The sequence below is a fragment of the Sceloporus occidentalis genome, unplaced genomic scaffold, assembly GCF_023333645.1.
Source record: "Sceloporus occidentalis isolate IW3139 unplaced genomic scaffold, rSceOcc1.0.p SCAF_6, whole genome shotgun sequence".
Lineage (NCBI taxonomy): Eukaryota > Metazoa > Chordata > Lepidosauria > Squamata > Phrynosomatidae > Sceloporus > Sceloporus occidentalis.
The window spans coordinates 142,518,659-142,631,141 of NW_028316986.1; the positions used below are offsets into that span (position 1 = coordinate 142,518,659).

At 39.6% G+C, this 112,483-nt stretch overlaps 1 protein-coding gene across 1 annotated transcript; it reads right to left on the reverse strand.

The window, feature by feature from the left end:
• Positions 1-35,933: 35,933 nt before the first annotated feature.
• On the reverse strand, positions 35,934-95,376 carry BMP5 (bone morphogenetic protein 5). Its single transcript, XM_089531142.1, has 7 exons — positions 94,893-95,376; positions 63,850-64,042; positions 58,220-58,368; positions 45,169-45,366; positions 43,775-43,851; positions 41,660-41,770; positions 35,934-36,560 (listed from the first exon to the last, which is right to left on the reverse strand). The coding sequence occupies exons 1-7, from the start codon at positions 95,374-95,376 to the stop codon at positions 36,411-36,413; spliced, it is 1,362 nt and encodes a 453-aa protein (XP_089387268.1). The 3' UTR covers positions 35,934-36,410.
• Between the last annotated feature and the right edge of the window lie 17,107 nt (positions 95,377-112,483).

Genomic DNA, 112,483 nt, shown 5'->3' on the forward strand with positions numbered 1-112,483 from the left:
AGAATATTTTTCTGCAGATGAGGCATGGTCGCAATATATATATAAAATCATGGTCATGTAAGATAGAATTATTTCCACCACCAACACTTTCTTCCACTTCATTTCACTCCCCTCCTATCAGAGGATAGACATCATTGTGGTTGTTCTGTCTGTGGATGCAGTGCCTTTAAATAGTGATACTGTATTGCATCCAAACCAGTGATCAGAACTGGTTGATCAAATTGATTTACGTTGATTAAATTGTTCATTAAAAAAACCCCACCTCCTAACCTATATATGTATGTATGTTTGTTTGTTTGTTTGTTTTGCAAAAGGAATGGAATGTAATCTGCAGGAAATTTTCCAGGGAATGATATATGGAGATATGTTTGCCTTGTCTACATTTTTTCTTCCCCTCCACTGTCTTCACCAAACTTACACCAGAGATGCAGAGATGATGATAAGAAGAGAGGTGAATGAGCTTGAATGTTGATGGAGAGAGACAGAGATGAGAGCAGTTTTGGGGGAGAGAGAGAAAAAACAGAAAGGGACAGAAAGACAGACATACCAGAACAATGTATAGAGTCAGAGGAGCATGATGAGGCACAGTTGCAGGGCTAGCCAAAGGGAGACAGAGGAGGGAAATGGGTGAAATAGGACACCAAAGATAAATAGACAACACAGATTGCCAAAAATATGAGAGGAGGAAGACTTTGAAAGAGAGGAGAAGCTGGGGAGCAGGAGAGAGGAGAGCAAGGGAGAAGCAGAGCTACCACTTTTATTTTGGAACAGAAAATAGAGTATTTTTAATATGTGTGTGCATGCGTGCATGCAGATAGAGGAAAATGAGACAAATATTGGAAGGAGGGTTTTTAACAAGTATATTCTGGGCCAAAATTAGACAATAGCATATTAACATATATTTTACAGTTGCAGGTAGATATGGCCAAACTTGGAAGTTTTAAAAAGAAATGCATCTTTTTTTTAAATCTAAGGACTAGAACTACTTGAACAATGATTAAATTAAAACTTTGGAGTTTGTGTATGGAGTTAAGATGGATTTCAGTGCAGCATTACTTATTCTAAATATAACTCACTCACTCTTTCCAAATAGGAATTAAAAATACTATTGATTCAATGAAGAAATCAGACATGCATGTGAGTGTCTAATTATTGACATCAGGCATTTTAATAAGTGGAGCTGGATATAGGAATTATATTTATTTATATTTTTCTGTGTTTATTTTAGAACACAAAAAGATGACCATGATATATTTTTTAAGATTGTTAGTAATAAATGGATTTGTAGTGGGACAGTGGGGAATAATCTGTCTTCTTGCAAGCATTGGTACTGGTTCAGGAACTCTCATCACCAAGAAAGGAAAAGGTGTGATGGTCATGTGTATCTTTTCTTGACACCCCATATATATGTGTGTGTGTGGAGATAAACTTTCTTCTTTCATGAAAATGCTCTTCCTCTTTCACAACTGGCAACAGTTAGGAAGACTAGAACCCGTTACTTCCATGCTAACTGAGTGCGATGGAAGTTCTAGTCAAACACAACTTTAGGATTGCCTCATCATCAAGTTTTCAAAGAAAAGGCATTAAGGAGAGGTTCCCCATTGCCTTCTTCTGTGCAGTACTGACTCCTTCAGGGTTAAATAAAGTTCCACTACCAATGTCTCTGAGAGATCTTCCATCAATGTTGCACCCATCACCCCCCGCTGATGTTGTCTAGTAGCTGTTTAGCTCCTCAGCCAAAGCCTGTCTGACTTGGGACACTCTACCAGCAGCAATGCTATTGTCATCATAACATCTTACTCCAGTGGAACATCCAATCCCACAACCCTGGAATGGTAGGGTCATTTGATATGTGTTGCTGGAGGAAAATTTTTATTCATGAGTCCTAGAGTAAATGAAACCTGAACCTTTCCTAGAAACGGGCTAAGCCTGTCATCCTTTGGTCAGATCATGAGATGACATGACTCACAGGAAAAGACAATAAGGCTTGGCCAAATGGAAGACAGTAGGAAAACAGGAAGACCACATTAAAGGTTCATTGATGTAATCAAGTAAGCCACAGCCCTGACTTTGCAAGATTTGAGCATGACAGGCAGTGACTTGTCTTGGAGATGTCTCATTTGTAGAGTCTGCATAAGTTGAAGCTGAGCTGATGGCAAATAATATCACTACAACTTGAGATTACCATGTTGGGAAAGGACTGCTTCAGAGGAGCCCCTCTGCATGCTTTTTTACTTTTTGGGTTGTTTTTTTTAGAGAAACCGTTATAGTGAACATTTATATCTTTGAAATATTTCCCTTGCAGGATATTTGAATGGAAACATTTGTTCTGGAAGATATTTTTGCAGTGTTAAATCTGCACAAGTCATGGAAACGATCATAATGTTTAATGGCATTTCCCCTCCTTTGACATGCCGATCAGTAGCAAGAACCATCTGTGAGTATAATACTACTGCCTTAAAATTCATAATTGAATCTGTTCTGTAATGGATAACAAAACATTGCAAAACATATCTATTAGAGCTGTCACCCCACTGACAAATAGAGAGCCCCAGATGTTATCCCCCCCCCCCCCAGTAGATTAAATCTTGAAATAAAGCAAGGGTAATGTAAGCACCAGCAGCAACATTCCTCAGACATTATTATTAGGATTTTATTTCAATGCATTCTTTTTTTAAGTTGTAATTTTCCTTCTGAAGTATCCTTGAAAAAGTAACTTTTCCTAGTGAATATGGAGTTTAGAATCTAATGTGTAATAGACTTTTTAAATATAATATTACACTATAACTTTTGATTTTGTATACACACACACAAGCAGAGAGAAAGAGAGAGCGAAACTATCCCAATGGAACTTACTTTTGTGAAACTTGCATAAGGTTGATCTTCATATTAATGCGAATTAGGGACATTGATTATCAAATTCATATTAATCACATGTCACTCTCAATGAAATCAAAGGGATTTAAGCCACAACAATCTTGCACCAGTGAACTATGTTCAATTAATTTGAAGAGCAATTTCACCACTCATTTATGGCAGGGACACACGATAATCCAATGGGTCCAGGGGCCAATTTTGCCTTCTCTTTGGGGACTTCTGTGGACTGCTGTGGACTGAACCATTCCAAAATTTTTTACACTTTCTTTTTCAGAAGCAGAGTGGTCAGAAGTTCATATCTGGTCTCGAAAGAAATACACAGAAATCTTCAACTCATGAAAGCAAGGCAACTAGTGTTGCTTTACCAAAGAACTACCTCTCCTGGAGCAATTCCCCCCTTTTTAGCAAGAAAAATGGGGAGGAAGGAGTGCAGGAGGGTTCAGGAGTCTGTAGTCCACTAGAACACGCACGCACGCACGCACGCACACACAGAGGAAGGGGCTGCATGTCATATGTAGCCCACCCCTAATTTATGGCATTGTGATAAAAGGAGGAGAAAAAGAGTAACAACCTGCAGAGTCTGGGAGCTGTAGTTCCAAAAAAAAGTAGCTTGTTAAATTCTGTTCCAAATAGTCAACCAGGTAGCTGAAGTTTCAGTAACATCTCTTTTGCAGCAAGTGATCTCAATTGTTATCTGGAAAGACGTGAAGAAAGCTGATAGGGGCCTCATTTGATGGTGCAGAAGAGTTCTACAGATACAGTGGACTGCCAAAACGACAAATAAATGGATCCTAGAGCAAATCAAGCCTGTTCTATCCAGGGACATAGCCAAGGGGTGGGGGGTTCTTGGGGTCTGGACCCCCCTTCCATTAGAAAAATGAATGGTGCATGCTGCTGCACTGCCGCACCCAAGCCCCAATATAATGGTGGCACTTAGTCTGGACCCCCCCCCTTCCTAAAATCCTGGCTACGTCCCTGTTCTACCCCTAGAAGCCAAGCTGACTAAACTAGTGTTTTGGACCCTTCGTGAAAATACATGGCTCATTAGAAAAGACAATAACCCTGCGTAAGTTAGAAGGCAGTAGGAAAAGAGGAAGAGTGCCTTCTAGGTAGATAGAGTCAATCAAGGAAGCCACAGCCCTGAGTTTGTAAGACCTGAGCAGGTCTGTTTCTAACAGGGACACTTGGAGGTCTCTCATTCATAGGGATGCTATAAGTCAAAATGATCTTGACAGCAGTTAGAAATAACAAATGGTTTCCTATTCAGAACATTCATCTTGTTGATGAGTATATTTAGGTCCTCCTCTCACTTCAAAAGCTCACAGCAATAAATGGGCTCCAGGTGATCATAGCAGCAGCAAAAGAGCTGTGGTGTCGGTCCCACCCACAATGCCATACTGCCTTTCCCACCCAACACTGAAAACTTGAACCCCCTACATGATCCAAGGTCTTGCAAAAGTCAACACATATGCAGTATGTTTCCCTGTTGCAGATATCCACACTCATTGCATACATGGCAAAGGAAGGTAAGCTGTAAAGTGGCAAGATGAGGCAGCTCTTTCATGGGAGGGGTGGTGGGTTACAAGTGTTTCTCTGGCATGGCTCTTAATCGGAACTACTTCTTCCTCTTTAACCTGCACTAAAATTACCAAGGATCTGTGAAAAAGGGGGTGGGGGGTGGGGAGCCAAAATAGAAGTCTTTGAAAAAGGTTTTCTCAAACTGCTATGCCAATTCCAAATCACAATGAACTTCCCCAAAACACTACAATATGAGTTTATATGAAAAGACTATAACTTTTAAATATCATCCCCATCTAAACATTTATTTCCCGTGTAATTTGCAGCAATATTCCTCAGACTTCAATGGGAAGCAATATATTTTGGTTTTAATGGGATGAACTCAAGTGTGTTTAGACTTGTAAGCTCTTTTAATTGCTTGGGGGGTGGATGCTACTTTATTCTTCCTGCCTGTTCTTCTTGGAAAACACTCATCTTCCACATCCCATCTTTCCATTCTCTCAAAACATCCCAAAGGTTAGCTACAAAAGTTTACAATGTGTTATGTGACAATTCCCATGCAAGCGCTTGCTATGCCTCGCTCAGCAATCCTTCCTATCCCGCTCTGGAAAATGAATCACATGGGCCTCTGAAATGTAGTGTAGATGAAAAAAAGGCAACACAAAACAAAAGAATCCAAAGGTGGGTGTCCAGACACACAGAGCAACTAGAAAGAGCACATATTGAGAATATCGTCTTGTACCCAGTAAGAAGAATAAACTTTATGGGTAACAAAGAGACATAGGTTACTTCATTCTCAAGTGGAAGAAGCCAGCGTTTGTATTATTCATTCTGACTCAGTATAACTAAAGGTCACCATGGTTTTAAGATCTTTCCCTGAGAAACATGTCCCTCCCCATCAGGTTGGAAAAATCTAGATATATGTGTGTGTGTCTTCAAGTCACCTGTTGACTTATGATCCTATGAATTTCAAAGGGTTTTCTAAGGCAAGGAATACTCAGAGGTGGTTTTGCCAGTTCCTTCCTCTGAAATAAAGTCCACAGCATCTGGTATTCATTGGTAGTCCCCCAGCCAAGTACTAACCATTGCTGGACCTGCTTAGCTGCCACGATCATGCCTTTATGGTATTTAGGACAAATACTTGAATCATTATTTACTATTTGTTTTTTTTAATTGATTTTGAAAAAAAATTAAAAGGGATTACTGAAAATGAAGAATTATTGCAATTGACTGAAAACATTCAAAAGCCAGCTATATTCATCCACAAAACAGACATAATAATTCCATTAGCCCAAATAGCTCTCCTGTTATAGATGGAACAGAATTCAAGCTCATTGGGAAAGGGCTGTCCCTCAAAGAACTATTCGTAAATAATTACATGAATAAATTACAACTCTTAATATTTAAGCCAATTTTCAGAAAATATTTATCCAAAATGATATATCTATGTTTGGTGGCTCCCTTTCTTCTTTATGTTCATTTAAATATTGTGTTCCTAATTATTGTGTGCTTTCAAGTTGTTTTTGACTTTTGGCAACCCTGTCACAGGATTTTCTGGGGCTGAGAGTGTGTTACTCAGCCAAGGTCACCCACTGGTTTCCATGGTTGAGCGGGGAATTGAACCCTGATCCCCAGAGTTGTAGTTCAGCACCCAAAACACTACACCACACTGGCTATACATCATCTTCATTATTGTTGTCTGAGATAGTCTGTAACATTCATAACTATTTTTAACTATTCTATGATTTTTAAGTATGTGTATACTATTTAATGTGGTGATTTTGAATTGTTTTAAAACAATAAGGTTTTTTAATTGACTTTCTTTCAAAGCTGCCTGCCTTGGGTCTCCCATTCTTGGAGAAAGGTAGCATAGGCATGAAATAAATAAATAAGCATGCATAAATGGCACACCGCTTTTCAAGGGCTAAAGTGTGCTAACAGCATCATTCACTCACTCACTTGCCTACACTGCAGCCTCCGTTGCACAGAGAGACTCCTTCAAGTTTGAGGTGGATTCCAGGGATTATTTACAACTGTATAAATGCTTCCACATTCATTAACATATACTTTAGGTGAATATGGTGCAGTTATGGGCCCACAACTCTAGATTACACATCCATAACTCCTATTCAGGATTCTATCCAGTTATTAAAATTATTGTTAGTGAGTTTGTCGCTAATCAAATTCTTCCAGTTAGAGCTGTAACGATGCAGTACATCAATAAAACATCTGCATGTGTAAAAACACATGGCTATGAATTTCAAAAGAATCACTTACGTTTTCATTTTGGCAAATTCTACACCAGGGCACCAAATGAATATTCATAGCGCCTCATCATTTGTCATGTTTGAAGAATTTACTGTTTTGGTTTCAAATTAGTTATTAATATGCTGATTGGTAGACTTTATCATAATTAAGTTTTTGCTTTCATTTTGGAACGTCCAACTTTGACACTTTAATCCTGCCTATCCCAGAAAAAAATTGAAACACTGGCATCAATGCTAGAAACAGACAATGCATGAGAACATTACAGTGTGATCCTATGTGTGCTTATTTAGAATTAAGCCCCATGGATTTCAGTGGGCTTACTCTCATTAAACTGTCTGATATAGCTCAGTCTTTACCTGCTTTGCTGCACTCTTTCCAAGCAAGAAAAGAAGGAGATGCTATTGTGTTGTACTTCCCATGAATCTAAACTATTTTTCAGCTCTGGCAGCTCTCTTTGAAAAGAAAGCTTTTGTCATTGAGTTGCTGTTGCTATTGTCAAAGTAACCACCACTGTCACAAAAATCAAATAGCTTCTTTGCCAGGAAACCCACAAGAATTGAGGTGACCCGTGGCAGGATGAGCTTGATAGGGCTTCTGCCATCCCAGATATTTTATGTAGGAAGGTATAATTGTGATCCATCCTACACCCTGTAAATCACACTGAACTAACCAGGACTTTCTCCTGAGCAAGCATGCATAAGATTGGACTGGGTGAGAGCCTCTCTAGTGGGCCATGCACAAGACCAGCAATAGGCAAAATATAGCCATGGGGCAGGCTGTTGTTTTGATCTTCTAGACTCCAGATACCATCCTTTTTCTAGTCTAGGAAAGCAACCTGATGTATTCCAGGAGCTTTGGTTCTCATTAAAATAGCCCCCCTCCCCACTGTTTAATCTCAAAAGAATTACAGATCTTTGAAATGACAATTTTCCTATTTTGGGGGCTGCTTTCAATCCAGCTTTGGAAGAAAGGTGCAAAATGAAACAAATAAAATGTTGCAGTCTGTGCAATCTCTAGAGAGTTTCAGAAACAGAAAATTACTCCCCATTCCTACTGCAGTAGCCCACACCCACACAAAGGGGAGATCCATTAACCAGCCAAACTTGGGTTTTGGTCCTTTAGTTAGTTTTGCTTTACACAATAAACAAAGTCTTAATAAGGAAGGCACAAGCAGAAGTAATAACTGAACTCTAATCTCTATAGACCTAGAATGACCAATGCTTGAACATATGGGACCATCTTCGCTTTCAGGTACTCACTAAAATAAGGAGCAATGTTCATTGGTAAACGTGCCCCCAAGACATTTTCCTGGGCTGGCAACACCATAAAGAGTTTGTCAGCACTGGACAAAGCCCCTGGAAATAAACAAACCCATAAACATGATCAAAACAGGACTTCTTTATTACATTTCTGGGAATGTTGATTCAGGCCTCCTGGCTCCTGTGTCCTTCCCTGCTGTTCTATACTATGCTCCCACCAACATTGTCCTACCCACATCCCTTCATCTGCTCCAATTTCTAATAACTTTTTTCCCTATTAAAAGCTAAACTGAAAGCCACTTAACGCTGCCTGTTTTGTTTTCTTTTGTCAAAGAAGGCTAATCTGAAGCCAGCGCCGTCCTGCCAACCTTTCAGAAGTAAGACAGGAGGGTGTGTTTGTAACAGCTCAATCGGAGCCTTGCACCAGTGCAGCACCAGAACACAAGACATGTGTCACAACTGCACTGGTTCAGGGCCCTAAGGATGCGTGGGGTGTAGTGGGGAGAGGGCCTTGTCATAGGAATAAAACAAAACAATGGCATTTTGGGTACATACATTATGGTTACTTATGTGGGGAACCTTCTGAAGAGGCTAGGGATAGAAAATATGTTTTTCACTGACTGATATTTTCTAACAAACCTCTCCAATTGAGAGTCTGCAAGACTGTTAACAAAAGTATATGCTTCTCTTCATCAGGATAAAACCCTAAGCCTCAATATCCTTTCCCCTCCTTATAAGCAAGTAGATGAATATAACTTTTTTTAAAAAAATGTGCATATTTGGGGGGAAATAGATAAAGGAAATGTACCTGTTTGTTGCGATATCTGTTACTTATTATTATTATTATTACTTTAAAATGACATTTTCCTTTTCACAAAATATCCAGAGCATTTCCTAGGGGGTAGGGGGGAAACAGTACAATAAGTTGATGGCAGGTTTGGGGGTTAAAAGTTTGGAAATTGATATGACTCATAGATAACTTAAGGGTAAAACTTTGGGGCTCAGCACAATTCATTTCACAGATTCATTTCTCGATTCATTTCACAGAGAGGTGAAAATACCAGTGGTTTCTCTGACACATTGCAGTCTCTGGCCATCACCTCCACCATTTCCCACCCAGGCACTGCAAAAAGTTGCCAGAAAGAAGGGAGAGATCAGTCTTTTTTTGGTTTTCCACAAAGTTCTCCAGGTAAGGGCTTACTTAGTTCATCAGTGAAGAACCTAAAGGAAGCCCCAACCCCCTCCATTCTCCCCACTCCAGTAAGGAAGTGCAAAAGAACCACCACCACAGTGGAGAGAGCAAAGTGGAACAGGGATTTCTTCCCTCAACCCTCTCTGCTCCCTCCACTACGATAAGGAAGCCCTAAAGAACTACCAGAGATAGACCAGAGGGGGCCATTGCTTCCTTCAGGCTCCCCCAGAACAGACTAAGCTCTCAGACATTCAAAGCTTAGTCCACATCAAAACAGCCTGAAACTAGTAGTCACCTCTTTTGCTCTCCCTGCCACTGCAGGGAAATACCAAAGAGATGTAGCCACTACAATTTTTTCTATCAGGCATTACAAAATGCCAGAAGCAGTGCTGTAGCAGACAGAAATGCCACATTGAACCATGTATAAGTTAACCTAGCTTTTTGGGGTTGATTTTTTGGAATTTATTTTTGACAAATACATAACTATATATGGTATTTCCGGGAAACTGTTCAGCAGTGAATGTATGTAGTAATTAAAATATCTACATATCTTCCATCACTAAAGAAATACAATACAGCTTAACAAGAGCATAACATTAAAGGACACAAAACACAATAGTGTTCCCCGGCAGGTATATGAAAGTGTGGGCAAATTTGTCCCATCCCTCCAGATGAAACACGAGATGACAGCCATTATCACACCAAAGGGACATGGGCTAACCAATAGGAATAGCGGGCTCTCTTTTCTTCCTTTCTATGAAACTGCAACCACCTTCACGCCAAGCTCCAACAATACAGGATTAATTGGTTTTTCCTTGGAGTGTGAGGGTTTGTACTGGATGTTTGGGTCTCCCTTCCCATTGCCTGAGCTCATGTCTGCAAGTTGCAGTCTTAAAAACTAACTTTTCTAAGTTGTGATCAGGTGTTTGGCCTGGTTAGGTGTGCTTCCCTTGATAGTAACAACTAAAAAGTAGGCTGAAAAGTGTTGTTTTTGGAGGAGTTCTTCCAAATAATAATGAGGATTTACTAGATGCTTAATAGGTTCAGGCTTTATTGTTCTGGGGTTCAAACTTCCTGAACATTAATAGAAAACCTGAAGTTTCTTTTAATCAGACTATGTGCACTTAGACAAAGACATTCTAACAAACTTAGCTTGGATCAAGGAATGGATTTGCCAGAAACATACAGGATTGTTCTCAAGCTAGACTGCGTTGGTGAGAATTTTGAGGCACCATAATGGCAAAGGCCTTTGACAATCCACCTCTCATTACTGGCCAACTCTCAGCACTGGATTTCTGTGCAGAACCAAAAGTTTAACCAAAGTTTAATCAGTTTGACAAAAAATATACAGTGGACCCATGTATAACAAAATCTGTGTATGCTCAGGTCCCATTAAATATAATGACATAGCAAAATGGTCTCCCTTATGAAAAAATGCAAAATCAAGGTTTGATATTTGAAATTTATACTTTTTTGAACATTTTCAAACCGTGAATGCTTGAATCCATGTATAAAAAATCCGTGTATAAGAAAGGCAGACTGTATATGCATGGAATGTGGGAAAATACAATGAAATTAAGATTAAATGATGTTAATATAACTAGTACTGAAGTGATTAAATGGAGACAGGAATGAGTCCCATAGCTTGCAAAGCCACTACAATTTTAGATGTGTGGGGAGTAGGGGATGCCTTTGGAAGAAACCAGAGACCCTAGTTTCCATGTGAGGAGTCTTTTCAACTTCACTGAACACCCATTGAATTTTAATCACCTACTGTTCCTTGAAATTCTTTGTGAGTTCCCCGGCAGGTAGATGAAAGTGTGGGCAAGAGCTACACTAGTGCTGAGAATTTAAGCAAAATGTACTTTGAATCTTGAAAGACCACTGTTCCAAAGCCATGTTTTTAACAGTGCAGGAGAACTGTGAGTTTGAAACAACTTTAAATCATTAGTAAGTCAAGCTTGAGTTTAATGGATGACATAGTTATAAACATTTCAAAAACTAATTATTGACCCCCTGCAGGCATTCATGCCCCCGTATCACAACATCTACATTTTCAGCTAACTAAAATACACTGAACCAAGGAAATCATTACATGTAAGACATTTCCTGTGCAGGTAGGCTGTACAAACAAACCCAAGTCATCTAACTGTAGGCAGTTGAGTCTCTGTTCTAATGAAAACACTGGAAGACAAGAAGTGAATTCATCATACTGTTAATGGTAAATATTTACACAATGAAGTTTGGTGGGTTACAACAATGCAGTATACTGCTCATGCTACTTTGCCTAGAGCATGATTATTAGGGGAGGAGAGGCTGGAGAAGGAATGTAATCTCAATGCAAGCGAAGAATTTTGACCAGAAATCCATAAAGGAGCTAGAATGCCATAAAAGAGCTTTAGGAATCGGAAGAGAGACTTTGCTTAAAGAAGACAATTTAAGAAAATTACAAAAGCAACAATGGTGCAGAGTAATTATTACATGGTTCAAAGTGTTGCCCTTCTCCTTCTACATGGAATTTTGTGAGAAAGTGTTCTCCAATCCACAGATATTCTGTGTGGCACCCTAATAAATGTTGCAAGCTGTTACCATAAGAGATGGGGGACTTTGATGGTCCCCACCCATAACTCCTTGAAATGTGGGGAAATTATGGCTTAAAATAGGCCTGTGAGAGGACATCTTTTATTTATAATGCTACTGTTCCCTTTCTGTTTGGTCTATTCCTTTTCAGTGCATTGTATCCCTAATTACTGCATCCACAGCAGTCAAGACATTGTTGTGTTAGTCTGTTTCAGCATAAGAAAATTTAAAGGAATCCTGTAGCACTTTTGAAATTAATAGAGAAACAACATTTTTTTTCCTTATGCTAGTATAGCTTTCCCTAATCAGTATCAAAAGTACTACAGGATTCAATTTTTCTTTTTATGGTACAATTATAGTACTTGAGGAGTCCCATCCTGCCAGGTTTATGTAATGCCTACTAAATAATATTTGTCCTCCTTTGTTAAGAGTTCAAGTTCATTATATTTTCCATGCTCTGTGCATTAGTGTAGTGACATCTGAAAGCACAGATTATTCCCTGCAGCTACTTCTTTATTGTTTTCTTTCTGTCAGTTGGTGGGTTCCTATAACACCATCTGAGTTTCCAAAGCTTTTACTCCGGCATTTGGTCTCCTTTTGTCTTCTAAAGTACTGTCTCCCTGTTTTTCAATTTGTAGTCGTTTTGATCTGATCTTATCAACTTCTGTGAGATAAAACCAACTCTTGCTTCATGTGCTTTTACACTGAGGTGCCATTACCCAAGAAGCTAAATCTTTCCCAGTGAAACAACTACACAGCACAGCTCATTGTGTACTTCCCTTTCTTCCTGGGCTATGAAAGAAATGATACAATAACCACATATGCCCAAAGATCCTTCACCTTTCATCTCAGAACCTCAGTGGCTGCTGCTACACTGCAGAATCAATACAGCTTGACACTACTTTAACTGTCATGATGCCATCCTGAATGGCTCCCCAGGCTTGCAGTCTGGGTGTTCTCCTGGACTCAGCTCTGAGACTGGATACCCAGGTTTCAGGAGTGGCTAGGAGTGCATTTGCACAGGTAAAACTAGTGCACCAGCTGCTCCAGTTCCTTGAGAAGTCAGATCTGGCTATGGTGACACATGCCTTGATTACATCCTGTTTGGACTACCATAACGTATTCTACATGGGGCTGACTTTGGAAACTGTTTGGAAACTTCAATGGTTTCAAAATGTCAAAGCTAGTATGTTGACTGGGGCATATAATTCCCTTGTTGAAATGGCTTCACTGGCTACCAGTTTGTTTCTGGGCACAATTTAAAGTGCTGGTCATGACTTATAAAGCCCTAGATGGCTTAGGTTCAGACTATTTCAAAGACCATATTTTCCCATACAATCTAGAGCCCTACGATCTTCACCCAAAAAGACTTTCTCTTGGTCCTGCCACCTTCTCAGGCTCGCCTGGTGAGGAACTTCCTTCCATGGGAGGCTAGGCTGGCCCCCTCCCTGTTTACTTTTCGCCAGCAAGTAAAAACGTTTTTATTCAAACAGGCTTTTTAAAATCATGACAGGGTGGTTTTCATATGGATGTGTGTGTTTTAGTTATGTTTTTAACTTTTGTATGTTTTAAATGTTCATTCTATACTGTTTTAATTGGATTATTTTAATTGTTAAATTTTTGTTGTAAATTTTTTTAAAGTGTGAGCAGCCTTGGGTCCCTTTCTGGGAGAAAGGGTGCATAAAAATGAAAATAAATACATCCTGTGGAATCCTGGGATTTGTAGTTTGTTGTGGCACCAGAGTGCTCTGACAGAGAAGGCTGAATAGCTCACAAAGTCACGAATCCCAGAATTCCATAGCATTGAGCCATGGTAGGTAAAGCAGTGTCAAACTGCATTATTTCTGCAGTGTAGATGCGGCCAAGAAGCAACTTGTAGACCAATAGACTAGTCAGTTCAGGATAGGGGCAGGCAGGGAGACCATAGGCAAATCACAGGGGGAAGCAGCTGCAGTGGAACATGCTATCCTGTCACCAGCATCAGATTCAACTGTAAGACCATTCAAATTTCTTTGTGTGGATTGGGGGAGATACTATTATTCCTTTCCTCAGACAGCAAGATATCTTTGGATGGCCCACTTAGCATGTATACATTGTTCAAACTGAATTATAACTCTTATGTAGGTCATTAATGGGCTGTGAGCTAGTAGGGTGTTGTGTTTTGGACTATGACTCTGGAGAGCTGAGTTTAAATCCCTACTTGGCCATGAAAACCCACTGGTTGTCCTTGGGCAGGGTCACACTCTCTCAGCCTCAGAGGATGGCAACCCCCCTCTGAAGAAACTTGCTAAGAAAACCTCATGAAAGGTTCTTCTTATGAATGCTATAAGTCAGAAAGGACTTAAAGGCAAACACACACACAGATCATTAATAGTTGTTTTTACAAAGTCGAGGGTGTTATAACATTAAGCAAAGTGTTGTGTCTTTGTGTATCTGTGCGTGTGTTTCTTTTTCAACTGTGTGGTTTTGCTAAGGGGGCTTATCAACCTTACAACAAAGTAAGTTCGTTTGAGGGCTTATCAACCTTACAACAAAGAGGAAGCAAATAAAACAGAGGCACACAAAGGATTTCTTTAAAGGAGGGTCTCCCCAGCCATGAGCTTTATACAATGAAGGAAAGTGCATCACTTCAAGAGGATAAAGAGATCTGAGGAGGAAACAAAGGGCTGTAATTGTAACCTCCTATCCGTAAATCTGAGGTGATGAAGGAAAAGAAGGTGGGTGGGGAGTTAACAAGAATAGAATGAAACTGCGCTTTGTTAAGAAAGTAAAATTAGCTCACTGAGAACCTTTGTTTTCCACATAACTTTTAGTGTGGCATTATTTTACAGAACTCCACAGAGGAGAGCTCTTTTACAAATTGTAACAAGCAGTCACTGAACTTGAACTAATTTTCATTCATTGTCGATCTCTGCTAATTAATACCACTGTCTCAGAAACTGGCTCACTAGCAATGCCCTATTGAGAGTCTGTCAACATTGTCATTGTAGTCGCCCTATTTAAGAGAACGCTCATAGCTGCCTCTTATAAAAACTGAAGCCAAAAGCTTGACAAAGCTTGTCAACAGTTGCCTAAGCCTGGGAGCACTTCCTTCAGATGTAGTCACATTGTCCAATGTTCCATTTAAGTGCCCTTCTCATCTTTTAATGGAAAGAGGAAAGAAAGATATACTATATATAAAGTTGCAAAATGACCAGGGGAAAATATCCAGCTTTTCTCTCTTTAAAAAAGGGAAGAAGTGGCCCATGAGCCATATGCATTGCCCTAGGGATATTTTTATGGCCTCCATTTTTGGGGGGGAAAGAAAAACCAATTTGTTTTGCCCTCAAATGCCTCCTGAAGGGTATAGGATTTTTTTTAATATAGAAATCTCTTCCCCCCCTTTGGCTATTTTAGATGCAATAAAGGCCTCCCACCTCTGGCAACACAACAAGAAGTAATCCAGTAATGGTCTTCCAGGTCACTTCCTTTGATAGAGATTTGATAGTAATGGTTTCACATTACATTGTGATGGAAGCTAGGGAAGATAGGGTCTGTCTTCCTCCCTTCCTGTTCTCCCTGCTCTCCCTTCTCTCACAATGGCTGCTGGTCTGCTATTGCAATATTTTATGGGGTTTGGGAGTTCCCATGATATCAGAAATCTTACGGGAGCACAGAATTTTCAAAAAAGCACCTCCTCTCGTGAAGCTTCATGCAGACCTTTTATAACAGTGGTGTGATATCCATGAGTTAGCACACTAGGTGATGCCAAGCCTAGTGATGCCACTGGTAAAGGCAATAGATTTAGAACTTGTTGGCTGTACCATTCTCTGTAACATTGCCTAAAACATTTAGCCAAATAGAACTTCCCCCATGGGCAGAAACAATATCTTTCTGAACAGAGTTCAGAAATGTTAATGGTGTGGACTTCTGCTCTTAGAATCCCACAGATGGTATGGGTACTTACCAAGCTAGTGCGGGTGTCATTATCAAAAGGTTGTAGTCGAAAAAAGTGATTTTTCTGAGCTCTGCTTCTCCATGTGTGAGGGACAACAGTAAATGATGGGCATCACCTTCCAAGTTGTCAGAGGCATCAGCTGGAAGGGAGATGCTAAAAGTGATGGATTTTTTTCAGGTGGGCTTCAAGAATGCCCAGAGATGAGGTGAAGTAGGGGCTGAACAGAGTGACCCTTTATCTGTTGGAAGAAGCATGCTTGCCTGGGAAGGTCCATCACATTTTTTTTAAAACAACTTGAAACTGAACCACACAGCATTTTAAATCACAACATGTATGTGTGAGATGAAGGTTATGCCTTCAGCACCCTGTCAGATTTGCCATTAGCAAATAGGTACTTGTTCCTAAGCTGACTATATCGCATAATGTTTTGGTATGATTATTCAAACATACCTCCTGTGCCCTCTGCAAGCTTCCCAACCCTTAGTTTGAACCTATATTTTCCTTCCTTCCTTCCAAGCCCAAAGAATTACAATTGCCTCTTTCTTATCACACTCGTAAAACATATAGCTCTGCCTCGTATAAAACAACCACACCATTTGTTTTCTTTGCGATTCAAGATACTCTAAGCATGCATTAAAAAATAAACCGAGGCTGTGTTTGTCAAATGTTCCTGCATATCCATGAGGCTTTTTTTTAAAAAAAGTTGTTTTCTTTAAAAACAGAGACAACTGTAATTTTAACGATTTTGTCATAGGTTCCCCAGTTCCAAACTTTTTTTTATATGGCCAATAGATCATGGAGATCACTAATCCTGGATTGTGTGATATACCCATATATCATTTCAGAAATAAGGGATATGAAAGGTCAAGCAGCATAATGGTCTTTCTTCTTGCTACTTGTGAGTCTTTAGTCATGCTGGCCTGACTATCATGAGAGTATTCTTTAAAGATGGTGACCTTTAAAACCTTAAATGGCTTAAACACAGAAACACTTAGGGTCTACTTCCCTGTTCTGTAATTTTATTGTACACTATTTCTGGTTTTGACAGCTGTTATCCAGCCTGAGTGCTATGTCAACCACTCTCCTTCATAAACACAAAGGTGGTATATAACTTTCTGAATGAATGAATAAACGAATGACTACATTCTTTTCATATTTGGTCAGTCCATATCTACATTCAACAGCACAATTTGAACTCTCCCAGAAAGGTCCATCCGTGCTCATTGCCCCTACGCCCTGAAATAAAGGTATTGGATAGGTGAATGATTAATAAAGAGCCACATTTTTATAAATCACAAGAATGTGGTTCTCTGTTTTCAAAATAGAGATTCAAACTCAGTAGCTAAAATCCTATTGGTAACATATGCAGTTTTAAATCTGTTTTAGGCCTACATGTGTCTTTTTATGGTCAGTTCAGATGGTGGAATTGAGATCCACTGTCTGCGCTAACCCTCTCTGAACCCTAACCATACTCTCTTGGTGCTTTTCAAAAAAGAGACCCTAATTTTCAAGCTAAGGAACATTAAAGTTCCATTTCAAATAATAATAATAATAATATGCTTTATTTATATACCGCTCTTCCAATACGATCAAAGCAGTTCACAGAATCATTTAAAAATTTCACATCATAAAAAGCAACCATCAAAACTATACATCTGAATGAACATGACTGAACAAAATTTGTGAGTATCTCTATGTATGCATCATGTCTGCTCTACTTCAGCAGATAAACAAGGATGAGTCTCTCTGTCTTTCTTGTTCAACATATTAATCCAAGACTGCAACATTATTTTTATTTACTGACTACATTTATCAATAAATGTAGTTAGAGGAAAGGAGGAATAAAAGAATTTTAATTATAATGGCTTGCCTAACTCCCAAGCAAAAAAGGTAAGACACTACTGGTAGCAAAAGCTGAAGAATTTCTTTAATATATATTTCACTCCCTAAAACAGTGGAAAAGTTATCTAGTTTCACCCAAATAATTCAAAATTTATACCTAAGAAAATGAAAAACATATCTTATCTCCCATACATAGTCATATATGTATGCACACAGCTCCAGGGCAGTTACATTTAATTAAAACAAATAAAATGAGAGGAAGAAATTTTCACATCACAGACACACATGCACAAGCAGTTCCAGAGGAAAAGAATGAGAAAAAATATCTTATTTTCCTCAGCTGACAGCAAATAAATAGCATACACTCTCAATGGCATTATAGAAAATCTCGCTCTGTCTCTCTCACTGTAGTCCCAAGCAGACCCCAAATTAAGCTTAATCATTCCATCTCCATACACTGAAGTATCCAAAATGTATTTATTTATATCTTGTTTTTTCTCCCACGTGGGATCCAAAGCGGCTCAAAGCAGACATTAAAAGAATACAGCTAAACACAGTCTGGAATACAAAAATGTAAAAAGCATTAGATATAATCCTCTTAAATAAAACTTAAGTTTAAAACAATTAAATGCACATTACAACCTACTTATTGCACTACCCCAACCAGATTAAAGCCCTGTTTATATAGAAAGGTCTCAGCCTGCTAGTGGAGAGATGAACAACTGAGCCATCCTTGGCAGAGAATTCTATAGCATTGGAATAGCCACTGAGATGGTTCTCTCTCAGGTCCTCATCAACTGTATCTGTGAAGGTGGTGGGACCAAAGGAAAGCCCTCCCTTGAAGATCTTAAAACTTGGGACCGCGCACACGAGAGTCCTCCTCCAGACCCCAGAACGTTTACATTTGTGTATGCGATAAGGTCCTTGGATAGGCTTGTAATCAGAGAGGCCTAGAAAACACTGGAGCACAGGGGCGGGGGAGGGATTTCTGTATTATTTCTAGGCACTGACAAGAGATGACATGAGAATCCCTTCTGCTGTGCTTATTCTATCCTTTCAAAAGATGAGTGGAGGATAGGGATGCCATATCCCGCCTGGGGGCGGGACTTTCCCGGTTTGGGGCGGGTCCGCATGGTCCCGCCCGGTTTGGCCCCGCCCCGGGACACCTCCCCCTGCAACGGACACCAGGCAGGGAAAGGAGCCTCGCATGAACGAGGCCCATTCCCTGCTTGGCCTCCTCCGCCGAGGGAGGCGGCCTGGCTCTGCTCCCTCTTTCACGGCCTCTGTGAAGGCCAAGCCTCCGCAGAGGCCGGGAAAGGGAGCGGAGAAGGAATCCGCTTGGGCTCCGTGAACAGAGCCCAAGCGCAGAAGGAATCCTCCCCTCAGCGAGGCTCTTTTTCAAATGTAGGACCCCCCTCCAAAAAAAAGGTCCTACATTTGAAAATTTTGTCCTACATTTGTCCCGGTTTGGAGGTCCTGACTAATGGCAACCCTAGTGGAGGAAGACCATCGTTATTCTCATCTCCTCCACTCCTCCTTTCAGCTGGAAGCTTTCACAGAGATTGCTACAAAGACCAGATCAGATCTCTCTTTTTCTGCGTCTTATCTTTGTGAAGGACTCCTTCATTAAGGGACTTAATGCCACAAGGAGGTATGACCACTGTCCTGACAGGAACATGGCTATGACCTCCAACCTCATCTGGTCCACAGTGTTCCTGGGATGGAGCAATCTAGCCCCTTCACCCCATTGCCTTCCCTCTGCCCTTTTACATGGCCTGTACCAGGAATGGAATGAAAAACGCATCTCTGCTTTCACGGCTCAGAATATTGTTTTAGTTTGAAAGAACACTGGAAAACCTGGGCAACAACAAAAACATGCACACATAACAATACAAGAAGAAAGCACAACACGACAAGACCTGAGGAGAAATAAATTGTTAGTGAATTTAACAAAGTGACCTTGCGTTTGGCTATCATGGGGATATCATCTACAATTCAACATATGATTTTTGTAACAGATAAAATTAGGTTCATCCAAGTCCTCTTAAAAACAATGCCATTTAAAAATTAAAGTTAAATGGGTGAGCCTGGTGGAATTTAGGCAGTTCTAACTTTTTGTGTCGCTCAGGTTTTTTTTATCTATAGAAATTTGGAATAGCCAGTACAATCAGGCTAAGGTTAAAGTAAATCAATAAAATCCAGGAATGCCTCAGTTGTAAATGTTTTGGGTGCATGTGTGCTGGTGTCCACAAAAACCATCCATGGACTGCCCTTTGATGAACTCAGCTTAAAGGCCAGTGACCATAAACATTCCTGAATAATGATAGTCTTCATTAACAGACTCCTGACAGCTGCATGGAGAAAATATGTCAAGACTTGAAGTTTTCACATAGTTTAGGGGGAATGGAAAAATAAACTTTGTTGCTAGATTAATTTGATTCTCCACTTGGTAGTGTGTCCACATTAATCCATGCATGGTGAAAGGAGCTGAAATAAATTTTACTGGATGATTGTGTTAACATTTTTTGCTGGTTGGATGCAATTCCCAAATGCCCCAGTTCAAAGATCTGTATTTCTGGGATGCACACACAGAATTCTTGAATTTCTTATCTTTTGCTCCTCCACCTCACAAATTTGGAAAGTCCTTGCTGAGTGGAAAATCCTTATTTTTGCACATATTATTTTGTACAGAAGGTGCAGGAGCTCAGTGTGTGAATGAAAATGCCTTTAGCTATACAAGATCATTGTGTCAAATGGTCATCTGAACATTTAATTTATGCAAACATTAAGATCTTGATTCTGTGATTGAAGCATGGAATGCACATTTTATGACAGTGACTACTTTTGTCTCAGTTCTATTTAACACTCTCACAAGCTTTATTACAGTAACACCCCAAATCTATAAAGCAGTGATACTTTTATTCAGCCAACTGAAATACACAAAAATACATGATGCATGCTTTCAAAGCCCCACTAACTTCTTCAACAGGCAAAGGTGTCAAAAAGTCATACAGGAGAAAAAAAGCACAAAATGGTGATGTTAGTCACATTTTCTCAAGCAGTTGTTATGTTGTTCTGTGGAGGGGTATCTATGCAAACCGGACCTTCCTCTTCTGGGCATGTGGCACTGGCAACAAAGCATTCCAAAGTCCAGGAGATAAAATTTGAATTCCATTAGTAATACAAAAAGGTTACTTTTTCTGAGATCCAAGATGTCTCCATCCTTTGTGGGGTCACACAGCCCCCTTTGTTAGGTAAGGAACACCGACTCTTTCAATAGAAGCTGTTATGCTCATGCGTTCGGGAAAAAATTAGGTGCTGTTTTGCTAAAACATGACATTTTATTTATTTTTCTTAAAAAATTAAATTTTTACCTTTATTGGAAGTAGAAACCCTAAATAGTATCAGTCCATTGGCTCTTTCTTTGGAGAAGCCTTGTAGTGGCTTTATTGACTGACTTAATTTGCGGAACTCCATAATACAGGTACCATAAAGTCTCATATATATGTTGATCTCATGTATACGTCAAGGGTATCTTTGGGGGCAAAAATTAGGGATTTTGATATGACCCATGGATAAGTCAAGGGCAAAGCCTTTACATGTGCACATGTAAAGGCAAGAGTACAGTATTAACTCTTATCAAAAGAGGAACTATCCTTTTCTTTGTGTAGAGTGGTGAAAGGCAAGAGTTTAGTCCATCCTGGGAGAACTTAAGAGAAGCACCAACAACACCCTCTACTCTGTTAGCATTCCTATGAGGGGAAGTGCCAGAAAGCCACCACTGTTTTCCCACCTAGGCATTCAAAAAGGCCAAAAGTGGTCCCATGGTGGAGAGAGTAGAGGGGGTTGGTGCTTTTTTTAGGTTCTTCTGGGACAAACTAAGCTCTTGCCTTTCACCACTCTACTCAAAGAAGGGAATGGTTCCTTTAAAAAAATTATGGTATAGTACTTACACTGACCTGTGGATAAATTGGGATCAATTTTTAACTAAAATTTCTAGATTATGCTCATTATATATGAGCATATGCAGTAAATAAACAGAAGCATGAATTTGATCAGTCATCTTTCTATGCTTTGTTCACACCTAGTTTACACTTACTGTAGACTGAGGTCCAACTGCTAGTCCCAAATAAAGGACACCTCCTGTATCAGTGATTATAGTCTATCCAGAAAACAAGACAAATAATCTGGTATCCAATGGAATCAATTCAGTGGGACTACGACTCTGGAGACCAGGGTTCGAATCCCCAATTGGCCATGGAAACCCACTGGGTGACCCTGAAGAAGTCACAATCCCTCAGCCTCAGAGGAAGGCAAGCACAAACCACCTCTGAACAAATCTTGTCATGAAACCCCTGTGACAGGTTCATTTTAGAATTGCCATAAGTCAGAAATAACTTGAAGACACACAGCAAAAACAGACTCTGGTTGCGACTAGCCATGACATTTAGGCAATTATCTCTGACTTCACAAGAGGGTTAGTGATGTGAGGAAAGGGATATTTAGCCCATTCTCCCATCTACTATGCTTGCAGCCTACTCAGAAACAAAGTGTGGAGAAAACAGAACAAACTGTCTGGTGCCCAGTGGAATCAATTTCATGCCTATTTTAAAACAGCTGAATGAAATACTCTTTTGGAAGCAGAGAATTTTGAGATTCCAAATATGTTGGAATAATCTGCTGCCTAGTGTTGTTGTTTTTTTAAAAAAACCACTCAGACTTGTATTATATGCTTGGTGTTACATTTCTAAACAAGTCATTTCTCATGAAGAATATCTCACTTTGAAATACATCAGCTGTTTTAAAAACAATTTTTAAATTTATTTCATTCAGCAGAGAATCTTTGGACCTTTTGCTGATTCAGTTCTGTGTCCCACTCCCTACTGTTAAAACACCCAGAAATGAGCATAGTTCCTTTGTCCATCTAGCTCAATATTCTCAATAGCAGTTTTCCTCAACTTGGTGTCCCACAGATGTTTTATATTAAAGCTCCTGTCATCCTCAGCCAACACTGTTAATGATTTGTAGTCCAACACAATCGAGGGCATCAAACTGTAAAAGGCTGCCCTACTGTGGCAGTGGCAGGGTATGTGTTCTAAAAATGACATATAGTTCCCCCAAGTTAAAATAAAGAATGGGAAATGTAATGGATGGACAAGTATGAGCAACACTGGCCAAGGGAATTTTGATGTCTGAGATGAAGAAATAATCTGCATACTCGTCAGTTCCATGTTGAGAAGTTAACCTCTGTATGTGTATGTGCCTTCAAGTCAATTTAGGGCAACCCCATGAACTTCATAGTGTTTTCTTAGGCAAGGAATACTCAGAGGTGGTGTCACCAATTGTTTACTCTGAAATACAGCCTACAGCACCTGGAATTTGTTGGTAGTCTCCCATCTAAGTATTAACCAGAGCTGACCCTATTTAACTTCCAAGATCAGATGGGATTGGGTGCCTTTAGGGTATTTCACTGATAGTTAATTGTATTTGAGGAGCGGTGATTAGCCAGTAGTTCAGCTGGACCTGAGGCCAACAACTGGCTTAGGGAGTGCCAGGTAGGCTGTGTGGCACATAACGCTCTGCCTAGCATCTTGGCCCATGCCTAGCATTTGCTGACTGACCGAACAGGTATTTAGATATAAGCAGTAGAACAACAACACAAATCAAACTTAAGTGGGTGCATCCCTGTGTTCTATCTTGTCCTCGTGTACTTCTGCTCTAGCACAAGGTTGAGGTGGAATCTCTTTTCCTGTAGCTTGCATCCATTGTTCCGGGTCTTGTTTTTTGGAGCAGCAGAAAACAAGTTTGCTCCCTCCGCAATATGACATCCCTTCAAATATTTAAACAGGGCTATCATATCACCTCCTAACCTTTTCTTCCCCAGGATAAACACATTCAGCTTCCTGAGCTGCTCGTCATAGGGCATGGTTTTCAGACTTTTCACCACAGGCGGAATTCACCTTACGCGGGGGGGGGGGTCGCGTAAGGTAAGGGTCCACTGTAGTGGGATTCAATTATGGCTTTTTTCAGCAAAGGTCTCACAACTATCTCTTTTAGGCATGTTTGAACTCTGCCTTGTTGAAGGGAGGCATTGACTACCTCCTTCACCCACTCAGCCAGTCCTGCTCTGACCTGTTTAATAAACCAAGAAGGACAAGGATCGAAGACACATGTGGTAGCTTTCACTTCTCCAAGGATCTTGTCCACATCAGGCTGCACAAATTGAAATGTATCCATTGGACAGACATGTTCCAAGTCTACATCCACTGGCACTGAACAGCAGCATCCAAGTCGGAGCACATATGAGTGACTTTATCTATAAAGTGCAGTGCAAATTATTCACAGTGGACTGCTGAGTGGTCAATAGAATTTTTAAGTTACTGTAATGCTAGAAATTTGGAGCCTGAAGAAAAAATTAATGTGTGGGGCCAGAATTCCTATGGGGTGGACAATGCCATGGTTTTATCATCCCACACACCTAGTAGAGGTTTGTTCAGTTGCTTTGAAGACTTTGCACTGATAAATTTGATATAGGAAAAGAGACAGCACTTTCTAGTGTTGGAAAGTCACTTTCCATGACTGGTCCAGAAAGTGGCCCGGAAAGTGCTTCTGAATGAAGAAGAAAGAAATGAGATTGTTTGTATGAACTACAAAATAGATAGACTTTTGTGTTTAGGGCTATTTTGTATAATATAATGTTAATAATAGAAACCAGGATAAGTGATCAGAGCTGAATATTTTGGCAGACATCCTTTGGGATTTCCCTAGCACAAAATAGATCCATAAAACTTTTCTTGGTAATCCCACCCCCTATTAATACACTCAATGGTACTCTGTAAAAGAAAACTGATATCAAGTTGGGTGTTTCTAAAATAACCTAGCTGCTAATATTAAGTAACACTTCCTTCCATACAGTGCTTCCTCTTGTGAAGAAAGAATCTGAGAAAACCATTAGTTCGAAGAAAATAAAAATCTCCAGAGAAGGGTAACAGTTACATCAGAGCAGGCGTTACTGCAGCATGCCTGGCTGAGGAATAGTAGTTATGGGGCTTATTGTTCCCTGTGGGAAAGCAGATATGGGAGGAGAAGGATCATGCCTAGTGCAATATGCTGCAGCTAAAGTGCTGACAAGAGTCCAGTTTTTAAATAAGACCAGTGTTGAGCCACCCAAAGTGGCCCCGAGCAGCTCAATGTGGTGGTTTCAACTTTTAAAACCTGATATGATTTGCTGCCTGGTGCATTAAAGACTTCTTCTCCCATCTAAACCAGTTCTCAGGGGATCTGATAGCGATATCTTGCTGATCACAGATAAAGGTCTTTCTCAGCAAGGAAGCTGGCATTCCTGCCTTGGGCAATTATGAAAGAACATGTGGAATGCAATGATAATGAATACAAGTGCAGGTTTTCAGGAAGGAAGAAATAACTCAGTCAAAAGGTTTTGGCTTACTAGACCTTTACTTAATCAGTTCTGAAAGAGATACATGCCTATGATTTAGCACCAAGGGATGGCTAACAACAAAAGGATACATACACTGGGATGGTAGGATAATTTACTGTACTATCAATGATAAAAATTTAAGATATTTGGTGTATAAATACGGTTGTTACTATTGCTGCTGCTGCTGCTGTTAGTAGGGTCACATTTTTGTTTACCTCTATAAAATTGGCAACTATAGATCTATTATGGCTGGCTATAGAGAACCAGCATAGTGTAATGGTTTGAGTGTTGGACTAAGACTCTGGAGGCCACAGTTTGAGTCCCAGTTCAGCCATGAAACCCACTGGGTGACCTTGGGCAAGTCACACACTCTCAGCCTCAGGGGAAGGCAATGACAAACTTCCTCTGAACAAATCTTGCCAAGAAAACCCCATGATAGGGTCTTAGGATTGCCTTAGGGTCACCATAAGTTGGAAATGACTTGAAGGCACAAAACAACAACAACAATGAAGGGGCATATGTTCTATAATATATATGGTGACTAGATGATGATGTAGGAATGGAGGAGGAGCAGGAGGAGGAGAATGTGAAGAAGGAGGAGAAGGAGGAAAGGTGTTTTTCCCCCCTTCTCATAATTCTGTTAAGTCCTCAGAAGTCTTGTTAGCCTACCCTGAAATGGGTCATAGTAGGTCAGAAAGCTGAGAGAGAGAGAGAGACAGACAGAGAAACCGTGTTCAGATTTTATTTAGTTATTTAGGCTCATACAGGGAGATAGCCAGAATAGAAGGCAACAAAGTTCCACGTGCTGAGTGATGGTCCAAAAAGTGGACACTCTGAGTATTAAAAGGTAGGGACTAGGACCCTTCTCATACTCAGTGTGTCCACCTTGTTGAGAGTGCAGGCTGCACCTCCAGAAATTTCTGGCAACAGGCCTCTGAAGAACGCCAATTGGTGACAAGGCCGAAACGCACTGGGCTTTTTAAGATATTAAAGTTTTTGGACCATCACACAGCACATGGGACTCTCTTTTATTTTCTTTTTATTCTTCCACTGTGACTACATGCTTTCCAGTTTTTTGGTTCAGATATGCAGAATACCCAGAATTCTGTCTACATGAATTTTCTTGCTGAAAGAAGAGGAGGAAGGCACCATTTGCTAGCATCTCTTCCCCCCTGTATACCCCACTGAGGATAATGGAAGGCAGTATAGGAAACATTGGAAGTGATGCTGGCAGCTGCAGATGGAAGAAAGGATTGTTAACAACCCCCTTTCCAGAGACCTGCTTTCCTCCAGCAAGAACTAATGCTGGATGTCAGTCCTTTCCAAAAAGGAAGGAGCTCTTACACTGGTGAGAAAGCTTGTCTGGATCCAACCCTTCTCCTTCTTGTTAATCATCCACATCTGTCATGCTCCTCTTTACATTGGCAGCTTAGTTTTTTAAAAAGTACTACACTTATTGCTCCCAGTTCTGAGCAAATACATCCTTTTTCATTATTGTTGTGTTTATTATGACAAAAAGGGGGGGGGGGGGAATTAAAGGTGATATTTTCATGAATGTTGACAAATTCCTCTTCCATGCTGCAGTTATTTCCACCTTGCTGACTACTATGGTTCCTCCTGCTCCTCCTCCTTCTTTGGTAGTCTTACACTGAAGATCCTTTAATACTGTAAAAACAAACCCATTTGTATGCGTAATTCCAGCTAAGGATCTGGAAATGTGAGAAAGTCACTTCATAGAATCCTGGCCTGGTCTCAGGAAACGGTGCAGAAGTAAACATTACCTTTCATCTGCTGATCATTAGGTCATGGTACACTCTGGTATGAAAAGTCATTTATTTAAAAATGACTGCTACAAATGCCTGGCTTTCTGTATTCAACGGTTTAAGGAAACAACCTTTAAACTGTGTTGTTCTTGATCCTGGTTACTGCTTTTCAAAAGGAAAATGTGTATTTGTTATTTTTTAAAAAGTCCTATTTTTAAAAGGAAGGCTGAACTTTTCGTCCCCCAAAGAAGCCAAACCAGAGAGATCCTCCAAACAACTGGGCTTTTCCAAAAGCCTGATATCAGAATGCAGCAGCTGCTGGAGATTCTTGAGACAGTCAAGACTAGGAGATTAACTCGCTTTTCACCAATTATAATTAATCTTGTACCAAGGTATTTATATTTCTGCTGTCATCTACATGCATTAGCACTAGGTTAATGTGCAAACCTTACATTAAATTATGTACTATATAAATCTTTTCATTAGATACCACAGCCCGTCTCCTTATTTCCTGAGACTAACCTTTGATCTCCCCGTCAACAACAAAAATAATTACCATCTCTGTCCGACCTGGGTTTATCCATATAATTCAGAAATAGCTGCACAGCTGGAGACAGATGGTCAGGACTCTATAGCTAAACTTTGGAAAATGATGTAGAGGGTAGCCTTCTACACACCATCTATATCATTCTTATTAGTTTATCAGTCTCCATGTGTTGCCCATTGTAAATGCACGATAATATTCTGTGTATTTCAAACAATAATCAATCATGGAGTGGGGTGGAGGGGGAGAAAGGAGAAAAGAAACAGGAAATGGCAAGAGACAACCAAAACCTTCTTAACATTCTAGTTACCTCCCTGCCAATTAATTGCTAGATTCAAATTTTAGCTTTCATCTGCTAACAGTATTTCAGATACTATTTCATCTCAAGATACATTCAATTCATCAACTAACCAGAATCCTCCACTTTCTAACAATCTGGGGAAGACAGAATAGAAAATATAAGCAGATGTAGTTTCTGGTGTTTTGTTTTGTTTTAATGGTTTGAAAGGCCAGCCAGTCAAAAGATGGCAACATTATAGAGTCCTCCTGAAGGCCATAGGCACAGTGCAGATAGCTAATAGGTAACTATAGGGCAGGGTTCCCAGGTTTATTTCTAGGTAATCAGAAAATAGATATATGTATGTGTAGCATCTACCACAACCCAGCTCCCCACAGAGATCAACTCTTTTTGCAGTTCCTGTCATGCCATTCCTTTTCTTGGCAGAGGCTCAGGATTGATATCACAAGATTAGTAGATGTTTGTTACTAGGCGTCATGATGAAGCCACATTATGAGTTCAATCCCAGAGGGCTCCCAGTTGACTCAGCCTTCCATCTTTTCGTAGGTCAGTAAAATGACTACCCAGCTTGTTGGGGGCAATTGGCTTACAGATTTACTTTTGTGTTTCTGCTTTCCTGCATTTCCACACTGGCATATTGCTGTTTATATGCAATTGCAATGATCTGTATTTTCTGCATTAAGGTGGAATATCAGAGCATGTTTTTGCTCAGGTTTTTAGCCCTGGAATGTGGCTTCATGTCAGGTTCCTCCCAGTTTCGCATCAATTTGGTTTTGAAACTGCTTTATTTTGCCAGTGTGGACAACCCCTTTGTCCCTGTACACTAGTTATTGAACATTTGCATTCGGGGTATGACCCAATTTTTGTCACATTTTACTTTCGCTTCTAATCTGTCCTTAACTGCTTGAGGAGTTTTAACTGTTATCCACTGAGGCTTCTCTTTCTTTTTTGGCTGCTGATAGTGTCTTTTGGCATTCTTCTCTGACAGTGTTCCCAGCTTCATTCCAAAGTTCTTCTGTCTCTTCGTCAGTTAAGTTTAGTAGTTAAATGCTACAATGATGTTCCTCAGGTTGTATTTTGGCCTGATGGTTGGTTTAGTGTTGTTCTTTAGCTTTCTCTATTTTTTTTCATGGTCTGTGCCACATTCTGCTCCTGGTCTTGTTTTTGCAGAAAGAAAGGGGCTTCTCCATCTTCTGCTTCCACTTATGTAGGCTATTTGATTTCTGTTTTAGCCATCAGGTGATGTTCATGTATGCAGTTGCCTCTCTGGTTGCCTGAAGAATGTGCTTGTGATGTTGGCTTCACAAAATCCAGTTATTCACTCTTGTGCTTTGTTTCTTGATCCCAGGCCAAAATCTCCCACAGTGTTTGGTTCTGTTCTATTTGCTTAATTTGCATTCCATTTGTCTGTGAATACCAACATGTCCTAGTCTGGTGTATGATCAATTTTCAAATGTAATTAAACTACTGATAAAATTAAAACCAGTTAAAAACATAAAGCTTTAAAAAGAAACAGAAAATAACAGCACTTTATGCAAAGCCTGTTCCCCTTGTTATGCTGGCTTTTTCCATGTTATTGGTGGACCCTCGGTGAAGGCAGAACTATTACACAGTTCAGGCTGCCCCTGCTATAAATCAGTGCATTTACTCATTTGAGGAACTCAAAGCTTAGGAAAAGTATTTTTCTGATAGCGGATTCTGGTGGCTGTGGTCCAAAAAAGTAACTTTCCTAAGATCTGTGTTAAGGCCTTACCTTACTCACCAGGATACTCCAGTATCCTGACTCAGGAGCTGCCCTGATCTTCCCCATTACCTGGCTCTCTGTATTTACTGTCTGGACTGGCATCCACTGAACCACCTAGCATGCCCACCATCACTGTGGGTCACTGCGGGTATGGCTGATTGACCTCAAACCGAGCAACTGGCAACAGTGATGGATGTGCTGGGTGGCTTAGTGGACACATTTGAAGCAACCACCCGGCATCAGAATGGAGGGCTCCAGATCTTCTTGGAAAATCTGAATTAGAAGTAGTTTTTTAAAAATGTGTGTAAAGAGTGTTATACCCAGGTTCTGGTGCTGAATGTGTCGGACATGTGTTTGCACCAGAAATGAGATTTGGGCCATGCGTTATCCCAACAGGATGCTGCCAGAACATGTGTGTGAAGGGGAATGGGTGTTTTGGGCCATGCAGACAAGGCCTGAGATATCTTTGCTCTGTCATGTGCAGTGTTAGTCAATGTAGTTTGCATTGTGAAAGCGTGGAAATACATTCCTGGATATATCGAACACTCGTCCCCCATGGCTGATTCAGCTGTGTGGACCTATTCTGTCCTTTGTATTCCAGCAGATTCCTTAGACTATTCTTTATTCAATTTCAGCAGCCTAAAATACCATAACAATTTCAACACTCACCATTAATAGGATTGGACCACAGTGCACCTGTTAGGTCCCCTACAGCCAAGAGACCCTCAATGATGATGTGGTGGCAAGCCATGGCACACTAGTTATACACCTGTAACCAAGGCAGCAGCCACTCACCGTCATTTTCAATTATGGAGCTTCCTCCCCAAAGATGGTAGGAAGCCCAGACAATCCCATATCACCTTAGTGGTCACAGGGCCAAAAAGAGCACTGGAACATTAAAAAGGCAGGTTGCATGAAGGGACTCCCTTCCCTAATCACCTATCCCCAACGCTAGTCCCCTAAGTGACTAGAGCCCAAAATATAGTGGTAATAACAGTGGAGACATAACTGGCAGGAGAAAAAGTGGCAGATGATAGGGCAAAAGTGGCCCTGCCCTTCAACCGTGTTTACTCATTATTGTCACATTGTGAGATAGGAATTACATGGTCAACACCAAACTGAATCTACTCACCTTTGTTTTCATTGTTTGGGGGGGGGGGTGTCAGTCTTATACTCAGCCTTCCTTTGTTAGGTGGGACAACCCCACTTGTGATGGGTGTTGAGATTCATAGAACCAATTGATCCTTTCCTCCTCTGCTCCCCTATTCATGGGTGGAAAGCATCTGACAGCCAAGTCAGGGAAAGGAAAAGCAATAGCCCCCCACTTCATTTTCCATGTTGAAAGAGTTAGCCCATCTGTGACCACATTTCAACTACAGTTCCCTTGCAATGGAACTGTTTAATGCTTCAGTAAGTACACAATAATATATAGCAAGCATATAGTGACCATAGGCAACATGTTGTGCACATCAGCTTAAATCCAACCCAGCCTCTAGGAGCTGAGTTATATTAGGCACATCCAAACAAACTTCCCTAATATGTCTGAAGGGAGAGGGAGGGAAAGTAGGAAAACAGACTTATTTAAAGAGTACCTGACAAGCGGGAAAAAGCGACTTACTTGGCAGGCACTTTCTTTGTTCTGTTTCCTGAGCAGTGTCTGGGCAAAGGTTGTCCCTAAGAGAGCTGTTAGTCTTAAATAATAAAACAGATAACATGCTCAGTGGACCTCAAATAAGCAATGTCAGTCTCTAAAGACTAGCTTGGGTGAGGAGGGAGTGAAGGTGCAGGGAAAACACCTTTTGTTCTTAATGCTGCAGCACAATGGCAGAAATGCACGAAATACAAAGAACATTTTTTTAAATTTTAATTTAATTTTTTAATTTACTTCTACTTATTTATTTATCATGCTGTTTCTTTTTGCCAAAAAGCCAACAAGGGGATTTATATACATTAAAAAAACACCACACCTTTAATAAAACTATTAAAATGCATCACACTAATTGAAATGGCTTAAGGTAAAGAGGTATAGCTTAACACGTTTTCTTAATGTGAGCCAATTGTAGTGCTTTGTGCATTTCACAGTTTGGAAGAGACCCAACAGAAAGCCATTTCCCATGTGTCCAATAAACAGGAAACTGTGGTCAACAGTGTCCTCTGCAGATCTCCGCAAAGAGACAAGGCAGTCCTTTAAAGACCCTGCTCCAACTTGGGTTTTAGGTTTTACAAGTTAAAACCAACATCTTGAATTAAGCCTGGAAAACAAGTGGTAAGCGTTGTCTTAATACCGTAAAGTATTTGCCTACTGCATTTTGTACTAACTGAAGCTCCCACAGGTTTTCTGTATAAAGCACATTACAGTCATCTGAGCTCAGTATAATTCATCATGATGTGTGAAAATCCTGAATTGTAAGGGTTTACAACAATTAATAACAATTGCAGTTCTTTAGAACTATATGTTAGCCCGGAAGTAAATAATTTTCTAATGAGTATGTCAGGTAAATAGCATTTTTACTGACAAACTCAAACAGAGGTACTTTTTGCCTCTAAAAGACACAGCTGCAATTCACTAATTTTCAGTGAAATAAGGATGAGTTGTCTGCTTGTTACCTAATGTGTGTGTGTATTGGCTCAATCTGAGTAATGGATAGAGAAAAGGAAGCGTCACATGGATGATTCCCTCATACTGCATCTAAGAACGATTGTTATGTTATACCTTTAGCATTTTTTCAAGGTACAATATCTGGTTTGGACTTTTGGGGAACCAGAGAACATTTTTCTCTATTGTCAACAGCACAGTAGTAACTGTAATGACAACCTGTTGGTAATGTGTAATTTTTTTGTTATGTGCAAGTTTTTTTGATTGAAGTAACAATGGGCCCATACAGCCAGGCCAAAATAAAGCTGCTTTGGGTCACTTTGGAGGTGTGCTATTTAAATGCTGCATGCGTCCTAAGAGGCTGGAAACCACGCCAAAGCCATGTTCCAGTCCTAAGGACTGCAGTGTAGCTTTGGCGCAGCTTCTGGCCTCTTAGGATGCCAGAATGCATGCATCATTTAAACAGCATACCTTCAAAGTGACCCAAAGCAGCTTTATTTTGGCCTGTCTGTGTGGGCCTAATAATAGGTAATAAACTGTTTGGTGATAAGGGAGTTAGGTAAGCAGTTGTTTTTTAAAAGTAACATTCTAAGCTCTGCATAGCAGCAATTTTTTTTGTTATTATTATATCACACCATTAAGTAGTAAGTATAAATGGGCAAGATTTTGAATGACCTAAAATTAAATTTGGGTAGGTTTAACACACTGCAGTCCAAAATCTAGCTACTCTAAAAGAAGTAGCTGCATTCTTATCAAAAAAGACAAGATACAGAATGCATCCATTCATCCTGGGAACTGCAATTTAAAAAGGTCAGTAATGATTCTACAAATATCGCAGCAAAAAGAACTGAATATAAGAACATGGGTTATCAGTGCTATCTCTCCAGAGGCACAGGAATACTTCTCTTCATAGCAGGAGGTTTTCAAACATTTTCCTTCCAGTACTCCTGAGGGAAAAACATTAACTAGGCCAGAGTAAAGGATCTCCAATAGTTTTGCACAGAAAGCACATACAATAAGTGTACTGCTTTATAACTCCAAAGTACTCTGGCAATATAACAATGCTCAGCCTATATCATGTTGGCATTTACTGTCTGTGACACATTGAAGATGATCACATATCGTTCTCAGAACGTTACGAGATGGAACGTTGTCTAAGAGTTCCTCTGATCATTTCCTATTCCAAAGGAGTAGTGGCAAAAAAGAGATGTGTAGCCAGCTTTACATATTTACATATTTCTGTTCTTAAGCCTGTTTGTTTCATTGATAATTTACTGAAGGCTCTCAGCAGATGTACTATTACTTCACAGAATGGTCAAGAAAGAGGATAAAAGCAATGTTCATGAAATAAGTATTTTAAAAATACACTGCAATTTGCCAAACAATATTGTATTGACCATATGTAACTAAACATTGGAGGTAATATTTTTGTATTAATGTTGTACAATTATCTTTATAAACTTTTTTTCAAAATAATAATGTCCCCCCCCCAAAAAAAAAAAAAAAAAAAGATTAGGCAATCATGAGACTATTAGGAAGCAACAGAAACCGAAAAAAGACTTGTTTTAGCTGATTTTTGCTGTACCAATTTAAGTGCCCCATAGTCATGGGAAATTTACTCCTACCTGGACAAATTTCCATGGTGTTTACAAAGTGTCAAGATTCAGTCTGTATTGATTTAAGTAACTAGGAGCTGCCCATTCACAATTAGACCTCTCTAGCAAGCTGTGTTTTCCTATAGTTTGTTACAGGTTTAACTAACTGCATTGCAGATAGAATTAGGAATATATCATGTGCTGTAAGGACACTGAAAGTATGAACTAATTTAGAACGGACCAAGAAAACCTGCATAAACATCTTGCATGGCAATGTACTGACCTTGGCCATTGACTTGCAAGGAAATGTTATACCCGTATTTCACCACCACCATCCAATTGACAGACACATGGAAAGTGTTTTATTAGCTACTGTGAGAAAGAGGCATGCCTGGATGCATGTGCATCTCAAATCCCCATGGCATGTAGAAACACAAGCATTTGGAGCATGGGAAAATAGTTGTGCCAATTTTCTTTCCTTCCAAACAGAAGCAACAGTAACGCTGGCAATGCATTTGAAGATCTCTCCATCTGCTTTTGTTTACAATAAATTTTTGCTGCTGATGTAAACTGAACGTCGCACAGCAGCGGAAAGGCTATTGACACTTCATGAAGCTTTGACTTCTGTTAATATACATAATTGATCTGGAACAGGCTCACTCAGCTAGAAAGTCCTCAACTTCTCCCACCCCCAATTATTATTAGGAAATACAGTAATCCAAAATTTTCTTTTGGCCTCAGAAGGACCAGTTCTATGAAGGGAACTCTCCTTCTGTGAAAAAGAAGAAAAAACTTTGGATCCGATCCTTTGTTTCCAAGAACGGGTTATTCGTATTCATATGAAAGTGAAGGCAATGTTTTCATATGAAACAGCAAGGGGAGAAAAAAAGGCATGGCAGAGTAAGCTAAGATTTCAGGTTTATTAGATCTCAAAATATAGACTTAGCTTTTAACAGGACATTTCAAAGAATAATATAATCTTCAATTTCATACACTCAAAATGGTACACCTTTATTCAAAAATATATTACTTAATGTACCCAAAATACATTTTCAAACTTTATTTAAAATAAATTCAGTTCCAAACACCATAACCTTCAAATCTACCTAAATCACAAACAAATCCATTTCCTTTTTAAAAATGTTTTCCAAATGAACTGGAGCAGACTTCACAGGATTTTGTGATTCCTCAAATACTCCTCAAACCAGCAATGTATAGGTGTTACTGATATTAATATATATTACAGTACATAAACTGCAGTTTAAGCAAGGCTTTGTGGTAAATTAAACATAGTCGAAAGCGATGGAAATGCATCCTTTGCTCAAAAAGAACTCTGCCAAACATGTTTATTTAGTACTTCAACAGATTTACCAAAATGATAAAATAAAGCAACTTTTGTCAGATGGTATTCAGAAGTGAGATGAACTGATTTTTCTGAAACTCCATACAGCTGACCGCATTAATACAATCTATGCTCTCACCCATCCTGTACAAAACATTTTCTTCCATAATGCTAGCAAGAGGGTTAAATCTAAACAAATCTACTCAAAGCTAAGATCCTTTTACTTAAGTGGGGCTTACTGTTACATGGCAGTGGAAATAGGCCTTACAATGGGGATTACATATGAGTAGATATGGACTGGGACTGTAGGTGATGGAAAGATTAAGTAAATGGACAACTGTTTAATTTAAATATTGCTTTGTGAGAATCGTATGAGGGTTTTGCTCTGTTTTGCTCTCAACTAGAAAGATGTCTGGCTCATTTGGTCTATGAAGAGAAACAAATCCGTTGCAGTAGTGTGAGAGAGACAACAGACCAATAGCATTTATGTGAGGTAAGAACGTTGCATATGACTCCCCCTCCCCATCCCAAACTGTCAACTTGTAAAGTTCTGGATGCAGGCAATGGGCCGCCAGCAAAAACTGCAAACCGCTAGCAAAGAAAAGTAACATGGTTCCTACTGTTACACTGGCTATGCTAGAGAAAATAGCTCTCACAATTATGTGCAATCTTTAAGGCTCTACGTTGAAACTACCATTTATTTATTTAAACATGATTCAATGTCTTACTTTATCTAATGGAGTAGAACTTCTAAAAGGAGAGCTGTGTTAAGCTAAGCATTTCTTTAGCCCTTTTTCAGTGCCTTTTCTAAATAAATAGCCCGCCAGAGTTTTCATTGGCACAATGAAGCCAAATGTATTCAGTTTCCTTTAACAATATAAAACAGTCACAGGAGTTCTGGCGTTTCTGTTTGAAAAAGAAAGAAAGAGAGAGCACTGTACAAAGGCTTTATTTTTAAAAATGAAATAAATCTCAGCGTGATTAACTGAAAATCTGTCTTCAATGTTCTACGACATAGTTAGATAAACTCGTATTAATAAAGCATTTGAAATGTAATCCATACAAAAGAAACTATATATCTTTAAATAAATAAAAGCTACTATGTACATAATACTGTACATGAAATGAGAAATGGCAGACTGCAATAACTTGCTTAGGAATCTATGTTAAGAAAGAAAGAAAGAAAGAAAGAAAGAAAGAAAGAGGGTGACATTTGTAACAGGAATTTTAGAGCTGAACTGAAGTTTCTTAGAAGCTATAGTCTGAGAAAAATTCTGAGATTTTTCTTTTTCTCATTCCTTTTTTTTTGGGGGGGGGGGTGATTTACTTTGCAGAGTTATTTCAGAAGATTGTCTGTCCTATCTTGTGTCAGCTGTCACACGTGCCCCTCCGCTATGTCCCCAAACTATGTTAAATTTGGGACACGGTAGAAGATGCAAAATCATGTCCAGACAGCAAAAAGAAAATATACCAAAGGGAGAGAAGCCATGCTACTGTCTTTGGAGATATTCGATGATGTGATCCTAAGAAATCTGCCCACAGAGTGTTTTCAGATGTGTTCTTTGCAGCTCTGGTAAAATTCTGGTCTTGAATATCATCTGATTGACAGTATAGAGTCTAATGGCAGCCACATGATCGTACCACCATATTTCTGTATTTTTTCAAAATAACATTTGAACTGTCATCGAAGTAGAGCACGGAGATTGCATTCAGTTTTGTTGGAGCACAGCAAGGCTTAGGGACATGATCTGGGAACATCAAATGGACCTGAAAAAGAGAAGTGGGTTAAGTGAAAACTTTCTTCAAAGAATTATTTCCACTAGCTATAACATAACACATACCTTTTTACTTGCATTCACATGAGACCATTGCAAAAAAAGGTGCTTTTTATATTTAAATAGAGAAATGAGATATTGTTTTTAGCAATCACTTAACTCAGAAGGGGAGGAAACATACAAAAATAGTCATGTGGCTCCTTAACACAGGTCCAAAACACACTGCAGAAATAATCAATTTTGAGACCGTTTTAACTGCCCTGGCTTGATGCTAGAGAAACCTGAGAATTGTAGTTTATTGTGGCATGAGAGCTCTCTGGCAGAGAAGGCTAAATATCTCACAAAACTACAGTTCCTAGGATTCCCTAGCATTGAGTCAGGGTAGTTAAAGCGTTCTCAAACTGGATTATTTTTGCAGTGTGTTTTGAACCATAGATCAATATGCTTATTGTTAAGCTTTTGTGAACCTGAGCCCACTTCATTAGAGGTATGAAATGTTATGAAGCCTGTTGCATGCAGCTGGAATTTGTTTCATGCAACAGTAATCTGGTGACATGATAATCAACAGTGACACAAAATTCTTGAGTGGCATAATTTCTTCATAAACGGGAACAGGAGGAGAATTTGCCAAACAGATTGAAAGAATTTAAGATTATTTTTTTAACTATGTGGGAGAAAATGGCATGTGATAGATCTGGTCATCCTAAATTGTGAAAGCTACACCGTAGCTAAAGATGTCACATTTATTTTACTGATCACATGTACTTGCTTCCAGGTGTGTCTCTCCCAAGCTATATGACATGGCTATTAACATTAAATAAAAATGTAGTGTCTGATTCCTCATAGGGTTTCCTCCGTGGAAACACCTAACAAAAGTGGAAGGAAAGACTCAAACCCATCCTCACCGCTTGCTCACTGTTTAGTTCCCCCCCCTGCTTTGCATATTCCCAGGCAGCCTATTTTAGAGCATGTCTACAAAATAAAAAGCTCTCTCATAAACGGTACCTCACAGGGTTTCAACAGAAGTAGGGGGAAGAAGGCAAGTGCTGGGACCTTTTTTTTTTTAGTTAGAGTTCCTGGGGTCTCCCAACTAGCAGGGCCAACTGGGGGATGCTGGGAGTTGTAGTCTAAAAGGTAACTTTTCCCATCTCTGGTGAAAACCCAGCATACATGCTTGCTCCTTGGAAGAAGCAAGGAAGACCCAAGTGATGATGCTAGAGAAAGAAGAAGAGGCCACTGTATGAAGTGAACTTGGACAAACGTAAGGGAGGCAAGGTATCCAATGGGAAAGATAGTTCTGAAATTTGAGAATGAGGGAAAGAATAAAGGCCTTTCTACTTGATTTCAGTTAGATATAATACTCTGCACATGTTGGGTGAGCTGGAAATCAAGCAGGAAGCCATAGAGGTGAGAGTAGTAACAGAAAGGGCAAAATGATTATTAAAGCCTGAATAAAAGTTTCAGAAATAATAAGTTTCATTTAGTTCAGTTAGTTAAAAACGCTGCAGCCAGATTGGTTGCCAGAACTTCTAGATCAGATCATATAACACCGGTATTAAGATCTCTCCACTGGCTCCCTATTAGCTTCCGGGCTCAATACAAAGTGTTGGTTATTACCTATAAAGCCCTACATGGCTTGGGCCCGTGTTACTTGAGGGAACGCCTCTCCCCACACAATCCGCCCGCACTCTCAGAACTACAGGGAAATGCTTACTTGAACATCTTAAGATGAGACTATCATCAACTCGCCAAAAAGCATTTTCATCTGTAGCTCCCACTTACTGGAACAAGCTTCCAGAGGAGATAAGGCTTAGTTCCTCCTTAGATGCCTTTAAGAAAGCCTTAAAGACCCATCTTTTCCGGTCAGCATATCCTTCTGACTCCTTGTAGAAATAATTCCTTGTTGAAAGATGTACTTTATGACTGACAGATGTTATTAATGTTCTTATATGTGATTTTAAGGAAGCTTGTTTAATTACATATGTACTCGTGGTTTTACTTACTTGTATTTGCTATAATGTGCAACTGTATTTGATGATATGTGTATTTGATGGACTTGTAAACCGCTTTGATCACTATGGAAAAGCGGTATACAAATAAAGTTTTTATTATTTATTATTATTATTTGTTTGGTAAGACTGTTAAAAATCTGTTATAGCTATGTGCCCAGCAGTGATATAAACCTGTAGTGTTTGCCAGAGAACACAAAACAGGCAGTTGGGAAACAGTTTTTATGTAACTCTTACCATGAAGAGATCATTTCCCCTGAAGAGATCTTTTTAAAAAAAAAAAAAATCATAAATCCTAAACACACGCACAAAGCTTAGTAAAAGTTTAAACTCATTTCTGAAGATGTTTAATAAATACATAGGAAAATATTGAGAATGCACATGCCCAGTTTTCTTTTTGCAGAGCCATAAGCTTCTCATTTCCAGCACTGCAAACATTCATTTGCTAATTTTTCAGTCTGAAGATGGAACAAAGGTAAAAGAATATATGTCACTCAGTAATGATGCCATAGTAGTTCAAGAAAGGATGTGATTAGAGAAGGGATGAAAAGAATATTAAAAAATATTTTTAAAATGTCAAAAAAAAAAACCCAAAAAACCAAAACAAAACAACCCCAAGTTGAGAAAGTTGAGAAACTCTGATTAGAAGAATTTTCAACTGAGAATCTTCAGTTTGGGACTTATTCAGTGCAAAATTTGCATGTACTGTAGTTTTGTGTAAAAAACAGTTTCTCTGTAAAAAAAAATTAAACATTTCTGCACTGAAATATTATTTTCTGTGCAGATAAAGCAGTTTCCTCCAGAAAATGCTGTAATTAGGACATATTTTGTGCAAAGTTCCCATGCAGTTGATTTGCACAGAAAACAGCATTTTCTGTGCAGGAAACAGCTTCTTTTGTACAAAAAAGTGTTGTTTTCTGTGCACAAAATGCTCTTTTCTCTGAAAATCAACCACATGGACATTCTCCACAGAACATGTCTCCAATTACAGAATTTTCTGGATACTGAAGTCCTGTATTGTAAATGGGCTTTGTGTGCTTGTTGATAGCTTTCCTGTAGCAGGAAGAATATTATTAAAATTACTCATTGCTTCTTTTAAGAAGAAAAGTAGTGGAGGCTTACATGTGTTACACCACCAGTTTTCCCAGCCAGTAATACTTGGGAGTGGCCCCTTTGACCATAAATTCTTGGTGTGCTTATAATTTGTAATTTAATAAATAATATCTCTAACACACTTAATGATTTTGCATCTGAGTACTTGGCACTCATCAACAAGCTAACAACCAGCAGCTATTATAGCTACCTGCTCAGAAGTCACTTAATTTAACCCTTTACTAAGGCTGTGATTGATGTGTGTGTGTGTGTGTGTGTGTATGGATTAAATTTACAGAACAACATATTGACACAAAGATTAACACAACTAAAAGTTCAAGCACATATTAAGGACATGTGCACTCTATGTGCATTCTAATTTTGAGGTAGAATTTGAGAGCAAGCGGCAAAGAAAAAGAGGCATATATTTCAAAATGTGCTCAACCAAACTGTATTTGGGAAGCCTACAAACCTCTTTAAAGAGAGCCCAATTGCTCAGTTCTGTGTGTTGTGTGTGAAATGAGGCCTGCATGATCATAGCAAATATCTTCTCTTTTTAAATTTATTTTTTAACTTGTTAGCTAAAGTGACACTCAATTTCCTGACCGGCTCCATTAGTCAATGCAGATACTATGGCATGTCCAAGGTGAAGTGATGTATTAATATACACAATGCATGCAGAAACTCAATTGCTGCTATTCCCACTTGTAGCTTGCAGCAAAAGAGCAATGATTGGATAGTGCTAGGAGTGGCCCATCTGGAAGCACCTAAAATGCCTATAAATGCTGATTTCCTGAAATCAATATAATTTTATTTTGGTGTGATAATCTGCAACTAGGGATTAATTCATACTCAGCCCTACTCACATCATCACTGGCCCCACACCATAAAGGCATCTGAGTTTTCCCTTTTTTAAAAAAAAAGTGGTTTCTATTGTTAACTGTTTTGGCCTCAACATAAAATGCAGGGACTTCTTTCATTATTTTATAAGATAGACCTCAGCAACCTGAAGTTCTTTGAATTGGCACCTATTAAAATTAACATGTTATGTGTCTTTTAAGATGAGGTGGGTCTTATGGGTCCACTTGAGGTGCAGTGGAGTCATGGGAGCAATTTTTAATAGAGGCTTACTTGCAGAGAGACTGGGGTGGCCACTAAAAAAGTAGGTGCGGAAGGTGGGAGGACTGACTTTCTTTTCTGGTTTGAGCAAGGGAGGAATAATGGGTGGGAGCAGATGTATAAGTCAAATTAGGTTTTTTGGGTCAATTTTTCTGACAATTTTTTTTTTTTTACTTATACATGAATGCAATGGGCCCTTGCCTTACGTGGGGATCCGTTCCTGGACACACACCCCGCGTAAGGCTAATTCCACGTATGCTGGAGCGCCATTCATTTTAATAGGGCTCATGCACGGCGGCGCGTAGGGCACCATGGGTGCATGCCCCATTCATTTGAATGGCCCGTGCCGCCCCTCGTGCCCCACGTGCTCCCCATGCCTTGAGCGCATAGATTTATATATATTGGTTGATGCACAGTTGGTCATCCTGAGTCACAGTTATGCTGGATCTGTTCTTGGCCATACTCTGAGCGAAATGCAGGTAACTTATAGTTTTGGCCTAAAAGTGTTGTAGAATATGTTGAGGAAAATAGAATGTAATGAGACAAATGAAGAAAAAGCCATTACCAAAATTATGGGAACTGAACAGCTCAACATGATACAACGACCTACAAAATTTTCAGCAATTCTCTGCTTCAGAAAAGAAAGACATATTTTCAAAAAACAAAACAAAATAGGTAACTCACTAAAACTGGACATGTACATGCTTCTCACGTCTCTTATATATAGGAGAGACAAGAGAAATGCATAAAAACTGGACACATATAAGTGAAATCCCATTGAAATCTACGGGATTAATAATTTATGTTCTATTGATTCATTAGATCATTAAATAATGTGACTTTCCCAAAACATTTGGAGAAACATACAAACCAGAGTCTGCACTATTGCATGATTTGTAGCGTTCATATGGGCATTTAGAGGAAATGAGCACTCTCCATCACAATAAAATGCAGCATAACCTTCTGGAGCTATGATCCAATCCTAAAAAATAAGCACAGAATATTAAAAATGCAAAGTCAAAACATCTTGCATAAAATCGGCACTAGTTTGTTATTGGGGGGGGGGGGGGGAATACCCTGAATATTCAAGGTCAATAAAAACAATAAAAACTTCACCTACATGTACCTTTATTAGATTCTGGGTAGAGGGCTGCAGATGAGTGGAAAGGGATTTTTGAAAATCTATGAGATTGATTTTCATTTCTGAGGATCCCATTAGCATTCTGTTTCCACCCCAATGCAGGGGTTCCCAACCTTTTTGACTCTCGGAGTCCTTTTTAGAATCAATCTCTATGGAGGAGCCCTTAAGAGTCTTACAAGTTAATGGTGTTTAGGAGTAGTGTTACTTTTTGTTTCTTATTCTTTAATTCATTCAATTTTTATTTCTTTTATTTTCCCAGAGCAGCCGCGGAGCACCTGGGAAGTACATGGGGAGCCCTAAGGGCTCCTCAGACCACAGGTTGGGAACTGCTGCTATACAGGATTATAAGACTATTTTTCCCTTTGCTGCACAGATATATAGGTGCATTGGTATGCATTTTTCCTAAGTAACACATGTTAATGCATTTTCTTCAATGTGTGCATTTTAATAAATTTAATCCATTGAGCACATTTTTTCAGTTTGAATTATATAAATTTTTCAGTGGTACACATTATCTTGTACTCATTGTTTCTTGCTGAAACACACTGCAAACCTGCAAAATGTACATATTTCCCAGATGAAGGGTGCTTTCTCCCCATTGCTAGTCTCAGGAGATGCAAAATGGATGTTTTCATAAGGAAACGCAAAGCCAACGTATTTCTCGGCTTCAGACAAACGGATCACCCTAGTTAGCTTCAAACTTGGTCCAGGCCTAAGAGGGAGAGAAGAATGCTGGACCTGATCCCCTTCCCCCTCACCATTCCCTTCTCCTTTTGTGTTGTGTCTTTTAGATTGTAAGCCTGAGGGCAGGGAAGCATCTATTATCCCCTCTGTTGTAAACCGTTCAGATTCCCAGTGATTGGGAGGTATATAAATAAATCCTATTATTATTATTATTATTATTATTATTATTATTATTATTAAACTGAGGTCCATATTTGATGAGACACTGTTTGTACAATGAACAATTGTGGATTAGGAGTAAACCCTGTTGAAAATGTACTTTGTAAAAAGGAATTTGTTACTGTTATATTTTCAAGAGCTCCCCAAGGTAGTACATTGCCATCATCGTCACAGTTGAATTGTCATTTCTCAAAAGTAAATAAAATATTTACATTTAGTTGCTTTGAAAAAACACACTTCTGAATGCCACTAGGTGCTGGTCTGTGGTACAAAACATACCCTCCTCACTTCCAAAACCCTGTCACCTAAACACAACCAAACTAGAGGAAGCAAGCAGGAGGCACATGACAAACCAGTAGATGTGATTTTCTCCTCCACTTTTAAGATCCTGCCAGATTTTAACCAGCAGTTAAAACTGAAAGAGTTGATACTGTACTAAAAACTATAGATGGTTTATTTGTTTATTTTGGTCTTATGTCCAGGAGCTCCAACATCTGATGTGGCCCTTGTTGAACAGGATAATGACCAATTCAGTAAAGGTTTTGCTTTTGTTTTTTGCACACCATAATTAAAGGGATTCTCTCTCTCTCACACACACACATACACACAGAGAGACACACGCACATTTAGACTGGTTCCTCAACAAAAAGTTGAATTGGGAAAGCTTATGAATGGCAATTCTATATTCAGCTTAGCCTCTTGCCTGATGGGAGCACACAATCACTCCACCATGAAAACATAATCACATAACACAGTTACAAAAAATGACACTACTGGGAACATGCTACATTATCCATCAGAGCCTATTTTACTCCCAGATTCTTGGACAGAATTTGAATCATTGATAGTCCAGAACTCCAGTGAATAACAATGTGTGGGCTTGAAATCAAGAATGACAATACAGTAGTTCTTGATTAAAATAGGATTGAATATTGCCCCTACCTGCCACCCCAGGTCTCGGAAGCTCACATAGAGTTCATGTTTTTTACAGGCTTGTTTCTGCTCACTTGTGTTGTAATCTGGAGAAAGAAAAGATGTGCAGCATATGAAATACTTCTACAGTTCTAAGCTTGTTATTTTCCCTCTAGTTATTAGAGTAAATTTTCAAGAAATGTCACATTTCATATATGAAGTATTTAAGGCAATAACTTGTCCTACTGTTTTCTGGACTGGTAGTTCTGGTAATAATAGTGGAGTAACTTTTACAGAATGATATTAACAGTAGGTATTATACATATCTAATCTGAAATAAATCCCATTCAATTGAATGTATGCAGCTTACTTCCAAGTACTGTAAGTGGAGCCAAAACTGCCATTTTAACATACCACAAAGCCAAGGGCAGGAAATCATTCAATCACAAATGTCAGAAAAAGTGAAATGTAAACCACATAAGCATGCCACTGAGGCATGTCTGTTATTCAAATCTTAGCAATTAGTCTGACAATGCTACTTTGATTAAAAACAGATATTAGCTAGTGATCATCCCTTATCAGACAAGCAAAAGATAATATCAGATACACTAACCTGAAAAGGTATACCTGTAATTATGGCATTCAGAGCCAAAATTATCAAAGTACATGAAATATAAAGAATGCAACTGATTTCCCACCCCCTTTCCTCCTAGAAATGAGCACATAGGCTTCAGTCCAGGTTTAGACTACCACATCCAGGCAGGAAAGATTTAAATCCCAGGACTGCTGAGAGCTGGTACTGGGCTTGGGCCAAGGTTCCCCCTCCTTGCATTTAGCAAAACAAAGGATTGCCATAATTACAGGTACTATAATTTATTCTCCCTGCCCCTACTGACCAGGGATCCAGCTGGATCCTCCAGATGTCTGGCCCCTGTGGATTTTGTCCCTGTCCCAACTCTCCACCCCTTCACCCCTATTCAACCATTTAGTGATGAAAGAGGGATGGAGAAAGTTTTCCTCCAAGGCAAAAATTGGAAAAACAATGTATATAAATCGTGGGTAGAAAGTTTGAATTTCTCCTACCCCATATACCACCCACATCCCATGATTTGTCACTCTGAGATGAGGTGTCCCCTTGCTTGTTGTTTTTTAGGCACATGGTCTTATACAGTATTCTCTCAGTTAATACCTATTACATAGGCTGTATCTACATTGTAGAAATAATGTAGTCTGACACTTTAACTGCCATGGATCCTGGGATTTGTAGTTTTGTGAGGCACCAGCACTCTTTGATAGAGAAGGCTAAAGACCTTGTAAAACTACAGAACCCAGAATTCCATAGGATGGACAAACAGCACCTAAAGTGGTGTCAAACTGCATTATTTCTACAATGTAGATGCATCCATAGATGCTGTGAACCTTACCCCCAACACTTGATATTCTTGAAGAATCCTGAGGACTACTGGATTTGTTGCGGTTCTGGTTTTTCTTTTTATTGTTGGCAGCTCGGACAGATCGAAGAAGAACTTCACTTGCTTTGAAGAATGCCACCATGAATGGCTGCTTTGACTGAGGACCGTGTCTTCCTATAAGGCCAGCTGATTTCACATTGATACTGCGTCCTGCAAAATAAAAGCCAGTTAATCCATATGATGAAGTTACAAGATTAGAAGGAGTAATTATGGAACATGATGAGAAAATAAAGTAAACTGGGGCTATATAGGGAAACCTCATCTACGTTGCAAATTATGCAGAATGAGAAATCTCCGCCGAAATGCCAAATCTTGAGTGCAAAGAAGCTAATGTTGTTTTAATCCACAAATCTCTTACTTGTCAAAAACCATTGAGTATCTTATAGATAAAAAACAACAGGAATGGGAAATTGAGGCACGAAGCATATTTACGCATCAAGTCATAAATAATTATAAAATAGAAATCAACTTTCACCAGAGGCCTTAAAAACAAGTACTGCTGATGCTTTAATCCTTCAAGGAATTATGTGGAACTGAAGTTTGAATAGGTACATGGTTGACTCTGGTTTTACACCTGAGGGATGCACATGTTTATTTATAATATTTGTTCAGTCAGGACTAAGTAGGAATATCACTAGATCATGAATACTGACCCTCAAAGGCATTGGGGTGGGGGGAGTTGATGGACATTAGTGAATATTAGAGGAAGGGTTGTAGGGAGGGAGTGCTGCTGAAGCTGCATCCATATGGGTTTTTAACATGTAAACCTCCAACTCTTTACAGAATTTGTTTTGGCAGCTCAGACACTTTTGTGTCTCTGTGCATTATGCAGAACCCTTCATTCTGCCAGGAACTGAGACAGTGTCATATGAAGCTGTGCAGCTGCACAAGAGGAAGCACACCTAAACTCTTTAAGTAGTAAAGGGATTTTGAATGGTCTTAGTATGGGGCAGAGAGGGAGTGGCAGCGTTTCTGTGGTCTGTATTGTTCTGGTAACAAACCAAAAGAGAGGAAATTGTTAAAACTATATGACAAAAGAAGCATCTGCTTTGCAAATATACTCAGGCCATTTAGTTCTGTCTCAGCTAGAGAAAGAACTTACTAATAATCATGGGGTAAACCTTAAACAAATAAGCATATAGGTTTCCCTTTTAAAGGCAAACTTACAGTGGCTCTCTGCCAGCGTCTATATTTCTTAGAAAAACTTCTATCATTGGCATAAATGAAAGAAGGCAGTTTGATTTGTGGTTAAGGCAGTTTCCATTCAACTTCCACTGTAACAAATGTATTAATTCAGCTCAGACTTCCTCCTCCTGGCAGCCTTTTCGTAGTAAAAAAGAGAAATTAGAAGTCGCAGCCAAATACCGTACCTTGAACTGACCCACTTCGATACATAAACACTTTTACAACATGTTTATTCAGGTGTAGCACTTTAAATTGGTTTAAGATGTTTCCAGTGACAGAGAACCCAGCAAAAGTGGGGTGGCAATGGGGGAGAAGAACTGAGAAATTTAAGCAGTTCAGGAGGAGAATGAATGGTCACATATATTCTGAAAATTTGTAATAAACGCTGCTGTGGGGTGGTGGGTCTGGAAAGAATGGAAAGGATTGAATGTGTGCGCATGCGTGTGTGCATGTACTCCAACTTTTATTTATACTTCTAAAAGGAATCATGTGTTTGCCTAAAGCTGCCTTTTGGAGCATTTGTTTCACTGACTATAAAATAGTACAAATCATTTTTTAATGTGAAAGTCTTTAGAAACACAGGAAAAACACTTGTACAGAGCATTATAACCTGGACTAAACCATATCATTTGGGGCTTACCTTCACTTTCTAGAAGGAGGGAAGGGATTTGTTTGAGCCAATCCTTTTACATGAGGATTGGCTGAAACAAACATGGTCCCTAGGAGAGGAGCGGCCATTTCCTAAACTCTGCCATGCTCATAGCAGCCAGGGTATATGTGTGTGCACATGCACTTCCCTCTGTTTCTTTTCCATCTTTTCCATCCCACTGCTTCCAAATAAGAGACAAAATAGTTACACCAGCTCTGGAGTCGGAAGAGTTTTGCTCTGTTCTGAAGCATGCTTGGGGATTGAGGGAGCATTGGTTCCAGCGTTCAATGCCTTCCCCAATCCATCCCTGACACAACACTAGAATGCCAGCCCCATCCCTTCCCTTAATTGCTTTTGACATTATTAAAGCAGTGGTGGTGGAGCAGTCAAGGTGGAGAGCTTTCTATCACTAGTCAAAGGAGGACCTCCACACAAGCATGAAGTGCAGCACTATGCTGAGTCCAGTGATACTCTTATAGGAATGTATGCTCACTAATTTTGCCTATAAAACAATACTTTTCTGGCTGATGTTCTAAGAAACACTGTGCTCTGTGCTAGAACTGGCTGTAGCTTCCAGCCTCCCCAAGACGTTATTTGGTGCTGAACACTGATACATGTTACTGTTATAAGATAAGCTTGATTGTTGGTAAATAATGAAGCAGATGGTATATAGCCGAGAAGCTTTCCAGTCCTTTCACAGATGGGGCCCAGCATCCCTTCACCGCCAATGGTACAACTGGGCCTCTAATTATATCCACACTATGCAGTTTATCGCACAGTTCCCAGGGACGCTCCTGGCATAGAACGAAAGGGAGTGGGATAGGAACAGAATGGGGGCGATCATGCATTTTATCACACACTGGAATGCTGCCACTGCCGGAAGTTCCCATTCCGTTCCTGATCTGTCACAGAGGAGGGAATTTTCAGGAACTGTTCAGAAGCATTCCTGAAAATTGCCTCCTCTGGGATGGATCAGGAACAGAATGGGAACTTCTGGCGGTGTTGGTGGCGTTCTGATGTGCGATAAAATGTGTGATAGCCCCCATTCTGTTCCCATCCCTCTCCCTTCCATTCCGCGTTGGGAGCATCCCTGGGGGCTGTACAATAAACTCTTATCTCTGGCCAGCAAACCAATTCCCCATCGCTAGCTATGGTGTCCTTGGGCTGATATGACCTACCCCCCTCCCAGACAAAACCCATGGAAAATGGATACCTAAGAGTTGTATAATGTAGAAGCTAACAAAGAAAATGAAAGTGTGCAAGCATGACCGATTTCTCTTGAACATATCTATGAGAACTGTGCAAGCAGTTCTGTGCAATTCACTGATACAAAACACTTGCTATATATCATGCAAACCCACTGGCTGACCTTTGGCAAGTCATTCTCAGAGGAAAGCAATGGCAAATCCCCTCTGAAGAAACTTGCCAAGAAAACTCTGTGATAGGGTCACCATAAGTGGGAAATTACTTGGAGGCACATAACACACACCGAGACACATATACCATTGGACTGTTGTTAATATTTGTCCATGATGCTAACAATAATTCCAAAACCAACTGCCTGGAGGCAAAAGTTGAACTCACTGCACCTAGACCTAAAACCAGTTTCTCAACCAAGCTAGACAAGACCCACTGCATCAAGTTCAGAGCAGTAGGTCAACACTTACAGAAACCTCACTCATTCAATAGGTCTACTATAGCTGCTTAGCAAATTGATTTAGTCTTATTAGTTATTAAAAACTGTAATATTTCTAAAGACTATAGAGATATTTGCATACCATAGAAATGTTTATGTTTTAAAAACCATGAAGTAATTTTCTGAATTGACAAAGGTTTACATTGTGTGAAAAGTCTTCAAACTGACATGAACCCCCTTTAAAATAATGTTTAATATTATTAAGTTTCCTCTCAAGTTTCCTCCACACATCAGCTTTGAGATAACTATTAAGATCCCACAATTCAAGGTTTATATAAGTGCTCAAGATATACAGAGATACTCTTAAAAATTAGCCTAAGTCCAAATAACCTTTAAACACAGAAGCAGTTTATATGGCGCTCTATCTTCTGTTTACTTGATCTTTTGAACAGCCAAGGTAAGCTGTTAGGAACAGATTTTCCCCCCATCCTTCATCATAGAATTATGACCCAGGACTCATACTGGGAAAAATCAATAAATATATGAAAAGATTTACTTGGTAGTAAGTTCCAATGACTACTGCTGAATTTACTTTTACGTAAGTAAATGTGGGATTACAGAAACTGATAAATTAATTTTGTAGCAGAAAAGCATGTTGTATTCATCAAAACACTTAATTCAGAATTGCTCCATTGATCTCAAAACTACTCCAAAATTAGTTGCTTCATAACTGAAGCTTTCACTTATTTATTATGGCTAGGTTCCAAAGAACTGTGGAACTAGTTTCATGCACCCATGGGAGATTTGGGCTTGTATTTCCCAAACAGCAGCCCCTCACATGCTACAGAGCAAACCCCTTTTGAACCTGAGTGCCTTTCAGAAGCAGTTTGTGATTATGGGTTGTGGGTCTGCATTTCAAAGGAAGAATGTTAGAACCCCACTGGGCATAGCCAAGCCCTTAGGCATGTCTAAAGTTGTGTTTTGGATCTTGGCCTGCATAATTCAATCAATAATTGCATCTGATTATACAGTATTAGTTAATCATTTTAACCATAGGCACCTTGTTCAAATTAGGATGGTGTCCAAAATATAGATTTCAGAGAGGCCCATTACAACTGCATACATCCCTATTTGGGATTCTCCTTTTTGGGAGCACTGACAAAACAACCCACCCCTGCCTCATATAGACACACTGGCAGATTTCCACCACTCAGTGCCCATAAAAAGTTAAGAAACTGCTGATATAAGCCATTCCTTCCTAGGTATAAAGAGCTCTCTGTCTTTAGGAAACATGGGCCTTGTGTGTGCAATGGAGATGGATGAATCAGTCTATCCAATCCATGTCAGTTTCACAAGTATCAACTCAGCCTCTTGGGAAAGTTAATGTTTGGGACTACAACTTCCAGAGTCACATCACCAGCATGGCCAATGGCTATCCTCATTGGGGAGCTCTGCCAGCTGGAATCTAAAGTAGTAATATTTCCAAGTTCCACTTTAGTGATTAAGTTCATTCTGATGAATTTCTGCATAAGCTTGCCATTTTTTAAAAATGCATGAAAATTTAAATTTGTATGTATAATTTTCTCTGAGGGCATTACCAAATGAACTCCATTCTCACAGCAATCGTGTCAGGTTAAAAAAAAAAGGAATGTGCCAGTTCTAGAACAACCATTGTCACATTTCTCTGCAATTGCACAACTGGGGCTGATGCCCCAGCTTCAAAATGGAGTTGAAAACCATCCTGTTCAGAGAAGCGTTCCCAGGCATTGCATAACTGTCACTTGCTATTTGATGTTCTTTTGTTGCCTGTTTTATTGAATCATTTCCTGTATTGCTATGTATTTTATATGTCTTATCCTACTAGAGAGGCAGGCTAACTCCAACAGGCCTCCCTGGAAGAAGTTTACGCATCGATTAAGAAGCCAAGCCCTCCCTCCAGTCCATCTCCCCTGATCCAGGCCTCGGAGGGAGAGAAGAACTGCTGGCCCTCATCCCCTTCCCCTCCACCACTCCCTTCTCTTTCTGTGTCATGTCTTTCTAGATTGTAAGCCTGAGGGCAGGGAACCGCCTAATTAAAAGATTGTATGTACAGTGCTGTGTAAATTTACAGCGCTTTATAAAAAAGGATAATAATAATAATAATAATAATAATAATAATAATAATAATAATAATGCCACCATCTTCTGGAGTCCCCCTTAACTCTACCTCCCTGCCCTAAGCCTTATCCATCATGCCTTTCAGTATATTTACTTTTATTTTTATTTTAACTTTTTCAGTTCCAGAATTCTGGTAATGAAATTTAAATTGAGAAAGAAAGAAGTAATTTTTTGCACCTGAGGACTAGCTCGATTGCGAGCTCATGGATGGATTTTCCCCATCAATGAAAAGGTATGTCTTAGCCAGGCTTAAGAGACACATCAACTATGGGTTGGAAGCAGTGGTGTATGGTAAAAAATCGCCAAAGTTGCTTTTTTCCAAGTGTAATCATGTTTTAAAAGTCACGTGTAGCAATCTCCTAATATATAAACTTTGTGTGTATGTTTGGAGAAACACCAAATCTGAAGGATAACCATGTTGTGCTCTGTATGTTAGTCTGGAAATGATGGATTAAATTCATTTAAAAATATGAATCAAAGAAAATTTCTTCTCCATTGCAAACATGTGGGTGGATGTAACACGATTCACTGTGCTTTTTTAATACTGAAATTCTATCACTAATACCCAAATCACTTTTCAAAAGCAACCTGAAGCTTTGTTGTTATGTCACCTTCAACTTATAGAGACCCAATAAATGATAGACCCCTAAGAGACCCAGACCTCAATAGTACTGCTCAGGTCTTACAAACCTGGGGACCATGGCCACCTTAATTATGTCAATCTGCATGTTAACAGGGTCTTCCTCATTTCCTACTGCTTTCAACTTTACCAACCATTATCTTCCCCAGTGCATCACCCTTCCCTGCTAGCTGTGCATCTGGAATGGAGCTATATCCTGGGGCATTTTGGGGGGTACACAGCAGCCTGGTTGGCCTCAGACTGCAGCTGCTGTGGTCCTCTTGAAACAACGTGGGGAATTTATGTTAAAGGTAACTGAATTTTCAAGGTGCTGCTTACATAACCTCCCCCTACCATGTAAAATTTTATTGGCCCTTCCAACTTATTTTTCATCTCCGTTTTATCTGTGCACAGTCCATATCCTCCTAAAACTGCTGAAAAGGGCTCAGAGTGCTTTGAAACAGCTCTTATTATTTATAGAATTTGAAATATTCAGTTAAAATCCCTTTGATGGTGGTTGTTTTTCACAGTTTTTATTCATTTGATTCTAATGAATCAGTATGATAATCTGTTGAGGATTTCTCTCTCTCTTTAAAAGGCAAATGCAGGCCTTTGCATAGAAGGAAACTGCAGGCCATTTTCCACCCATACTTTTAATTTAAGATACCTATAGCTTTTCAAAATATTTGGACAGCCAAAAAAAATGGGTTGGCTGACACTACTAATTTAATTCTACCCTGAGACCATTTTCTTTCATTTAAACTTGTTACACACTAGATTTAATTTTGTCCATTGATGTGTAACGAAATTATGTTTCAGGAATCTGAAAGGAAAACTCCCCACCTCAACCTGTAAAGCTCTCTTAAGGGATTATAAAATAGCTCCGGTTGACATACTACTCAGACTTTTGTAATTCTCTGCCTACTCAAAGCAACTATTTCCACTGATGCATTAACACAAGTCTTCACACAGAAATTAACAGCTCTCAAACAACACAGCTGTTTGCTTAGCCCAGCAAAACAGCATAGCCTAAAGAGGTGTGTTACATTAGGGCTGCATCCACACTGCAGAAATAATCCAGTTTGACACCACTTTAACTATGGAATTCTAGGAATTGTAGTTTTGTGAGACAGTTAGCCTTTTCTGTTAGAGAATTCTGGTGCCACAACAATTCCCAACAACAAGCTACATTTCCCAGAATTCCATAGCATTGAATCATGGCAATTAAAGTGGTGTCAAACCAGATTATTTCTGCAGTGCAAATGCATCTGAGGTTTCAGAGCATCCCACATAGTACACCTACAAGCTGACATCTGAAATTAAGCCAAGCCAAATAATTGAGAACATTCAAGGGACTTGAGATTACTCTGCTGGCCAGTTTGCATTCAGGAAAGGAGCTTCAAGCTGCTGTGCTCCTCCTTCAAGAGGGATGTTTCTTTAGGATAATTGTTAAAAGAAGGTTCCTAAATGAAAAGTGGATCTGGACTATGCAGTTATATCAGTCTGCATTACCACATCCCCTTAGTGATGCCACTACTGAGTGGCAAGGACAGGAGGTATGTGTCTGGCCAAAAGCCACATATCAGAGCAAAATATACTCTACCTGCACTGTGTTTTCTCCATTGTACAGTTTATGGACGTGTGGAAACAAATACACAGTGGGCTCTCTGTATCGACAGCCTTGGGATCATCTCATTTAATCTTCCATCCATTGATTGCCATGGTCCATATAATTCAATGGTGGATATGTGAATACGCACACTTGCAGCAGGAGAGAGTTCACGCCACTGCCATTGAATAATATAGGGTCCAACTGTCTGAATTTTTTGGCATCTGTGTGTGTGTGGGGAGGGACAATGGAACCAAAATGTTGCTGATATGGAGGGCCCACTGTACAAACCTGAGGCAATATTAGGGCATGCACCAACCCAAAGCTGAATATGCTGACAGAATTTAAAATAGCATTGAAGACACATCTCTTCCAGCAAGCCTATCATTTTACATTATGATTTTTTTAATTGGTATATTTTAAAGATTGTATTATATGAGTGTATTTTATAGTATTTTATTTTAAATGTTGGGGTTTTTTTTAATTGTATTTTGTATTTTAATATGTTGCACCCCACCTCAAGCCTTGAGGAGAGGCGGGAAATAAATAAATTATTATTGTTATTATTATTGTTGTTGTTGTTGTTGTTGTTATTATTTCCCACCAAGCCTATGGCAGGGGGATGTGTGTTCTTCCAATCACTTGTAAGCACCAGCCAAGTTGCTTAGGCTTCAACTAGCTCTTGTAAATTAAGCGGAGAATGCCTGACTTTGCTCTTCCCACTCCTTTCTTGCTCAGGATAGGGGCAGGAGGAGCAAAGCATTCTTGATTATACTTGGAAGCACTAGCTGCAATCCAGATCAGAGCACCCACCTTCAGTGCATCCATGTTCACCCCTCCACTATCACTGCCTTGTTCACCTTCCCAAAGATAACACGTAGGATTGTGAGGGGCCTAGTTTATCTCCCATCAGTGATATGAGATAACACAGGGTTTCCAACTCAGCCTAACATCTAAATCACATGCTGGTTTCTGGGGAGAGGCTAACAGATCTAAGCCCAATTCCTATTCTCTACCAGTGTAAGCCTATTGAATCAATGGGGCATATATAACTGTTGGCTCATAATTCAGCAGTTGATTCACTGGGCCTGCTTTACTTAAGATAGGATTTAGGTCATACAATCCATTAATTTAAATTTAGCCTCAAGAGATGCACTCAGAGCTTGAGGAAATGCCTTTTTTTAAACTACAGCTCCCAGAATCTCCCAACAAGAATGGGAGATTCTGAGAACTGTAGGCTAAAAACGTGACTTTTCCAGTCTCTGCTCAAAGCCAAAGCCACACAGTTGAAGCTACCTTGTGTCTATTCTGAAGTAAACCTATTAAGTTCAATGGAACTTACTTCCAGGTAAGGGGATACAGAACTGCAGCCTTAGCCATACTTTTGAATGGATTTTTCTATTCTGTGCTCACATCAGAATTAACAGAATTAATTTGACAGAGGTTCTTTGTAGCTTATCTGTACATACTGGAAATGCAATCAGAAAAGCTATCATTTAGGGGAAAGCAAGCTCCTGAAAGATTTATGAATATTTCAGGAGAATGGTCTACACATTCTTTCAGTACATGATATATTATTTAAAAGAGGCAAATGTTGTAATCATTACAGAAAATGTGCCCCTGAAATACTTGACCCACCATTCCAATTTAACACGCTTCAACTGTTAATGGTATGTGGGAGTCTCACATTTGAGTCCAGTTTGATCACAAAAAATGACAGCATGCAGAGTAAATAACGTTTCTGAATGAATCATTCCACTGAAGGAACAGAAAGGGTGATGATTTTCCCCTTTATGAATAAATACAGTTATATTTGAAATGCCATAATCTTCTATATATGATCAAACTGAATTTTTCTGGTGTACGATATTAAATGGGATCATTTAACCTTAACCATTTGTTACAACTGAGTTTTTACAATGTTTACTGTGCTTTTACAATGTTAAAATGGAGTTGAGTTCTCATTAAGACAGAGTTGAAGCATCTGGGCCCTGTCCCAAAATGTTTATAATCTAGTTTATATACAGAGCTGGCCATATATTCAGCAAGGCTGAGAGGGAGAAGAAATAAAATGCTGTGTGTAATAAATGAGATATATACGATGCGAACTTGGTGGGCTACTGTGAATTGACTCCAAGGAAGGAAACACACATTGGTATTTAAGAAACTTGCAAACAGAAGATTAATTACTGGCGTGCAGGAAGAGGGAAGATGAAGTTTGTATAAATAGAAAATCCCAGAAACACAATAAAATAAATAGAACAAGGCATAGACGCCAGAAAGTACAATTCACAAATACCATAAGGTGGTGCTTAGCATTTAAATCATTTCAGCAAGACAGGCATCAAACCAGAGGGGACAAGCAAATAACTCATGCCAGGATTCCCCTTGAGTAATTGTCATGGTTTAGGGACAATTCCCACACTGTGAAACCAGAAAACTACTCTCTACAATCAACTTTCCCATCTCTTTAAAATTTTGTGTGAGTTTATTTTAAACCAAACAATGATGTGTGGAGGGTAGGAGAGATTTGGACTGGAACCTGGAGGATTTAATTCCCCCGTCCACTTCCCCAGTGAAAATCTTTCTTCTCAAAACTATTTGCCCCCTCAAAGAGAACATACATACACACTTTTCCTAAGAGGACAAATAGCACCTATGTGTGTGTGATTTTCATCTTGAGAACAGGAGAGAGTAGACTGATCGTCCACAGCTATTTACAAAAATGTAAAGGAATGGAAATCCAATCTGAACTCCTTTTGTCTCAGCTACTTTTGCCCTTAGCCTCACCAAGTTAAACCTGAGAGGCCCAAATCACACTACACAGTCAAAGTGCTATGATTCCACTTTAACTTCCATGGCTCCATCCTGTGGAATAAGGGGATCGGCTGTTTTGAGAGAGGCATTTAGCATTCTCAGCCAGAGAGCTTCTTTGTGCCTCATCAAACCACAAGTGGAATGATAGCACTATAGTGGTGTAGAGTGAACGGCCCATGGTCCACAGACACCTCCAAAATCAATCAACTCTTCAGCTGACTGAAAGCTGGAAAAGGGCTTTGGAGATCCCTGTTCTAAACCCACAATTTAGAATCTCCTACAGTTTCTTGTCAAAATAAACTGGGGAGTACAAAGCTACAAGGTCACAGGAAGAAACGTAGACTATAAATGTAGCAAATTTGAAAGCAATATAATAATTCAATGTAGTTCATCCTGTACATGCCATTTAGGAAGAAATGTGCTACTTTTTTGTATGTTCATCCCATCAAAAAAAATGTGCAATGGGAATATGTTATAATTAAAGTTCAGTTATATCTCTGTATTAAAACGCAGGTGCTGCTACATTGAAAGATCTCCGAAATCTTCAGGGATGTCCTTTGCATATGGAGAAATTATATAAAATATTGTGTGTGTTTTTTCCCAGACAGTTTCTGTATGCATGGATTTTATATTGCAGTTCATCAGCTTGTCTCTCACCTCTTATATCAGTGTGAAAGTGACCATTTCTGGTATGAGATTTAAAAGGTTTTCAAACATCAAAAGCATAAAATGAAAATGTATGGGAACCCAGAGGAGTATTTCAAAGATATATGCAGACTTTTGGAAAGGAGATTTTTTTTTAATGCTCTTTTCTTAATTTAGTAGAGCCCTTGGGAAACTGAACATTGTATGTTGACAGCTTCCATATGTGTTATGTTGCTCTTTAGACCTACAATTCAATATAAAACGTGGTTTTAGCAGAAACTGAGCTCCATTTCAATCAAAAAATGATGCCTGTGATACCAAATATCACCAAGGAAAAATGGGTTCCAATGGCATGGCCTTTCAACATTATCAACAGGGGAAACATGAAACACAAAGTGTAATTTTCCCATAGTTGTTTTCAATATATTGTTATTTTATACCACCTATTTTTTCTCTGCTGTTAGTATAACAAAGGATTTGCAGTTAAGAACCATAATCCCCAAGGAAGCGCATAAAGAATCCTGTTTTAATTCGCCAAATCTTAAAATCAGTCCTCACAAGCCAAGCCAGAAAGTAGCTGCCACGCCATCACTTCAGGACCATAAGCTATTTATTTATTTATTGTACAGCTGCTGTTTTTAATATGATTATATATGCAGAAATATTGCTGCTGTTGCATTTATATTGGTTTTATATTCTGCTCCTTAGCCATTGTTCTATTGTACTGCAGTTACAGATTAACCACTCTTCTGAGAGCACAGTAAAGGTGACATGCCCATATGCACACTATATTACATCAGCCTATAGTTTTTTGTGTTCAAAAGACTGTTAACATGAGCACCAAAAATTGTCTTGCACACATCAGAAACACTGCAGTGGAATCTACTTCTGTTCATAGTATATCAGTGGCTACGATCACACCATCATACAACCTAATGGAGATTTTTCAAGGGGTCAATTCATTTGACCAGTCTGCTTGTGGTAACTTTTGAAATGTCTGCATGTGTCAACTACTTGCAAATGGCCTGCCAATTATGGTCTTCAGCCAAAACAGGATCAATCTATTTCCACACTGGAGTAGATGAAATGTTACTATTGATATGATTCACCTGCTCATGAACTTTTAAGCAGTCGCCACAAATCCACTAACTGTATGAATTGGCCCATTACTGTGTTTTTATTTTTGCTGATGCTCTCTTCTAGTTGCTATTTTGATTTAAACCACTAGGATTTCTAGACTAATTGTATTTCTTCCAACAGAATGTGGCTGTTGTAACAAGACCTCAGTTCATCTTGTAGTCTGTCTGGGCCTTGGATACTACTTTATTTGATAATTAACATTCATACCTTTTTTCTGACTACATTGCAATGTTGCAAGGAGTTCCTGCAGATCTGGATTGTATTGTATTTCCACAGGCCTGTATTTCAGTATAGGCATGTGCCCATATTAGACATGTAATTTTTGTTCTTTTTTTTTCTTTGATGGGATTAACAACTTTAGCAATTTTATTCCTACTGCTAGAAGGTTCTTCAATGACTGTAGTTATTAAAGATTGGGTTTTATTCTGTGACAATTAACACATGGGCTTTTGCACAGAAAACAGCATTTTCTACATAAGAAATAGCACCTTCTGTACAGAACAAAAAGTCAGGATTTCAGAATTGGGATATATCAACATATCTTACCATCTGCCATCTCTGCACAGAGCTGCAATCCTAAATTATTCTGTGGATTAATCACCCAGTGATTGCTGGTCACAGTGATATCAAACACCAGCCAGCCAACATCAGATGCTTGAGCATGTCTTGTGTCTAACAGGAAGAGGTCAGCATCCCTAATTTAGAAATAAAGAAAATACATTGAGAAATTTGTAGTAATTAGGTCAAGGGTTTAGCTTTTCTTCTGCCAGTGATCTGTCAGTGAATTGTTTCCTTTTGCCTTGTAATAGCAAAGATAAGAGAAAAAAGGTGGGGGGGGGGATTCTCAGCTCCCTCTTTTGAAAATTAAGGCTGTGATCCACAAATCAGTCAAGCCAGGTTACTTCAATTTAACTCCCCAAAACATTCACATTGTCACAATTGGCCCATAAATATCCTAAACATCTTTCCAGAAAGAGGAAACACTGTCCATATTGTGTCTTTTGGCAACATTCTGGCAAGTCTGTTATGCTAAGATCTTCAGATATCCAGCATACAAATCTGTGCGCATATAAATATTCCATACGTTTATGAAGAATTCTAATGAGCATGTGGAGAACAGGAAGGAGACATGAAAGGCACACTTCAGCTTTGGAACACACCAATGGTACTTTAGGGTTTTTTCCCTCCCATTATTAATAGAGAAAACTCCCCTGATACATTTCTTTGGTTTGCTGGGGAGGCTCTATTAAGAAACATTTAAAAATCTGGCTGCTCTGAGATTGTTCAAAGACACCACCTCCTCCTATATGAGTCTTCTAGAAATTTGAGATCTTCAAAGGAGGCCCTGTTATGTGTCCCAACACCTTGTGAAATTAGGTTGGTGGATACACATAACAGGTCTTTCTCTCTAGCAATGCCTTGACACCCAACTGAAGGTAGTTAGGCCGGTCCAATTTCCTTTACATTTCCAGCAGGCACTGAAAACAGTACTGTTTCATATGACATTTAATGTTTGAAAATGCCCTATTTTTATTGTTTTACATTGGACGTCAGGATTGTTTTTAGGAGTTTTTAAATATCATTTTAATGAGTGTGTGTGTTTTTAAAAAATTATCACTGTATTGTTTGATTTTATTATTTGTTCATTGTTTCAGAAGCCCTTGTGGGCTGGGAGGCAATACATAAATACATCAAATAGGTAAATAATAAATAAAGAGAGGCCCCATACAGACAGGCCAAAATAAAGCTGCTTCGGGTCACTTTGGAGGCATGCTGTTTAAACGACACATGCATCTTAAGAGGCCAGAAGCTGTGCCAAAGCTGCGCTCAAGTCTTTAGGACTGGAGCTTGGCTTTGGCGCAGCTTCCGACCTCTGAGCATTTAAACAGCATACCTCCAAAGCGACCCGAAGCAGCATTATTTTGGCCTGTCTGTATGGGGCCAGAGAGAACTTAAAAGAGAGAGAGAACTTAAGCTTGGTTCATAGCTTATATATTTTGGATATATCACTCCCACATACTTCTGGAAAGAGCAGACCTAAGATTATCACTTGATCCACTTCTTACTAATGGAATATTTCTAGTAAAAATTACTTATGGTGAGGAGCATGAATGTGGCAAATCTAATCTTAACATCCATTCATAGCTTAATGTGCCTAACCAGCTATCCCACTAACACGTACAAAAGTCCTACACAGCAGATAGATCAAGAAAATAAATGCCGCTCTTTGGTTCTGTAAAAATAAACAGAGTTGAGCCATATAGTATATCCCTTGTTGCAGTTAAATTAAACTTGGCTTGCCGCCTTCATATTTTAGGGAAAAGTGTATTTTTTCAAAACTGGTCATTTAAATTGTGCATGTAATCCCCCTACATTTGCTCATCCATAACGCTTAACTTAACTAATCATTTACATGATGAAATTGGAAAATTGGATACCTGTGAATTTTCCTTCTGGCACCCTCACTGGACAGCAGTACAACAGATGGGTTGTTCAACCTTCCAACCACTAGGAGAAAAAGACTCCAGGTAGAGGCTGAAAACAGACATGCTGGTATTAGGAACCACTGCTCTGTTCTGAATCCAAATCTATATCCGTTTTTTCCCCATGCTTGCCAGACTGTATGACGTTCACGGGCAGTTGCTGGGGCTACACAGACTCTATTGAGGGCTGACATGAAACTCTGCACTATAGCAATATAGAGGTAAGTGTTCAGTGTTTGGAGATTAACCTTTACCCAAGGTGAGAACCCCCATCAAAGAGCAGCTGCCACAGCGCTGACTTCCATTTATAGCAGTGAAAATACACACAAGCTAGTTCTAATTCTGAGCAGAGCTTGGAAAAGTTGCTTCTCAGAATGTCCCAGCCAGTAGGGCCTCTGGACATGCTAGCTGAGAGATTCTAGTCGTGATCCTCTTTGCAAGGTCTCATTCTGAGCATGTCCCATTGAAGAAAACATGCAAAGTTCTGGTGATGAGTAGTGACTCAAGTCTGGTTCTCAATGAGCTGGGAAACTTGTTTCTAGACTGTGCTTTTCCCATCACAGATGGGGTAGGGAGGAAGATCTCATAACCATATGTTCAAGCATTCAAAATAAAAAACCAACCTGTCAAAGAGAAAGACTTTCACTTAGCCATCTCTTCAAAAAGGTTCAAAGTGCAAGGACTGTTTTTGTATGGAGGAAGTTCAACCATGTGTGGTCTCTGCCTGTAATTTCAAATGGTAGATGCCAGAGAAAGGTTTACCTGAAGTTTTGTTATATGTTATGTCAAGGGATCCATGACCAAAATTTTTGTTGTTATTGTTTGGGGATTTTTTTTTTTTATTATTATAATATAAAACCTAGAAGCTGTAGATTTGATTTTAGAAGAGGTATTATGTTAAGGGGCAGGTAACCCTTTCCTGTGGGTAGTTTTTCCATCTTCTGCTTAGTAGAGGGAATGTAACAGAACCTGACAGTCTATGTATACTCACAATATATACACTGTTTATAAGGGGGAAAGTATGGATGTTATTTCAATTGCAAAAAGGATAATTATGGTGGTGGCTGCTGCTGCTGCTATTATTGATGCTATTATTGTTGTTATTGTCCTTATTTCACCTCTCTCCATGGATTGAGCCAGGGAATGACAGATTAAAATACAGCAACGAATAGACATGGGGATATGAGGAAAGAGATAAGCATCTCACAGTGCACTTTTGTAATCACATCAGCAGCTCCTCAATAATCTATTTAAGTAAGGGCTGTTCGACAGTGGAATGCACTTCCTCGGAAGGTGATAGAGTCTCCTTCCTTGGAGGTCTTTAAACAGAGGCTGGATGGACATCTGTCAGGGATGCTTTGATTTGGATTTCCTGCATGGCAGGGGGTTGGACTGGATGGGCCTAGTGGTCTCTTCCAACTCTACGATTCTATGATTCTAAGTTTTTAAAAATAAAAGAAACCCTTGGGAATTAAGATGATGGCAGGATCCCAACCTGACTGATAAGGAAAATGTAGGATCGGTGGTGCCTGACAGTTGGGAGAGAGAACCTCAGAGAATTTAAGTGGAAATAAAATAGAACAGGTCCCCTCGGTTATGTATTAAGGGGTACATTTTGATGAGAAAAAATCTTGGCAGACTCAGCTACAAAACATCAAAACAACAGCTCAGAAGTCAGCCCATGCTATTCTGCAGGGTTTTTTTTTTTTTTTTGTTCTTTTCTAGAGGAACTAGGCTAGTAATTCCAGCATGAAAGTGTTTCTAGCAAAGTAGTTGCTCAAATGCAATATAGTATTGAAATCTGGGGGGGGGGGGGGGGGGGATCACAATGGCTTGAATAACCCCTGGAGGGCTGTCAGAACAAGGTTTTGAGCAACTTGTTGGCGGTACCTCCTGGGGACTCTGCTCCAGGGCAGAGACATGTGTGGTATCTCTAAAAGCTAGGACTGAAATAGCAGCCCGTTTGTATTATAAAAGGGTCTTGGACATGACAGAAGACTGCCTCCCTAAGCTTTGTTTAGGTGAACAATGGAAGAAAGGTAGCTGGGCTAAACTATCTGAAGACTTATTAATTTCTAAAACCCTTTCAACAGATATTTTTTACACTTTGTGGAGTTAAAAACAAACTGAGGGACTGGATCTATAAAATGAATAATGATCAGGTCTTAAAGGCTGCACCCAAACTGCAGAAATAATCCAGTTTGACACCACTTTAACTGCCATGGCTCAATGCTGTGGATTGAGCCAGATCCATTGGATCTGTGTCCAGTCTCTTAGGATGTGGTTCAGTCCTGGTCCCAGGGTTTTGGCCTGCGTTGTCTAAACTGGATGACATGAGGCTGGGGGGAACATGGGCCTTTTGGCCCATGTGGACAACTCTAGAAAAAGGCAACATCAAACCCGATGTGAACAAATCATGCCAAGGAAACCCTGTGATAGGTTCTGGAAGAACCTGAAGGCACACGAAAACAACAGCTGTAAGTAGACAACTGAAGAAACTATCTTGCTATATGGATCCCAGGTCAGTAACTAGTTTTCCTATAGTGCCACTCTGAGAGGTGAACACTAGGTTTTCTTTCTCAGTCTCTGTCACCTTAATCTGCTCTGTCACAAATCCTGTTTCCACAGACATCATTTTGCTTACATTTCTTTTGCCTCTACATTGTCACAAGGAGACAGATTTGGACAAGAAGCTCTAGCTGCTTTGTATTCCCCCTCTCAAAGGGAATATGAGTGGGGCTTCCATGTGAGTAAATATGCATAGGATTCCCAGCCAGTAAAGGGAAAGATTGTATTATACCAACATGAAAGCACTGTCACAATTCTAGAAATCTCAAAGATAGGTGAGATGGATATCTGTCTAGTTCAAGGATCAGAAAGGAAAATTCACAGGTAAAGCCATTTCCCCCATTCATCAGCACTTTTGTTATACCAGATAAAAATTATGTGTGTCATGGATTCTTGGTGGACAAAAGTCAAGAGATGGACTTAACAACCTTTGTGGTAATTTACTGAATCAGTTGAAATGTTTTAGAACAAGGATTAAAACTTGAAAATGTTACCCCTTTCTGGATTACAACTCCTCTAGGAGTTGCTAGCTGGGGATTTTGGCAGTTGTAGCCATGCCAAAAATGACTTTAGCAAACTCTGGTCAGGATAGGCATTACCTTGCCATTTGTCTGTGAATGTGTGCTGAATCAGTGTTTCTGCTACATCACTATTTCCCTCTTATGGTTCCGATGCCGCTCCTGACAGCTTTTCTGTATCTAAATGAGTCTTTGATTGTGATTTCCTGCATGGCAGGGGGTTGGACTGGGTGGCCCTTGTGGTCTCTTCCAACCCTATGATTCTATTATTCCTCTTAATATTGTTACCCTTTTTAAAATATATAGCAAATGTCATTTAGATTCCAAATCATTTTATGTGTTACAGACAGTTGTAGGGCTAAACCATGATTTCTTGATTCAGTTAGCCCATAAATTTGCAAACTAAATTTGAACCACTGTTTCAGTTCCTGGCTTGAGTGCCACCACACCTAAATCATGTTTTGGTTTCTGTTTGCAAATCATGATAATGGCATTAATTTTTAATCATTATATTGTCTTATTTATTATATGTCCCTCAGGAAAAGGTCAGGCCCCTTCTTCCTGAAAACAAAGAAATAATTGCAAATACTATTAGAAGAAAAAGCACCTGTTTGGGTACTCCTTGGTGATTTGATAAATACTAATCTTAATGGTTTCATTCTCAAATCGACTGTAACTTCGATCCTTGTAGATCCGGAATTCAGCTGCTGTCACTGCCTCTCCGTGAGGGATCTGAGTCAAATCAAATCGGAATTCTTTGTAATGCCGCCGTTGATGGGAAAAATCCTTATCTCTCTCCACTGTGGAAAAAAGATAACAAGTAAGGCATAAATTTACACAGCTATGGTTAACTTGTCAACCCCAGCTCTAAAATACTACTAAAGAGGGCAACAGGTTATTAGGCAAACAGTCTACATGACAGCAGCTAACAACAACAAAAGTTAATTTGATATTCAGTATATTTTTTAAAGAGAAAGCTAGCATAGTATGGTGGTTTGAGTTGATTGAGACTTTGGGAGTTCAGGGTTTGAATCCCCACTCTGCCATGGAAACCTGATGGGTGACCTTGGGCAAGTCTCACTTTCTCAGCCTCAGAAGAAGGCAATAGTAAATAGCAAGTACATTTCTATACTGCTTATCAGTGCACTTAAGCACTCCCTAAGTGGTTTAAAAAGTGTAAGCTAACAGCCCCCAACAATCTGGGTACTCACTTTAGCCACCTCCTTGGAAGGATGCAGGCCTGAGTTGAGCTTGAGCCCTTTCGCTGGTATTGAACTCGCAACCTTATGGTTCTGAGTGAGTGGCTGCAGTACAAGCATTTAACCACTGCACCACTAGGGCAATGGCAAACCCCTTCTTCCCTCTCTTAGCCTGGTGAGGGGGAGAATCTCAGGGCAAGAGCCGAGTCTTGAAAAGTATGTACATATATGCAGTCCTCATTTGTTAAACTTTGTTTTGTTTTTGTTTAAAAGGCACATACTCTGTGCAGCTGCGATTGATACTTCATGCATACTCAATCATATGACCAGGGGCTCCTGCTCCTAATAACAACCCTCATCCTTGACATCACAATTCTAAGGCCTCAGATTTTGGTGCTGAAATTTTGAAGCTCAGGGTAGTTGTGATCTGGCAATCCTAGGTTGCACTGACGATGGTGTTCTGAGCAATATAAGCACATGGATAACATGTAAGAATTCACTCATTTGTAATGCCACATTATGGGGTCTGCCACTTGATCCATCTACAGTCAGTTTTCCATACCCACAATTTTTTTTATCCACCGTTCAAGCATCCATGGTTTGAAATATTTTAAAATATACAAATTCCCAAAAGCAAACTGTGATTTTACCATTTTATATAAGGAACACCATCTTAGTGTGCCATTGTATATAATGGGACTTGAGCATCCACATATTTTGGTATTCACAGGAGGTCCTGGAACCAAACCTCAGAGAGTACCAAGGACCCAATGTATTTAACCATCTTCCTGTGTTTATGATGAAATTTTACACTGCTTGATATTTTTATATAAATTTGTCTTTATGTGTTTTTCTTTTCTTTTGTTTTATTTGATCAGGCACATATTGAGAAAACTGGTGTGGAAAGTGATAAGAAGATTACATGTTCTACATAGACTCCATTTTGATGCTCTGTAGACTGAAAGAATCCCATTAAGCAAAGTTCTTAGGGAGTGTAGAGCTGGGAGCCATTAGTAAGCAGGTGATACTCAATGCTGTTTATCCTTGTCCTTAGAGACAGGTGAAACTATGCAGATGTTGGAACAGTCTCTGGATGCTGTAGTGAGCTGGGTATGGACCATAAACTGAAGTTGAAACTAACAAGACAGAGGCTCTGTGGACTGGTTATATATTTTCCATTCTTGACACTGATGATCTTTTGCTTTTATTATTTCTTTTAATGGGAAAGGGAAGCCCTCAATAAAGGCATGGCTATTATTTCTTAAGAGTAGAGTCATGCTTAGGATCTTCTACCAGATTTTTTTAAACATAGCTTTCTTGCTGTACATTTGGTCTCAATACTGGATTGGAGCTTTTCAGAGAAATCCTGACAAGCATTTATCCAGTTTTATGACCTTCTCTTATTAATTCTAACTTTCCCAAAAAAAATATTTAGCAAAAACTACCAAAATAATTAAATAAAAAGAGCAATGAGGTACTTGTGTAGTACATTTTACAAGGTAATGGCAATGGAATTCTTTTAAAATGCTATCATCAATTTTTGTTTATTGTTATGTACCTTCAAGCTGTTTCTATCTTCTGTTGATCCTAAGGCAAACTTTAAATAGGTTTTCTTGGCAAGATTTGTTCAGAAGCTTTTTTTTTTCTTTACCTTCCACTGAGGCTGAGAGAGTGTGACTTGCCTAAGATCACCAGTGGGTTTTGAGTAACAGGAATTAATTACTTTTAAAAAGTGATTTTGCCAATTCTGGTTCACATAAATGAAAATAGCTAATCATAAATACCTGCAGTTCTATTCTGGGAAGGAGAGCAAATAGTGCCAGTATTATTTATTTATATTGAAACAATAAAAGCTCTAAACTGTTTATGATATTAGACAGATTGGTCTGGAGATTCTTGATTTGGCTGATAATTTGCCCTGATAATTAGCATCTGAACAGGTTGCTTCCCCAAGTGTTTTTTCTTTGTCTTCTTGAATACTAAAACTTCAGGGTGCAAAAGAAAACCAGCATGTGCTTATTAACTACAGCAAAGCATTTGACTGCATAGATCAAGAAAAGCTATGCTTTGCTCTTAGACGAATGTGTGTGCTACTTCACCTAATTTTCTTGATGCCTAACCTGTATACGGAATAAGAGACTATAATCAGAACTGAATATGGCAAACCAGAATGGTTCCCAGTTTGCAAAGGGGTTAGGCAAGGCTGTATACTATCACCCTATTTATTCAACCTGTATGCAGATAATATTATACGCTGCACAGGCTTAGTCTCAGAGGCAAGAAGACTGAGAATCAGAGCAAAAAACAACAGTAACAAGTAAAAAACATTAACAACCTAAGATACACCATACTACTAGCGGATGACACCATACTACTAGCAGAAAACAACAAAGATCTGGATCAATTACTAAAGAAAGACAAAGAAAGTGCTAAGGCAGACTTAATGTTGGATATTACAAAAACAAAAATAACCACCATGGAAGAACTACATGAATTTATCCTAGGTAACAATAAAATAGAAATAGTCAAAGAATTCCCATACATTGATCAGAGTGGAACTGCAGTCAAGACATCAGAAGAAATCTAGGAATGGAAAGGGCAGTTATGAAAGAACTAGACAAGATCCTAAAGTGCAAAGATACTTTCTAAAATTAGAATTGTCCAAGCCATTATATTCCCCATCACTATGTATGGATGTGAGAGCTGGACAGTGAAGAAAGCAGATAGGAATAAAATCAACTCATTTGAGATGTGGAGCTGGAGAAGAGTGCTGAGGATATTATGGACAGCCAAAAAACAAACAAATGGGTTCTAGAACAGATCAAGCCTGAACTCTTCCTGGAAGCCAAGATGACAAAACTGAGGTTGTCATACTTTTGCCACACTATGAGAAGGCATCAAATATTAGAAAAGACAATAATGTTAAGAAAGGTAGAAGGTAACAGAAAGAAGGGGAGACAGCATGCCCGATGGATGGACTCAGTCAGAAAGGTCATGGGCCTGAGCCTGCAGGATCTAAGCAGGGAGGCAGAGGAAAAGAGTCTTGGGCCTGTTACAGACAGCCAAAATAAAGCTGCTTTGAGTCACTTTGGAGGTATGGTATTTCAATGATGCATGAATCCTAAGAGTCTGGAAGCTTCACCAAAGCTGCACTCCAGTCCTTAGGACTGGAGCGTGGCTTTGGTGCGGCCTTTGGACTCTTAGGACGCATGTATCATTGAAATACCATACCTTCAAAGTGACTGGAAGCAGCTTTATTTTGGCTGTCTGTAACAGGCCTTGGAGATGTCTCATCCGAGGTCAATTTGAGGGCAGCTAACAACAACAACAACAAATACACACACACACACACACACACACGCATGTATATATATATACTGTAGAAATAATGAAATTTGAAGTCACTTTAACATCCTACAGAATCCTGGGATTTGTAGTTTTCTGAGGCACCAGCACTCTTGATCAGAGAAGGCTAAAGACCTGGTAAAACTTCAAATCCCAGGATTTCATAGTATAGAGTTACAGCCCTTAAATGATGTCAAACTGCAGTGTACTTCTGCAATGTAAATGCACTCTGTGTATTATTTCGTACTTACAATAGCTCCAACACTTCAAAAATGTCACTACAGCCTGTTAAATGGGCATATAGGCTGTTGCATGTATACATCTTAGATATATTGTGTGACGTATTGGGCAAGATGGGAGTAGCTTATGCAAATTTCTCTGGTCTCTGCACAAGGAGGAATGTAAGTCAGCCAACACCAACCAGGTGATGGAGGTTACTGTAAACTGACACAGAACAAAGTACATATGTTTACATCTTAAAACCAATGAAATGATAGTTTATCTTCTGTAAATACTTTTGGTTATCTGACAAGCACAGGTCAAAGGTTCCAAGTGTTTCCGCTGGAAATTACTGAGTGCTCTTTCTGATGGCTGATAATTGAAAGCAGAGGCTGGGAATATCAAACGTGGTAGGTGACAGATAAGTCACAGATAAATGCAAAGACTCTGGTTCTTACACACTCAAAGGGCAGAGGCCCCAGGAATTAGCTATTGTGTTACTGGGAACAGATGGAGACATCAAACAGTTATTATCATGCTTATATCCTTTCTCCATACTCCACCTCCAGCCAGCCAAACACCAGAAACCCTCTCTCATGCTACCTCTTTGGCTCTTCTTCATAAATGATTAACGAGACAAAAGGAGCTTCTAAAAATACTTAGAAACAGCAGTACAATCAAACTGAAAGTCATATATATATATATATATATATATATATATCTTCATTAAAACTCTGCTGTAGCTTCTTGACTTATGCACTATACTAGGAAGATTTAAACATTGGATCACAGTGCTCAGAAAGGAGCAAGAGGCCACCCAACATAATCCCTGTCCAAGGCAGAATTTTTCACATATTAGTCCCTTTGGGATAAACCATATAATCCGAGCCATAAACTCTGGGCCGTGTGGATGCCACAATCCCATAACAACATTGCCTCCAGCTGCAGGAGGTTGCAGCACTGGGTCAGCCAGAGTCCAGACGGGTCAGTTTCCTGAGAGGGATTCTGCTTACATGCCCCATCGCCTGCCAGGGAGACCATTTGGCTGAAACCTGAATCACTTAAATGTGTGTGCCTGTGCTTTCACAATAATCCTGGTTTCAGAAATGCAGCACCAAGTGCCAAAACACCACAGCAAGGATAAATTGTAAAGGTGTGATTTCCCCCTGGACATCTACTTCTAAAGAGCATAGATGAGAAAGCAGTATTGGAATGGTGAGCCTGGTGTTTTGTTTTTTTTACTCCTCGCATCTTTTTTCTTGTTGTTCCAAATCAAGATTAGAAACACAACAGAGTCTGGGGTGGAAAATCTTTAGCACTAGTAACTTGTGGCTTCCAAGCAAGGGGGTGGTGAATCTGCTCTGAAGTTTAGTCAGAACTAGTCAAGATGTTGAATCTATTTTGAGATTATGGTTCAGCATTTTGGATAGCTTCTTTGAAGTTCAGAATGGGGGGGGATATCAGGTGGCTTCACCACCCAGGGTGACCAGATGTCCCAAGTGCAAAGAAGGACAAGGAAGCGCAAAATATAGGACATTCAAGAAAAAATATAGAACACAATCAAATAAAAGCTAAAAACACTCACAAATGTAAATTCATGCTTCTTAGTCATACACCAATTGGAGCACATTTTGAAATCCTTCCTGGACAGAAGGTTGAAATGTAGGACATGTCCTGGAAAAGAAGGATGTCTGGTCACCCTAATCACCACTCCACTGATATGGATGTCAGCATCCATGGCACACCTTTACACTATAGGAGCCATACAAGATGCTGGAGATGTATCTCACATAAATATCGGACCAAGTGGTTTTTAAAATCAGTGTAACAGGGAAGTTGTCATTATTATTTGCCACGACGCCTTGGGATGGGGTCGGATAAAAATGAACAATTCTGTTATTTTTGTGGTTAAATCTGACAAGGTGCAGTGTTGGGACAGACAGAAGGTAACCAGGAGTGTAATCTTATGTACAGTTCTATCATAACTAGAGCTTTCAGACTTCAGCCCTTAGAGTCCCCCACCAGTATAGCCATGCCTGCTAGGGAACTGTGGGTGTTAAAGTTCAAAAAGGCCTGTTACAGACAGCCAAAATAAAGCTGCTTCGAGTCACAATGGAGGTATGGTGTTTCAATGATGCATGCATCCTAAGAGTCCAGAAGCCACACCAAAGCCACGCTCCAGTCTGGAGCGTGGCTTTGGTGCGACTTCTGGATTCTTAGGATGCATGCATCATTGAAACACCATACCTCCACTGTGATTCGAAGCAGCTTTATTTTGGCTGTCTATAACAGGCCAAAGATTACTTTTTAAATGCTAAGCATTATTAAGATCCTGCTGACAATTGATATATCTCACCCACCCCATTCTTGGTAACTTGGACAGGGAGAGGAGATAATGCATGATGCTACTCAGAAATGAACCCTGGCATCTCAGTGAACAAAATTCATCTGCCACAGCATCACTTTTCAGAGACACAGTTTTGTCAGTCATTGCAGCAGAGGCAACAATTTTGGTGGCACTGTTTTGGCAGGATTAGCAAATGGTGGCAGCAGAGATAATGGAAGCTGCATGCAAATTGTGTGCGGCCGATGTACACTGTGTTAGCATGTTCCACATTGGCACACTTCCTGCAAGAAGTAGTCAGTGAATTTGGGAATGTGTGATGAAATGGTGAATGTGGCGACACTGTAGGCATGCTAAGAGAGTTGAAACAACAACACACAAGGGAACATTCTGTGGTTTTTTTGATTGGATGGCAAGCAACAATTCTTCATGAGCCAGCACAGTATAGTGGTTTGAGTGTTGTACTACAACTCTGGAGACCAAAGTCAATTCCCAGCTTGGCCATGAAACCCACTGGGTGAACTTGGGCAAGTCACATGCTCTCAGCCTCTGGGGAAGGTAGTGGCAAATCTCCTCTGAACAAATCCTGCCAAGAAAACCCCGTGATAGAGTCACCATAAGTTGGAAACAACTTGAAGGCACACAAGAACAATGTAAGTTAGGATCCTGTAACGTCCCAGTACTGGCTCCCTGCTCCACAACAATTATTTTTCATTCAAAGCAATGATGGAGGGGCACCCTTCCTGACATATTGTTTTTATTCCACTTGCATACATGAATAGGGTTCACATTATTCTATTTTAAAAGAAATCCAAACATTTCTACTGAGATATGTAGCTAGGCCCTTATTCCAGAACTTCTTCCCAGGCAACATGCAAAGAATTGTGAGGAATTTGTATTTTAAAGTGAGTCTTAGAGAATACAGTGAGGTTAGAGCAGGCTGTAAGTAAAATAAACCAGTGCTAGCCATTGGTTCTTAGAGAAATCTAAAACCTTGCTTAATCTTTTTAAAAGGGGATATTAAAAGCTTTAGCTGTTCACTTTCCAAAATCATTGCACTGGAAAGAAAGAGATTGTCTTGAATACCAATCTATTTTAGAAACTGAACCACTGAAGCTTTTCTTTTTTTAGATTAGATAAGATTTTACATTTGTATAAGAACCTAAGACTCAAGTTATTTCAAGGCACTTCATGGTCTTTTCTAACACATTTTTAGGTAAATGGCGACTAAACAAAATGACCCATTGAACTTGCAGTCTACTCCACTTCAATGCAGGTCTTGTCAGCTATTAAAAACCCAGGCCCCTTTCAAACTTTACGGTTATAGTTCTATGATTCCACTTTAGCTGCCATATTTCCATCCAGTTTAGGAAGTAGTATTTAAAATTCTGAGCCAGAGAACTGCTCTACTACTTTGCCAAATTGCAAACTCCAGGATTGCACAGGATGTAGCCGTGGCAGTTACAGTGGAACCATAGTGCTTTAACTGTGTAATGCAAAAGGGCCTGAGGTCAAAACTGATGGGAGCTCAACAGAGGTGGTCCTACCATTAGACATACAGGCAGCAGTATGTGATGGCTAACAAACTGTGTGGCTTTCCCCATCAAAAGAGTCTCTAGCAGGGATGCAACTTTGGGGGAGCAAAATGAGGGTGTTGCCTCTATGAATTAGAATTCTGTCCCTCTCCAATGAAATTTTCCTTCAGTTCCTAAATTTCTAGTATTGCAGAGAGGGAGACACTGAAAATTTGTTCCCACCTGGAATGCTCACATTTACTACTTAGAATACTTATACTTGCTGTGGTCTCAATCTCTTTGTAACTTTGACTGCCCCTTCTCTTTCAATCCCTAAACTTTCTAAATGCTCAGCTGAGAGTTTAAGTGACTGCAATGCTAAAAATGTGGGGACTGCAGGAAAACTTCACTGTTAATTCATATTCTTATTTGGAAGGGGCAATGCCCGCTTTTTGCTTGCTCCCATTCAGTGGCATCACTGGGCAGATGTGGGCAATGCAGACCACACCAGGTGACCCCTGGTTATGTTCTCTTCCCACTATGGTGGAGGGGTGAGCATGCCTATCATGGCTTGATCACTAGCCTGGCTCTCTTCCGAGAAAGGGAGCTGAGGTGGTAGCAAGGGAAGTGCAGGGATGAGCAAAAACAAATGGGACATCATTCCACCAGGGAGGTTTGTTCAGACCCATGTGTGCAAAACTCAGATCCTCACCACCAAACAGTCAATGGAGCTCCAGAAGATTGTATGGTAGCTTCCTGCCTCTGTTTAAAGCCACTATGTCTTTTCTCAGCAGCCTGGAACACAGGTGAGACGCCCTCCTTTACCTGCCTCTCAGGAAAAATAAATATGTTTACAGTTAGCCAGTCTATTCTCCAAAATGCAGGAGACCAGTCATCAGGGAGGCTGGGCACACCTGGAGCCAGAAGAGAGATGAGGAAGGGTTTGCTTCAAAGATAGGGACCAGAGTGGTTGTTGTTATTTATCCTCTTCCCACTCTCCTCTTTTATCCTTCGCTTATTTCAGTTGCTGCCAACTGAGTTTAAAGTGCAAACACAGTAGACTATAAACACAGTAAACAGCTGCAGCCTTTCCTAGCTTATGTATTCTTCCTTACTAACAATTTTTGCAGTCTTAAACATATTCTGACACATGTCCAAGTTTTCATCTGTGAAATGTTGGAGGGGGTTGCTTTCACTACCACTGGTGCTCAAACTGTGAGCACTTTCTTTCTCAAATTAATCCAAAGACTCTGGCTCTTGACTCAAATTTATCCAGAGGCTCCAACCAGCATATGATGAAGTCCTTTTTGTTCTTCCACAACCCCGCTTACTCTTTGACCCACCTGCAATAAACAGTGCTGTCAGTATCTTTCACTTAGTTTTCACAATTAAAAAACAAACGAACCATTTATAATCTACCCCAAAGAAAAACAACACCATCTTTCAATTAAGGAAACACTATCACCTCATAAAGTAATGTTTCGATGAAATGTTCATTTGTAAACATGTGTTATTCATTACATTTATAATTTCCTTATATTTTCCAAATCATATGTAGCTGTTTTGCATGTCAAAACAAGTTGGCCAGTGCAGTTGTTTCTCTAATTATTAAATTCTGGAGATTGATATTGTGACTGGAAAGGTGACATCTCGTCTTTTCCCCTACAAGTTTGATCTTTGCCAGTTACAGAGGTCAGCATTGTTTTTTATTGGGTTAGAAGAACGAATGACTGAATTGACATATTCTGTTTGTTAGGATGTGAAACAGAATCAGGATACCAACAAACAATAAAAATGTGGTTGAGCTGAGCATCAATTTTATTCTATCAAAAGCCCTTTCTTTCGATCAGTTCAAATCTGCTTTATATCATGATCACATAATATTTAAGGCATCTTTCTACCTAAATGTATGTCCAAATGTACTTGAATTATGACCCATTCTGTGGCTCAGTCAAAACAAACTTTACATTGGTCCAAACGGCATCTTTTCTGATTGGGCAGTATCCCTGCCTTGAAGATGAGTATGTCCACTGAACTATGTTTCTCTTTCTCTTTCAAACCTGTTCACAGGAGGAGAGACTGGCACAGATAACTTAGACTGGCTATTTACTGATGAAGATCTAACTAAGTATAACAACTCCTGGCCTGAGTACCTCACCCCCATCCACCTTAAGAGCCAGCAGCCAGATAAGGTGAAGGAAGTCCATTCTGCTGGCAATCAGGGCACAAGGGGAACAATGCGTCCATGCTGCTCCTACCAGCAACTGAGGCTGCAACAAGGACCTTTGCCAAGGGTCTGGCTTCTGACCATTACAACCTCATTCATTGATGGGAGAGGAAAGATACCAGGGATGTAGCCGGGGGGGGGGGGGGGTTCCAGGGGTCCGGACCCCCCCTTCCATTAGAAAAATGAATGGAGTGTGCCGCCGCACCCAAGCCCCATTATAATGGTGGCACTTAGTCTGGACCCCCCCCCCCCCCGTTCCTAAAACCCTAGCTACGTCCCTGAAGATACCATTCTCCTTGCACCCTGATCAGAAGCAGAAGAAACTTCCTTCACCCGATCATGCAGCTGGCTTCCAGTTAGAGTACCTAGCCTTATGGAATATAGATCAGTATCTAGGAAAGGTGGAAGGCATCAGAAAGAGAGAGAGACAAACACAGTTAGACTCAGGGCGGTCACGGGCATGAATCTACAAGACTTAAGCAGAACAGTGGAGGACTGCAGGGCCTGGAGTTGTCTCATCTACAGGTGCTTATTGTGCACCTCTCTTCTCATCCTAATAGTATGAAACTTGGGCGCGTTACAGACCGCCCCTTTGGGGCGGCCTGTAGTTGCACCTTTCCCTGCCGGATCGGGGCCTCAGCGGCCAGAGCAGCAGCCGCTGAGGCCCCGATCCGCCGCTTTCCGGGCTGCGGGGAAGTGGCAAAAGGCCCCCTCCCCGCAGCCTGGAAAGGGGTGTCCTTGGGGCTTCAAGCCCCAAGGACACCCCGCGGCAGCGGGGAGAAGGCTGAAGGCTGCGCCCAGCGGACCAAACCAGGAAGGAGCTCCGAAACGGAGCTCCTTCCAGGGTTGCGGAAAGGGCACCCTAGGCGCCCTGCCGCGACCCCCATACGTCACAACCTCACCGCCTTGTTTGGAGGCGGCGCGGTCGTGACGTATTGATGGTGGCGGCTGTGCAGAACGGCCACCGCCATTTTGTGCGTGCACAGCGCGCACTAGGGTTAGGGCGGTGCAGAAGCACCGCCCCACCTTAACCCTAGTACGCGCTCTGCGCGTACTTTTTAGCCCGTGTGTAACGGGCCTTAGTTAGGCTAGATTCAAAATTAAATCACTGTTAGCCAAGACAGTGCAGTAAGTGGTGCATTTTCTCTGGGTTTTGACCTAAACTTTAAAGGAGTTATATAGGTTAATGAGCCCTGTCCCCACAATCCAAAGCAGAGTCATCATGGCAGTGGCTCTTCAGATGTTGTTGGAATGTAACTGCCATGATCCCTCACCATTGGCAATGTTAGCAAGACTGATGGGAGCTGCAGTTCAATAACAGCTGGAGGGCCCCATATCGTCTAACCAATCACTGGAGGCAGTGCATTTCAGAGGTTCCTTTGGATCAAAACCCCTAAAGCCCAAATCTGCCAAAAAAATTCTTCCACTCTGTTTTTTCAGGACAGATTCAACTTCACCCCATGAAAGGAAACTTGATTGGCAGTTACTGTATGCTATCCAGGCCAGCATTTGGAAAAATTATATTTGCAGGCTACATCTTACTGAATTCTCAAGCCAGCATGGCCACTGGCAATTTGTGGGAGCTATAGTCCCCAAAATTACTTTTGAACAGATCAGAATTACTAGATCATTGCAACATGCAAGGCAAAGCAGCTTAGCTCCTTGTCGGCCTTACAAAATCACAGCTTCTTTTGCAACTTGAAATCATTTTTCTAGCATTTGTTGCTAAATAGTTCAGACCTAAAACTAGAGTTTTCCAAGCTGTAGGGCAGAACTCTCTAGCTGTGGGGTCTGAGTTAATTTTACATCTGAGATGTAATTGAACAAAAGCTTTCAGATCATCTGCTGGTTTCTTAGGTTATAAATACATAAAGATGTATGGGGCATGCAGGCCAAAACATCCATTTCCTTCACTTCCTCAAACCAGAAAGCCATCCAGAAGAATGGAGCTAACACTGCCTTTTCAACAAGGAAAGCTTTGGGAAATTAATATCATGCAGGTATAGACTGGAACACAGTAAACCTCCTGTTTCAGGTTGGGAAGTCAATTTTTCCACATTTGGTTCATGTCCTGTTAGGAAGCCACGTTCTGCTATACAGTTCCTGATTAATAAGAGGGTAAGGTGAGTCCATAATTGCATGTGTCAAAGAAATGGTTCTGCCTCCTAAGATTGAAAAACAAGAAGAAAACCAAGTTCTACATTACGTTGCTCTGGTTACCGCCTACTGTTTTCTACTTGACTTTAGTTTTGTTCAGCAGCAAAACAGATGCAAGGAAAAGAAATCATTTAATGGCCAAGTTCCTCAAAAAGCAAAAAATGAGCATGTCAGCTAACATCAGCCTGGAGATTAGTGATTCCCCCCCCCCCCCGGAAAAAAACCCCAAATTGGCCTGAAACCCCCCTGGATACAATGAAGGCTCAGAAAACTGCTCCGTTATTGAATGTGTCAGGTTCTTTTGGAAATACTGGTTCCAATAATACTCATAACTCCTTTGCCTTGAACTTTTCAAGAGGCAAAGTCTGCTCTGACTTACGCACTACCTCACCGCAGCCTTTGGCTTCTATTCAACTGGGAGAACAGTAGTGCAAGTTATGAATAAGGTGTGAATGGGTTTGAAAATTGGCCTAAACCATGAAAACTGCAGTAGCAGTTCCATCAAGCTGAAAGAGAGGGAGAAATGGAAGGCAAGGTCATTCTACAAGCACTGCTGGATGACCAAGTCCTTTGGATTTCTCCTGCAGATATCACTTGGGGCAACCATTCCTTCATGCTGCATCACAAGTAGATGGAAAGCTATTCTGTGAAAGCCACTCTTAATTCCAGTTGCTTATTATAAGAACTACTATTTTACTTGGCTTGTTTTTCTCATCCCTCTTTGTCTTCCTTCTGTGTTACATCTTTTAGATTGGTAGTTAGTATTAGAATCAGTATCGATTGGAATCCTGCTGGGACATTGCATCTTGGGGTGTACATCTATGGGGATTAGAACTGTGTAGTTGTGAAACATCTGTATACACTAGAGGGCTGTTGTTATTGTTGTTGTGTGCCTTCAAGTCATTTCTGACTGATGGCAATCCTAAGTGAACTGGTCATAGGTTTTTCTTAGCAAGATTTATTCAAAGGGGGGTTGCCATTGCCATCCTCTGAGGCTGAAAGAGTGTGACTTGCCCAAGATCATCCAGTTGGTTTCCATAGTTGAGCCGGGATTTAAACGCTGGACCAGAGTCCTAGTCCAATACTCAGACTACTACACCACACTTGTATTGGTGCCAAATGCACAACAGGATGGATGCACAATTGGATCAATGTGTATCAGTCCTGATGAGCATCACATTGGCCCCAGTGTGTATCAGGTGCCAATGCATATTGGGTACTTTGTGAGTGTCCTATAACACTTCTTCACAATTCAGTAAGAGGGTTGCTTATTCCCTCTGCTACTTAGCTAGGTATACACAAAGTTGCATTATGTAAAGGATCATATAGGAGTCCAGCAAGCAGGGTTAGTATTAGCATTTGTATAGTATGCAGACTGTTCTGGAAGCCTTTTCAGCTGAAGAGTGGAGTTCAAAGTCTATAAATGAATAAACTATTATTAAAGCTAACTACGTATGGTAGAGCCTGTTCATGAGTCTAAAAAGGAGATAGAGAGGGACAACAATTTAGACAACTATTGGACACAACATCTCCTTTTTATAAGGGCATCCTTTATTCCTTTCCTCTGGAACAGGGTGTGACTCACATGGGCGTCCATATGTGTTGGAGCCCAACATTCCTCAATATTGGTTATGGTAGCTAGGGCTACTGGGACTTTCAGTCCAACCCCATCTAGAGAGAGTGTGTGATTCCCACCCCTGCTTTAGAACATCAGAAAAGACTATCAAAATAAAATAGATATCACATTCCTTGAATCCTTCGGTTCTTGAGTCACTATATATTAAGAGCAACAGAGATTATTTGATAGAACCTCTACTGCTCCAAAACATGTTTGAGATATAGTGCATACACTCGACTATAAGTCAACCTCATGTATAAATCGAGGGCAGGTTTTGAGGCCAAAATTATGCATTTTGATATGACCCATGTATAAGTCGAGGGTAAAACCTAGAGACATGCAACCACGGATGTAAAGAACGAAAGAAGGAAAAATGATGCCAAAGAATGCTGCTATTTTACTGTCCAAGCATTCAAAAAGGTCAGAAGCAGCACCACAGTGGAGCAAATCCCGGGATGGATTAAGCTCTTACTTTTGCCTGTCTATTCGGGTAGGAAAATGGTTCCTATTTTGACTTAAGGTATAGCACTTTTATTGACCTATGAATAAGGTGACCCAGGTTTTTTGGGTCAATTTTTTAACTCAAATTTCTAGACTTATACATGATTATATGCAGTAAATGTTTTAAAAGATTAAAGTATTTGTATTTCATTTTTATCTTATTCTGTGCCATCATACATAGATTCCAAAGGCATACCTTCCAATTGTCTTGATTTAGCAGGGGCAGTCCAAATTAATCCTCTGCTGTCCCAATTTTAAAAATATCCCCATTTCTCTCTCCTCTTCCCACTTCCCCCTTTTTGTCCTCAGCTTACTTCATTTGCTATAAAAATGAGAAAGTAGTTTGCACACAATTAACTCAGCAGGAGGGAGGGCAAAAAAGGAAGCTTAATCTTGCCCTTCCATCTATCTTCAAGCAAAGGTAAACTGTTGCATCCTCTTTTAGTTTCACTGTTCTTCTCATGAATAGCTTTTACCATTTTGATCACACTCTGCTGTTGTTGGACTGCACATTTCCAGTTTTAAGCTGTGAAATACTACAGGGTATGCAAGTGTTAACAGTCAAAATATCACCTGGAGTTGAAAATACAATTGGCCCTACATTTTCACGAGGGTTCCACACACACACACCCACACACACACCCACACACACGTCAAAATGGAGGTGTGTGCTTATTCAAGTCCCAGTGTGTGCGGCCATTGCAGAGGTTGTCCTTCCATGTATATTCAAAGTGCGTATCTGAGATCCACACATTAGGAGGGGTGACTGTATAGTCCCTTGGCCTTGATTATCTGTCCTTCAGACCATTAAGCTCGTAGATCCTCATAGGCAAACTGCAAGCATCAATAGGATATGCTTGTATTAGCAATGGGTACATTTAGATATCATGGAAAAGTAAGTTTCCACAGGGTCCTGGTTTGCTGTGGATGAGCCAGAGCACTAGTTTTCACTTTCTAATTGCTCTCATTTACAGTAGCAATGGCTAAACCAGTGATTGCTGATGGGTCTAATATCAGCATGGCAGTGGGTCCATTTCAGGTTGTAGTCCAAACACTGAACCAGCAAATCCAAGATGCTAAACTTATTTGGGGGTGGGGGTGGTAGTTAGAGGTCAGCACATTTGGTCAACTCCTTTAAAGTTCACACTAAAACCCAGAATGGGTTCACTATCCCACTGACACAGAAGTCACCAGCCACTGGCAAGCTAAACAAATCTTTGATATCACTCTATGGTTTGTTTCTCATGCTATCCACATGCTTCATCAGGCAACACTGGTTTGTTTCTTCCCAGGTTAGCTACAGAAACAGGCCAAAGACAAATGTACTGACTAAAATGGAGTAGAGATTCTGGAGGAGTCAAGGCTCACAAAAATAATCTTGGAGGCCACATGCAGCCCCAGGGTGATATCTTGTTCATTCCTGGTGTAGGCCATGTTGGAGGAGAGATGGACAAATAGTGGGGCCTGGTAAAATGCCCTTTCTCTCATTCCAGATGGAGGACACTTGAGAAGATGATAACCCTTAGATGACATTATCTACACTCAAGTGTTGTTACTCATTACTCAAAGGCCTACATCCTGAATTATCTTTTTTGAGAGCTTTTTGCCCCCACCCTGAAATGCAAACAGGAAAGCCCTTTATCACAATTGGAAGCCACTTCTCTGCCTTTTAAACGTTACTTGATCAAAGGCTTCACCCTACTACAAGGTCTTGAACCTACAGCCCTCCATCAAACTAAAGGAGTAACTGAACTCTTCCTGAAACTAAGGTTTAACTTTAAAGTTATTATTATGCCAAGACTTCATATCCTCTGCATAAAACCTTTAAGAATTCCTATGCTCATTCCAAAATGTTAGAGCAGGACGCAATTAAGTAAAATTAACAAGAGGAGTCAGATGGTCAACAGATAAAAATTGGTTCAAATAAGGCATCACATAGCAGTGAACTTAAATTACATGAATGCACAGCTATACTTTTTAAAAACAAATAGATAATTACCTTCTTAATTACTTGTTTTCAAAAACTATGTCATATTTTGCCTTCATAGTGAAATCTATCAAAGCTGCAATGCTGGAAATAAGTACTGTGGAACAAAGTTGGACTTATTTCCATATCAGCAGGTAAGATAGCTATACTACATTATAGGTTTTGCTCTGATTATTCTCTTGTAATAACTTGGGAACAAACAAGTTAGTGCTTAGAAACCACAAAATGCAAATCTCTGTGTAACAGTAAAATGAATACTTTTGCTTCATTTACATTGCATTCTTATGCAATAAACATATCTTTAAAAATGAAGGTTCAGTTCAGAAAACTCTCCAAACTACAGATTGATGCACTCCCTCCAAGTTGATATGAAATGTGGAATAAGGGAGAAATCTATTCATTTTGCAGTTTGCACCAAATTATATACTTTCAAACCATTACAGAAATAGAAACAATTCATCTTTATCTGGATTTTACAATGCAATTTCCCATTAAAATACTGTATGTACGTACACCCAGTGTTTTTCTGCTCCAAACATGTTTCATATCAGAATTATTCTGTGGCCCATGACATACTTCCCAAAAGAAGGGGAAACTGTTTGCAAAACCTTGAATGGAAAAATGCAAAGATTTTTTCATTAAAACAGTCACAGACACACACAGTAATTCAGAAATGTGAAAAAACATGAAAGAAACCAAAACTGCCACATCTGTTTATCCCTCCTTCACTTCCAGTTTACTATGAAGCACAGTTCACCACAATATCCAAGCGGATACATCCTGGATTGTGAACTGTGGTCCTCTCCAAATCAGACACAGAATTGATTGCAACCATTGATTTGGACAGAATCTCTAATTTTAGTCTGCTGAGTCAGATGTCATGCAAAACAGTGGTTTATGCTGAACAGAAAAGGGAGAGGAAAGATGGGTGACAGGGAGAGAGGGAGGAAGAATGACAGCCATGGTTCAGTCCTGAACAACCATATGCATTTACTAGGTTCAATGTATCACAAAGAGCTATTAAGTTCCCTATAGTATATCTTAAATAGAAGAATGTACAACTGAAATATTACTGATTAATTGGAAATCTTAAGGCATAACTTTAATGCATTCATTATACATATGCTGCAGACTAGGCAGGGAGACTGTAGACATTGAGAGAGTTCATGGGAACTGAATGTAGTCCATTTCTGTTTGGAGCATTATTGCTGCAGAATATTTGGGACCTATCCATTTTGGGTTCCTCCATTATGAAGAGCACATGCACCACAACAAAGGGGAAGTACAGTATGTCATGAGCCACAGATTGAGTTCTGATAAGAAGCAGTATTTGGGCAGAAAAATACTGCATGATGTGGTAATTGTACGGATGGGATTTCTTCACACGTTTGACACCAAAGTATTTACTTAAATTTGGAATGGTTTTTCTGCCCACATCTTGTAAACACACTTATTTATTCTCCCCTGCCACGCTCACGTGTGCGCACGCACACATACACACACATGTTCCAGCTCCTTGGCCACATTTTTCAACCATAATGAGCTCTGGCAACTAATATTGTTATTTATTTCAATGCCATTATGCCAAGTTTGATGTGAGAACATCATGGATGCATGTTAATGGGAAAATATGGAGTATCACAGAGAAGCCAGACTCAGTGGCAATGAGACCATGGGCCTGTGAGCAAAGAAGAGAAAAATACTAGAGATGACCAGTGTGCACCAGGGGAATGAAAGACAGCTGAACAAGATACATGGTAATATGTATGGTGAATCATCCATAATGGAAGCCTAGTTCTACATAACACACATTCTTCAAACCTCAAAGCAGGTTACAAACCGATTCAACCCAATATAATACACAACATTTTAAGAAATCTCCCTTTAGAAACAGGGGTTGTAAATCACTGTCATAGAAAATTTCTCCCATCAGCTCCCCACAGAAAACATCTCAGACTTCAGCACAAAGTTGAAAACAAGGGCTTCTAACGACTCTACCAAAACAAAGTAACCGGTTGTCAGGATTGACAGGGTTTGCCTGCTATAGCACTCATGTGTTTTATAGGAATCTTTAGCCAGGGGTGTTATTTTAAGAGATGAGCAAATGGGGAAACCCCATGGCCTAGCCAATAAAATATGAACTTAAGGTGCAATGAAGCACTCATAAATATGACGCTGAACAAGGGGATTCATTGTTTCGAATGACCTCCTCCTTTTGCCTCGCTTCTGATCTCAGCCTCTCTGTGTGCGTCATGGCAGTCCTCATCCTTTAACCTGTGGTTTTCAGAAAGCGAGCTACTATGTTATTTATGGCCAGAAGCATTAGTAGTTGCTCTGTGTACTCCCTGTACACACACATACCGGGAAGGGATGGGGTCTTTCCGTGTGTGTTTTACTTTGCTAGGATGAAAGAGCTTGCCTTTGGAACTAAGGTGGTTACTGTACTGTAAAGAGATCTGGGCAATTCATATCCCTCCCTCCACTTGCAAACTAAATGGAATGGCCCTTCCCTCTGCATCCCACAGCCGAACCCACCCTTAGTTATAGGGATATAATCAGATTTGATTCTGCATATTATGCTTTTTCTTCATCTAGAATATTTTCCCCACCCTAATTATTACCCTCTTTCATCCCCCAAACCAAACCCACCCCAATTAAAATCTGTTTACTTACAGGTCAAGCCATGCAAGTGAAGGCAAGTTCACAGACTGCGAGTTAAAGAGAAATGGCATGAAGTATTTTACTGTCAGAAGTGAAGTACAAAATACTGCCTCCTCTAATTCTATGTACAGAGGCTAACTGGACGAACAGCTGGGTCTTACTTTAAAACTTGTCATGGGGTATTCCCCATTTCATCCGAGGGCAACAAGCTATCCTTGCAGATGCAGGGCAGAGCAGGCATGTCACACACACCTGTCTTCTTCTCCTTCTTGATTTATTACTTAAAATAAGACATCCATGCAATGCAATGCAAGGCAATACATAAACAATAAATACTTACTGTACATAAATACCATCTATAACATGGACACATAACACAAATCTTATTGTGATTTTCTAAGATGGTATGCTATTCCCCCCCCCCCCCCCATTTATATCTAGATCTTCTGACATCTCACTGTCATGTTTTGTCCCTCAGCAGCTGCTGCCCGAGGCAACTGTTTCATTCTTCCTAAAAGCAGGGCCAGCCCTGGAGAAATTTTGCCAGAGGCTATGGGTCTCACCGCATTGTCGCTGATATTAAGAAAACAGCAGCAGCTCTTGATCTGTAAACTCTGTTGCCATTGTTGTATGCTTTCAAGTCATTTCTGACTTACAGCGACCCTAAAGGTGACCTTATCGTGGGGTTTTCGTGGTAAGATTTGTTGAGAGAGGGTTTGCCTTTGCCTTTCTCTGAGGCTGAGAGAATGTGACTTGTTCAAGGTCTCCCTGATGCTAATTTCTAGGGTCTTTATTATGACTATGTCCAACAGGATATCGTTTGTAAGAATAAGTTGTTACCAAAGGGTTAGAGAAACAAAAAAATAATAGTACAAAGCTCACTCAAATGATATTGACTTCAGAATTTATGTGGCAGCAGAGAGCCAGAATGGTGTAGTAGTTTTGAGAGTTGGACGATGATTCTGGAGACCAGGGTTCAAATCCCCACTAGAGCATAAAAACCCATTGGGTGACATTGAGCAAGTCACATTCATTCAGCCTCAGAGGACGGCAATGGCAAACCACCTCTGAAGAAATTTGCCAAAAAAACCAAAACCCCTCTATGATAGGGTCACTGTAAGTAAAAATTGACAAGAGCAACAACAGAGTTTCCATGGCTGATTCCTCCCCCATGCACAGCACTGCCTTCATACACAGGGAGGGGAAACCTTGCCATTCCACCTGCTGAGATGGAGAAAAGGAGGGGTATTTGAAATTGTGCACACACATACAGTACATGCATGCACAGGCATGCAATTTCCCACTCCACCTTGAATGGACTTGAGGACAAAAAGATAGCCCACTCTTGCTCCTGTTGTTTCATCACTTTTTTAAAGCCCAAGTCTCCATTTGTAAGGGAAGACCATCTCCCTTAATGACATCAGCTACATTGAATAAGTGATCAGCTGAGAACATGATTTTTTCCACTTCACACTCATTCACCATTTTTATTTTTATTTTTTTACACGAGGGATTACACTTTTCTTTACACTTTTACAGTACCCTTTATCAGGCAGTTCACTTCCCCATGACATGCTTCTTGCAAAACTCTGCCAGCCCTCATCCACTCAAGGTCTTTCTTTGGCTCTCTCTCAACTAAATAAGTCTCCTCACAATATCCTCACAGGATCTCCACACCCATAGATTACAATTTAGCTCTTCTGCCAGTTTGGTCTTTGTGTGGTCTGCCTTTTATGGTAAGAAGTACACAAAGCAAGACGCCTGGGGCCTACCTTTCCCACATTTCATAACTTTAAACTTCAGTCTCAATAAAACTATATTTGATTGACTAAACTGCCTTTTAAAAAAGGAATGTAATTCATAGCACTATATGGTACCTTGGCTCCAGCCCTGAGTACCAATCACCCAGTGTGGGAAATTTCCAAGTTCAAAAAATAAAAGTAAGTCATGTGTGGTCCTAGGACAACATTATAAATATCGTTTTTGTGCTCTCCTGGGGATGGGGTTGAATTCTCTGTGTTTGTTTATGTTGACCTTTAAAGCCTTAGAATGACCAGAGTACCTAAAGCATTGGCGCACTAAAGTGCTATTTTAGGGTCCTCCTGACGTAATGCAGGCAATACAATTTCCTGCAAATGCATATTCTCCAACATTTCACAGATTAAAAGCAGGACATGTGGAGCCAAGCAACAACATAGTGTGGTCAAGATGGTGAAAGTTATTAAGGGAGAAGTCACACAAGCTAGAAGAGGCCACAGCAGTTTGCTTTTGCCTGAGCCTACTGGGAATAGCAAGATTCTCCTCTCTTCTCTGCTGAATTAATTGAAAGCAAACTATTTTAGCACTTTGAACTCAGTTTGCAGCAATGGAAGTAAGCTGAGGACAAAAAGGAAGAAGTGGGGAAGAGGAGAGAAAAAATGGGATATTGACAACAGATTAATTGGGATTGTCCCTGTCCAACTAGGACAGCTGGAGGATATGCAGTTGAAACTGGAAGTAATATCCTGGTAGCTTCCAATAGCTTTTTCCTCCTTCTGCTGCTTGTTGGTTGTTTCAGGACAGAGATGTAAAGATAAAAGGGAGAGCCTTCTTAATCCTGGCACTCCATTTCCATAATACACCCCTTAAATGGAATGCCAGAATGTGGCTTTTAAAAAATATTTCCCACACCAAGCAAAGGCATTTCTCTTTCTACAGCTATTTTAGATTTTAATCTGATCTAGAACTTTCAAATCTCTGCTTGCATTATTTATTGTTGTTTTTAAACTATGTTGCTGTATGAGCTGCCCTAAGATCATTTGTGTTGCAAGGGTGGCATATAAACTCAGTAAATAAAATAAGACCAGACTATATTGTTTCAGGCTTGCTTCCTTTGCATATGTGTGGAAGACTCATAATTTGGAACTTAGTAGCAAAGGAGCAGTGATCCTCACCCATGGTTATTTAGGCAATGTGTTGCCTTGCCCTACCAGCCATACCATATTTGATAGAAAGTGAACCATTCACAAAGAATTAAACCCCAATAATGGCCTCGTGAGTGGCCAATCCCCCTGATCCTCCATTTTAAAACATATTCTCCCATGATGTTCATAATCCCTAACTTTGCCCCAAATCTTGCCAAAGGAAACTTTACCCATTGCAATCTACTTCACAGAGATGTTATGAAGATACTGGAAAAACTTTAAAGCATATCAATAGGGGGAAGAATAGAATTGAAGTTAAAGGTCAGTGAGACAAATACTTAGAAAATGGCTGCAAACTTGAATCAATTAATCAACTTTCAGGTCCAGCTGAGAAACCCATTTGGATTACAGTATCTTGGGCGTGTGGATCATTTCCATCAGCTAAATCGCTAGGGCATCATACATAGGAGATTATCGCATGCGAAATCCCTGCTGGGATAGACGTGGGTTGTAACCATCATCAATGGATCTTATCACTTTCTTGAAAAGCTGCAGGAGAAGCTCAGATTTGATGTGGGGTACCTATTGCCCGAGTACAAGGCAGTGCAATAAGATTTGTCAGTGGCAGTTACAACCTGCGCCTATCCCAGTGAGGATTTGGTATGTGATTATCTCCATAGACAAAGGAGGTTCATTCGTGCACATGTCATGATCCAATAAATATAAAGTTTCCCCTTCCTTCCATTTTGTATCTCAATCTAACAGTCACAGAAAGAGAACGAGAGAAAATGCATATATTCTCCTGTTTGGAAATTAAGACAAAGGTCTTTACTGTTGCCAGATCAAGGTGAAATGAGGGAATTATCACCCACTTAAGGATAAAACACACTGGATGTAACTCACTTGGTTCTAAGGATGACCTACACTGTAGAAATAATATAGTTTGACACCACTTTGAGTGCTGTAGGTCTATCCTATGGAATTCTGGGGTCTATAATTTTACAAGCTCTTTAGCCATCTCTGCCAAAGAGTGCTAGTGCCTCACAAAACTACAAATCCCAAATCATGGCAGTTCAATTGGTGTCAAACTGCATTATTTGTACAAAATAGAAGGTGGAGGCAGAGCAGAAGGGACGGTAAGCCCTGCTACCACAATGACTGGGATAAACACACGACTTCTGTGGAGCATCTTCGATAGCTACAGAAATAAGTAAATTAAATTTAAACCTTGTAGCAAGCTGCTGCTCTAGTACCTATGCTGAAAATTTGAATCCAGCCCTTTCCTCTGGCCTTCCTAGCTGCCACTGCCCTGGCTTTGGAGGGAGGAAAGAGCAGCCTGCATCCACTGGACTTAATTTCCTCCCCATCACCATCTTCTTTTCCTTGCAGGTTGTGTCTTTTTAGATTGTAAAACTGAGGACAGGGAACTGTCGAATTAACAATTGCAAGCTCATAATGTAAAGTACCATGTACACTTATGATGATGTATAAAAAAAGAACAACAACAACATTGGTGGACCAATTATCTAAAAGAACAGAGCAGCAAGCTATCCCACAAAGTTCTCCCTCTAGTTTTTTCTGAGCTGCATTTCAGCTTATCTGTACATGACTGTTTTCCCGTTCCCCTGTCCTTCAGCTTTTCTTAAGGAAGATAGTTAAGGTAATTATGAATAGACTCAGTGCTTGGCAGGGTGCTGAGTATGAAGGCAAGAAAAAGGGCAGGAAATATGTGAGAAATGGTGGCAAAGACAAGTAGCAGTCAGCTGTCTTTCAAAGCCCCAGGGAAGTCCTGGTGGTTCTTATTAACCGCTTGCAAAGTCCCTAATGCAAATTGTTGTTCAAAAGAAAAGAAGAGGGCAGGAAAAGAAGAAAATACAGAGCAGGATGTGACTGATTTCTATACAATGAGGAATATTATAGAGGGAGCTGATAGCAAGAATATGTTCTTCCAATGAAATTGATTTGTGAGAGGCTCAAGACACAGCACTCATGAAATTCAACCATAAAAAGACATAATGATGACCACTGGTTTACAGCTTTTCAGCAGGTTAAGCACATTCATGAAAGATAGCTCTCTCTGAAGCAATTAACAGAGTTGTTGGGAAATGTTATTTTTACTAATAGCCACACTATCTGCAGGATTTTGGGAGGTATAATCCTCCGCTCCACAAAAAGGATGCTGTTCCTATCAGTGACCCAGGGTGATTGTGCCCTTTGCTTTAATTTACAATGATCTTAACAATGATTTGCCTCTGATGTGTGAACATCCCACGTATGGAGAAATGTTGTGCATTTTATTAAAGCTGAGTAATTTTTTCAGAACAGTGTTTCCCAGTTTTGAAGATAGTTCAGTTTATTGTATTCTTATTGCCTTTGGATTAATGCATTAATTTTTTCTGTTTATTTATTACTCAGAAATGCTCCCAACATTTCTCATACTGATGCTACTGATTTCCCTTTGATAAGGTATTATCCCCCTTTTACAGTACAGTAGTTATAATATGTACTTTATAGTAGTAAAGTAACACTTTTGAAATTCAATTAATTTTTACATTAGGGTACAGAGAAGATAACACAGTAATCCAGCACCGATGAAAATAAGCAATCCACTGTACATGCAAGTTAAACATTTGTCACAATGGTCAGGTGTATAATGGTAGTCCTGGCTACAGGTAATCTATGAACCCTACCAGATAAGGGTTTGTTTAGGTGGTACCCAAAATAGGTGACAGATTGAGACCAAAACCTTAGCACAGTCTTCCTTTTGATCCCATGAGATAATGCACCAAGCTGAGTGACTCTGTGAGCAAGTATTTGGTTTTGTACAGCATAGCAGGCAGAATGAAAGACACATCAAATTACAGCATTTAAAAAAAGATGAAGGAATCTTTTGGAATTTAAGACTGCCCAATTTATTTCAGCATAAGCTTTCTTGGCCTCTGATTCACTTCTTTAGATGCATATGGTAATATTAAAATAAATGGGTTAGTTTTAAAGGTGTCACAAGAAGCCTTCCTTCTTTTTTTAATTCAAATTAGAGTGGTTTGAACATGGGATTATGATTCTGGAGACCAGGGTTCGAATTCCTGCCCGGCCATAGAAACTCATTGGGTGACCTTGGGAAAGTCATATGCTCTCAGCCTCAGGGGAAAACAATGGCAAAGCTCTTCTGAACAAATCTTGCCAAGAAAACCCCATGATAGGTTCACCTTAGGGTCACCATAAGTCGGAAACGACTTGAAGGCACACAATACACATAGTTCAAATTGACAGCCTGGGGAATAATTAAAACACTTTCATAAAAAAGAAAGGGAGGAGGGGGAGAAATCTTTCCCCACAGACATTTACAGCTGCTTCTGCTTGTGCCAGGAAGAAGAGGCATGTGATAGCATGCTGTGAGATCATCTGAGGCAGTAGTGTCTGCTCTGGGTTGATGCCACCTTTCAAAAGGAGAAGCCAAAAGATAGTGATACTGCTCCATCGCATTGCTGGCAAGACAAATGAGCAGGTAGTAAAAAACCAAAAAGCTCCTTGTCAAAGGGTTCCAGATAATGGCAGTGAATCTTCTTCAGTTGAGTGGGTCTTAAGATATTCAATAGGGCTGGCTCCTAATGGGAACCTGGTAAAGTAAAGATGACAACTATATTCTAACCGCTATGTCTGTAAAAACACTGTCTATGGCCCCCAGAGCTGCAAATTTCTAGCATGGCAGTTCAGTAGAGCCTGGAAAACAGAGTATCATATCCTATCCCTAGTAAGTAATTTCACATGTTATAGCTTTTCTCACATAGCAAGTACCCCACTGCCCACCATTTTATTCCTAAGGGCCAGTGATTTCTGTCACAAAAGTCTTTGTGCAGGTATGCTTCTTCGTAATATTGCACAGCACATGGTTTTCCAGGAAACAAATAAGTTGCATAAACCAAACGGTTTTTATGGATCGTTTTAATCATGAACTGTGGCTCCCTTGACTTGTTTTGTTTTGTTTTCTAGTAAAACATGCATTGTATGCAACCCACTACATCCTGCCCAATGTCTATGTTTAGTCTAGAAAATTTAATGATACTGAATAAACAAGTGGACTTACACTGATCTCTCTCCTAATGGTAAAAATATTAATAATTGCACATATTTTTGCATACACACATAAGTGCTCATTGACCATGTGTGCCTAACCATTTGGAGTGCCAAGTTTTCCAGGATTATTGGTAACTTTCAGATGTTTCTGCAAAAGAAAAATCTGGGCATCTTTTAAAATTCATACCGGGAAGGGGGGGGTATTGTTTTCAGTGTACTTAATATACCTTGATATAGTTCAGATATTGGTAGGGAATAATATTCTACAGAACACCCACCAACTTTCTTTAAAAATAGAAATTGTATTAATGTGCACTTTTATGTTTTCTACACCAAATTTTCAAAATCATTACTCAAAGCTACCTTTCAGATCTGTTTGGGCTAGTATTTGTTGCTTAACCTATGAATAGAGACATACTCTGGAGACAATTAAAACAACAGGCATGTCAGATTAAGAAGAGCTTGCTGTTTATCTCAGTTTCATAAAAAAGAAAAATTAAAGCACAAGCAGAAGCAGTTTTTACAAGATTACTTAGGTCATGGCAGGTTTTTTTCCCCCTTCCTTACAAATCGTGTTGGCCCTGCTTTTGGCAAGAACTGATTTGTGAAACAAGGAAAAAGACAAGACATGAACTTAAATTAAAATGATACCTTCACTGGAGAAAACCCAGCTTCAAAAGACATGCATCTGCTCATTGGAAAGATACTTTTTTTTTGCTACAACTAAAGAAGGATACCAATTTCATTAATAATTCCAATGACATAAAAGTGTCTGTTTTTATACATTCAATGAAGAATTCAATGATTTGTTCATTAAGATAAGGGAATTATGCTCATCTAAAAAAGAAGGGAGGGGTTAGATATTACAAAGCCAAATCAATAGCCCTTGCAAACTGCCATTCACTCACAGAAAATGAAACCAAGATGAGGGACTGCTACTATCCAACTATTTGGTTTTCAGTAACCAGAATGAGCATTAACAATTTGACCTTGTAATCAAAGAAATTACTTCCCCATTTTTCACTTCCTTCAGCTTTGAAATATATACCATGCCCACAGAACCAAAACTAATGAAACAATGAATTAAGGTGTATTTTGCTGAGGGTAAATGTGAGATCCCATAAACACCTCTCTACAAAATGTTAATTATTAACCTTTGAACAAGACACCAAGCATTACCACTCAGTAACTTGCATTTATTTCGAGATGATCCACTCTTGTAGAAAGCCTGTACATGTCCCATTGAAATGAGCATAAGTAATAGAGAGGCCATTCTTGGCACACTTTTGTGACATCGGCATTATTAACAGAAAGAGTCAATGGTTTATTTAAATTGAAATTAGACTCACTCCTTCCCCACCCAGGCTTTTACTGAGGCTTTTCCCAAGTATGCATTGTCATAGACAAATAGTTCTAAAACGTAACTCTAAGAACTATGACTCTTCCCAATGAACAGACATGATGCTGTAGAAAGCAGTTTCTTCTTTAGTAAATTGGTACACAACAAAGCAGGGAGGATGATAACTGTGTGAAAGTTATGAAATTCAAATTTTAGAAGCACACATACAGAATATTTCTCAAAACAATTTACAAAAGAAGATGCAATCTGGTGGTGCTATTCTGCTTCCCAAAGTAAGGCACAGCAGCCCTATTCTGTAACAGATGTGAATTGCATTGAAGAGCAAAAGTAGGTTTTTTAAAAACAGTGCTGCAGGCTCTCCTATTTTGGTCTGTTTTGTTTTTTTGTTTTTAAGCCCTCACATTTTAAAAACCGAAGATGAGATTTACCTACTTTGGGCTGGGAATAAGCCCACTAAACTTGGCATACATAGATCTTCACAGTTTAATAAAATACCATCATGATCATTTTGAAAAAAACAGAATTTCAGGCTTTCAGAATTTAAGTTACTGTCCCTTCACTCAGAACAACAGAATTCTAAAAGGTAGTAAAAGCAATTTAAATCTTAATTTCAGGAGAGCTCATTTTCCCTCTTAGTTGCAGACATGCTTTTATAAGTGCCTCTCAGGCATTTAAGGTTTTATTAGTAAGGCAAGGAAGCATTATTAAAAATTATTTTACCAGAATTCATGATTACACTTCAGACAACCTCTTGTTTCTCAAAAGAATTTTTCCCCTTTTAAGTCACATGTCCCTAAAGAATAATTTTATTACCTTAAGAGCACAGCAAATAGCATTTCTAGGACTTAACACTTCACATTTGTTATTTTTAGCACATGAATTTATAAGCAGTTGCAGTGGGCAAGTGCCATGATTTATGCAAATTCTTTATCACCTCAGAGGGGATTAATGTATTGCAATTTGATAATGGTCCCCCACTTTAACACATCCAATACCAGCTCCAAAGCAGTGCAATTTGATTGTTTCTGACTGAAAGTCAGAGAGACTTAAACGACTTGTTATATTTATCATGAAACAAATATTTCATATGTCAGGACTACACATTTTTCCTTTCTATATATTAATCACAATTGTCTTCTTTTGTCAGATTAACAACAACAACAAAAGTGTTTACCTGAATTTGCAACTCAATTCTATACATCATATATCTACTCAAAAATAAGCTCCAATGAGCTTATTTCATTTTGACTCATTCCCAGGTAAGTGAGTATAGACTTGCCCACTTATAAATTTTCCTACATGGCAATTATATTGGAATATTAATTATTTCAATTAAACTATATAATTAGCCTAGATGAAGTCCTGACGTTTAACGTAAGTGCTGCAAAGTGGAGTATGCAGAAAACCACAAGTATATATATATATAATACATAATTGCAGGAGGCCACTGAAAGTGATTTGGATGCAGCCACTCAGCCAAATCATACATTTTACAGATCATAGAAACCAAATACAACTGCATAGGAAGCTTGAAATTTTAGCAATGTATGTATACTCTAGCCACAGGAAAGCTCTGTATGTTATATAGAACGTGGATGATTTTAAATATTGTATTTCTTTGTTGATTTTTAATGTGGTATTATTGCCTGTATTTTGATAGCTTGGCAAAAAAGACAGAGGCAGGGATGTTATTTATTGAAGGCAAAAACTGGTAAGAAATAACAATTATCAAGGCTAAACTTGAATCATTTCAAGTGAAAGTTTTGCATGTTAATACAGAACCAAGCCACTAATTATCCTGGAAAACTTGTAGTGAAAAAAGTAGACATTTGCTTAACAGCAAATAAATTGAATCACGTGATTTAAACTACAGGAGACTGACAGTGAACAAGAGATACTGTTTAATTTTCCTTCATCAAGGATCTATATCAGAAGGTGTATGTCTGAGCAAATTTTAATCTTTTTCAAGATCCAGGTCTTTTATAGGTATATTTTTACATATATATATAAATATTTAAAAACAAATTAAAAATATTTTAAATATTTAAAAAATAAGAGGAAAGAAAGAATAATACTGTGATAATCTTTGGAAGAAATATGAGAAATTAAACTTTCAAGAAACATCTGCTGAAAATGAAGTACTGCAAAAGTTTTAAAGGTTACTAGATTTGTGGATGGTTTTCAGTGAGGATAGAAAACAGGCATTCTGCTACCAAATAATTATCAAAGTATTGTTATACTACAAGAGTATAAAACGTTCTTGTTTAATCATCCTAGAAGGAAAAATGTTAGCATTCAAAGAGCATAGTAACCTACTATCTATTAAAGGAAATTTAGAAGACACTCTCCCTAACACATCATCCAAAAGGCAGCACAGTTTATTCACTGATGGTTAAGAAACTATCTCAGTAGTAAGCAACAATTAATCACACCTTGTACTGATGTTCTATGAAATGTATAACTCCATTTCAAAAATATTTGCTGAAGAATTCATCAGTGTTTACTGCAAACCAGCATATGAAAGATACTCCCCTGCAAAAAATTTTTACGTGATAAACATAGAGATTCAATTAATAATTCGTCGCATGCTTAAAATGTCCTTTCTCATTAAAGCTTGACATGGAGCTTATTTTTCCATTATAAAGTGAATTGTAATCCCATTTCTCTCCAAATCATTAAATATGTTCAAAACCAGCAGGAAGTCTCTAAAGCTCTCTCCATTCATTATGTTCACATTTTTGGTGTTAGCATTTTCCAAGTATGCAGGGAGGGAGAGAATAAACCCTTTAGGTATTCTTAAATTAGACAAAGTGGCTCTAAGTAGAATCTGTGGTCGAACTGATGTAAGGATGCAAAACAACAATGAGGAAAGACTATGTCTTACAATGCTAGAAAATTCAGTTTACAACGTCTCATAGGAAAATCAACAAAAGTGTCAAAAGATACATGTAAAAATCCATTTAACAATGAAATCAGACACATGCTTACGGGGAGAATATGTCCCACGAATTAGTGTCATAATTGTAACCCACTAAATGAACCCAAGATGAGGCTGAGTATCTGTCTCTCACCTACGAAATGTGCTCTCCCAAACTATTTTCATTTTTGCCCCTTTCACCATATAACATTATAGCCTTTAAACAATACAACTAAATCGTCCCTTGAAGTTTTGTCTTCACACTGAAAAATGGACAATATACCACCACTCATGTTTAATTATTATCCTTATTATTACATGTCAAGCATCTTGCCCAGGGTTACCATTTCCTTTACATCAACGAAAGAAGGAAAACAGAAGCCAAGAGAGGGGAGCTATAGAATCTGACTTTATATAAACAGAGTGAGAAACCCTTTTTGACTCCCCCCATTGCCACCTACAGCGTAGCTCCTTTTTACCATTAGCACAGCTTCACCTTGTAGTATCACTACATGTTCCAATTTTGGCTTTACAAGCAGAACGGCAGGTTCTGACGCCTAGGTTGTCAGACACAGAGAAGGATTATTGTTAAGGGTGGGGAGCGAGGGAAATGAAACATACCTAAATTGACAAAGCTCATGACCATATCTGCATCATTCAGAAAGTTGGTATCATGCAGGCTAGCTAAAGGAGGGCTCTGTGTGGTCAGTGGAGTTGTGCGTGATAAGTGTATTCTCCGAGAATATCCATTTGGAGATGCAGGGTATCCCTTCCTCAGCCCTTTGCTCTCTCTGCCCAGTGTTCCCCGCAGTGAATATTCCAGTTCTTCAGTATCTTCTTCGTTTGTCATAGCATTGTAGAGGTCCAGCATGAAAAGTGGTGCAGAAGATGCTTGTTTTCCAGGTGAAAAAGGCCTGGGCCTGTGTGGTAAGCCCAGAATGGAAAGAATTTCTCTCTGGATCTCTCTTCGCTCATGGTTCCGTAGCCTCCGGTAAATAAAACTGGAATGGACATGGTTGTCTCCTATTCCTCCTCTAGCAGAACTGATTAAAATCCAATAATTCCAGAGCAAGCTCACCAGAGCTCTGAGCACGGTTTGGTCCATATTTTGCTTTTAATCAAAAACAGTGTTTTGGAGGGAAAAAACCCCTATTTCCCCCCTCTTGTCTGGCTTGTTCTGATGTCTTGTGAAGTCTGGCTTCCAAGTGGCTGGGGGATGGGGAGGGAAAGATGAATTGTGAATTACCTATTCTTCATGTCAATGTTGTCATCTCTGCTCATAACATCTTGGTGATCTTATTTCTCCTCTTATTTAAATATTACAGAGATGCGTCAGGCGGCAGCTCTTTCTAAGAAAGCTGAAATTCAGACTTCCAATTTTCCACTGTTGTTACAGTTTTTTCTGCATTGATGGAGCAGAAGACCAGAACCTGGTCAGTTGACGCAGACATTCCTGTTGAATGTGAAATAGCCAGATTTTGTGATGTAGTTGTAGGAGCAAGAGATAATCTTCAGTCAGACTGCCATTCTCAGAGTAATCTTCTCCTGCTGTGGTATCTTATCAATTAACTAACCAACACTCTTCTCCCACCTGGCGTCCTTTCCTGAATCACAGGTTTCTGACTTGATCTGCAGCCTGATGGTGTGACATCTAGTTCTCCCAGCAACCAGCTGAGATCATTAACATCTACAGAACTTTCCTTAATGTCCAGCCAATCTGAAACATGTACCATGCATTTAAAAGGCCTTTCCTTGCATTCACTCAGGGGGGAAAAGGCCCCTTTTGAAAATCCACCTAACCTCTTTCAGTTCCTTAACTGTTATTTCCACCTCTAGCAGGCAAAAACATAGCAGCTCCCTTCAAGAGAGATCTAAAAGCTAATGTAAGCACAACCCTGCTGGGAGAGAAGAGGCTTCTCATTGTAATTTGAAACGGGCAAAAAAAAAAGGGGGGGTGGCTTAACCCTTCTGCTGCCACACAAAGTTATTTCCACCCTTCGGTTTACAGTTCTCTCTCTTAACAGGATGAGATGTCAAAGAACTGCAGCACAAAAGATAACTTAAAATCAGTATATAACACATAAAAATGGCTTCAGAGTCCAACGGTCATACTGTGTGTATGTTGTATCATACTGGTTTGCATCTTAATCTAAACATGCACCTTCCCTCCCTCTAAATTCTATTAGTAGTATCAATTGTAGTAGACCCACTGAATTAATTGGATTTACTTAAGCGTTGACTCACTTTTTAAGATTGAGTCTATGGGTTTACTTTATTTGAGACTACCAACAACTACCAGTCCAATGCAAACAACTTAGGACATTATGTAGCCTAAGACTGAATACTTTAAATTTCTATGGATGTGATGTGGGGGTGAAGGTTGGAGTGCTTGATACATGTTTTTTGACTTGGAAGAGCACAATTTAACAATAGGCTGCAATTATATTTGTACTTATGTGGGAGTAAGTCCCATTGAAATCAGTGAGAATGATTTCTGAATAGAGATATATAAAATAGTGCAATGAAATATGTTTACATTTATTGAATTGTGCCCTTCCATCTAGTAGTGCGAACATTTCTTTATTTACTTGAAATTAATTGTAAATAGTGAAATAACAAGTATTCACCAAGTGCTGGAAGCAATTTGCTGCATTGACTGAGTATTTTGCAATTTTTAGAGAATTTCTTTATTATATAAATGCCTGCAGTACATTGTATTTGTAACAAAATTTGTTTGTGGCTTAATCTTACTAAATGGAATGATTTCAGATATTTACCCATAGAAATTTGCAACATGCTTTGGTTTGTCTGTCTTCCTAATGAAAAAAATCAAAATAGGTCAGATATTATTATCAGTGAAATATAACTTCTAAATGTAAAGAAGTGTGCAGGTTTGCTACTTCCTCTCGCAGGATGTTACAGATGTTAGGTCTAATTATAATTTATTCATATCAGAGGTAATTCATTTGATGCCTCAGTTATTCAGCACTTGCTAAGCCACAATTGAGTGTGTGGTTCTCTTTCATTGAAAAGGTTTTTTTTTTTTTTTTTGCCTGAGTTGGCAGTGAATTATCACTGCATATATCTTTGAGTCTTTGCTCAATGCTGCAATCTAGAAGTAATTGACTTCTTATGTGATTCCAGCCCTTGGTCCTTGAAAGGGGAAGAGTGAAAAGGGATCCTCAACCTTACCTTTAGTTTAACTGAATGGGGAAACAGACATGCATTTGTCATCAACTGATGAAATGAGGACACACCTGGATTTGGGCAACAGATAATAAACAACCTAAAATGAGTTAAATGCTCCAGTTTATTCTCCAACCCAAATATAAATAGTGTCCCTTTAAATAAGCACCATATTTACACGTTGTATTTTATTTCATTAGATACATTTGTGTGTTCTCATTTTTGTTTGTTGTTAATTGCCATAAAGTTAACTTTGAATTATGGTGACCCTATGAATGAGAGACTTCGAAGTCCCCCGATCATGAACTGCCCTGCTCAGGTCTTGCAAATTCAGAGCTATGGCTTCCTTGTTTGAATATGTCCCTCTGGGATGTGGTCTTCCTCTTTTCCTGTTACCTTCTATCTTACAAAGCATTATTGTCTTTTCTAGTGAGTCATGTCTTCCCATGATATGGTCAGTGTATAACAGCCTCACTTTAAAAATCATGGCTTTTAGGGAGATTTCAGGCATGAATTGCTCTAAGACGCATTTATTTGTCTTTTTAGAAGTACATGGTATCCACAGGTTTCTCCAGCTTATCTCAAATGACTTTATTCTGTTCCTATCCGTTTTCTTCACTGCTCAGCTTTTTTAACCATAGATGGAAATGGGAAATATGATGGCATGGACAATTCTAACTTTAATAATCAATTATATATCTCTGCACTTCAGGATCTTATCTAGTTCCTTCATAGTTCCCTATCCAAGTTCTTGTCCACTTCTGATTTTTGACTGAAGTCTTTGTTTTGATTAATGACTGAGCCAAGGTATGGAAAGTCTTGTAGTATTTCAATTTCTTCATTGTCTACTTCACCCACATATAGCTGAAAGGTGATCTGCAAAATCAGGCAGAACATCAATAACAATTATGGAAAGGTTGATATGGGAGAGGACATCTTTCAAATAACTATCTAATGAACTATAATTTGCTTGTATTTTGGCTCCAAGCCATCCATGTGTCCAAGCCTCACTTTTATACAAGTTCTTCACAGAATATGTTCTGTCAGTTTAACTTTTAAACAAAGCTTTCTTGGGCGGGATACAGACCGTCCCTTTCCCCGACGGATCGGGGCCTCAGCTGCCACAGCAGAGGCCCCAATCCGCCACTTTTCCTAGCCTCGGGGAAGCGGCAAAATGATGCTTCCCCGCGGCCTGGAAAGGGGTGTCCTTGGGGCTTCATGCCCCAAGGTCACCCCGACAGCAACGGGGAAAGGGAGAAAGGGGCTGCTCGGCCCCCTTCTCTCTGTATCACTGGCATGGCTGTTTAAAAGCCATGCCAGTGATACGTGTGGTGGAAGGAGCTCCAAAATGGATCTGCTTCTAGCGCCGCTGAAAGGGCGCCACAAGCGCCCTGCAGCAGTACCAGGACATGATGCCTGCGCCATGCCATTTGGACGTGGTGCATCCATCACGTCAGAATGGCAGCGCCCATGTAGACAGGGCGCCACCATTTAGACGTACAGAGTACGTCCTAGGGTTGCGGGGCATCTGTAAAGGACGTCCCGAGGCAACCCTAGTATGTATTTGGGCCGATGCTTTGCGCCGGTCTGGATACCACCTTGGACACATGGGACTGAATACAGATTTAGGCAAAGTCTTTAGTCATGGCTAATTTAAGTTTCACTAGTGGACCCCCCCCCCCCCTTTAAATCTGTCTCCATACCATAAGGAAGATCATGAGAAGAAGGGTTCTGCTAAATCAGGCCCAGGATAAGTCCTGTGGAGAATTCTATTCCCAAACTGCGCAAATGGTTGTTTCTGAGATGACCACAAAAAGGGAATGGGGAAAGTAGCCCTTTCCTAGTCTTGCCCTGTTATTGGAAGCTGATACTGGTTCTTGTAGGCCTCAATGTGGAGGTTCAATTTAGCTGTCAGGGTGCAGAAAGGAAAGAGAAAAAACAAAACAAATAAAGTGGACCTTTTTGAGAGTTATGGTACTATCTGACGTTTAGCAAAAACTATCTTCATATGTTGCCTTCAGGCTGAGAAGGCAACCTGTTGCTCAGCCAGACTGTGAATTCTTTACTGACCCTTGAGACAGCAGGGGAAAAAAAGTTTATGTGGACTTGTCTCAAACAATATATCTGGAATACTGTTTTCTTAAATTAAATCATCTTTTTTCAATTATGCCTTTGCAACCCAGCAAAACTTTCATTATATCCAATTAGATGTTGTACATTCACCTCCAGAGGCTTGGATGGCGAAAAAACCCTGAAGAGACCAGATCCTGTCTGATTTTGGAAGCTAAGCAAGGTCAGCCCAGGCAAGCATTAGATTGGGAGAGTGTCAAGCAGCACCAGGTGCTATAGCCTACATTTCCAAGGAAGACAATGGCAAACCACCTCTGAAAAACCTAAGAAAACCCTATGAAATTCATGGGGTTGCCGTATTTCAACTGGTGACTTGAAGACACACATACACCAGGTTGGTTAGACTTCACAGATGTTGTTAGAAAACAACTCCATCTTGCCTAATAACTAACCTCACTGCCTGGGGCTGGTAGGACTGGTGTCCAACAACATCTAGAGGCCCACTGTTTCCCTATCCCCACAATAGATGAACCTCACTTTGAACAATAACCTGCTTTACTACAAAACATCTCATGCTATTTGGATTGCACTGGTATGGGCCTGACTGCTGCTTTAATAGAGAAAGAACACTGGGAGCCTCAGTGGAAGCTGACAAGAGAAGCTAAAAATTCTAAAGGCAACAAGTCCCATCTGAACTTGGAAGCTAAGCAGGGTCAGCCCTAGAATCATAAAATCTATTCGTATTCACCAGTGAGCTATCACCAGTCTCTGTTATTCAGGCTAGAAAATGTGGCACTCAGATAAGTCCCAACACTTTTCTATTTTTCTATTTGTCAGTCTTGTGAAGTTAGTAGATGGCAATGAAACAGAACTGGACACTAAAGAAATTTATATTTTTGCTTTTTGTTTAACCTCACCCAAATAGCAACAAAAATGACTGATTTATGAGATATTTTCTGCCCCTTGAGAATGCTAGCGTATCTCAGAATAAAAATGATCTTTGTCAATAAGAGAGTTTTTGGTTGTAGAATGAAGGGTATTCTGCAATATCCAGATACCCAGAAAGCCAGAAAACAATGTCCATTGAGGCAAAACATATGAGCTAAATAATAATAATAATAATAATAATAATAATAATGGAACAAACACAATTTTTGTGTCCTAAAATATCGCCAATATTATTTTTAACTGAATAGTAAAAAAACAAACCAAACTAACTTGTGAACTCCTCCATCTCCAAATTAGGAAATGGAATCACTCCTGAAGGGAAATAGCTGCTTTTATTTATTTCCAAGAAAACATAACATTAGTGGTATTGTGGGGTTATTCTGTAGCCCAATAACAAATTAGTCCCTGATGAGGGAAACGTCCCAAAGAAAGGATTGTTCCTCATACTGACAAAGGTTGTCTCCCACCCCAATTCTTCCAGTGTGGAAATGCAGTTCAAGTAGTGTTGTTTCCACTGAGATTCCAATAGTAAGCCAGGTTGTGTGGCCAGGTAATTGTCTCTCTTCAGAGGATATGATGACCTCGGAGCATAGCACCACCACAATTTTATGCCATGTTTTCCTGGTTTACTTGGCACATACTGCCCAAATGGACAGTTGACTCTCAACTCAAGCAGTTATCCATCCCTGATTTGGACCACATGTGAAGCTGCTCAGCAAACACAACCAATACGTCCAGCTGGTTTAGCTGTGACTCACAGAAATATGAAACCTGACTTGAACTTTTGTCAAATATCATGTTGTACTTTGTATGAAAACACCAAAAATACATTTTCAATAGCTACACACCCAAAAATAGTTGATCAGCTTAGCTTAAATATGGACAGTTTGGGAAACATGACAAAAGGGGCAGGCAGAGAACGGTGGAGAGAAGGAGAGAGGAAAGAGAAGGAGGAAAGGCAAGAAAAAGAGACCAGGATATATTGATTATTATCCTCTAAACATCTGAACAGAGGACTACTTACCACTGATAGCAATGGAAACAAATGTTGATACCATGGAACCTACGTTGGCCCTCCAGATGTTGGCCTTGCATCTAGACAGCCACGTTTTCTTTGCCTCTGGTGTGATTTGTGCATAATGTTGTTTCTACAATATATCCCTCAGACCTAATTGCTTAAGTGTGCATTTTTCTACAGCAGAGCTACAGATACTGCAGCAGAGCACAGAACTTTTCTGATATAAAGGATCTATTCTGGTTAAAATATCCTTCTGTTAATAATTCTTTCGACTGGGCCTCTTCTGGTTAAAATATCCTTTTGTTAACAATTCTTTCGACTTTCCAATAGTATTTGGAAAACATCTCCTATTACCAACACATATGCTCTTGCTCTTTAGTTAAAGCAGAGAACTTTAACATATAGAGAAAAGCATAGTGTGGAAGAAGGGGGAGAACATTCCCTGATTTCTTCACATTGGGTATTATTTTTTAAAAAATAATAATTCGTGGACAAATACATGAGACTCCATCTTTAGTGTTCATGGTTGCATTCAAGCCTCTGTCTTTCCCACTTAATGACACAATGTTTCATCATGCTGCTGTGATTTGCAAGTTTGTCTTCCTTAAAGAGATTGCAATAATAATTCTCTTTGGTTTATAATAAGGCTATGATTAGCGCACGAATTGCACAGTGGCAGATGTAAAACACTTGGCTGCAAAAGACATTTGTAAGTAGCAGTGAAGAGCACTCTTTTAAATTTTGATATTTGGCGTAGCCACAAAAAGTGTTTTATTGAGCTCCAGCTGCAAAGTAGTACCTGTTAAATGCATTGTTTCTTGGCTATACAATTTCCTCAGGCACATCTGTTTTGCTCCATTGGCTGTCCTTATTTCTCTTTCAAGGAGTCACTCTCTGGTTTTCCAGGTCAGATTGGGGTCCGATCAACAGGACAGTTGAGCAGAATATGATGTTGAAGAATATGGAGAATTTATGAATTTGAGTTTTTGAGTTTTTCCATTCCATTCGAGATGCTACTATATTGTATTGAAATGCCCTACCTTGAAAATAACATTACACACAGTGTGTTTAACTATTTGTGTTGTTTATCCCTAGGTCTACATGGTAAGTGCTTAGGAAGACATTGTTATTATCATACTGTAATATTTGGTGGGACGTCTAGCAACTATGCTCCACATAATAATCACATTTTAAAACAATGAATGCATGATTTTACCAAATATAACAGCACACACTGAATGTAACTTCAGACCTTAAGACCACAATATCTGGCCTAATTTTTGGACTTTCATTTTTCCCCTCTGTCCCCTACCTTTTTGTGCTACCTAGCCCTGGAAGTATTTTGGAGAACCAGAAAGCTTGTCCACTTGGTGGATCTGTATGTAGAAAGAGCTTGCTACCAGTACATCCAATGAAGAAATGTATTCCAAGCTGTATTGTGGGGCTAATTCAGGCCTCATCAAATTGGCTGGATGCATCTTCTGATTCTCCTTGTGTTGTTCATCCTGTGCCTGCAAACACTATTTCTTACACAATTAGCTGCTTCTGGCTAGAATGGTTTAAGCATTTATTTTACAAGTTCTGTCAGTGACAGCTGAGGACTTTCATGTCAGTGGGACAGTGTATCCATTTCATGGGGGTTCTAGTCCAGAATTTCAAGAAGGCCCTATACAGACAACCAAAATAAAGCTGCTTCTAGTCACTTTGGAGGTATGGTGTTTCAATGATGCATGTGTCCTAAGAGTCTGGAAGCTGCACCAAAGCTTAGGACTGGAGCGTGGCTTTGGTTCGGCTTCTGGACTCTTAGGACACATGTATCATTTAAACAGCATACCTCCAAAGTGACTTGAAGCAGTTTTATTTTGGCTGTCTGTAACAGGCCGAAGATAGCAAAGGTTCCAATCATTAATCCATAAAACAGGCTCAGCATCTTGGACAGCTCCTTTAAATTTCTGAATAAAACTGGAAGAATGGACTCACTGATCCATTGCCACCAAATGCCTTTGGCTGCACCTGCCCTGCAGAAATAATCCACTTTGACACCGCTTTAACTGCCATAGCTCAGTGCTATGGAATTGTGGGAACTGGAGTTTTGTGAGACGTTTAGCCTTCTCAGAGAGCTCTGGTGCTACCACAAACTGCAAATCCCAAAATTCCATAGCAAGGAAGGACGGTAGTTAAAATGATGTCAAACTGGATTATTTCTGCAGTGCGGATGCAGCCACTGTCTGTTTTGCTTTTCTGATATGCTCTGGGCCCTGGGGACTGGGAAGCCTAGAAATGTAAACAAACAAACAAGCAAACAAAATGTTGGTCTGAGACTTTTTTTGGTTTGCTAGGTTTCAGGTCCAGTATGGATTTTTTTTTTTTTTAAAGAATGGCTATGTTATAAATTGCTTTAAAATGGACTTTATAATGGAAACGGTGACGGACTTTACTGTGGCAGCTCCGACAGGCGCCGGTATAATTACAGTCTTCTCAAGACATAACTTATTACAGGCTCCACAGCAGAGCCCAGTACTTTGTATTTAAATTCAGAAACCTGGATTTTGTTTGTCATAATTGACTATTATGCTGCCCTTTTTGCGAGGACGCTCTTGTAAAAAAAAAAAAAAAAGGAACTCATGCCTTAAGTGGTCATTCCAGCTTTAAGCAAATTAAGTATTTTGAGTACATTATAGTGTACATAATCAGCTGTCTTTTAAAAAAAAGTATGTCGTTTGCCTAATATTTTCCCAAACTGAGTTTTCACATTGTTCTACTCATTAAGTCAATAGACGACAACAATGTATTCCTTTCAATTTAGGAAACTTTAAGAACTTGCAGCCATGGCTTAGGGATCTCTCTTTCATCTTGCAGTATCATTATGGACAAGCCGTGCCTCTTGGTACTAAAGTGGCAGCTGCTGTTGGGGAGATTTTATGAATCACAGAGGTCCACAACTGTACAGTGGGTATGAAGTGCCCACTACCAGGCCAGCTGTATAATAAGAGATGGTCCCAACCTTCACTGCTTTCTTGTATGGGTTAGGTAGGATGTTTCTACTAGGGTGTTTATACATACAACTTTATAGAAGATGGTCATCTTTGTGGAGGACTGTAATAGAACAGTCCCCTATTTCAAGTAAGATTCTAACAGTTGTCCAATTTAAATCAACCTGAGAAGGGGCAACTAAATTTCTGAATGTAGTTATTGGCCTGAATCCTATTGATTCAGTTCCAACTAGAATAGACCCATTGAATCAATGGAATGTACACATTGTCCATGTTTCTAGTATTCTTATATACCACCTTTGTGAAATGTGCCCACTTCATATTGTCCTTAGCAAATGCCTGTAAAGTTGCCTTCTGTTTGTTTTTGTTATGGGTGCATAAGTATCCATTCTTAATTCAGTGGGCAGTATTCAAAAACGTGGATGCTCTGCACTCATATTTAATTTTAAAAAAATCCCTGATGCCTGACAGAATAAATTTGGAGAAACATATAATGGAAATTATTGGCAATATTGCATGGAATGCTGCCACCTTTTGGTTCTATAAATTCTTTGCATGGGATTTATTATATTCCATTGATTCCTGCCCTGACTAATTTCAAGAGCAGCATTTCCTTCCAAAGCTGTCACTCCGCATGCATCAAGGCTCCATTCCTATCCTGTACATGATCACTTGAAAGTTCTATTGAATTCAGTGTGGCTTTCTCTTGGGAAAATGGACATAACATTGGAGACCTTTGCTCACCGAGGTCAGTGGGTTTAAGGGCTTTCTCAGGGTGCATCTACACTGTAGAAATAATGCAGTTTGACACCACTTTACTTTCTCTAGCACCATCCTATGGAATTGTGGGATTTGTACTTTTACAATGTCTTTAGCCCTCTTTGCATCTGGGGTTTGGAGTTCAGTGATGCCTAAGACTTCTCTGGCTGAGAATTCTAAATGCCTTTCCCTAAACTGCAAATCCAAGAATGCAACAGGAGGCAGCCAGAGCAGTAAAAGTGAAATAGCAGTACAAGAAGAGTTTAGTACGGTAATTTCAAAGTGCTAGTGCCTCACACTTTTACTGGATTCTGTAGAATAAAGCAATGGCAGTTAAAGTGGTGTCAAACCGCATTATTTCTAAGAGAAGAGAAGGTTAAGAGGTGATATGATAGCCTTGTTTAAGTATTTGAAGGGATGTCATATTGAGGAGGGAGCAAGCTTGTTTTCTGCTGCTCCAGAGACTAGGACCTGGAACAATGGATGCAAGCTACAGCAAAAGAGATTCCACCTCAACATTAGGAGGAACATCCTGACAATAAGAGCTGTGTGACAGTGGAACACTCTCCTCAGAGAGTGGTGGAGTCACCTTCTTTGGAGGTATTTAAACAGAGGCTGGATGGCCATCTGTTGATGGTGCTTTGATTGTGAGTTCCTGCATGTCAGGGGGGTTGGACTGGATGTGGTCTCTTCCAACTCTATGATTCTATGAAAATGAGCACAAGGAGGTTTACTCCTGAGTAAGCATACATAAGACTATACATAACCAATCCTCAAAAAATCAAGGCCTATGTATTCAAAACATGAACTCACAAACTTTTACTTCTAAGTTAATGTGCATAGATATAGGCCTGCAAAAACATCAACTGAAACCTCTTTTCAGATGTTTTCCCCTGGAGAAAACACATTTTTAGGTGAGATTTCAAATGGGGAAGTGACTCACTCATTCAGACAGTTCCTGACAGATGATGCAATGTAAGTGAAAGAGCACAACCCAAGCGAGAGGTATCAGGGAAGAGAAGTGAAAATGGGAAGAACAGAGAAAGCAAGCTGAGGAGGAAGTAAATACAAGGTCAGAAAGAGAGGGTGGAGTAAACCCATGGAGATTTTGGAAAGCCAGGACTACAATGAGGCAGCTGTTTTGGAAACTGGCAATGAAGATCGATAATGACACAACAAGGACTGTGGGCTGCATTTAATAAAGACTTATTGCAGGCTATCCACAAAAACTGTTCCTTACAAATATTGCACTGCTAAGGCATTAGAAAGAGGAAAGAGGGTACAAACAGTACAGCTTCACAGATGATCCACATGCATATTCTTTGGGAGAATATTAGGAGGTGTTTAGGTAGTATATCTTAGTGCTGAAAAGGCAGATTAGGAACCTTGCCTCTGCCATGAACACAGTCCGCTTCAGGCGGTGTACAATGCTAATAATGTTGCCTTTCTGGCTTGCTGAGAGTATTATAATTAGTTTAATGCAAGTGAGGCACTTTGAATGCTCAAACTCAAAATGCTATACAAACATTAAAATGGTGTGCCAAAGGGTCTTGTAGCACCTTTGAATAATTGAAAGAAAGAAGTTGGTTGGATGAGCTTTCACAGACTTCAGCCTACTTTCTCAGATGCTCAGAGGTAGGCTGAAATCTACAAAAACTCATGCTACCACTTTCTTTCTTTCTTTCTATACTGATTTTGCATACTGATTTTCCAGACTAACACAGCCATACTTTTAAATATTAAAACAGTCTTCTTTCTCTTCCATCCACCTCCTCCTCGTTCTGTACATCAGACAAGTACTGCAATAAAATGCCATTCATTTGATTGTACAGGAATACCTAGTGCCATTAGTAATAGATGTATCCCTCTACTGATGGAAAGCTATCAGTGAAATGCATATTTACAGAATCCAAACCAAAAAGGAAATGCTCAGCCAAGAATGCCATATGTGTCCTTATTTCTCCTCTCAGCCTCCCACAAGGGACCCACGACTTCTCTGAGCTGTAATCAAGTATTTTCTGAATAAAATGCTGGATTTCATAGTTTCAAAATGAGATGGAGGAACTAATTATTGTTTCTTGTCCCAGAGCCTCTGCATCCTGAAATCTATTATCCTCTAACACAGTTTGATCCTTACTTCCTGACAGTAAGTGCTGTTAGAGGAACACACTGCCTCGGAGAGTGATGGAGTCGCTTTCCTTGGAGGTCTTTAAACAGAGGCTGGATGGCCATCTGTCGGGTATGCTTTGATTGAGAGTTCCTGCATGGCAGGGGTTGGACTGGATGGCCCTTGTGGCCTCTTCCAACTCTATGATCCTATTCAGTTCGTCCAGTCCCTCCAACATGCCATCTCAAAAGAGAAAGTTTGCAGATTTTGGATTCATACAAGAAAGGTATTACTTTTCTGTGATTTCAGGTGCTTAATAAAATAATAAATAAAAAGAATTCCTTTTATATGCTCTTACATATAGGAATAGGTTAGAATTAATATAAAAACCATGAGCTAAATCCAATTGCTAGTCCCAACTAGTAGAGACGCAGTATATCATCTGTGGAATGATAAATCAACAGATATGCAAGTCCCAGCAATTCAATTGATTTACTCTAGTTGGGACTAGCAACTGGATTCAGCCCCACTTCTTTTGATAATGAAATGATAAGAGGTAAGATATCTTGGGGATGTGTGTCCACTTTGGATGAAGCACTATTAGCACAATGTTAGCATACCCCATGCTGTATTTGTGCTCCATGAATTTCATATTTCATATCTGGAGCCAGCATGCGACTGAGTGGTAATGATGACCTTTAGGAACACTAGGTCAGGTTTCGAGGAGAAAAGAAGAGAAACCTGAGGTGTGTGAATAATCCATGTAATAACAGAATCAAAGCTGCTAAGTACTCCTTCCCTCAACCAAGTCATCTGCATTTCCTCTTGCACCTTGAGACAAAGGATTTCCTTGCATCCAAAGCAGTAAGCTGAGCTCTGTGCCTTCCCCCTGTTGTGTTTCCAGCTAAAATTCCCTGTCCACCCATGCTGGGGATATACTGATCCAATTGCTATTTTGTCACACTAAAATTACAGCCACCATCCTGTCCAGAATCCCATTGTCAATTCTCCAGCCTTTGTTACCTTACAAGATAGCATACCACTTAAGCTAGATTTCAAGTATAAGTATTGGTCCCAAGAACCTAATCTCTGTGCACTCACAGTATGCATACAGTTGTCCCAGGCCGCAATCCATGTGTGACACTGTGCCACCCTCAGACCTCCAGTCTGCACCACTAAAGTTTTCTCTGGCCTACTCTCTGGGCAAGTAACTATCACCCCCATGTGTACCCATCAAAACCTACTATACCATTTCCATATTTCCATTTCTGTGTCTGTATGATGTGATATTGTGTGTGCTATTGTGTGTGTGTGACTGCACTGTGCATTTTCTAAATAAAACCCACTTAATTCATCCAAACCTGGAGTTTTCCTCAGTTATTACTGGTATATACATGTACAAACAGTGTTAAAAGGTTACCCAGCCTTGTGCAAAAGTTAATTTCTCCAACAATTAAAGTAGAGCCAACAGGTGGTCAGGACCCCCCCCCCCCTTTTAACCTTTCCCCCTACCTTTATTTAGTTGACAGCAAGATTACTGAGGCAAAGTAGTCCACTTTGGAGGTGTTTTGGACTTCCTCCAAAGTGAAATTGCTCTTTTCTGAAGCAATGCAAACTGGTAGTTCTCAAACTTTCAGAACTGCTTTCAATGCTGGTTTCTAATTTCAGTTCCAAAATTTAATGTGATACTTTTTTTTTTTTTTTTTGTATCTGCGCTGTCTTTCTGCAATATTTCAGGGAATTTGCTAGCAGAAACATCTATGATATATATCATGTTCATGCCAGTTGTTCACAAAACCACAGAAAAGTGAGCGAGTACAGGTTGAGTATCCCTTATCCAAAATGCTGGGCACCAAAAGCCTTTATGAATTTTGGAGTTTAAAAAGATTTCTGAGTACTCATCTTTGCATATACATACATAATGAGTTATCTTGGAGATGGACCCATGTCTAAGCACAAAATTAATGTATATTTTATATACACCTCATACAGTGGCCAGCCAGATGTCAAAAGAACTAAACTGAAGTGTCCTGCCATCAAATGTACCAAAAAAGGAGGGCAGTATCTCCTCCCCTTCTCTGAACTTCTTTTCAGCAAACTAATCACCATATTTCACTGCAAAGGAGTCTAAGCCTAGCCAGAACTCTCACTCTTCCTAATTGAGTCATAACGAATTTAGTGCAGCTTGCTCAAGTACTGTAGGGAAAGGAGATTAGTTTGGTTTTAATTCAGTTCGCTAAATTGAGCATTATTGCTGGAAACAACTCGTATGCTTTTTGCTTCTCCTGGAAGTTTAAATGCCTACAGATGATATCACCTGAGACTACTGTAGTGTTATATTTGGACTCAGTCTTTTGACTTGGCAGCACTGCGGGGTCTCCACAGATTCCATTCATTTTAGTTTTATATTATCTGAATTGGTTGATCATTTATTCTCAAGAGGACATTATTGTATTAAATAAAATTTTGACCTTGTTCCCAGTATTATGATCAGAGTTTAGGAGAATGGAGATACTTTTTCCTCTCCTTTTGTTCTGCTATGCAGCCCAATCTAGGAAGAAAGCACTTGATTTGTCTCATCAGATGTTATCAAAACACTTTAATTTGTTGAGCTTCTTTAGTTCCAGCTGAAGCAGAGAATTAATAGCACTCACTAACTACCAGAAGAAAGCCAGGAGGCAAAGTCCCCCATTCCCCTCCCCATTCCAGCCCACCGGGAACAGCCAACAGTCTCCTTAAAAGAGGTACTGCCACGGCATCGTATACAGCAGTAACATAAAAAGAAATGCTATTATACTGAGGTTTTAAACAATTATCAAGATTAGAAGCTCCAAATAAAGGATGTGGGTTTCATTTCCCCTTTCCCCTGCCTTTGCAAACATCACTGGTCATTCTAGGCTACAAAATGTAAGCACAACTTCACAATTAACTCATTGGTTCTATGTACTAAGTTTCTGTAAGGAATTAAATCAACTTGTTACAGTTAAAATTAAACAGGCCTGTTATTGGATGTGAAAAGCACACAATTCCCTTTGCTCACATAAAAGGGGAAGTGCATAGTTGTTGTGACTTGATCAAGAAACTTGCTGAAGCCAAGGTTGTCCCTAGGATATGATGACAATAAGGACAAAGAATGAACCTACTGTGATTAACCTGTACTAGCATTGATATTTATGTGCTGGATTTCAGAGTATTCTATTTTCTTTCTTTTAAAAAGTTTTTAAAATACCAATTTTAAAAGGTAGCCACAAAAATGCTATTATTAGCCACTTTTTCTTGTTGTGTATAATCTACAATGCAATGCTAAACCTGCTACACATAGGTAGGTCTCATTGGGCTCATTTAACTGGGTATAGGATTGCAGCCCTAATCTTCAACATATTCCAAAGGGGGCCTCGGAATTTGTTTGAAAATGAGCAATCGGTTTCATTTTTGGTTAACATCTCATGTAGTAGGATCCTGCCTTCAGCTTCAGTTGTGTTCATGAATGGATTGAGAACTCTAGGTTCAGCAGAGTATCCTTTCTCAATTTATATTCATGGTCATTAACATATACTAACACAGTTGCACGATATTTTAATTCAGAATTGGTGGTGATGTGACTTATAAGAAACGTAATAATGAGAAATCAGTGTTATGGTCCTCTCTCTCTTTCTCTTCTGGCCTGTTTCAAATTTTGGTAATTCCTCTCTTATTTCCCTCTTGCTATAATTTTGGATTTGCAGTGACCAAAAATAGCCACCTCATCATGAGTCTGTTAGTATCATTGCCATACAGAGGGGAAATAGCACCTCCCTGTCTGTGACATGATGTCTCTGTGCATACTGGCATTTTGCCTCCTCATTACGTGGTAGAAAAATAACTAACTGAATTTTAATTTTCCCATCAAATTCTTATAAGGTAAAATGATTTTGGAGGTTTGAGTCTCGCCTCTGGGTTTCTAATTATTTTCTTCAAAACATATCCATTTATGTCTCATACAACATGAGGCAGTGTCATTTTCCTTTCAGATCTCAGATCTTTAGTATGTGAGACAACCCCCCACACCCAAAAAAGTGAAACCATTACTGTGAAGTATAAAAGAGGAAATAAAGGTAGAGAAGCTGATTTGTTTACCTTTCTCCCTTTTTGTGTATTTTATTAAAAATCACAGAATTGTTTTCAATAAAAATAATTGATTAAAAAAGTTGACCACCCACCCTGTATGTTAAAAATTGCCCTTATTTTATGAAACACCTTTCTAGTTCCATAATTTCTTACTGGCATTTTTAACACCCCACAAAGTCTCGCTATTTGTTCTTCCATGTGCACCTTGAATAAATTATCACTTCGGAAGCCTTGAATAAGTTATAAGTCTGTGACTGTTTTCCCAACCTATTAACTTGGTGGTTGGCATCACAATAGGCCTGTGCATATGCCCAAGTATTCTTGGTCTCTCCTTCAGATGATATGTTTTGTGGTGTGGTGGAGCTCGAAGAAAACCCTATGAAATTAATTGAATCACCGTAAATCTACAGGTGACTTAAAGACACATACACATAGAGAGGCTGCATTACGAGGCTTCTTGACTTTTGGAGGAAAAGATTTTCTGATTAATATAATGAATAAACTGCATCAGTCAGCATCTAGGGTAGTATACAAAGAGTGAACAAAACTAGACCTTAGCAAGGGAAGGGAACTGAAGAACCATAACCAGTGGACTTCTTTCCCAACTATGCTCATTTGCCTTTCTTCTCTTTCCCAAGGACACAAAAGATGGCTAATAACCAACACAAACCATAACTGATAAAGCAAATCAATAAAAGCAAACAAAAATGTAAAGAAGAAAAGCAATATTAAATCAAATCATAGCCAACTGTCCATGAATACACTCCTGAGAAGGGCATTGGAATAATATTGGGTGGAATTCTGTTGGGAATGTTTGTCTTTGTAAGGGGAGTTACATCTGGTGGAATTAGAATTAGTCAGTTCCATAGCATCCATATTCAGCGAAGGGCTGCTGTGAGCCAGCAAAGTGGCTGATACACAATGGGACCAATGTACAATGGGATATGCATTAGGATACCTAGTCAGAAGTGTCAATGCTGGTGTCCTGTTATGCATCGTCATAATTCATTAATAGGGTTTCTTA

What these genes read in the sequence shown, in the direction of transcription:
- BMP5 (XM_089531142.1), bottom strand. Translation starts at nt 95,376, where the DNA reads ATGGACCAAACCGTGCTCAGAGCTCTGGTGAGCTTGCTCTGGAATTAT. An exon ending in CTGTGCAGAGATGGCAGATG is followed by an intron (nt 45,367 to 58,219) that starts GTAAGATATGTT and finishes TTTATTTTGCAG; the next exon opens with GACGCAGTATCAATGTGAAA. An exon ending in AAGAATATCAAGTGTTGGGG is followed by an intron (nt 43,852 to 45,168) that starts GTAAGGTTCACA and finishes TTCTTTCTCCAG; the next exon opens with ATTACAACACAAGTGAGCAG.